General features: G+C 42.2%; 5 protein-coding genes and 1 long non-coding RNA gene across 10 annotated transcripts; 1 reads left to right on the forward strand and 5 right to left on the reverse strand.

Annotated features, from left to right (window-relative positions):
- The first annotated feature begins 7491 nt into the window (after positions 1-7491).
- Positions 7492-8505, forward strand: LOC121531425. Its single transcript, XR_005994153.1, has 3 exons — positions 7492-7580; positions 7925-7969; positions 8126-8505. It is a non-coding gene; the product is annotated as an uncharacterized LOC121531425 (long non-coding RNA).
- Positions 8506-28506: 20001 nt separating this feature from the next.
- On the reverse strand, positions 28507-43106 carry si:ch211-59o9.10 (uncharacterized protein LOC561841 homolog). Its single transcript, XM_041838051.1, has 11 exons — positions 42912-43106; positions 41979-42211; positions 41740-41794; positions 41108-41612; positions 31922-32046; positions 31451-31543; positions 30426-30519; positions 30161-30270; positions 29801-29922; positions 29407-29506; positions 28507-28853 (listed from the first exon to the last, which is right to left on the reverse strand). Exons 2-11 carry the CDS (start codon positions 42155-42157, stop codon positions 28797-28799), a joined length of 1440 nt encoding a protein of 479 aa, XP_041693985.1. The 5' UTR covers positions 42158-42211; positions 42912-43106; the 3' UTR covers positions 28507-28796.
- Positions 43107-51092: 7986 nt separating this feature from the next.
- Positions 51093-52382, reverse strand: LOC121531222 (ADP-ribosylation factor-like protein 1). The gene is made up of 3 exons (XM_041836475.1): positions 51633-52382; positions 51362-51443; positions 51093-51210 (listed from the first exon to the last, which is right to left on the reverse strand). The coding sequence occupies exons 1-3, from the start codon at positions 51814-51816 to the stop codon at positions 51093-51095; spliced, it is 384 nt and encodes a 127-aa protein (XP_041692409.1). The 5' UTR covers positions 51817-52382.
- Positions 52383-52467: 85 nt separating this feature from the next.
- sycp3 (synaptonemal complex protein 3) lies at positions 52468-59742 on the reverse strand. 3 transcript variants are annotated; one of them, XM_041836670.2, is made up of 9 exons: positions 59644-59742; positions 59236-59396; positions 59051-59123; positions 58899-58933; positions 58626-58743; positions 53970-54069; positions 53780-53878; positions 53236-53340; positions 52468-52944 (listed from the first exon to the last, which is right to left on the reverse strand). In XM_041836670.2, exons 2-9 carry the CDS (start codon positions 59366-59368, stop codon positions 52891-52893), a joined length of 717 nt encoding a protein of 238 aa, XP_041692604.1. In that variant the 5' UTR covers positions 59369-59396; positions 59644-59742; the 3' UTR covers positions 52468-52890. The 3 variants fall into 3 exon arrangements, with proteins under 3 accessions (XP_041692604.1, XP_041692603.1, XP_041692602.1); XM_041836669.2 differs by lacking the exon at positions 59644-59742 and adding an exon at positions 59541-59619; XM_041836668.1 differs by lacking the exon at positions 59644-59742 and having other exon boundaries at positions 59236-59632.
- Positions 59743-85313: 25571 nt separating this feature from the next.
- actr6 (actin related protein 6) lies at positions 85314-89990 on the reverse strand. Its single transcript, XM_041838052.1, has 11 exons — positions 89805-89990; positions 88323-88440; positions 88119-88187; positions 87886-88009; positions 87520-87655; positions 87145-87201; positions 86917-87015; positions 86651-86729; positions 86340-86511; positions 86091-86229; positions 85314-85865 (listed from the first exon to the last, which is right to left on the reverse strand). Exons 1-11 carry the CDS (start codon positions 89870-89872, stop codon positions 85736-85738), a joined length of 1191 nt encoding a protein of 396 aa, XP_041693986.1. The 5' UTR covers positions 89873-89990; the 3' UTR covers positions 85314-85735.
- A 674-nt stretch (positions 89991-90664) lies between these two features.
- On the reverse strand, positions 90665-93860 carry LOC121531427 (E3 ubiquitin-protein ligase Hakai-like). Of its 3 annotated transcripts, none has more exons than XM_045205164.1 (6): positions 93603-93860; positions 92893-93060; positions 92687-92808; positions 92450-92533; positions 92071-92144; positions 90665-91881 (listed from the first exon to the last, which is right to left on the reverse strand). In XM_045205164.1, the coding sequence occupies exons 1-6, from the start codon at positions 93757-93759 to the stop codon at positions 90861-90863; spliced, it is 1626 nt and encodes a 541-aa protein (XP_045061099.1). In that variant the 5' UTR covers positions 93760-93860; the 3' UTR covers positions 90665-90860. The 3 variants fall into 3 exon arrangements, with proteins under 3 accessions (XP_045061099.1, XP_045061100.1, XP_045061101.1); XM_045205165.1 differs by having other exon boundaries at positions 92687-92787; positions 93603-93858; XM_045205166.1 differs by lacking the exon at positions 93603-93860 and having other exon boundaries at positions 92687-92770; positions 92893-92980.
- Between the last annotated feature and the right edge of the window lie 20202 nt (positions 93861-114062).

The raw sequence follows: 114062 nt of genomic DNA on the forward strand, positions 1-114062 counted from the left end.
AGCCTAAACTTTGTTACAAATTACATTTAGCACACCATCTCACAGCCCTCAGAGACAAACTCTGTAAATGTCTAACTCCTTCAGTAGGCTCCCCTCCCCTACTGGACATAGCAGGCCAGGGGGACTGTAAACTGGCCCTTCACAACTGGCCAGGTGAGAGAGAGCAGCACGCTCACCTCTGTCCACAAAGCATCTCAGAGTAGGAGGCTGATCTACAGTCATGGTCAAAAGTTGAGAATGACACAAGTATTGGTCTTCACAAAGTTCGCTGCTTCAGAGTTATGAGATATTTTTGTCAGAGGTTACTATGGTATACTGAAGTATAATTACAAGCATTCCGTAAGTGTCAAAGGCATTTATTGACAATTACATTAAGTTTATGCAAAGAGTCAATATTTGCAGTGTTGACCCTTCTTTTTCAAGACCTCTGCAATCTGCCCTGGCATGCTGTCAATTAACTTCCTGGCCACCTCCTGACTGATGGCAGCCCATTCTTGCATAATCAATGCTTGGAGTTTGTCAGAATTTGTGGGGTTTTGTTTGTCCACCCGCCTCTTGAGGATCGACCACAAGTTCTCAATGGGATTAAGGTCTAAGGTCTCAATTTTTGACCACGACTGTAGTTTTGCTTTTTAGATCATAATGAATAAGATTATTTGAACACTGTCTGGAGAGTGCCTCACACAGAGGTGTGAAACACACACACACAATGCAAACAGTGGGACGCATAAGAGAAAAAGGAGCAATGGCCACAAGAGTTTGATGGCCTCCCAGCAGAAATTTGTTGGGGGTTATGTGTTATTTTTGTGTCCACTCAGGCCCCCCCTACCTACGCCCCTGCCTCCCAGTGGAAAACTAATTTGAAATATTGCACAAACAGGACACAGTTACATAGGCCTATACTGGGTGTAAGCTACAGTCCAGAACACAACAAAGCAGAACACAACTATAACAAAACGACATTACTGTAATGTAAAAGCAATATATTAGCCTATACAATGCAAACAGTGGGACACAGGTAGCCTGCCTTTAGAGACAAAGTAACAATGGCCATGAGAATTTGGTGGCCTCTCCAAAGTTACACAGAATATATCCAACTTTTACCAGCAAACTAATGTGAAATACACTGCTCAAAAAAATAAAGGGAACAATTAAACAACACAATGTAACTCCAAGTCAATCACACTTCTGTGAAATCAAACTGTCCACTTAGGAAGCAACACTGATTGACAATACATTTCACATGCTGTTGTGCAAATGGTATAGACAACAGGTGGAAATTATAGGCAATTAGCAAGACACCCCCAATAAAGAAGTGGTTCTGCAGGTGGTGACCACAGACCACTTCTCAGTTCCTATGCTTCCTGGCTGATGTTTTGGTCACTTTTGAATGCTGGCGGTGCTTTCACTCTAGTGGTAGCATGAGACGGAGTCTACAACCCACACAAGTGGCTCAGGTAGTGCAGCTCATCCAGGATGGCACATCAATGCGAGCTGTTGCAAGAAGGTTTGCTGTGTCTGTCAGTGTAGTGTCCAGAGCATGGAGGCGCTACCAGGAGACAGGCCAGTACATCAGGAGACGTGGAGGAGGCCGTAGGAGGGCAACAACCCAGCAGCAGGACCACTACCTCCGCCTTTGTGCAAGGAGGAGCAGGAGGAGCACTGCCAGAGCCATGCAAAATGACCTCCAGCAGGCCACAAATGTGCATGTGTCTGCTCAAACGGTCAGAAACAGACTCCATGAGGGTGGTATGAGGGCCCGACGTCCACAGGTGGGGGTTGTGCTTACAGCCCAACACCGTGCAGGACGTTTGGCATTTGCCAGAGAACACCGAGATTGGCAAATTCGCCACTGGCGCCCTGTGCTCTTCACAGATGAAAGCATGTTCACACTGAGCACATGTGACAGACGTGACAGAGTCTGGAGACGCCGTGGAGAACGTTCTGCTGCCTGCAACATCCTCCAGCATGACCGGTTTGGCGTGGGTCAGTCATGGTGTGGGGTGGCATTTCTTTGGGGGGCCGCACAGCCCTCCATGTGCTCGCCAGAGGTAGCCTGACTGCCAATAGGTACCGAGATGAGATCCTCAGACCCCTTGTGAGACCATATGCTGGTGCGGTTGGTTCCTCCTAATGCAAGACAATGCTAGACCTCATGTGGCTAGAGTGTGTCAGCAGTTCCTGCAAGAGGAAGGCATTGATGCTATGGACTGGCCCGCCCGTTCCCCAGACCTGAATCCAATTGAGCACATCTGGGACATCATGTCTCGCTCCATCCACCAACGCCACGTTGCACCACAGACTGTCCAGGAGTTGGCGGATGCTTTAGTCCAGGTCTGGGAGGAGATCCCTCAGGAGACCATCCGCCACCTCATCAGGAGCATGCCCAGGCATTGTAGGGAGGTCATACAGGCACGTGGAGGCCACACACACTACTGAGCCTCATTTTGACTTGTTTTAAGGACATTACATCAAAGTTGGATCAGCCTGTAGTGTGGTTTTCCACTTTAATTTTGAGGGTGACTCCAAATCCAGACCTCCATGGGTTGATACATTTGATTTCCATTGATACTTTTTGTGTGATTTTGTTGTCAGCACATTCAACTATGTAAAGAAAAAAGTATTTCATAAGATTATTTCATTCATTCAGATCTAGGATGTGTTGTTTAAGTGTTCCCTTTATTTTTTTGAGCAGTGTATATACAATATGTAACTACTTTGGTATGATACAGAGGATATAGGCTACACAGGACAGAAAACCGCTATACTGTAAATACAAAACAAAAAGAAGCAGACCACAACTATATAAAAAATACTAAATACATATAGTAAACTATAGAAAGTTATACAAAATAATTTACTTACAGATCTAAAACGGAATCCAATCCTTCTAGAGAACATTGTTCTCTGCCCGAGTCATCTTGGTCCAGGTTGCTCCCAGCATCTGTGTATAAAAATGTATGCACTCACTAACTGTATGTCGCTCTGGATAAGAGCGTCTGCTAAATGACTAAAATGTAAAAAATTTGTCTGACTCTAAGAATTTCCTCCAAAGCCTCTTTCTCGGTATACCTGGCTTTTGTCATCTTTTTACCCCACTGTTGGGTAGTTGGCTTGGTTTTTCACTTTTTTTTACATCCCTGATAAGCCATTTTTATGCCAAAGAGAAGAAAGAATCCATTCAAAATACTATGATGCGCTATGTGCTGTCTGAGTGCTTCCTTTCACAATGCAGGTAGCAATGGGCCGCATTACGCAAAAGAGCTACTCAAGTCCTATAAGTCCCACCCAGGTCATCCGATATGACTGTAAAGCTTATCTTATTGCCTACACAACTGTCCATCTGTCATTTTACCCGCTCCCCCAGGTCGAAACCCTGATTGGTTTACATTCATAATACATTTCTCAGAAAAAAAAGAGCAAAGTTGTACATTCACTAATGATTCAAGAACTTTAGCTAGACAAGGAAGCCTGGAAATGGGGTGATATTTATTAAGATCACTACTATCCCCGCCCTTATGGAGTGGCAGCACAAGAGCTGATTTCCATACTTTTTGAATATTTTCTGATAACAATGTTAAATAAAAAAATATATGTTTATTAAGCAAACAATGATGGGTGCTGCACACTTAAGCAGACCGGGATCCAAATGGTCGGCCCCTGTGGATGTCTTGTTGTCTATGCCTAGCAAAGCATCTAGGACTTCTTTTTCTGTAAATAGCCTAAAAGAAAAGCTTTGACTATAAGTTCTCTAATCATTCAGCAGGTTTCCCCTATCAGCATCCAGTCCAATATCATTGTGAATTGGCTTAGAAGTTCTTTCAAAGAGATAGCCCGCTGAAATACAATGGTGATTAAATGCATCAATGATGGCATTTTTTTTTCGGTAATGAGGCCAGTGTCTGAATTAATTTGTTGTGGCAGAGAGGAGGAAGTAGAACCATTTAGGGATTTGACAGTTTTCCAGAATTTAGCTGGGTTCCCATTACAATCTGAAACAGCGGTTACATAATAATACGATTTAGCTTTCTATAAACATCAACAAATAAATGCATAATATTTACAGCATTGTTCAACAATTTAGCATGGATTTCATATAATATATTTAAAAATAAATAAATAAACAAAAAAAGATATATTCCTTTGTTACTGACTCCCTCACAGTAGAGCAAAACATAAAGTATTCAAAAGAAAGTGTCTCTTGCACTTGAAAAGCAAAAATCAAGTGGGATGACTTTGTAAAAACAGAATTACAACAGTCTGTGCTTAGTGGGACATAGGTAGGCCAGTGACACTGTCAGTTGAAGGGTCCTAAAGGATAGCTGGGATGGTAGGAAGTTCCTCTCACCACAGCCCCGTTGTCCCCTCGGCCTAGGTTGTCATATGCTATCGTGGTCAGTGTCCCGTCTGCTGGAGACCACCATCCACTCGGCCACGAAGAAGGATAGCGTGCCCAGGAAGCCCACTAGCACCATGATGAGCAGCTGCCAGTGCAGTAGGAGGTAGTTACTGTAGAAGAAGACTAGGGCTGCCATGATGGACTGGACAAGGTAGAAGACAGCGAAGGAGGGAACATGTATCCCACAATGCTCAGCAGCTGGGTGTTAATGCAGCTGTCTCCCAGGCCAAGCAGGAAGCTGCACAGCAGAGCCACCTCAACACTGGGTATGACTGCAGGTGTGTACCCTCTTCTGGGGCCAGAGGGGCGTCGCTGGCGATGTTCAGGAAGATCAGGTAGAAGGCCACAAAGTCGGTGATCAGCCCCAACAGCACCACAGGGCTCCTCCCAAACTGGTTGCACTTGTTCAACATCCCAAACACGCCGCCTCCCAGAATCTCCCCAAATCGAGTCATGGCCCCTATACACGTCCCGTATAGCCCACTGTAAAAGGTCAGCTCCAGGCCTGTGTATGCTATAAAGATGCTTAGCAGCAGCATCTCTTTAGTGACAGACAGCTGCAATGCCTTCTTGAAAGTTCTTAGCTGGTATGCTCATAAAATGTTTGTGACCTATGTAGGTGTCAGTGAATATCACTGTTGACTACATTTCTTTTTCAATTCATAGAGTTGGTTACCTCCCGGCTACAAGTACCATGTCTGTTCCTACGAGGAGAGGCCCACACAAATGGACCACTGTTCTTTTGAGGCTTCCAAAAGTTATGAAAATGTATGCACTCACTAACTGTAAGTCGCTCTGGATAAGAGCGTCTGCTAAATGACTAAAATGTAAATGTAAATGAGTAAGTCAGTTTAAAGAGTGGCTACAGAAGACACAAGAGTCACTTGGAGGGTCACTGTCACAAAGCCAAGTAAAGGAGGTAAGGCCAAATCATCAACATTGTCATGTGACACATGGTCTCTCTCACAGATTTATTGTTTGTTTATTCTCTTTAGCTGTTTTGTAGAAATGAGAAGAATAAACTCCATATATTTTGTTCCGGCTCATTATAGGTGTCAACACAATGTAGCGGTCAGATCCCAAACAGCCAATGACAGAAGACTGTCCAAGAACACCTGCTGTGAGGCAAAGATTACCTGTACTCTGCTGACATGTGCCGACAAGACCGGAAGATTGAGCAGGTGGGTCAGCGTTTCACATTTCTAATAAGCCTATTTGTTAATCCAGTTATCCCTTTGTTCTCTGACTCAATTTGACACAATTATGTGTGTGGTTGGACCCAGGAGCAAAGACCCTCATCTTCCAGAATATTTGGCCATTGTGTGCGTGTACAATGTACAGAACCACAACATGTTTGTGTCAGATGCCCTCAGGCACAGGAATGTGGGGGCCAAAACCATAGAGACACTGACCCAGCTCTTTGAAATCGGGCACTCCCCCTCATCTGCCCTGACGGTCCTGAAGAACGATCTGCAGATGGATTACGGAGAAGACTACATCTTCACCTCAGCAAACAGATGCCTCTGTCGAGACCTCCAGTTCTGTTACCAGTAAGTTAATATTTAGGTGCCTAGGAAACTGGGTGATCTTTTTTTAAATTCAGGACAGTCTTGTGTTATGATGATTATGATCATTTCCTTTTGTATTGTGGTAAGTGTTACAGCATTAGCAGTGAACAGGTGTAGGAAATTGTGGACACATCATTGTACTACTTTTACACAGATTGTACCAGTGTTCAGGCAGGAGTATGGGGAACAGAATGGGCCTGAGGTGCTCTCAGCCCTAGAGAGGCATGTTGAGGACTATATTCTTAGGTGTGGCAAGATCTGTGCCAAGATTTAGAAATCTTCTGGAGGCACCCCTCTGGTGGCTATCTTCTCCCCACTGATGAAGCTTGTCCATCAGACCAGACACAGTGGGGAGCTCTGCTTCATTGATTCCTCTGGGAACATGGACAGAGAACTGCAGAGTTTTTCTTCTTCTTACCCACACCTGTGCTGGCGGTCTCCCCCTTGGGGTTATCCTGACTCAGCCTGAGGATGAGGCCACAATCCTTGAGGGCCTTCAACTGTTGAAGGACATGCTGCGGGTGGACGCCTTTGCAGGGATAGGTCAGGCTGGTCCTCGCCTCATCATTACAGATGACTGCAAGGCAGAGAGGGGAGCATTAGGGAGGGCATTTCCAGGGGCCAAATTGCTCCTCTGCACCTTCCACCTACTCCAGTCAGTGTGGAGGTGCCTGTGGGGCAAGGAGAGTGGAGTAGACCTGAGAGACAGACAGACCCTCTTCACTGTCGGCAAATACATAAGCCAGACCCTCTTCACTGTCGGCAAATACATAAGCCAGGGAAGAGATGGTTGAGCCTCTCTATCAGCAGGCAAAACAAAACCCAGTTGTAGCCAGGTTAGTGTAGTATAACAGTATATTGAGGTCCAGTCTATTAACTTATGCTTTATTCTTAGTAACTTTTTTTATGATAAAACCAAGACATGGGGAGGAGCTACCAACCCGAGGGAACTAATTTGTGGAGGCAGAAATGCGGGTCCTTATGGATAAAATCCTCCAGAGGACGAAAGCGTTCGATCTCCCTGCCTTATTTGACCGACCTGGAGGCCTACTATGAGGCACGGGTGACTGATGTTGCCCTTGACTGCTGGGAAACGTTATAGCGCTCTCGTTTTCTGGCCCAGGAAAGCAACATCAACCCGGTAAAATAGTGATGAATACTGGTTTGTAATATTACAAAAATCCATCATGTGGTCTTTCATTATTTGTTGTATCTTATAGAAGTTGTCTATCTTCTAATGTCTGTCAGGTGGGGGAGAAGCAGTACAGGGTGAAGGGCACCACACATATACTGTGGACATGGAGATGGACCTCTGCACTTGTCCAGTAGGGCACACAGGAGCTCCATGCAAGCACCAGGCTCCTGTGGTCCAGATATACAAATGCCTGTCCAGCAACTTCCTCCCGACAACACCGGAGATGAGGGCTGAGTAGCTTTAGATAACAGGCGTTAAAATAGTGGCTATTTTATTATTGTTTATGGTTAGACAATCATTTTCATGTGAATATTTTATGTACCAAAACAGAGCGCTGAAGTTGATTAAATATCTCTTACAGCAACAATACCTCTGGATTTTCTGCAGCCACTGAGACAGCCAAGTCAGCCATTATATGGTGAGTGAGCACACCAAACAAATTATGAATATGAGGCAACAATACAGAATGTCATCCTTTATTTTTGTGTATTTTTATAGCTATCCATTTTAGCATTTCAATGAAAACATGCAACTGGTTTGAAGAGTTTCAAATCCCCATTTAAAGAATTCATAAGTATCTGGAAAAATTGGTGACGTCACACCCCAGCTCGTGACATAAGGAGTAACAAGTTTGATGCAGTCCTTTTTTTTAAACTTTAGAATTACCACAGCTGTTACTTATTTGCTTTATGAAACGGTATTATAAAGTATAATATTTGTTTTATTATTGAATATATACAGTATATATTATGTCTTTAACAGCTACAGTTCAGGCGCAACAACTTCCACAAGAGGACCTTGCAAACGGTTGGTTAACAGATACATCATCTAATCATTTCTACATATCTAGATTCTAGACTAACAATCTTCTGTTCATGCCGAGACTAACAATGAATGATACCGTTTGCCTCGAAGAGTTTGTTTTAACTCCCCTCTCATCTATATTATGTGTTTATCTAACAGACATTCTGTCTGATTCGCCTGACCTGGTGGAAGACATGCTAAAGGGGTTCAGTTCCTTGACTAAGGATGACTACTACAGTGAGGCCCTGGTAGCAATGGCCAAGCAATACAGAGCAATGAAAGCAAATCCATCAAGGCTGGTGTCTGCAATGCATTGCTTCGGCAAAGCCCATGTCAGCACAGCAGCCAAGAGAGCAACTGCACTACGACGAGCAGCTAGACGTCCTGACCCCATGATCCCGTCAGCCTACTGCAGTTGGTCGTAGAGGCGTCTGACTGCAGCAAGGTTGGATCGAAGAGGCGTCTGACTGCTGGATGTCCAAAAACCGGAACAGCAGTCCTGAGCACCCTTAATGCTTAGACAAAAAGAGGAAAAGGCCTGCCAGGTTTGGGCATCACAAGTTGTCTGAGTCTGTGGCAATTAGTTTTTATGTGGTTGCTTTAAGTTGTCTATTTATGGTGTGATATTCTGTTGTCATAAAATCCAGAAAGAGAAAATCGATGGATGTTCTTACTAGCCGTTGAAGATAGGCATACTAGTTTATTTAATAGCATGCAGTAACCTACCCCATTTCCTAGATCAGTGGAACTCTGGTCTAGCTGTATAACATTTAGCCACCTTGCAAGTTATTTGCCTACCTGTGCCTGTTAGGCGACGCTTTTCCCACCTCGGACAGTATATCAATGGTTGGTGGGCGGTTCTGATAAGGAATGCGTTGCTTGCGTTACCAAGCAGTGGCCAAGAAAGAATGAAATCACTACATGTTCGTCGTCAAACCCACTGGCTCCAGGCCATCTATAAATCACTGCTAGGCAAATCCCCGCCTTATCTTAGCTCATTGGTCACCATAGCAGCACCCACCCGTAGTCTGCGCTCCAGCAGGTATATCTCACTGGTCATTCCCAAAGCCAACACCTCCTTTGGCCGCCATTCCTTCCAGTTCTCTGCTGCCAATGACTGGAACGAATTGCAAAAATCTCTGAAGCTGGAGACTCTTATCTCCCTCAATAACTTTAAGCATCAGTTGTCAGAGCACCTTACCGATCACTGCACCTGTACACAGCCCATCTGAAATTAGCCCACCCAACTACCTCATCCCTATATTGTTATTTATTTTGCTCTTTTGCACCCCAGTATCTCTATTTGCACATAATCTCTTGCACATCTAGCATTCCAGTGTTAATACTATTGTAATTATTTTGCACTATAGCCTATTTATTGCCTTACCTCCATAACTTGCTACATTTGCACACACTGTATATATATTTTCTGCTGTATTTTTGACTTTATGTTTTTTACCCCATATGTAACTCTGTGTTGTTTTTATTGCACTGCTTTGCTTTATCTTGGCCAGGTCGCAGTTGTAAATGAGAACCTGTTCTCAACTGGCTTACCTGGTTAAATAAAAAAAATAAAAAATAAAAAATCCAACTGTTAGATGCTACCACCACCCTCCAAATCAAAACCAAACATGGATGTCAATGTTTGTGCACGCACATGCTTCATTCTTCTTCCGGACGTGGTAAAAGCGGCGCCAAACAGGCACAGGTCAGCAAATATCTTGCACGCCTCTCCAATGATATGCCCCAAGACGACAGAATGTTTACTGCTAAAATAACTGTATGCACTGTTCTGTTAACTGTATACATGCTGGAGAGCTATGTAGGACTAGCAGTAACCCTACAATAGGCCTAGTGTTAAGTTGCGTCAATTCAAATCTGGTATTAGGAACAAAAGAGGTCAATACACGTCTTCTAAAATAGACTAGTATTTTAGTTAATGCAAACCACTTCAATGGTAAATATGATGTTCGTATATACGGGTCCACTGAAATACCACGCAGGGCACTCAGAGAACTAAGCCATTGTTATGAGTTCTTCTTAAAATACTCTGACAGAGATAGTTCCCGCTCCCTGCTGGCCAATCAGAGTAGAGACTGAGTGTGGTTTAGACTTACTCAGCCTATCCGTTGGCGCACAGGCTGGTCCCAGACCCTTGGCGCTCCACTGTTGCCAGGTGTCTAGTTGTTTTGCAACTTATCCAGAAAGTCAGCACTTTTGCAGTACACGTCCTTGGACGGTTCACAGATCACAAAGAGGCAGTGTAGTCTAATATTTTGAGACACAAGTTCTTATCTCCCCCTACTCCCTAAAACAGCTCCTCACATTAATCACAGCTTGTTATGTGAAACAATTTATATCAGTACAGTACAAACCTTCTACGTTTAATCACCAATGCATTCCTTCTAAGCTATTCATCACACCCAGATCCAATTATGAGAAAATAGATCCCCACAATCCCCCTTTTCACACAAACTAGGGTGTGATTCAAAAAATGTTAAATGGAAAATTTTGGATTCCCTCTTTTGACACCATTTATGGTGTCACTCCAAATAACATAGTTGAACAACACATAAGTAAGCATGAGGATAACAGCATAACAAAAATTGATTCACACTAAAATTGTATTATAAAAGTAAATAAATGTTAAAAACCTTCCATCCTCCCCTACACCTAACATGTACTGAGTTGGCTACCAGCCACCCAGGAATCCTTTACCTTCACATCAGGAGGAATAAACAATCACAATGGTTAACTTGATTAATAAAGCATAAAACACAGGATTAATAGAACACAAAACACAAGATTATTAAAACATAAAACACAAACAGGGAAGTACATTTTGGCCCCCTTTAGACACCCTCTAGGGTGTGATTCCACCAAGCCTGGTAGGTCATATCCTTCATTCCTTAGGTCGGAGTCCGGGATTGGGCCGTATCTCACCATCTGTTTGAAAACCGTCTTCTCCATCTCCTTTCTCACCAACCCTCAGACAGAGGGAATAAGACAACATCCACAAAGAACAAGTATACCCATAGAAGCTATAACTTCACCCAGAATAGTTATAACAATAGTTTTCCATTTACCAAATATGTTATCAAACCAACCGTTTAGGGAACTATCAATACCAGAGTTCTCAGCCAGTTCGTTCGCCAGCGTGGTGAGTCCCTGAAGCGCTTTCGTCACGGACCCGTCCGGTGCTATATTGTTTGGGGATGAAAGTACAGCACATAGATCCAAACAGAACACAAACTCCGCCCCGCTCAGCCAAAAGCATATCTAAAGCTATTCTATTCTGCCATGTCATTAAGCTAGTTGCCGCTGTCTGCTCAGCCAATCCCTTTATTGCATCACGAGTGTGGTTTATAAATCTTTGCTGGTTATAGTAAATATAATTTATCCAATCTACGTTTTTATTAATTGTTGATCACCAGAAAAGACTTGATTCAAACCCAGCTGCGATCTGATTCCTAGCTTTGAATTCTTCTGGAACCCCTCGAGGTACTCCTATCCCATCAATATATATCCTTTCATCAAAGGATCCCGGGAGGAGGTCCTACTTTCTACGTGACAACTCACCAGTCTCTGACACGTTTGATTGTTTGTGTATGTAGGTGAGTTCACAATCTGTTATCACCACACAACCATCAGATGTCAGCACGGGCCTGGTTTTGGTTCCTAAAATCCTCTGGCTGCAACAAAGAAGAGAGATTAGTCATGGTCTCTTTAGTTGTGATATTCTCTGTGTGGGAGCAGGAGCTAAGATGCCCTACCCTGTATCCTGTCTTATTAGTCCTAGAAAAACAATAATAAGAATCCCCTGAGACAAACGGAGGCAACTTAGGTCGGGGTGACTTTGTTATCGGGGGATGCAGATAGTGCAAGTTACTACAAGACTCCTTCACCACATTCCCAGGTGGCTTGAACAATTTAATCATGGAGGATAAACCTGACAGAGAGTTAAAGCCTGTCAAGGGGAACGGAGTAGTTGTTAACCTTGGTTTGGCTGTCCCACAGGCATAACAGTCCTCTTTAGACATAGTTTTGCCGTATACTGAATCCATTCCAACCACAGGTTAAAATCTCTTTACCCCGTCTCCACCTGTACTACTTCCTTCAGGTCTATAGTTTGCACTATCTTCACCACAGCCCCGGTCTCACTACCTCCCTCAGAGAGGTTTACTCTATAGGGTGCCCCAGTTGAAGAGGATATCTCACTTGTTCAGGTCTGTAACCTGTTTTAGCGTAATTCAGACAGTACCTACCCTTATATGGGTCGCACTGCCATTTCTGGTAATTCCCTACTTTCACAATACTACACCTGTCCCTAAACTGTGTATGGAGATTGACATATCCCCCCCGCTTGGTATGAGCAACTACATAGTCCCAGGATGTACATGGTGACATACATATGGTGATGTCCTTCCCTAAAGTCCCTAGTACTTCCCCTTTCCCTACGTCTAGCTGTCTCCTATGCCTTCGCAGACTGTGCTCAGGTATTATTTTATCAACTTGTGTTAGGTTAACTACTACTTCTGGCTGATCAGGAGGGTCTGAGTGTGTTAGGAATATGGCCCCCACAATCAGACAGCTACCTACCGTCAGGAGACCTGTGAATCCCCACCCTCGCCCTGAGAACATGTCAGACGCCAGAGGCCAACCCATTGCTTTACCTTCTATCGAACTCACACAGGGATGATCAGACAGGGTAAGGGAATCTTCGTTAAGGAGCCAACCCCCGAGCCCTAGTGGTGATCGGTTCTTTCTCCTAACTCTGTGTTTGTTCGTCAGGTGTAACTGGGTTTACCTTTTTGCAGTGTGTGACATGCACCCAGGTGGATCTAATAGGACTTGGTAGGGCCCTTCCCAACAGGCCTGCTTCCAGTTTTTCTTCTTTAGGGACTGGATGCTCACCAGTCTCCTGGTTAGATAGAGTGGGTCACCTTCTCCTTTAGTTCACCTGTGGGGCACAAAACCTCTGACATACGGGTGTGGTTAATAAACTATCTTCACACATACATGTTCAGCTCTCAATTTCTATTGTTGTTGGTTTTTAAAAAAAGTATTTTGTCCTCTCCTTCGTATATATTTATTATTTAATCCTACCATCCCCCTTTTGACACATGATTTGCCCATGTGTCAATATTACCACCTACCTAAACAATCACTTAGGTAATATTGGTAATTCATTATCCAATTGCCATCCCTCCACTCTCTCTTCTGTTATTTTATGGTTCAAATCATATATATTATTACCAAATTATAATCTTCTTCACACTTTTCACAGTATTATAAATTACCCTCAACTTAGTAAAATAAACTATCTTAAAGTCCTCCTCTCAAGCCTTTAGAATTTACTAGTGTGGATGATTAATTAACACCAGAAAGTTCAAACAGAGTTCAGAGGCCATTGAAATCATTCAACGAACTGTTCCATCCCATAGTATACTAAACATTACCATTATTCTAAATATTTCATAAATGTTAGTTATCCCAAGTGTTCATTAAGTCCTCATGACATTCATTCTCATAAGAAATCATATATACCTCAAACTCAGCCAAAACCTAAAAAACTCCATAAATTTCACTGTGCGTGCTCCTCTAAGACCTATCACCCTTGACCTGCTGAAAACCCCAAAATTGAAACAACAAGGCTTTATAAACATCATACAGTGGGGAAAAAAAGTATTTAGTCAGCCACCAATTGTGCAAGTTCTCCCACTTACAAAGATGAGAGAGGCCTGTAATTTTCATCATAGGTACACGTCAACTATGACAGACAAAATGAGAAAAAAAAATCCAGAAAATCACATTGTAGGATTTTTAATGAATTTATTTGCAAATTATGGTGGAAAATAAGTATTTGGTCACCTACAAACAAGCAAGATTTCTGGCTCTCACAGAACTGTAACTTCTTCTTCAAGAGGCTCCTCTGTCCTCCACTCGTTACCTGTATTAATGGCACCTGTTTGAACTTGTTATCAGTATAAAAGACACCTGTCCACAACCTCAAACAGTCACACTCCAAACTCCACTATGGCCAAGACCAAAGAGCTGTCAAAGGACACCAGAAACAAAATGGTAGACCTGCACCAGGCTGGGAAGACTGAATCTGCAATAGGTAAGCAGCTTGGTTTGAAGAAATCAACTGTGGGAGCAATTATTAGGAAATGGAAGACATACAAGACCACTGATAATCTCCCTCGATCTGGGGCTCCACGCAAGATCTCACCCCGTGGGGTCAAAATGATCACAAGAACGGTGAGCAAAAATCCCAGAACCACACAGGGGGACCTAGTGAATGACCTGCAGAGAGCTGGGACCAAAGTAACAAAGCCTACCATCAGTAACACACTACGCCACCAGGGACTCAAATCCTGCAGTACAAGACGTGTCCCCCTGCTTAAGCCAGTAAATGTCCAGGCCCGTCTGATGTTTGCTAGAGTGCATTTGGATGATCCAGAAGAGGATTGGGAGAATGTCATATGGTCAGATGAAATCAAAATAGAACTTTATGGTAAAAACTCAACTTGTCGTGTTTGGAGGACAAAGAATGCTGAGTTGCATCCAAAGAACACCATTCCTACTGTGAATCATGGGGGTAGAAACATCATGCTTTGGGGCTGTTTTTCTGCAAAGGGACCAGGACGACTGATCCGGGTAAAGGAAAGAATGAATGGGGCCATGTATCGTGAGATTTTGAGTGAAACCTCCTTCCATCAGCAAGGGCATTGAAGATGAAACGTGGCTGGGTCTTTCAGCATGACAATGATCCCAAACACACCGCCCGGGCAACGAAGGAGTGGCTTCGTAAGAAGCATTTCAAGGTCCTGGAGTGGCCTAGCCAGTCTCCAGATCTCAACCCCATAGAAAATCTTTGGAGGGAGTTGAATGTCCGTGTTGCCCAGCGACAGCCCCAAAACATCACTGCTCTAGAGGAGATCTGCATGGAGGAATGGGCCAAAATACCAGCAACAGTGTGTGAAAACCTTGTGAAGACTTACAGAAAACGTTTGACCTGTGTCATTGCCAACAAAGGGTATATAACAAAGTATTGAGTAACTTTTGTTATTGAGATCAGGGGCGGGGCACGCGTAAACAAGATGGCGTATTGAATAGAAATCGGTACAAAACACCTCAAGATAAAAACATAATATTCAAAATCAGTAAGTTAGACTAAATATTAGCATTTCATATATTCGCAGTTAATATAATTCAATCTGGATAATAACAGAAATAAGATCATAAGGCTAGAGAAATATATCGACAAATATTACTACAACAAGCAACACCCAAACATGACTGAAGACAAGCGTGGAGAGCCGATCCCCAAAAGGAAACGCGACTCATCGACAGATACAGATGATATATGCTTTTCACCACTGGGTATGGTAAGTGTGGAAAGCGACCTGTTGAAGTCGATAAATGACAAATTGGGCATATTAGAATTGATCAGTAAAGACGTAAAAGAGTTGAAAGCGAGTCTTCAAATGAGTGACGAAAAAGCTTTGGTAATGGAGAAAGAAACCAAAGAAATAAAAGTGACAGTCTCTAAAATGGAAACGGACGTTAGGGAATTAAAAAAGGAGAACAATCTTCTGAGAGAAGCCTTACTAGACATCCAAACTAGATCGATGAGGGAAAATCTAGTACTTACGGGTATTCAGGAAAAGGAGGGAGAAATAACAGAGAATATTATGAAGGACTTCCTGCATACAGCGCTACAAATCCCACTCGAGGCTGTCGATAAAATCCAACTCGAACGTGTACATCGTTTCGGAAAAAGAGGACAGAAATATGAGCGCCCAATCGTTGCCAAATTTGCTTTTTTTAAGGACAAAGCTATGGTGAAAAGCCTGGGAAAAAGACTTGCTGGCACGAAAATAGGCATGAATGATCAGTTCCCGAAGGAGATTGTAGAAAGGCGCAAAGTTCTGTATCCAATCTTCAAGGAAAACAGATTAAAAGGGAAACGTGTTGCACTAGTGGTGGATAAATTATATATTGACAACCAAATGTTCAGAGACACAAAGACTACTCCATGGCTATTCTAAAAGTTGTAATAGAGGAGTCAAATATTGGAGCACCTGATACTAGCAATGATAGGGATTGTAATATTAAATAACATTTATAGTAAGTATAGTATTTTATAAATGGATAAAACGATATAACAAGCAGAATAATACATCTTTATATACAAATAATTAGAACATGGATTTTTTTGGCGGGAGGTTGTTGTTTTGGCGGATGGTTGTTGTGGTTGGTCCTGTGTTCTCTCTGGCGTCCTTTCCCCCTTGCAGCAGATGTGGATGCGGGTGCGTTTGCACGCTCGGCCCATTTCTTCCGCAGTCAACCATGTGGTGTGCATTTTTGTGTTTGAAAAGGTGCGGCGTTAAGTGAGTGAGAGGGGAAATGGTTGCATATCCCAGAGCCGACCGGGGGTCTATGAACAGGGGTAGTGAGAGAGAGAGCTTTCAATTTTGTGTAGATGAGGGATATACATTTTTAAATATAGTATACATCTAATCTAATTATTCATTGTCCTATCATGATGGAAAGATCCCTAACCCTATAACCTGGACACCCACCTGAGCGACCCATACACCAAAGAGAAGTTCCCATCTATTTTATGGACCTGCTGTGAATATGCAGCCTAAACAGAGAAATAAATGCGGTCAGAGACCTACTTGAGCAGCACCGCCCCCTCAAGATTCTGAGCCTGCCTGGCAGGGTTGGTCCTACAAAGCCAGAGCCCCCTGATGGGAGAGCATAATATACAAGGAAATTCTCAAAGCTGCTAATGAGAACCTTGACGACCTTTTACCTAGCCGGTGGGGATTCCGGTGGGGTACGCCCACCCAGGTAGTGGCAGTGCTGGCAACACTGGCTGCAGTAACCCATGGGGAGGGGGTCACACTCGGACAATCAGAGAGGGGGTTTATCATTGTGGCCCAGGTGGCACAAAATAATCAAAGGTCTGACCGCATGGAGATGCTTGGGAAAATGGTTACAACAGGGGATCAGAGTGTTTGTGTCTCAGGTGAAGAGGGTGGATCTGATCTCCATCACCTAGGACTTGACATAGATTAAGTAGATTAATCAAATCTCACATTGTTATCAATTTCTGCTCAATCTGCATGCTTTCTCAATCAGCTTTAACTGTATGTGCACTCGTAGATCAAGTTATTTCTCGAGTTGGGCTCTGGGATATAACAGCCGTTGAGTATCGGATTTTATGGTGGATTGTGGAGGAGGGGGGTTGAGTGTGTTGGAGTATGTGAGTATGTGCTTGTCTGGCATCTGTTGTGGGGGGATGTTGGGGGGTATGGGATGGACCGCGGGAATTATTTGCTAGGATAATAATTGCTTGTCAATGAATTAAATGTAATACAATGGCAATCCTGGTTATATGTTAGAATCCTATGCGTGAACTGCCGACATTATTACGCATATTAATTGATAATGATGAAAAATAGGATATGCATAATTTAAAAAATAATAATAGTTATATAGATATATATATATAGAGGTGAAAGCATTGGAAATGCTTTTGGCGGTTAACCTGCTTCTGTTTTGTGGGTGGCACTGTGTGCTGTTTTCGATGGATGGGTCCTGGCCTCTCGGGGCCTTAGGGATACGGAGGGACGTGGGTGGGATGCTGATCACTGGGATGACTGCTCAACTTGGGATGGGGAGGGGCTTTAGCGGGGGAATTAGTGGAGAACAATTGAAGGGTTACTCCGTAGCAATGCAAATATCACGGTACAGCTATATGGACACTCAATCATTACGCTATTTTTTATTGGTAAATTTACAAACATATATAATGATAAATAGACTTGAAACTTGTATCTCATTATGGTGTATGGTGAAATAAGTATAGCCAGTTATAATTGTAATGGCTTAGCTGATAATAACAAAAGAAGAACAATATTTACATGGCTCAAAGAGAAGGAATATAATATCTATTGTATACAGGAAACTCATTCAACAATTCGAGATGAAGTAGCGTGGAAAAAAGAATGGGGGGAAATATACTTCTCCCATGGGCAAAGAAATTCAAAAGGGGTGATGATATTAATTAATAGTAATTTTGATCCGAATGTGCAAATTGTCCAAATAGATACGCAAGGTAGATGGATTATTTTAAATATGGTATTGGACCATAAACAGATATGGCTCATTAACCTTTACGGACCAAATAATGATGATCCACAATTCTTTGACAATATATATAATAAATTATCAAGCCTGCAAGCAACTCAAGACAATATTATTATGGTGGGGGATTATAATACTGTTTTAAATAGCTCAATGGACCGAAAAGGAAATCACACCACAAACAATCACCCACATGCTCTTAAGGAAATTGTGAATGTCATGGATACATTAGAACTAGTAGATATATGGAGGCTTAAATATGCTGATCTAGTGAGATATACATGGCGGAGACTGAATCAAGCTAGTCGTCTTGACTTCTTTCTTATCTCATTCTCGTTGGCACCAAAAGTAAAAAAAGTGTTGATAGGGGACAGAATGCGGTCGGACCATCATATAATAGGCATATACATTACTCTGACTGAATTTCCACGTGGGCGAGGATATTGGAAATTTAATCAAAGCCTATTAGATGATAATTTATTTATAATTAGAACAAAGGAATTTATAACTGACTTTTTCCAACATAACATAGGTACAGCGAATCCCCCTTATTGTATGGGACACCTTTAAATGTGCCTTTAGAGGCCATGCAATTCAGTACTCATCTCGAAAACAAAAGCAATTTAGGTCAAAAGAGTTTATACTAAGAAAGGAAATAGAAAGTCTAACAGAACAGATAGATGGCAATAAAAACTGTAACATAGAGGCTCAGAATAAATTAGAGGAAAAAGAAATGGAAAAACTTATTCAAGAAAGATCAAGTGTAATATATTATAAAAATAAAGCAAACTGGATGGAATATGGGGAAAAATGCACAAAATTCTTTTTTAATCTTCAACATAGGAATGCTACCAAAAAGAACTTAATGAAACTGGTTACAATTGACGGAGTCACCCATAATTCACCTAATGATATTTTGAAGGAAGAAACAAAGTATTTTAAGCATATGTTTTCTTTTCAGTCGCCTCCATCTCCTCTAACTGAAGCTAATTGTAGAGATTTTTTTTCTATTGATAATGTCAAATTAACAGCCACACAGAAAGACTCATGTGAAGGTGAAATTACAGAGGAGGAACTTCTGGATGCAATTAAATACTTTAAGTCCGGGAAAACTCCAGGGTTGGATGGCATACCAATCGAGGTATACCAAACCTTTTTTGATATACTGGAGGCCACTTACACTTCAGTGTTGTGATGCAAAAATCCTAGCAAAATGTATAGCGCATAGAATTAAAAAGGTATTGTCGGATATTATTCATTCTAATCAGACAGGTTTTTTACATGGAAGATACATTGGAGATAATATAAGGCAAGTATTGGAAACAATAGAACACTATGGAAAATATGGGAAACCAGGCCTGCTATTCATAGCAGACTTCGAAAAGGCATTTGATAAAGTTCGACTGGAATTTATATATAAATGCCTGGAGCATTTCAATTTTGGAGAATCTCTTATAAAATGGGTCAAAATCATGTATAGTAACCCTAGGTGTAAAATAGTAAATAATGGCTATTTCTCAGAAAGTTTTAAACTGTCAAGAGGAGTGAAACAAGGTTGTCCACTATCGGCATATCTATTTATTGTGGCCATCGAGATGTTAGCTATTAAAATCTGATCCAATAATAATATCAGAGGATTAGAAATACAGGGCTTAAAAACAAAGGTGTCATTGTACGCAGATGATTCATGTTTTCTTTTAGATCCACAACTAGAATCCCTCCACAGCCTCATAGAGGATCTAGATACATTTTCTAACCTCTCTGGATTAAAGCCAAATTATGACAAATGTACTATATTACGTATTGGATCACTAAAAAATACAATTTTTACATTACCATGTAGTTTACCAATAAAATGGTCTGATGGTGATGTAGATATACTCGGAATACATATCCCAAAGGAAATAAATGATCTCACTTTAATAAATTTTAATAGAAAGTTAGCAAAAATAGATAAGATCTTACTACCATGGAAAGGAAAATACCTGTCAATTTGTGGAAAAATCACCCTGATTAACTCTTTAGTATTATCCCAGTTTACCTATTTGCTTATGGTCTTGCCTACGCCTAGCAAACAGTTTTTTAAATTATATGAGAAAAAAATATTCAATTTTATTTGGAACGGCAAGCCAGACAAAATTAAAAGAGCATATTTATATAATGAATATGAATTCGGAGGACAGAAATTATTAAATATTAAAGCATTAGACCTATCACTAAAATCTTCAGTCATCCAAAAGTTATACTTAAATCCGAACTGGTTCTCAAGCAAATTAGTAAGATTGTCTCACCCACTGTTCAAGAAAGGCCTTTTTCCCTTTATTCAGATTACAACCTCTCACTTTCAGTTATTTGAAAAGGAAATAATCTCCCAAATGTCACTATTTCTAAAACAAGCCATAGAAAGTTGGTTGCAATTTCAATTTAATCCTCCAGAAACGACAGAACAAATAATGCAACAAATATTGTGGTTAAATTCAAATATACTAATTGACAAAAAACCTTTATTTTTTGACAGAATGTTTAAAAAAGGTATAATCTTCGTAAAAGATATCATCGGTAGGACTGGTGGAGTTATGTCGCACATGCAGCTAACAAAAACATATGGAAATGTCTGCTCTACCCAAAATTACAACCAAATAATTGCAGCCTTACCGCAAAAGTGGAAGAGGAAAGTTGAAGGGGGAGAAAGTAAGGAACTTGTCTGTCGGCCTTGCATTAAAGAACATAATTGGTTAAGGAAAACTGTGATAAATAAAAAAGTATATCAGTTTCACTTAAGGACCAAAGGATTGACAGCCGTCCCATATAGATTGCAAAATAGTTGGGAAGAGATCTTTGACGTACCGATCCCATGGCATAGTGTTTATGAACTGACACGCAAAAGCGACACCGGATTCAAAAATTAGAATCTTTCAATTTAAATTATTATATAAAATTCTTGCTACCAATAGAATGTTATTTATATGGGGGATACAATCTTCCCAGCTCTGCAGATTTTGCTGTGAAGAGATAGAATCATTAGATCATTTGTTTTGGTTCTGTCCATTTGTAGCTTGTTTTTGGACACAGGTCCAGGAATGGCTAAAGGATTGCAATATTTACCTGGAACTAACCTTGCAGATAGCATTACTGGGTGATCTGAAAAGTCATAGTCAATCAATCAATAATATAATAATACTTTTAGCAAAAAGGATTATTTTTAATTCACAATCTGTAGAAGCAATGAGAATAGAAAGGTTCAGAACTTTTGTAAAACATCACAGTACGGTTGAAATATATATGGCAAATAGAAATCCTATATGGATGGTGTTAAGAGATAGATGGGAGGTATTGAATAGAGTTGAAGGATGGGACTAATAACAACAAATAATAACAAAGATAGCTAATAATGTAAGCATACTGTGTCCATAATAAGTATATAGGTTGTATGTTGGGAGCTTTTGGGAAAGAGCACAGTTAGAAAGATATGGCATATAGAAGCAAACTGGATGGACATCATGAAAATGATCGGAGAGGTTGAGAGTAGAAGAAGTTCAGGAGCAAAAATAAATAAATAAAATAAATATATATATAGAATTATTGTAAAATTAACTCTGTCCATAAGGTGTAGATAGTAAGTATAGACCGGAAGTAGAGGCCTGGGCATTGTTGTTCACTAATTTACTCCAAGTAGGGAAAGGATGGTGGGGTTGAAAAGTAATAAAGGGGAGTATATATATAAAAAAAAAAAAAACATGGGGGATTGGAAGTGATGCAGACAATTACATTGATAGAAGATACAATCTATCTGCAATATTAAGCTGATCCATTCCCCCCGAAAAAAAAAAAAAAAGAAGAAAAAAAAAGAATGCGGTGGTTGACAGAGTCGAAAGCCTTGGCCAGGTCGATGAAGACGGCTGCACAGTACTGTCTATTATCGATCGCGGTTATAATATTGTTTAGGACCTTGAGCGTTGCTGAGGTGCACCCATGACCAGCTCGGAAACCGAATTGCATAGCGGAGAAGGTACGGTGTGATTCGAAATTGTTAACTTGGCTTTCAAAAACTTTCGAAAGGCAGGGCAGGATGGATATAGGTCTGTAACAGTTTGGATCTAGAGTGTCACCCCCTTTGAAGAGGGGGATGACCGCGGCAGCTTTCCAATCTCTGGGGATCTCAGACGTTTACAAAAGAGAGGTTGAACAGGCTAGTAATAGGCTAATTTTAGAAAGGGTCCAGATTGTCTAACCCAGATGATTTGTAGGGGTCCAGATTTTGCAGCTCTTTCAGAACATCAGCTGTCTGAATTTGTGTGAAGGAGAAGTGGTGGGGGCATGGGCAAGTTGCAGCGGAGGGTGCAGAGCTGGTGACCGGGGTAGTGGTAGCCAGGTGGAAAGCATGGCCAGCCGTAGCAAAATGCTTGTTGAAATTCTCGATTATTGTAGATTTATCGGTGGTGATAGTGTTTCCTAGCAGTGCAGTGGGCAGCTGGGAAGAGGTGCTCTTATTCTCCATGGACTTTACAGTGTCCCAAAACCTTTTGGAGTTAGTGCTACAGGATGCACATTTCTGTTTGAAAAAGCTAGCCTTTGCTTTCCTAACTGCTTGTGTATATTGGTTCCTAACTTCCCTGAAAAGTTGCATATCGCGGGGGCTATTCGATGCTAATGCAGTACGCCACAGGATGTTTTTGTGCTGGTCAAGGGCAGTCAAGTCTGAGGAGAACCAGGGGCTATATCTGTTCTTAGTTCTGAATTTTTTGAATGGGGCACGCTTATTTACGATTGAGAGGGAAGCACTTTTAAAGAACAACCAGGCATCCTCTACTGACGGAATGAGATCGAAATCCATCCAGGATACCTGGGCCAGGTCAATTAGGAAGGCCTGCTTTCTAAAGTGTTTTAGGGAGCGTTTGACAGTGATGAGGGGTGGTCGTTTGACCGCGGACCCGTTACGGATGCAGGCAATGAGGCAGTGATCGCTGAGATCCTGGTTGAAGACAGCGGAGGTGTATTTAGAGGGTAAGTTAGTCAGGATGATATCTATAAGGGTGCCCATGTTTACAGATTTAGGGTTGTACCTGGTAGGTTCCTTGATAATTTGTGTGATATTGAGGGCATCTAGTTTGGATTGTAGGATGGCCGGGGTGTTAAGCATATCCCAGTTTAGGTCACCAAGCAGTACGAACTCTGAGGATAGATGGGGGGGCAATCAATTCACATATGGTATCCAGGGCACAGCTGGGGGCTGAGGGGGGGTCTGTAGCAAGCAGCAACAGTGAGAGACTTATTTCTGGAAAGGTGGATTTTTAGAAGTAGGAGCTCAAACTGTTTGGGCACAGACCTGGATAGTATGATAGAGCTCTGCAGGCAACTTCACCCCCTTTGGCAGTTCTATCTAGACGGAAAATGTTGTAGTTGGGGATGGACATTTCTGAATTTTTGGTGGCCTTACTAAGCCAGGATTCAGACACTGCTAGAACATCAGGGTTGGCAGATTGTGCTAACGCAGCGAATAACTCAAACTTAGGGAGGTGGCTTCTGATGTTAATATGCAAAAAAACAATGTTTTTACGGTTACAGAAGTCAACAAATGATAGCTCCTGGGGAGTAGGAGTGATACTGGGGGCTGCAGGGCCTGGGTTAACCTCTACATCACCAGAGGAACAGAGGAGGACTAGAATAAGGATACGGCTAAAGGCTTTAAGAACTGGTCTTCTAGTGCTTTGGGTACAGAGAGTAAAGGGGGCAGATTTCCGGGCGTTGTAGAATAGATTCAGGGCATTATGTACAGACAAGGATATGGAAGGATATGAGTACAGTGGAGGTAAACCTAAGCGTGGGTAACAATGAAAGAGATAGCATCACTGGAGGCACCGATTGAGCCGGTCTCCGCGTGTATGGGGGGTGGAACAAAGGAGCTATTTGAGGCAGTTTGAGAGGGACTTGGGGCTTTACAGTGAAATTGTATAATAAGAACTAACTGGAACAGCAATAGGCAAGGCATATTGACATGGGAGAGAGGCATAAAGCAATCACAGGTGTTATTAGAGAGAGCTAAGACAACAACTGGTAATGGCGATGAAAGCTTGGGCTGAGGCTAAACAGATAAACAGGACAGGGTACCGTGTAAAGGAACAGTCCAGCAGGCATCAGCTGTGCAGCTGAGTGATCATAAGGTCCAGTGAACAGCAATATGTGAGTCCGAGAGCAGTTCGAATTGGTGCTACAGCACAGGCTAGCAGGAAGCACGGCTGTTGTTTGCGTGTGCTAGCGGGCCGGGGCTAGCAGATGGATCTTCGTGGTCGTCGCAACGGGAAGCCTGTTGAAACGGGGCGGCAGGTAGCTTAGTGGTTAAGAGCGTTGTGCCAGTAACCGAAAGGTCGCTGGTTCTAATCCCCGAGCCGACTAGATGAAAAATCTGTCGATGTGCCCTTGAGCAAGGCACTTAACCCTAATTGCTCATGTAAGTCGCTCTGGATAAGAGCGTCTGCTAAATGACTAAAATGTAAAAATTAAACCAGACGATTACGTCGGCAGACCAGTCGTGATGGATCGGCGGGGCTTCGTGTCGACTAGGAGGTCCCATCCGGTTGACAAAGAGGTAGATAGCCGGGAAATGGGCCTGACTCGAGGCTAGCTCAAGGCTGATTAGCCAACAACATCCATTTGGTTGCGATGATCCGGAGTTAAAGGTCCAGTGATTCTGGCAGAAAAACCGATATGTTCTGGGTCGATAACGCGCCGTGCAGACAGTGCAGACTGGCCGATAATAGTCCAGGCTAGAGCTGGCTGGTAGGTAGTGCAGGCCACGGACAATGGTGAAAAACCGCTAACGATGGCTAATAGCAAGTAGCTAGTTAGCTGGCTACTCCCGTCTGGTAGACAGAGAGGTAGATAGCCGGGATATGGGCCTGGCTCGAAGCTAGCTCAAGGCTAACTGGTGCTTGCTTCGGGGGCAGTGGTGATTAGCCAACAGCAACATCCATTCGATTGCGGCTAGCTAGTTTGTGATCCGGTGTTAATGTCCAGTGATTCAGTTATTCTGGCAGAAAATCTGATGTTCTGGGTGAAAACCGCTAACGGTGGCTAATAGCAAGTAGCTCGTTAGCTGGCTAGCTAGTTTCAACTGGAGATTCTAGATAAAAGGTAAGTCAATAATAGAATCCGTTCCACATTGAGTGAGGTGGGTTGCAGGAAACTATATTTAGTAGAAGGATGAAAAGTGTGATAGGGAAATATGTACGAAAAATACAAAAAACTGGCTATTTACACAGACACACAAGAGTACACGACCGCACTGCTACGCCATCTTGGATGGACTCGTTCTAATATAGAACCATCCGATGAGTGAAGATGTAATCGATCTGAGACAATCTTACGCGAACTTGAAAACAACATGTATTTCGTTTTGCCCGTATTAAGCTCAAGTTTTAAAATCAGTAATTGCTTCCTGCACAGCAGCAAAATTGGACTGTAACCTTGTCACAGCCAGGTCAGCTGTCGGGGCAATTGCGTACATAATAGTATCATCCGCATATAGATGAAATTAAACATTTTAACCAATAACATTTATATGAATAGTGAAAAGAGCAGGTCCTAGTAACGACCCCTGCGGAACACCTTTATGTACTTCAAGAAATTCGGGCTTAACCCCATCAATCACAATGGCCTGAGTTCTGTCACTAAGATAATCATGAAACCATGAGCAGGCGTCAGAGCCCAGGCCAATCGAGGAAAATGTGTTAAATAAAATAGCATGGTCCACAGTATTACATGCTTTTGACAGGTCCACAAACAAGTCACAATTCGTTTTAGTGTCTAAAGCAATGACAATATCATTAACTAATGAGGTTGCTGTGATAGTACTCTGCCCTGGCCTAAATCCAGATTGATTTATATTCAAAATACCATGAGCTTAGCTAGCCAACATTGCCATCACATCGCCTACAAGTGTGATCGGGGATTTCTATTGGAGGAGCAGTTTTAGCCTATCTTAATACTGTACCACCTTTGGTATCTCTGTGTAAACGTTGTTTTATTTGTTGTTTTGTGACATTATGAGCATGTACATTTGTTTACAAAAAAATCTTGTGATGCAACAATGATCAAAAGACAGTTTGTAAGGTAGCTAGCTACTCTGCAAATGTATGTTAAAAGCCAATTATTTAATGTATTTCAGTCTGTTTTAACTTTACTGTAGGTAATAGTTTAGCTTGTCTTGATGTCTGCTGTGATCTACATAATATATAAATGTAGAGCAGGGTTTCCCAAACTCGTCCTGGGCCCCTCTCCCCCTGGGTGCACGTTTTTGTTTTTGCCCTAGCACTATAATAATATAATATGCCATTTAGCAGACGCTTTTATCCAAAGCGACTTACAGTCATGCGTGCATACTACACAGTTGATTCAAATTACCAACTCATCAAGCTTTGATGATTGAATCAGCTGTGTAGTGCTAGGGCAAAAACTAAAATGTGCACCCAGGGGGGGGGGGGCCCAAGGACCAAGTTTGAGAAACCCTGGTGTAGAGAGTAGAGTATTGGCTAGCCAAATAGTTAATTGTTTAATAGCTAGTAAGGACAACATAGGATGGCCACCATTTGACTTGGCAAATGAATGCAGTGGTAAAGCACTTTTTCTGTTTACAATAAGTTTTGAGTTAACCTTCTGGGAAACGGTTATCTTACTGTATGTGCTTCAGCACAACTGTGTGCTGTCCAATTTTCACTAGCTTTTGTGACCATGGCTAATGCATTAAGGAGTAGTCAGGCTGTATAAAAATATAAGCATAACTGTCCCTTTCTCAATTTCTTCTTCTTCAGGGGAACCAAGACCTTTTGACTAAAGTGTAACAAGTCATCCAGAAATTACCTTCACTCAACTTAAATTGTATATAATATAGGCTGGCTATCAACCCAATGTTTCACCGTTAGTTGAAATAAAATGAATCCCCAAAATGTTTTAATAATATTTTCTACACGCTTCTCTGTCGAGTCATAATTGCATGTAACTTCTGTTCGATGGGTAAATTGTCACTGTTCCACTGGCCTCTCCAACAACTCCTCTACCTTGCACAGAAGTATCCCAAAGGCGCAGACTACTTCAGGGATCGACTGAGGTCGGCGTTTCTGAAGAGCGAAGAGGTGAAAGACCCAAAGACGATCAAACAGATGATAGCCCACGGGGAGTTTGTAGTCAAGGAGTTGGAAGCGCTCTACTACCAGAGGAAACAGAGCCATGAAAAAGCGGTACTACGAGCCAGTCGTCACTTGCTAGGCCGTCATTGTAAATAAGAATTTGTTCTTAAAAAGGTAGACTCAGCTAAATTATGTTGCCACGAGCAGTACTGCAGATATTGAAATGAGCGAGATGCAATACTTCGCTCTCACAGTCACACACAGTATCTGCGCATGTGCAATTGTTCGCTTCACGCTGTTAGAGCGTGGTAGCCACTGGATCAAAACAGCAGAGAAGTTGAGCCTCGCGCTTCAACGATCTTAGGTAGGGTTTTCACCAACAACGAATTCAGCAGAAGTTCCGCCCATTTTAATTTTCAACGAGGGCACGCAGAGAAATGTGCCTAGGATTGTGGGAAGGTTAGCTGCGAGAACCCTGTAAGTGGAGCAGTAGAAAAAGTTGAGCTCTGCTCTACTTTATGCAAATTTCAAGCGAAGCATTGGAGCGAAGCGTTGTCAAGAGTAGGAGCCGGCTCTTGTCAAAACTCACTGTTAGTTGTTTTGATGAAATTGACCCTCTATGCTGTTTACTTTCTGCATCTACGTCATATCGCCGAGTCTACCTTTATTAACTAGCCTGGATAAATACAGGTAAAAAATGGCCACACTTGACTCAGTCAATCAGACAAAGTTATGGTGCCGTCTATAAAGAGGTTTTATTAAGAAGGGTCTAGACTCTAGAGGTTAGAAGCCATCAGACTATCCCATAAAATGCCAGAAAGATTGAAGGCCATAGAAATGTTCAAGAGACGCCATGACAGTGCATTCACTGTACATAAAACCATTCACAATAGTATATGCTGTTTGGTATGCTTTCCTTCTGAAATAAGACTTATCAAAACAAACAGGTTCCAAACATGCTTGAAACAGTATACTGTATAGGGGCTCCTGTAGCTCAGTTGGTAGAGCATGGCGCTTGCAACGCAAGGGTTGTGGGTTCGTTTCCCACGGGGGGCCAGTATGAAAAATGTATGCACTCACTAATTGTAAGTCGCTCTGGATAAGAGTGTCTGCTAAATGACTAAAATGTCACAAAAAAAATGTAGTATTGCTTTTTCTTTTTTATACAATAACTATTTTTACACAGATCAACTTTGCCAAAACCACTATGCATGAACCTTCCTTTGAGAACCTTTCTCAGAAATTATTCCAGACAAAAACCTTTCAGAATTGTTTTATTTATTTATCTGAATAAAACATTAAATGTGGAATGAGAATACCAAAAAATAGCAGCGATCCGATCCTGAGTTCTCGTATTCAAGTAGAACAGCTTGATGTGGGGGGATTATTTTTAAGTTGATAAAAAAAATAAAAAATACACTTAAACTCACATCTGGTGATTAATGTTATTGTAGAAGGTTGATCTTCAAACAGTAAGACACAGTATGACCTTAACACACGAGAGGTTGTCCTGTCCAGTGAGGTATGTGTTCTGTGGTCCCTCAGGCTCAGTCACCACAGCACTCCGATATGTCAATTCGGCAGATAGGGCACGTGGTGTTTTCCTGCCAACAGAAAACAACAAGGTGTATTTTTTCAAATGGATTTCATGTTATCTTGTAGTTTTCCATTTACATTACATTTACATTTGAGTCATTTAGCAGACGCTCTTACCCAGAGCGACTTACAGTTAGTGAATACATATCTTTTTTTTTTTTTTTTATACTGGCCCCCCGTGGGAAGCGAACCCACAACCCTGCTCTATCAACTGAGCTACATCCCTGCCGGCCATTCCCTCCCCTACCCTGGATGATTGTGCGCCGCCCATGATTCTCCCGGCTGCGACAGAGCCTGGATTCGAACCAGGATCTCTAGTGGCACAGTTAGCACTGCGATGCAGTGCCTTAGACCACTGCGCCACTCAGGAGTACACAGTATTTACCTAGTCTAACTTCAAGGTTCAATTGTTAACAATGTTGTTTGACATTTTAAAATGGGCGAGAAAGCACAAACTGTTGTGCTGTAACTGCATTGTAACACAGTGCTGTCTAAATATGTTGTGTTTGTGTGTAGGGGCCTGCTTACATTGCACCATAGACAAAGCGCAATGTGCTGTACCTTTATCCAGCGGTCGATGCACTGCACATGATAGTCATGGAGACAAGGGAGCATCCTCAGCAGTTCCCCCTCTGTGTAGTCCGAGAAACAGATCTGACACCTGTACAGAGGAAAACATTACCACTGGTGAAGAACACTAAAACAGAATACAGTCACTCTGGCATGGTTCTGTCCTGAATGCATGAACTAAAACATCCAAAGCATGCTGATATTCTGAGCAAGTAAATTAATGTATTTGAATTGGGACTGGTGAACTGCAATGCTTCTTTATTGAAGACTATGATAAGTTGAATCAGATGTGTTACTGCTTTGGCTGGACTCACACAACCCTTTGCAGATCATATTTATCTGACAATATGGAGAGGCGTAAACAGTACGTCGTTGTGGGACCTACTGTGTCTTTCCCGCACTATGTGCTGGGTCGTAGGTTTTCGTAGGCAGCCTCTCGATCTCCCTCTCACTCAGGGTTTTCTTGGCCACAACAGCACCCTGGCCCTCCTCAAAGGCCAGTAGAGCCTGAGTGGTCAAAACAGAGCATACAAACATTAACCAATACACAGTGACATTAGTAAACGATCGACTGCACGTTCAATGGTTAATACCGACGCAGGGCAGCAATCAATGTGAGAACATAACTGCTAAATGTAAGATCTATATCATCCTACATATGAATGATTGAAGGAAAATCAATGTAATCTACATGGGGAGGATTTAAGTTTAGTTTATTTTGCTTATTGACCCAGGCAGGTTGTACCTCATAGTTGTCTCCTTGGCTGTCATCAAATAGGGCAGGGACTGCATGACGGGGGTTTCTGCGATGTGGAGCACGACAGCGGCCTCTTCCTCTGCACCGGCCCATCAACTCTGAATGATTCAACACACACTTATCAAACATGGTTTGATCACTACACACACTTATGACACATACTACACAGCAACAAAACTGATTTCTAACTAAGTAGTGCATCAAGCTTACCAGTACATTTCACAATACTGTGGTTGTTGTTCAAGAAACATACCTTCCTCTAATCCTGTGACTTGATGGGGAAAAGCTGCGTAGTTCACTGCTGAGGGCCAGGGAGACATCCAGTTCATCCCCAAGTGAGGATCATACTGAGGAGAGACAGCAAAGCAATTAGACCAAGTCCCACAGCAGCGCAATTCAAAATACAAATAAAATCCCCATTCAGTGTCACATTGAGGGCGGCAGGTAGCCTGACGTTTAAGAGCTTTGGGCCAGTAACTGAAAGGTCGCTGGTTCTAATCCCCGAGCCGACTAGGTGAAAAATCTGTCGACGATAACATGTATTTTTCAAGAGAGACCTGGTCCAACCAAGACAGCAGAGACATAATACTCACCGCCAATGTTCCCTCAAAAAATCTTCGCACAAATGTCAGGTCTGCTGAGCGCGAACTTGAACGTTGTGAAAATTCTGTGCAACTTCCAGCGAGCGTTTACTGTGAACACCGAGGCTGTACCCTCTTTAGTTAGTTTTAACAGTGGTCTAGGCTACTGTGGCTATTTGTTCATAATGTAGGCCTACCAGAGTGGCCTACCATCAAAAACAATGGAGAAAATGCATCCCATAACATTTTAACATGGAAATAGCTGTTCTATTATTCAGCCTACAGTAGGAGCCAATGTGTTGTGTTCAATGTAGGCATACATTCCGTGAGACTTTTGAAAAAAACATGCAGGGCTTGACATTAACCTTTATCCACTCAGACAAGAAGGTGACTGAAGATGTTGTTGTGTTGTTTGATGCAAGAAACCACTTTACAAAATAAAATGCATTATTATTCCCATACCATTATTACAGAGAATCAGACAAATTATGCTACCCTCTGCCTATTGGCTACTTAGCTTATTCATGCCTGCCTCAAAATATAACAATGCCCCTTTAAGACAAAAAAAATTGTTAAGAAATGTACACGTTTTGTGCTCTTGTAGAAAGCAATCACTCCCCAATTGCTGACTACAAATTATCTATAACTGGGCTAATACCTCACTAACTAGCAAAGGATATGAGGGAAAATTGCTCACTGGGTAGTTGTGGTGGTGGGGTCTGCTGGGCGGCATGGCCTCCTGCTGTCTCCTTTGTTCCTGCTGCAGTTGCTCCTCTCTGTCAAACTGTTCCTACAGAGAGAGAACACAAATCTATCATCACAAATCCGTGTAGCTCAGTTGGTAGAGCATGGCGCTTGCAACGCCAGGGTTGTGGGTTCGATTCCCACGGGAGGCCAGTATGAAAATGTATGCACTCACTAACTGTAAGTCGCTCTGGATAAGAGCGTCTGCTAAAATGACTAAAATGTAAATCACACAGACCTATCAGGAGAGTAAGGCTTTTATGGGTTTCTGTGAAACTTTTCAAATCATTAACTCAGTTCCAATGTACTGATTCAAATGAAATGTACTTTTAGTAGAGAATCCACCAGTGTGTTGTAGACCACTGTGTTGACTTAAAGCAAGTTTGTTTAACAGAGATAGTGGTTCCGTTAGAGTTTTCCCTACCTGAAGACTGTGGGCAAACGCCTCATCTTCCTCCAACTGCGCTGAGAGAACCATTGCCTCGACAAAGACGTCATCATCATTGTCACTGATGACTATCTCGTCATATTTGGTCAGCATTGCATCAGCTGTAGAGAGAAAAGAGCAGTCAGAAGGTCCAGAGAGACACACCAAGGATACACTTATTGTTCTACTGTTGTCTGTGGATCCTGTTTGAATCAGGTTGGTCAATGGGTAGTCACCTTAAAAGGGATACTTTGGGATTTTGTCTACTTCCCCAGTCAGATGAACTCCTGGATACCATTTTTATGTCTCTGTGTCCAGTATGAATAAAGTTTGAGGTAGTTTCGTGAGCCAATGCTAACTAGTGTTGGTACAATGATTGGAAGTGTATGGGTATCTACTAGCATGCCAGCAGATCCCCATAGATTTCCAGTCATTGCGTTAACGCTAGTTAACATTGGCTTGCGAAACTACCTCTAACTTCCACTCTGAGGAAGACAGCTTGATGTTGAAATCTCAGGCACATCTTCGCATTCTGTACAACGGATTAAAGTGAGCTAAAATAAAATCGCTGCTTTTTTTGTTGAGCGCTCCAACTCCTTTCTACCTTGAATTTGTCATTTTGGAAGATTTTCTTGGTAAGCCCTTCTCATTCTTTTATAATAATAATAATAATAATAATAATAATATTATAATATGCCATTTAGCAGACGCTTTTATCCAAAGCGACTTACAGTCATGCGTGCATACATTTTTTTGTGTATGGGTGGTCCCGGGGATCGAACCCACTACCTTGGCGTTACAAGCGCCGTGCTCTACCAGCTGAGCTACAGAGGACCACAAGTGTCTTTTCACCTTAGTATGTCTATTATCTTATTTTTTATTTGATTTTTTTTCTTACCCTACCACACCTCCCCAAATTGGAGTAAACTAATGGACAACAACACTTAGGCTTCTACTTCCAGCTTATACATACTATATACAGACACAGTATATTTTACATGAGTTATCTTTTGTTTGTTTTTAGTCCCATCCTTCAGCTATCCTCAACCCCTCCTCCCATCCATCTCTGAACACCATCCAGTTTTAATTTCTATTTGCCATATATTTTTCAACCGCGCTGTTTCACAAATGTTCAGAACCTTTCAATTATCATAGTTTCTACAGATTGTAAATGAAATAGAAAACATTTTTGCTAAGAGTATTATTATATAATTGATCGACTGACTATGACTTTTCAGATCACCCAGCAATGCTATTTGCAGAGTTAACGTCAGGTAAATGTCCAAACACACAGTCGTGAAGAAGGCGTGACAGTGCCTCTTCCCCCTCAGGAGGTTGAAAAAGTTTGGCATGGGCCCTCAAATCCTGAAAAGGTTATACAGCTGTACCATTGAGAGCATATTGACTGGCTGCATCACTGCATGGTATGGCAATAGCACCGCCCTCGATCACATGGCGTTACAGAGGGTTGTGCAGTACGTCACTGGGGCCGAGCTCCCTGCCATTCAGGACCTCTATATCAGGCGGTGTGAAAAGAAGAGCTGGAAAATCGTCAAAGACCCCAACCACCCAAGCCACAGACTATTTTCTCTGCTGCCGCACGGCAAGAGATACAGGTGCATCAAGTCTGACACTAACAGGCTCTTGAACAGCTTCTATCCCAGAGATATATGACTGATAAATAGCTACACAGACCGAGCTTACCTTGTATCTTTATTTACCTTTTATTTCAATATTTGCACACTCACAGAGCCCTACACTCACACACACTGTCACTAACACACACACACTCACTCCTTCATTTATTTTTTCTCACTCACACATAATATGCACATACAGTGCATTCGGAAAGTATTCAGACCCCTTGACTTCTTCCACATTTTGTAACGTTACAGCCTTATTCTAAAATCGATTAAATTGATGAGGGGGGAAAAACAATCTACACACAATACCACATAATGACAAAGCAAAAACAGGTTTTTAGAAATTTTTGCAAATGTATTAAAAATTAAAAACGGACATATCACATTTACAGTGGGGAAAAAAAGTATTTAGTCAGCCACCAATTGTGCAAGTTCTCCCACTTAAAAAGATGAGAGAGGCCTGTAATTTTCATCATAGGTACACGTCAACTATGACAGACAAAATGAGAAAATAAATTCCAGAAAATCACATTGAATTTATTTGCAAATTATGGTGGAAAATAAGTATTTGGTCAATAAAAAAAGTTTCTCAATCCTTTGTTATATACCCTTTGTTGGCAATGACACAGGTCAAACGTTTTCTGTAAGTCTTCACAAGGTTTTCACACACTGTTGCTGGTATTTTGGCCCATTCCTCCATGCAGATCTCCTCTAGAGCAGTGATGTTTTGGGGCTGTCGCTGGGCAACACGGACTTTCAACTCCCTCCAAAGATTTTCTACGGGGTTGAGATCTGGAGACTGGCTAGGCCACTCCAGGACCTTGAAATGCTTCTTACGAAGCCACTCCTTCGTTGCCCGGGCGGTGTGTTTGGGATCATTGTCATGCTGAAAGACCCAGCCACGTTTCATCTTCAATGCCCTTGCTGATGGAAGGAGGTTTTCACTCAAAATCTCACGATACATGGCCCCATTCATTCTTTCCTTTACACGGATCAGTCGTCCTGGTCCCTTTGCAGAAAAACAGCCCCAAAGCATGATATTTCCACCCCCATGCTTCACAGTAGGTATGGTGTTCTTTGGATGCAACTCAGCATTCTTTGTCCTCCAAACACGACGAGTTGAGTTTTTACCAAAAAGTTCTATTTTGGTTTCATCTGACCATATGACATTCTCCCAATCCTCTTCTGGATCATCCAAATGCACTCTAGCAAACTTCAGACGGGCCTGGACATGTACTGGCTTAAGCAGGGGGACACGTCTGGCACTGCAGGATTTGAGTCCCTGGCGGCGTAGTGTGTTACTGATGGTAGGCTTTGTTACTTTGGTCCCAGCTCTCTGCAGGTCATTCACTAGGTCCCACCGTGTGGTTCTGGGATTTTTGCTCACCGTTCTTGTGATCATTTTGACCCCACGGGGTGAGATCTTGCGTGGAGCCCCAGATCGAGGGAGATTATCAGTGGTCTAGTATGTCTTCCATTTCCTAATAATTGCTCCCACAGTTGATTTCTTCAAACCAAGCTGCTTACCTATTGCAGATTCAGTCTTCCCAGGCTGGTGCAGGTCTACAATTTTGTTTCTGGTGTCCTTTGACAGCTCTTTGGTCTTGGCCATAGTGGAGTTTGGAGTGTGACTGTTTGAGGTTGTGGACAGGTGTCTTTTATACTAATAATAAGTTCAAACAGGTGCCATTAATACAGGTAACGAGTGGAGGACAGAGGAGCCTCTTAAAGAAGAAGTTACAGTTCTGTGAGAGCCAGAAATCTTGCTTGTTTGTAGGTGACCAAATACTTATTTTCCACCATAATTTGCAAATAAATTCATTAAAAAATCCTACAATGTGATTTTCTGGATTTTTTTTCCTCAATTTGTCTGTCATAGTTGACGTGTACCTATGATGACATGTACAGGCCTCTCTCATCTTTTTAAGTGGGAGAACTTGCACAATTGGTGGCTGACTAAATACTTTTTTCCCCCACTGTACATAAGTATTCAGACCCTTTACTCAGTACTTTGTTGAAGCACCTTTGGCAGCGATTACAGCCTCGAGTAGTCTTGGGTATGACGCTACAAGCTTGGCACACCTGTATTTGGGGAGTTTCTCCCATTCTTCTCTGCAGATCCTCAAGCTCTGTCAGGTTGGATAGGAAGTGTTGCTGCATAGTTATTTTCAGGTCTCTCCAGAGATGTTCGATCGGGTTCAAGTCCGGGGTCTGGCTGGGCCACTCAAGGATATTCAGAGACTTGTCCTGAAGCCACTCCTGCGTTGTCTTGTCTGTGTGCTTAGGTCATTGTCCTGTTAGAAGGTGAACCTTCACCCCAGTCTGATGTCCTGAGCACGCTGGAGCAGGTTTTCATCAAGGAACTCTCTGTATTTTGCTCCGTTAATCTTTCCCTTGATCCTGACTAGTCTCCCAGTCCCTGCCACCACCATGCTTCACCGTAAGGATGGTATTGGCCAGGTGATGAGCGGTGCCTGGTTTCCTCCAGACGTGACGCTTGGCATTCAGGCCAAAGAGTTCAATCTTGGTTTCATCAGACCAGAACATCTTGTTTCTCATGGTCTGAGAGTCCTTTAGGTGCCTTTTGGCAAACTCTAAACAGGCTGTCGTGTGCCTTTTACTGAGGAGTGGCTTCCGTCTGGCCACTCTACCATAAAGGCCTGATTGATGGAGTGCTGCAGAGATGGTTGTCCTTCTGGAAAGTTCCCCCATCTCCACAGAGGAACTCTGGAGCTCTGTCAGTGACCATTGGGTTCATGGTTACCTCCCTGACCAAGGCCCTTCTCCCCCGATTGCTCAGTTTGGCCAGGCGGCCAGCTCTAGGAAGAGTTGGTTTTTCTTCTGAGATGCACTGTCAACTGTTGGACCTAATATAGACAGGTGTGTGCCTTTCCAAATCATGTCCAATCAATTGAATTTACAGCAGGTGGACTCCAATCAAGTTGTAGAAACATCTCAAGGATGATCAATGGAAACAGGATGCACCTGAGCACAATTGAGTCTCATAGCAAAGGAACTGAATACTTACGTAAATAAGGTATCGGTTTTAAATGTTTTATACATTTGCTAAAAACCTGGTTTCGCTTTGTCATTATGAGGTATTGTGTGTAGATTGCTGAGAAATGTTTTATTTAAACCATTTTAGAATAAGGCTATAACGTAACAAAATGTGGAAAAGGGGAAGGGGTCTGAATAATTTCAGAATGCACTGTATATGTTTGTAAACTTCCCAATAAAAGGTAACATAATGATTCAGTGTCCATATAGCTGTACAATGATATTTGCACTGCTACTGAGTAAACCTCCAATTGTTCTCCACTATTCCACCCACTAAAACCTCCCCCCATCCCAAGTTGGGTTGTCGTCCCAGTGACAGACTGACCACCCCTGTCCACCTGGATCCTAGGGCCTTTGAGAGATTGGGACTCATCCTTTAAATATAGCACACAGTGCCACCTACAGAACAGAAGCAGATTAACAGCCAAAAGCATTTCCAACGCCCTCACCTCGATTGTATTGTATACTGTTATTACAAAAATATATACACTACCAGTCAAAAGTTTGAACACACCTACTCATCCAAGTTTTTTTTTTTTTTTTTATACAATTTTTTACATTGTAGAATAATAGTGAAGACATCAAAACTATGAAATAACACATATGGAATATTCTAATATATCTTAGTCCATGCTGCGCTGTCATTGCTTGTCCATTTTTGTATATATTCTTAAATTCCACTCCTTACTATATATATATGTTGTGAAATTGTTAGATATTACTTGTTAGATATTACTGCACTGTCGGAGCTAGAAGCACAAGCATTTCGCACCCGCAATAACATCTGCTAAACACGTGTACAGTGGGGGAAAAAAGTATTTAGTCAGCCACCAATTGTGCAAGTTCTCCCACTTAAAAAGATGAGAGAGGCCTGTAATTTTCATCATAGGTACACGTCAACTATGACAGACAAAATGAGAATTTTTTTTCCAGAAAATCACATTGTAGGATTTTTTATGAATTTATTTGCAAATTATGGTGGAAAATAAGTATTTGGTCAATAACAAAAGTTTCTCAATACTTTGTTGGCAATGACACAGGTCAAACGTTTTCTGTAAGTCTTCACAAGGTTTTCACACACTGTTGCTGGTATTTTGGCCCATTCCTCCATGCAGATCTCCTCTAGAGCAGTGATGTTTTGGGGCTGTCGCTGGGCAACACAGACTTTCAACTCCCTCCAAAGACTTTCTATGGGGTTGAGATCTGGAGACTGGCTAGGCCACTCCAGGACCTTGAAATGCTTCTTACGAAGCCACTCCTTCGTTGCCCGGGCGGTGTGTTTGGGATCATTGTCATGCTGAAAGACCTAGCCACGTTTAATCTTCAATGCCCTTGCTGATGGAAGGAGGTTTTCACTCAAAATCTCACGATACATGGCCCCATTCATTCTTTCCTTTACACGGATCAGTCGTCCTGGTCCCTTTGCAGAAAAACAGCCCCAAAGCATGATGTTTCCACCCCCATGCTTCACAGTAGGTATGGTGTTCTTTGGATGCAACTCAGCATTCTTTGTCCTCCAAACACGACGAGTTGAGTTTTTACCAAAAAGTTATATTTTGGTTTCATCTGACCATATGACATTCTCCCAATCCTCTTCTGGATCATCCAAATGCACTCTAGCAAACTTCAGACGGGCCTGGACATGTACTGGCTTAAGCAGGGGGACACGTCTTGCACTGCAGGATTTGAGTCCCTGGCGGCGTAGTGTGTTACTGATGGTAGGCTTTGTTACTTTGGTCCCAGCTCTCTGCAGGTCATTCATTAGGTCCCCCCGTGTGGTTCTGGGATTTTTCCTCACCGTTCTTGTGATCATTTTGACCCCACGGGGTGAGATCTTGCGTGGAGCCCCAAATCAAGGGAGATTATCAGTGGTCTTGTATGTCTTCCATTTCCTAATAATTGCTCCCACAGTTGATTTCTTCAAACCAAGCTGCTTACCTATTGCAGATTCAGTCTTCCCAGCCTGGTGCAGGTCTACAATTTTGTTTCTGGTGTCCTTTGACAGCTCTTTGGTCTTGGCCATAGTGGAGTTTGGAGTGTGACTGTTTGAGGTTGTGGACAGGTGTCTTTTATACTGATAACAAGTTCAAACAGGTGCCATTAATACAGGTAACGAGTGGAGGTCAGAGAAGCCTCTTAAAGAAGAAGTTACAGGTCTGTGAGAGCCAGAAATCTTGCTTGTTTGTAGGTGACCAAATACTTATTTTCCACCATAATTTGCAAATAAATTCATTAAAAATCCTACAATGTGATTTTCTGGATTTTTTCCCCTCAATTTGTCTGTCATAGTTGACGTGTACCTATGATGAAAATTACAGGCCTCTCTCATCTTTTTAAGTGGGAGAACTTGCACAATTGGTGGATGACTAAATACTTTTTTCCCCACTGTATGTGACAAATACAATTTGATTTGAATCACGTAGTAACCAACAAAGTGTTAAACAAATCAAAATATATGTTATATTTGAGATTCTTCAAATAGCCACCCTTTGCCTTGATGACAGCTTGCACACTATTGGCATTCTCTCAACCAGCTTCATGAGGTAGTCACCTGGAATGCATTTCAATTAACAGGTGTGCCTTCTTAAAAGTTTGAGCCAATCAGTTGTGTTGTGACACAGTAGGGGGGTATACAGAACACAACCCTATTTGGTTAAAAAAACAAGTCCATATTATCGCAAGAACAGCTCAAATTAGCAAAGAGAAACGACAGTCCATCATTACTTTAAGACATGAAGGTTAGTCAATACGGAACATTTCAATAACTTTTTAAAAGTTTCTTCAAGTGCAGTCGCAAAAACCATCAAGCGCTATGATGAAACTGGCTCTCATGAGGACCGGCACAGGAATGGAAGACCCAGAGTTACCTCTGCTGCAGAGGATAAGTTCATTAGAGTTACCAGCCTCAGAAATTGCAGCCCAATTATATCCTTCACAGAGTTCAAGTCACAGACATCTCAACATCAACTGTTCAGAGGAGACTGCGTGAATCAGGCCTTCATGGTCAAATTGCTGCAAAGAAACCACTACTAAAGGACACCAATAAGAAGAAGAGACCTGCTTGGGTCAAGAAACACGAGAAATTGACATTAGACCGGTGTAAATCTGTCCTTTGGTCTGGAGTCCAAATTTGAGATTTTTGGTTCCAACCGCCGTGTCTTTGTGAGACGCGGTGTGGCTGAACGGATGATCTCCACGTGTATTTCCCACCGTAAAGCATGGAGGAGGTGTGATGGTGTGAGGGTGCTTTGCTGGTGACACGGTCTGTGATTTATTTAGAATTCAAGGCACACTTAACCAGCATGGCTACCACAGCATTCAGCAGCGATACGCCATCCCATCTGGTTTGGTCTTAGTGGGACTATCATTTGTTTTTCAACAGGACAATGCCCCAACACACCGCCATGCTGTGTAAGAGCTATTTTACCAAGAAGGAGAGTGATGTAGTGCTGCATCAGATGACCGTGTAGCTCAGTTGGTGGAGCATGGCACTTGCAACGGCAGGGTTGTGGGTTCGTTTCCCACGGGGGGCCAGTATGAAACAATTTATGCACTCACAAACTGTAAGTCGCTCTGGATAAGAGCATCTGCTAAATGACTAAAATGTAAACTGTAACGACTTGGCCTCCACAATCCCCCGACATCAACCCAATTGAGATGGTTTGGGATGAGTCGGACCACAGAGAGAAGGAAAAGCAGCCAACAAGTGCTCAGAATGTGGGAACTACTTCAAGACTGTTGGAAAAGCATTCCAGGTGAAGCTGTTTGAGAGAATGCCGAGAGTGTGCAAAGCTGTCATCAAGGCAAAGGGTGGCTATTTGAAGAATCTCAAATATAAAATATATTTTCATTTGTTTGGTTACTACATGATTCCAAATGTGTTATTTCATAGTTTTGATGTCTTCAATATTATTCTACAATGTAGAAAATAGCAAAAATAAAGAAACCCTTGAATGAGTAGGTGTGTCCAAACTTTTGACTGGTACTGTATATATATAAAAAAATCTTGCATATCTTAATTTATTTCCACAATTAATGAATAATATGCGTAATAGTGTAGGCACATTAATACGAGGGATTGTTACCTATAGCCCTGGACTAGCATTACAAAAAGTGTATTTTTTGCCAAGCAATTATTATTTTGGGAAACAATTATTGTGATTCATCCTGTACTGTCCCTAACATCATTACCCCTTAGCAACAGATGTGGCACTCTCCCCACCCTTCCCCCACAAACTCAGATGTTCAACAGTTGTTCCATCCCCGAGCCCAACTCAAGAGAAGAATTGATGTGTGAATGCATATACAGTTGTAGCAGTTTCAGAAGGCATGCAAAATTGAGCAAGGATGGGGAGATTTGCTTAACCAATGTCAAGACCTAGCTAAAGGAGCTCACATACACCCCTTTCCCCTGAAACACACACACACGCTGGTCCCCCGTTGTGACCATTTTCCAAAGCATCTCTGTCTATTATCTTCTTACCTGTAGAGAGAGGAAGCTCCAGGCCAGCAGTATGCCTCTCTTTCTCTGTGCTTAGCAGGTATGACACCGAGTCTGTGGTGGGGTTTGTTAGGGCTTGGGCACATGCTGAGGCCTTGGAGCTGGACTTGGTAGAGACCGCTCTTTTAGAGGTCTTCTTCCTGCCTCTGCTGTGACTAGTGGGACCAGGTTCCACTGTGGATTCTGCCACTGGGGCCTGTGAGGCAGGGGGCGCACCAAGGGAGGATGAGGGTGGTGATGATGAATAAGAACAAGGCATAGAGGAGGGGAGAGGAGGTTCCAGACAGGTAACCATAGACGAGTCTGTTGTCATGAGTGACAAAGTGGGTACAAAACCACTGGTCGCCCACAAGGTGCCCGGTTTGGCTTCACCTCTCATGCTGGTGGCTGGCACAGACAGCTTCCTGCGTTTTGACGTCTGATGAGAGGTGGGGGTCCTGCTGAGAGATTTGTCCTCTCCACTGGGAGGCGGGCTGAGGAGAGCAGCCTGTAAGAAAAGGGCAAGGTCAGGCTGTGCCTACATTCAGTGAGTCAACTTTCATTTATGTTGCAAGACTTGGTATCACACTTGAATTTTAAGGTAAATTGTTGCTTGCAGGATGTATTCTACTTACAGATCCAAAGTTTTCAAACCCATTGTACCGCCGTCTCCTTCTAAAGTACTGGGGGCTGCACAAGCATAAGGATAACATTTTCAGGAGTATAGCTATAGACATTAACTTAGGACCTACACAGACAGACACAGGACCTGGACCTTTATGGCACCAATGGTAGTAGTAAGTGTTCCTAGTAAATACAGAATCATAATAACCCTATCCAAAGCGATGCTCTACATCGGTCAGCAGCAGTGTACCTAGGCGTCTCGAGGACGTAGACAGGGGGCTCGTTGAGGGTGACAACGTCGCTGAGATCACCAAAGAGCAAGTCACTCTCATTCAGTAGGCATGCCTGATTCAGGGGTCCTGTGGTGTCTAGTTCCTCCAAGTCCCGAAGCGGACTGCTGGGCTCCATGTTCTCCAGTGTACTGTCCATGTCTACGAAGATGGAGCTACTAGCTTGTGTATGGTGGTCCACACATTGTCAAAGCTGCAAAGTGCAAACCAACACACATTCAGACAAGCACACCCTTTTATGTTTGTAGCTAAATTACAAAGTTAGCAGTCTACTTTCTCATAGTCAAGCAGTCTGAACGAGGTTTGCTATATCATTAATCCTACCTACCTAAGTTACATCAGAACGTTTCTCTGGAGAGGCTAACTTAAAAATATAAGTAAGCTAGCTACCTGTATTGGACTCTGAAATGACATCATTAGCTATGTTGACCACATAAATCATGAAGCGAATGAGTTAGACGCTTGAATATTGTGGTAACGTGACGTCTAAACGTTACATTGGCTAACGCATCAATGAGCTAACCTAGTTCGCTAGTCATTCTGAGATATAAAATGTTACGTGTGAAGCTGCTAGCTAGCAAGTTAGCTACTATGTGCTGCACATAGACTGTAAAAATAACAAAACAAAAGCACCAAAGTTGCACTCTGTTGTTGTTGGCAATGAGCTAACCTAGTTAGTTAGTCATTATGAGATAGCAAATGTTAAGTGTGACGCTGCTAGCTAGCAAGTTAGCTAGTATGTGCTAAACAGACTGTAAAAAAAACAACAAAAAAACAAAGTTGTACTCTGTTGTTGTTGACGTGTGTTAACTAGCTAGCTGTGTTAGACTGATCTATATCAAAGTTCAAAAAAAGCTAAACGAATAATTGTACATAGCTAGAGCACCCCTTACCTCGATTACGATTCAATTGGTCCTTGTTCTACCAAACCCTACAGCGTGTTTACACTAGATAGCACAGAAACAAAGTCAAAATTGGCTATATCGTAAAAATTCATGAAAATAAAAATGTGCCTTCTGTTCTTAATTTAGGGTTAGGCATAAGGTTGGCAGTGGGGTAAGGGGTAGGTTAAAAATCACATTGTAAGAAGATACATTTTTGAAATAGGCGGGGTTTATGACAGTAGCTGTGGTAACTAGTGGCGTGTCACAACGTTCGGATTTACATTTACATTTTAGTCATTTAGCAGACGCTCTTATCCAGAGCGATTTACAGTTAGTGAGTGCATACATTTTTCATACTTCCGTTTGTGACGTGTAATGTTCCATGGTTATGTTGTCCCTTCTGAAATCATTTGCACTATATATTTACAATACCAGTCAAAAGTTTGGACACACCTACTCATTCAAGGGTTTTTCTTTATTTTTCCTATTTTCTACATTGTTGGATAATAGTGAAGACATCAAAACTATGAAATAACATATTTGGAATCTGGTAGTAACCAAAAAAAGTGTTAAACAAATCAAAATATATTTTACATTTGAGATTCTTCAAATAGCCACCCTTTGCCTTGATGACAGCTTTGCACACTCTTGGCATTCTCTCAACCAGCTTCACCTGGAATGATTTTCCAACAGTCTTGAAGGAGTTCCCACATATGCTGAGCACTTGTTGGCTGCTTTTCCTTCACTCTGCCGTCCGACTCATCCCAAACCATCTCAATTGGGTTGAGGTCGGGGGATTGTAGAAGCCAGCAGGTCTCTTCTTCTTATTTGTGTCTTTTAGTAGTGGTTTCTTTGCAGCAATTTGACCATGAATGCCTGATTCACACAATCCCCTCTGAACAGTTGATGTTGAGATGTGTCTGTGACTTGAACTCTTTGAAGCATTTATTTGGGCTGCAATTTCTGAGGCTAGTAACTCGAATGAACTTATCCTCTGCAGCAGAGGTAACTCTGGGTCTTCCATTCCTATGCCGGTCCTCATGAGAGCCAGTTTCATCATAGCGCTTGATGGTTTTTGCGACTGCACTTGAAGAAACTTTAAAAGTTCTTGAAATTTTCCGTATTGACTGACCTTCATGACTTAAAGTAATGATGGACTGTCATTTCTCTTTGCTTATTTGAGCTGTTCTTGCCATAATATGGACTTGGTCTTATACCAAATAGGGCTATCTTCTGTATACCCCCTTGCCTTGTCACAACACAACTGATTGGATCAAACACATTAAGATGGAAAGAAATTCCACAAATTATTTTAAGAAGGTACACCTGTTAATTGAACTGCATTCCAGGTGACTACCTCATGAAGCTGGTTGAGAGAATGCCAAGTGTGTGCAAAGCTGTCATCAAGGCAAAGGGTGGCTATTTGAAGAATCTCAAATATCTAATATATTTTGATTTGTTAAACACTTTTTTGGTTACTACATGATTCCATGTGTGTTATTTCATAGTTTTGATGTCTTCACTATTTTTACTATTTTTTACATTGTAGAATAATAAAGAAAAACCCTTGAAATGAGTAGGTGTGTCCAAACTTCTGACTGGTAGTGTATATATACAGTGCCTTCGGGAAGTATTCAGACCCCTTGACTTTTTCCACATTTTGTTACGTTACAGCTTTATTCTAAAATGGATTGAAAAAAATAAATAATCAGCAACCTACACAGAATACCCCACAATGACAAAGCAAAAACAAGTTTTTAGGAGTTTTAAATGTTTTATTACGAATAAAAACAAATACTTTATTTATACAAGTATTCAGACCCTTTGCTATGAGACTCGAAATTGAGCTCAGGTGCATCCTGTTTCCATTGACCATCCTTGAGATGTTTCTACAACTTGATTGGAGTCCACCTGTAGTAAATTCAATTGATTGGACATGATTTGGAAAGGCACACACCTCTATATATAAGGTCCCACAGTTGACAGTGCACTTCAGAGCAAAAACCAAGCCATGAGGTCGAAGGAATTGTCCGTAGAGCGCAGAGACAGGATTGTGTCGAGGCACAGATCTGGGGAAGGGTACCAAAACATTTCTGCAGCATTGAAGGTCCCCAAGAACACAGTGGCCTCCATCATCCTTAAATGGAAGAATTTTGGAACCACCAAGACTATTCCTAGAGTTGGCTGCACGGCCAAACTGAGCAATCGGGGGAGAAGAGTCTTGGTCAGGGAGGTTACCAAGAACCCGATGGTCACTCTGACAGAGCTCTAGAGTTCCTCCTTTCCAGAAGGACAACCATCTCTGCAGCACTCCACCAATAGGGCCTGTATGGTAGAGTGGCCAGACGGAAGGCACTCCTCAGTAAAAGGCACGACAGCCCGCTTGGAGTTTGCCAAAAGGCACTTAAAGACTCTCAGACCATGAGAAACAAGATTCTCTGGTTTGATGAAACCAAGATTGAATTATTTGGCCTGAATGCCAAGCGTCACGTCTGGAGGAAACCTGGCACCATGTTTTTCAGCGGTAGGGACTGGGAGACTTGTCAGGATCTAGGCAAAAATGAACGGAGCAAAGTACAGAGAGAAACTTGATTAAAACCTGCTCCAGAGCGCTCAGGACCTCAGACTGGGGTGAAGGTTCACCTTCCAACAGGACAACGACCCTAAGCACACAGCCAAGACAACGCTGGAGTGGCTTCGGGACAAGTCTCTGAATGTCCTTGAGTGGCCCAGCCAGAGCCCGGACTTGAACCAGATCGAACATCTCTGGAGAGACCTGAAAATAGGCGTGCAGCAACGCTCCCCATCCAACCTGACAGAGCTTGAGAGGATCTGCAGAGAAGAATGGGAGAAACTCCCCAAATACAGGTGTTCCAAGCTTGTAGCGTCATCCCAAGAAGAATTGAGGCTGTAATCTCATAGCAAAGGGTCTAAATAAGGTATTTCCGTTTTTTATTTTCAACAAATTTGCACAAAAAAAAACTGTTTTTGCTTTGTAATTATGGGGTATTGTGAGTAGATTGCTGTGGATTTTTATTTATTTAATCCATTTTAGAATAAGGCTGTAACGTAACAAAATGTGGAAAAAGTCAAGGGATCTGAATACTTTCCGAAGGCACTGTATATATACAGTGAGGGGAAAAAGTATTTGATCCCCTGCTGATTTTGTACGTTTGCCCACTGACAAATAAATTATCAGTCTATAATTTTAATGGTAGGTTTATTTGAACAGTGAGAGACAGAATAACAACAAAATCCAGACAAACGCCTGTCAAAAATGTTATAAATTTATTTGCATTTTAATGAGGGAAATAAGTATTTGACCCCCTCTCAATCAGAAAGATTTCTGGATCCCAGGTGTCTTTTATACAGGTAATGAGCTGAGAGTAAACAGAAGCAATCAATCAATCAATCAGATTCCAAACTCTCCACCATGGCCAAGACCAAATAGCTCTCCAAGGATGTCAGGGACAAGATTGTAGACCTACACAAGGCTGGAATGGGCTACAAGACCATCGCCAAGCAGCTTGGTGAGAAGGTGACAACAGTTGGTGCGATTATTCGCAAATGGAAGGAACACAAAAGACTGTCAATCTCCCTCGGCCTGGGGCTCCATGCAAGATCTCACCTCGTGGAGTAGCAATGATCATGAGAACGGTGAGGAATCAGCCCAGAACTACACGGGAGGATCTTGTCAATGATCTCAAGGCAGCTGGGACCATAGTCACCAAGAAAACACTTGGTAACACACTACGCCGTGAAGGACTGAAATCCTGCAGCGCCCGCAAGGTCCCCCTGCTCAAGAAAGCACATACAGTGGGGAGAACAAGTATTTGATACACTGCCGATTTTGCAGGTTTTCCTACTTACAAAGCATGTAGAGGTCTGTAATTTTTATCATATGTACACTTCAACTGTGAGAGACGGAATCTAAAACAAAAATCCAGAAAATCACATTGTATGATTTTTAAGTAATTAATTTGCATTTTATTGCATGACATAAGTATTTGATCACCTACCAACCAGTAAGAATTCCGGCTCTCACAGACCTGTTAGTTTTTCTTTAAGAAGCCCTCCTGTTCTCCACTCATTACCTGTATTAACTGCACCTGTTTGAACTCGTTACCTGTATAAAATACACCTGTCCACACACTCAATCAAACAGACTCCAACCTCTCCACAATGGCCAAGACCAGAGAGCTGTGTAAGGACATCAGGGATAAAATTGTAGACCTGCACAAGGCTGGGATGGGCTACAGGACAATAGGCAAGCAGCTTGGTGAGAAGGCAACAACTGTTGGCGTAATTAGTAGAAAATGGAAGAAGTTCAAGATGACGGTCAATCACCCTCGGTCTGGGGCTCCATGCAAGATCTCACCTCGTGGGGCATCAATGATCATGAGGAAGGTGAGGGATCAGCCCAGAACTACACGGCAGGACCTGGTCAATGACCTGAAGAGAGCTGGGACCACAGTCTCAAAGAAAACCATTAGTAACACACTACACCGTCATGGATTAAAATCCTGCAGCGCACGCAAGGTCCCCCTGCTCAAGCCAGCGCATGTCCAGGCCCGTCTGAAGTTTGCCAATGACCATCTGGATGATCCAGAGGAGGAATGGGAGAAGGTCATGTGGTCTGATGAGACAAAAACAGAGCTTTTTGGTCTAAACTCCACTCGCCGTGTTTGGAGGAAGAAGAAGGATGAGTACAATCCCAAGAACACCATCCCAACCGTGAAGCATGGAGGTGGAAACATCATTATTTGGGGATGCTTTTCTGCAAAGGGGACAGGACGATTGCACCATATTGAGGGGAGGATGGATGGGGCCATGTATCGTGAGATCTTGGCCAACAACCTCCTTCCCTCAGTAAGAGCATTGAAGATGGGTCGTGGCTGGGTCTTCCAGCATGACAACGTCCCGAAACACACAGCCAGGGCAACTAAGGAGTGGCTCTGTAAGAAGCATCTCAAGGTCCTGGAGTGGCCTAGCTAGTCTCCAGACCTGAACCCAATAGAAAATCTTTGGAGGGAGCTGAAAGTCTGTATTGCCCAGCGACAGCCCCGAAACCTGAAGGATCTGGAGAAGGTCTGTATGGAGGAGTGGGCCAAAATCCCTGCTGCAGTGTGTGCAAACCTGGTCAAGACCTACAGGAAACGTATGATCTCTGTAATTGCAAACAAAGGTTTCTGTATCAAATATTAAGTTCTGCTTTTCTGATGTATCAAATACTTATGTCATGCAATAAAATGCAAATTAATTACTTAAAAATCATACAATGTAATTTTCTGGATTTTTGTTTTAGATTCCGTCTCTCACAGTTGAAGTGTACCTATGATAAAAATTACAGACCTCTCTCTACATGCTTTGTAAGTAGGAAAACCTGCAAAATCGGCAGTGTATCAAATACTTGTTCTCCCCACTGTATACATGCCCGTCTGAAGTTTGCCAATGAACATCTGAATGATTCAGAGGAGAACTGGGTGAAAGTGTTGTGGTCAGATGAGACCAAAATCGAGCTCTTTGGCATCAATTCAACTCGCTGTGTTTGGAGGAGCAGGAATGCTGCCTATGACCCCAAGAACACCATCCCCACCGTCAAACATGGAGGTGGAAACATTATGCTTTGGGGGTGTTTTTCTGCTAAGGGGACAGGACAACTTCACCGCATCAAAGGGACGATGGATGGGGTCATGTACCGTCAAATCTTGGGTGAGAACCTCCCCTCAGCCAGGGCATTGAAAATGTGTCGTAGATGGGTATTCCAGCATGACAATGACCCAAAACACACGGCCAAGGCAACAAAGGAGTGGCTCAAGAAGAAGCACATTAAGGTCCTGGAGTGGCCTAGCCAGTCTCCAGACCTTAATCCCATAGAAAATCTGTGGAGGGAGCTGAAGGTTAGAGTTGCCAAACGTCAGCCTCGAAACCTTAATGACTTGGAGAAGATCTGCAAAGAGGAGTGGAACAAAATCCCTCCTGAGATGTGTGCAAACCTGGTGACCAACTACAAGAAACGTCTGACCTCTGTGATTGCCAACAAGGGTTTTGCCACCAAGTACTAAGTCATGTTTTGCAGAGGGGTCAAATACTTATTTCCCTCATTAAAATGCAAATCAATTTATAACATTTTTGACATGCGTTTTTCTGGATTTTTTTGTTGTTATTCTGTCTCTCACTGTTCAAATAAACCTACCATTAAAATTATAGACTGATCATGTCTTTGTCAGTGGGCAAACGTACAAAATCAGCAGGGGATCAAATACTTTTTTCCCTCACTGTACATGGTTTGGCGAAGAATGTGCCAGTTGATAAAAATGTAAATTACAGTACCGGCACTCTAAAAAGTTTGGTAAACAATACCTTCCTGTGGATATTTTGTCTCAAATTTCAAGCGGCTTAAGGTCAAATCGCACAGACAACCGGCAGAGTAAGTTCAAATGTACAGTGGCTTGCGAAAGTATTCACCCCCCCTTGGCATTTCTCCTATTTTGTTGCCTTACAACCTGGAATTAAAATGGATTTTTGGGGGGGTTTGTATCATTTGATTTACACAACATGCCTACCACTTTGAAGATGCAAAATATATTTTTTTGTGAAACAAACAAGAAATAAGACAAAAAACTGAACTTGAGCGTGCATAACTATTCAACCCCCCAAAGTCAATACTTTGTAGAGCCACCTTTTGCAGCAATTACAGCTGCAAGTCTCTTGGGGTATGTCTCGATAAGCTTGGCACATCTAGCCACTGGGATTTTTGCCCATTCTTCAAGGCAAAACTGCTCCAGCTCCATCAAGTTGGATGGGTTCCGCTGGTGTACAGCAATCTTTAAGTCATACCACAGATTCTCAATTGGATTGAGGTCTGGGCTTTGACCAGGCCATTCTAAGAAATTTAAATGTTTCCCCTTAAACCACTTTAGTGTTGCTTTAGCAGTATGCTTAGGGTCATTGTCCTGCTGGAAGGTGAACCTCTGTCCCAGTCTCAAATCTCTGGAAGACTGAAACAGGTTTCCCTCAAGAATTTCCCTGTATTTAGCGCCATCCATCATTCCTTCTATTCTGACCAGTTTCCCAGTCCCTGCCGATGAAAAACATCCCCACAGCATGATGCTGCCACCATGGTGTTCTCAGGGTGATGAGAGGTGATGGGTTTGCGCCAGACATTGCGTTTTCCTTGATGGCCAAAAAAGCTCAATTTTAGTCTCATCTGACCAGAGTACCTTCTTCCATATGTTTGGGGAGTTTTTTTTTTCTTTAAGCAATGGCTTTTTTCTGGCCACTCTTCCGTAGAGCCCAGCTCTGTGGAGTGTACGGCTTAAAGTGGTCCTATGGACAGATACACCAATCTCCGCTGTGGAGCTTTGCAGCTCCTTCAGGGTTATCTTTGGTCTCTTTGTTGCCTCTCTGATTAATGCCCTCCTTGCCTGGTCCGTGAGTTTTGGTGGGCGGCCCTCTCTTGGCAGGTTTGTTGTGGTGCCATATTCTTTCAATTTTTTAATAATGGATTTAATGGTGCTCCGTGGGATGTTCAAAGTTTTATATTTTTTTATAACCCAACCCTGATCTGTACTTCTCCACAACTTTGTCCCTGACCTGTTTGGAAAGCTCCTTGGTGTTGCCCCTTGCTTAGTGGTGTTGCAGACTCAGGGGCCTTTCAGAACAGGTGTATATATACTGAGATCATGTGACAGATCATGTGACACTTAGATTGCACACATGTGGACTTTATTTAACTAATTATGGAACTTCTGAAGGTAATTGGTTGCACCAGATCTTATTTAGGGGCTTCATAGCAAAGGAGGTGAATACATATGCACGCACCACTTTTCCGTTATTTATTTATTTATTTGAATTTTTTGAAACAAGTTATTTTTTTAATTTCACTTCACCAATTTGGACTATTTTGTGTATGTCCATTACATGAAATCCAAAAAAAAATCAATCTAAATTACAGGTTGTAATGCACCAAAATAGGAAAAATGCCAAGGGGGCTGAATACTTTTGCAAGGCACTGTAATTTTACTCAACATTCTGGCTTGTAAGAAACATTTACAAGATTTTGCAGTCATTCATTTCAGGCTGTATATACCAGTTAATTGTCTATTACAGCCTGATTAATCAGACTAATGGATAAGAAGAGAACTGTGAGCCATGAGACTTATATACAAGCTACTAAAGCCAAATTCCTCATACCTCAAGCATAGCCACCAGTTCAGACTTGGAAATTCCCATCCTGTCCTGGTCACTGCTGTCCACTACATAGATAACAGCATCAGTGTTGGAGTAGTAGCAGTGCCAGTAAGGCCTGAAACAGAGAGAGATGCAAGAAGAAACATTAGTGTAACCAATACATTGGTTGGTTGACTCTTGACAAACTGACTGCTGACAGCTGCAATCTTCAGATGTGTGAGACATATGCTACAATAAATAAGTTGAAGTCAGGAATGTCTTAATACCTAATACTGGTCTGCCCTACAAGATCCCACACCTGGAATGTCAGATTCTTGTATGTTCCCGTTTCCACATTGACGCCAATGGCTGGGGGAAAAAAAGAGTGGAGAGTCAACAAATGTCAAGTACTGTAAGTGAATCATAACTCTTTGTACTGTATGTTATTCTTAGCTTGAACCATTTCAGTGACAAATATATCTGTTGCAAGACATACCATTGTATTGGCATGCAAAGTTAGAGCATCAGTTTGAGTATGTTACTCAGCACTGAGAATACTAGGAATAGTGGTGACGACCTCCCCAACTTGAAGTCTGTTAAGGATTGTAGTTTTCCCAGCTCCATCCAACCCCAGGATCTGTATCCTTATTTCCCTGGTGCCAAACAGGCCAGAAAAGAGACTGGAGAAGAACCCACCTAGATTTAACAAGGCAGGAGGGATAGAGAAAATTATAGTGGTCATACTTTACTCATAACATTGATCAAACTATACAGACATAACTTTTAAGGACAAAATACCAATGTCAGGTGACAGGTCTGCTCAATGCATATTACTAAAGGCCTTGCTATAATAGCACTGTCTGGTATGCATTCACTTTCACAGGTCAGCAAGTTATTTTCCTGAATAACAATGCAATACGAGGAGACAGAAGAGGTCATTGAAGTAGCTAGCATACAGTGACATCTGTCTTTTACACATTCCCTGGATAGCAATTGTTAATCTGGTTTACCTCAGAACACCCAAATAATTTAAAATGCATTCATAGGAAATTATAAATTGACAACATCCCACCTAGCTCTTTAAATGCTAACACAGAGCCAACATTGGCTGATGGAAACTAATCAGTGGCTAAACATTGATTTCATGAGAAATTTAACAAAAGCATGACACACAAAAAAAGGTAGCAACAAATCTTACCCATTTTTGCCTAATAACAGTCCCTGCAATCCTATACACTAAGTGAAGTGTCTTCTTTTTGGGGTTGTTTACATGCCCAACTCAGTTATTGGCACATTATTGCCAGCTATTTGCAGGGATATACTACTGTGTTACAACCAACAATGTTTGGAGAAAAAAACAAGAGGCAAGAAATGTCGAAGCACATAGGCAGAGGAGTGGATCAAAGTTTTGGTATTGTTGTCTGCCTTGACAAAATCAGAAAATACTTCTCAGTCCATTATAAAAAATAACTGCTACTTATAATGGCTTTAATAAAAACAAAATTGTATTGTTTAGTGCAAATTGTTTTATGATATCACATTTTTGGTACATTGACTAAAATTGCACTTCAAACAGAAGATAAACATACAGGTAAGTATACAATAGCAGATCAATTGGCAAATAAATATACAAATAAGAAACATGTTAATGAATAAATACAGCAAGCAAATATACAAACAAAATTCAGACTTTGAAAACGTTATCTCTGTCTTTCATTTCCAGTGTCTAATTGTCATGAACTCTCAAATTGTAAAAAACATCAGCGGTTTGACTGTAGAGAGGGTGTTGACATGGTAACATCAGATTAAACTTCCTCTAGAACAGCATAGACTGAAGAGACTTGCGGACAGTGGCCATCTCCTGCTGTTGCTGTGGAGACAGAGAGAGATGTTATAACACACAAGTGACCAATGGGAAACCATTCCAGATTTGCCATAACTCAGTGGTAGCCAGAAATGAGTGGGAGTTGGACGCAACATAATTTCCGTCATAAATTAATGTGGTTTCAATTTACTTTAATTAACCCTCATACGTGAAGGCTACATGACGTGAATTTGCTAGCTTTGAGCCAAGCCAATTAACTGATCTTAACTTAATTGTGTCTTGACAGTGTACAGTTTGTCAAAAACTGTAAATGCGATTTGACATTGCGTAACTCACAGTGTCCATCATAATTTTATTCTGCAACACTGCCATCTCCTTCTTCAGCTCCACCTGTGCCCCCTGCAGGAAGGTCTCATGGCTCTTCTCCATCTCCTCCATGTTCTTAAAAAGAAAATATAACAAACCCAAGAGTTTCAATTATTTTGATTAACTTCATAGAAAGATCTGGGTTGAAATTGAATCATTCCAAATAGCGTTTTTTTGCACTTCAACTTAATAGGTGTTTTGATTTGTACAGCAGTGTGTTGGAGAACAGCAGCGAGTTAACACGTAATTTAGAAATTGGTACTCCCATAGCATGTGCCGGATGACCCGTAAATACTGAAAACAAACCTGACGGAGAAGTCATCTTGCGAATGCCACAGGACAGCCGATTTGTAAATTAAGTACCATACTGATGTGCAAATCAAAAACACTTGTGAAAATGTAATGTATAAAATTCACCATCTGTAATGATGGAATTCCAGCTATGGATCAGTGTCTTTGGGAGCATTTGCATCAGACCTAACATTGTAAGAGGAAACTGTCATCTGGCACTCACCTTAATGAACTGCTCGTATAGCTCTTTGATGGTTTTCAGTTTCTGGCTTTGCACCACTCTAGCCTGCTGGAACAGCTTTTGTTGCTGGCGAAACAGGTTCTACAGAGGAAAAGACAATGTTACATTTCAGCTGTATACTGTGTGTGAGTCCCGAAAGAGTTGTATTATCATTATACAGAATAGCACTGACATTCAATTTTTCCTCCTGATCCTCTGATTTCTGTGCATCAATCTCCCATTGCTGCAGCACAGATGACACCTGCTGTGAGTACTCCTGAGTCAGCTTCTGCCTGCAAAAACACCCAGTAGACAAAGTTTTCACCGTTACCCAAGACAAATGACAAAGTGCAAAGCAAACATCAGATGTAGGCTAATAAATGTGTAAACTAATGGCAATAAAATGGTGTCTGGAATAGGACTTTGGCCATATTCAGTGATATCAAATGTTACCTTCCATGTGTAGTCATTGACGTACCCTACAATGCGCCCAAACATAATTATATTCTTAGTTTTGTTGTTGTTGCTCGAGTCTGGGCGCTTGATTTGAGAGCATGCATACTGTTTCAATGTTGATCCAAAAACATTGACACAAAGAGCAAGCTACGATTCAAAAATTCAACTGGCAGTGTTCATAGTGATTTTAACGCTACATTTCAAAAACAGAACAAAGCAAAACTTTCTGGTAGAAAGTATACTTCTGATTGATAACTTGGTATTCTTCAGCTCCCTCTGAATAAAGAAAACACCCTGCTAAACAAAGAATGCAGGCAATATCTTGTGGTTGTTTTTTGCATGTAATGTACACTACCGTTCAAAAGTTTGGGGTCACTTAGATAATTTCCTTGTTTTCGAAAGAAAAGCAATTTCTTTGTCCATTAAAATAACAACAAAATGATCAGAAATAGAGTGTAGACATTGTTAATGTTGTAAATGGCTATTGTAGCTGGAAACTGCAGATTTTTTATGGAATATCTAAATAGGCGTACAGAGGCCCATTATCAGCAACCATCAGTCCTGTGTTCCAATGGCACGTTGTGTTTGCTAATCCAAGTTTATCATTTTAAAAGGCTAATTGATCATTAGAAAACCCTTTTGCAATTATGTTAGCATAGCTGAAAACTGTTGTGCTGATCAATGATAATCCAAGATGGCATAGCAGTGCGATCGTGTATTATGTTGTGTCCTCGTGTAAATAGTTTTTTTTTTCGTATATATTTCTCAATCTCACTTTCCATCCTTAACTAAATATTATTTCCTGCAACCCGCCTCACCCAATGTGGAACGGATTCTATTATTTCTTCATACCTTTTATCAAGAACCCACGGCTGAAACTAGCCAGCTAACTAGCTACTTGCTATTAGCTATTGCTATTAGCCACCGTTAGCGGTCTTCACCACTGTCTGTGGCCAGCACTACCTACCAGCCAGCTCTAGCCTGGACAATTATCGGCCAGTCTGCACAGCGTGCTATCGACCCAGAGCATTTAGGATTTTCTGCCGGAATCACTGAAACTTAACACCGGATCATCAAAACTAGCTAGCTGCAACGAATGGATGTTGTTGTTGGCTAACCACCACTTGTCCCAAAGCTAGCACCAGTTAGCCTTGAGCTAGCCTCGAGCCAGGCCCATCTCCCGGCTATCCACCTCACTGTCAACCGGACGGGACCTCCTAGTGTCGACACGGAGCCCTGCCGATCCATCACGACTGGTCTGCCGACGTAATCGTCTGATGTGGTTTCAACAGGCTTCCCGTTGCGATGATCACGAAGATCCATCTGCTAGCACCGGCCCGCTAGCACGCGCAATCAACAGCCGTGCCTCCTGCTCGCCTGTCCTGTAGCAGCCTACGAACTGCTCCCGGACTTACCTATTGCTGTTCACTGGACCTTATGATCACTCAACTACACATCTGATGTCCGCTGGACTGTTCCTTTATACGGTACCCCATCCTGTTTATCTTGTTTAGCCTCAGCCCAAACTTTCGTCACCATTACCAGTTGTTGTCTTAGCCCTCTCAAATAACACCTGTGATTGCGTTATGCCTCTGTCCAATGTCAATATGCCTAGCCTATTGCTGTTTGGGTTAGTTGTTATTGTACTATTTCACTGTAAAGCCCCCAGTCCCGATCAACCTGCCTCAGATAGCTCCTTTGTCCCAACCCCCATACACGTGGAGACCGGCTCAATCGGTACCTCCAGTGATGCTATCTCTTTCATCGTTACCCAATGCTTAGGTGTACCTCCACTGTACTCATATCCCTCCATATCCTTGTCTGTACATAATGCCCTGAATCTATTCTACAACGCCCGGAAATCTGCCCCGTTTATTCTCTGTACCCAACGCACTAGAAGACCAGTTCTTAAAGCCTTTAGCCGTATACTTATTATATTCCTCCTCTGTTCCTCTGGTGATGTAGAGGTTAACCCAGGCCCTGCAGCCCCCAGTATCACTCCTACTCCCCAGGAGCTATCATTTGTTGACTTCTGTAACCGTAAAAGCATTGGTTTCTTGCATGTTAACATCAGAAGCCTCCTCTCCAAGTTTGAGTTATTCACTGCGTTAGCACACTCTGCCAACCCTGATGTTCTAGCAGTGTCTGAAATCTGGCTTAGGAAGGCCACCAAAAATTCAGGAATTTCCATCCCGAACTACAACATTTTCCATCTTGATAGAACTGCCAAAGGGGGCGGAGTTGCAATCTACTGTAGAGATAGCCTGCAGAGCTCTATCATACTATCCAGGTCTGTGCCCAAACAGTTTGAGCTTCTACTTCTAAAAATCCACCTTTCCAGAAAAAAGTATCTGACTGTTGCCACTTGCTACAGACCCCCCTCAGCCCCAATTGTGCCCTGGACACCATATGTGAATTGCTTGCCCCCCATCTATCCTCAGAGTTCGTACTGCTTGGTGACCTAAACTGGGATATGCTTAACACCCCGGCCGTCCTACAATCTAAACTAGATGCCCTCAATCTCACACAAATTATCAAGGAACCTACCAGGTACAACCCTAAATCCGTAAACATGGGCACCCTCATAGATATCATCCTGACTAATTTACCCTCTAAATACACCTCAGCTGTCTTCAACCAGGATCTCAGCGATCACTGCCTCATTGCCTGCGTCCGTAATGGGTCCGTGGTCAAATGACCACCCTTCATCACTGTCAAACGCTCCCTAAAACACTTCAGCGAGCAGGCCTTTCTAATTGACCTGGCCCGGGTATCCTGGATGGATATTGACCTCATTCCGTCAGTAGAGGATGCCTGGATGTTCTTCAAAAGTGCTTTCCTAACCATCTTAATATAAGCATGCCCCATTCAAAAAATTCAGAACTAAGAACAGATATAGCCCTTGGTTCACCCCAGACTTGACTGCCCTTGAACAGCACAAAAAACATCCTGTGGCGTACTGCATTAGCATCGAACAGCCCCCGCGATATGCAACTTTTCAGGGAAGCCAGGAACCAATATACACAATCAGTTAGGAAAGCAAAGGTTAGCTTTTTCAATTAGAAATGTGCATCCTATAGCACTAACTCCAAAAGGTTTTGGGACACTGTAAAGTCCATGGAGAATAAAAGCACCTCCTCCCAGCTACCCACTGCACTGAGGCTAGGAAACACTGTCACCACCGATAAATCTACGATAATCGAGAATTTCAATAAGCATTATGCTACGGCTGGCCATCTCCCTCATTAACTTTAAGCATCAGTTGTTAGAGCAGCTTACCGATCACTGTACCTGTACACAGCCCATCTGTAATTAGCCCACCCAACTACCTCATCCCCATATTGTTATTTATTTTGCTCATTTGCACCCCAGTATCTCTATTGCACATCATCTTCTGCACATCTTTCACTCCAGTGTTAATACTAAATTGTAATTATTTTGCACTATGGCCTATTTATTGCTTTACCTCCATAACTTGCTACATTTGCACACACCGTATATATATTTTCTGTTGTATTTTTGACTTTATGTTTTGTTTTACCCCATATGTAACTCTGTTGTTTTTATCGCACTGCTTTGCTTTATCTTGGCCAGGTCGCAGTTGTAAATGAGAACTTGTTCTCAACTGGCTTACCTGGTTAAATAAAAGGTGAAATAAAATAAATAAAATAAAAAAGAAGCAATAAAACTGGCCTTCTTGAGACTAGTTGAGTATCTGGAGCATCAGCAATTGTGGGTTCGATTACAGGATCAAAATGGCCAGAAACAAATAACTTTCTTCTGAAACTCGTCAGTCTATTCTTGTTCTGAGAAATGAAGGCTATTCCATGCGAGAAATTGCCAAGAAACTGAAGATGTTGTTCAACGCTGTGTACTACTCCCTTCACAGAACAGCGCAGATACTCAACTAGTCTCAAGAAGGCCAGTTTTATTGCTTCTTTAATCAGCACAACAGTTTTCAGCTGTGCTAACATAATTGCAAAAGGGTTTTCTAATGATCAATTAGCCTTTTAAAATGATAAACTTGGATTAGCAAACAAAACGTGCCATTGGAACACAGGACTGATGGTTGCTGATAATTGGCCTCTGTACGCCTATGTAGATATTCCATTAAAAATCAGCCGTTTCCAGCTACAATAGCCATTTACAACATTACCAATGTCTACACTGTATTTCTGATCAATTTGTTGCTATTTTAATGGACAAAATGTTTTTCTTTTCTTTCGAAAACAAGGAAATTCCTAAGTGACCCCAAACGTTTGAACAGTAGTGTACATGACAAACTGGGTACCATCTGTGTGTACATTCACTATTCAATGCCAGTAGGTGTAGCTGAGGTGAAGGAGGGCTGACACTGCCTCAAACAATCTCTGGTCTCAGCACGTGTTGTTACCTTTGTGCATACTGGGTATTCCACAGCTGCTCCAGTTTCTGATTGCTGCCCTTCAGTGAGCTCTTGGTGAAGGTCTCCAAACGTTTCCTCTTGGCCAGCATGGCTTTGCTTATATCAGCTATGAAACGAATACCATTTTGAGACAAACATTTATTAAAGAACATAGCACAAGCCTACCTTTGGTTAAGACAACTTTAATCAACAGGTTGTTTTTTTTATATTGAAGATATTGCTATTAACTAGCAAAAATAAATGACATTGTGATAAACTTGCCTCCAAATCTCTCCAACATGGTTTGTACCTCGTTCCTAGGGAATGCCATGATTCAAGAAACAATTAAAAGGGTGAAGGCTCAATTTGAAGATAACAGGCTGTTGCTGGTAGGAAGCTTAGTTTATGTTAGCTAACTTTATAACTTTACGTACCCCACTCCAACTTTTAGATCATCCTCCTCAAATGACCTTTTCTTGGCCAACTTGTCAACGACAGGAGTTTCATCTATGGACATTGGCAGAGATGAAGGTGATCAGAGATACCACAGATGGTAAGTTAGCTAGCCCAAATGCCCGGGGTCAGAAAACCAATTGCCTTTGCATAGCTAGCTAGATACCTTCTCGGATGTCATCCTCTGAACAACTCAGTCCTTTCTTTTCGTCCTCAAGTGCGAAATCAAACGATTTTATGTCAGTTGAGTCTTCTGCATGCTTCGTTTTCTTTGACTGTTTTCTCCCAGTGGAGGCCATTACCGGTCGTGTTATTCTAGACAAAAATCTAAAGAACAGTAGACTAGTTAGCTAATTTACCTCAACGTATAAAAAGATGACTGTGGTTCAACCCTTAAATTAAGTCAGGACGAGTACTAGTCACTGCTACCGCTATAACCTACTGTAATTTCGACTAAAGTCAAATGTTTACCAGTTAGCTAACTAGCTAGTACTGTATATTTTCAGTAGTCGTCGGTCAATCTAAGTTATGGTTACGTTTCTGCTGCTGTAACGTTACCACAGAATCACTCAACTGTATGACGTTTCTGCTGGTCTGTTCCCGCCAAGGAAAATATAATTGGTTCTCCAGGATTTCGCGCCATGATAGCACGAGCTTGCTATAAAATCTCAAGAGGCAGGACAACCTAAACCAGACTTCAAAGACACTGAAATCCCGATCTTGTAGTCGTAGCTAGGCTAGCTATAAGAGTACAGGGATCAAATATACAGTAGCTGCAAGCAGCAATGCCGGGGTTCAGATATGGGCCCATTGTGCCACAATCAGGAAAAATGTGACACATTGCCCTAGGACAAGTTACTTCAGTACTGTTTACCACGCTTGCCAAATAACTCAAAATCAAACTGATCATGCAATATAATATGCTTTTGATGTATTGTGGACCATTTAATGATGTTGATTACTTTAAAACGTATTCATCTACAGAACTGCTGGACCCATCAGTACCAAATTTGGTATATAGCATCTATGATGCACATCTTCAACCACAATATTTTCCAAGACTCTTGCTCAAACGATATGGCTGGTATGAGCCAATGAGTTTGCATTAATGCTTTTTCCTGTCCAACAGCGCCACCATGTGGCCAAACGGAACCATACTTTACAGGTTAGCTAGACTCCTATCCCTGATGTGGGGGTCTATTCTCTTACAACTAGAAGTGATGCCTAGCTTAAAAAGAATACATTAATGATTAAACATAATATGTTTGTGCTGTACTGATATAGATTGTTTAACATAACAAGCTGTGACTAATGTGAGGAACCGTTAGGGCGTAGGCTGAGATAGATTTGTGACACACACACACACTGCCTCTTTGTTAAACCGCTCAAGGACATGTGTACTGCAACAATGAAGAAGAAGTGGTTGCTGACTCTCTAGACAGGTTGCAAAAACAACTAATGCCCGGCAACAGTGACGCGCCAAGAGGCTGGGACCAGCCTGTGCGCCAACGATAGGCTGAGTAAGTTTAAACCACGCTCAGCCTCTACTCTGACAGGCCCGCTTTGAGCGGGAACTATTTCTGTCAGAGTATTAAAGAAGAACTTTGTGTTTGAGCAGTTAGTTCTCTGTTAGCCCTGTGAGGTGTTACAGTGAGCCCGTATATACGAAGATTGCATTTACCATTTATTCGCTTGACTAATTATATTAATAAAAAAGCTGAGAATATATTCAGTGACTTAGTGTTAAATTCTGTTCTGATACCAGATTCGAATTACGCAACTTAACACTGAGCATTTGTGCAAAATGTTATCACTCGGAGTCAAACAGATCGAGATATAAACATGTGCCCGTTATAGCGCCACCATGTGGTTGATCTGAATGTGCTTAGATATGATGAGTCTTGACAGTGTTTGGAACATGTGTAGACCACGCCCACATTAATATTTATTTATTTGAGATGCTGTCCTGCAAAATCATCATTTGTGAGAGATTGGTCCATAGATGCCACCTATCAAGTTTTGTGCAGATCGGTCATTCGGTGCCAGAGGAGTAGCGTCTTAAGTGTTTTACACAAAATTCAAAATGGCGGACCTTATAGGTCCTTGAGGCAAATTTGTTCCTTGTGAGGAGAGGGACCGATGAACCAAATTTCATGACTCTAGGTCACACAGGGTGAGGGGCGTGACCTTTCAAAGTTTGCATCTTAAATCGCTTGCGAAAGTATTCACCCCCCTTGGCTTTTTTCCTATTTTGTTGCCTTGCAACCTGGAATTAAAATGGATTTTTCTGGGGGTTTGTATAATTTTATTTACACAACATGCCTACCACTTTGAAGATGCAAAATAAAAAAAATTGTGAAACAAACAAGAAATTAGACCAACAAAAAAAAAGAACTTGAGTGTGCATAACTATTCACCCACCCAAAGTCAATACTTTGTAGAACCACCTTTTGCAGCAATTACAGCTGCAAGTCTCTTGGGGTATGTCTCTATAAGCTTGGCATATCTAGCCACTGGGATTTTTGCCCATTCTTCAAGGCAAAACTGCTCCAGCTCCTTCAAGTTGGATGGGTTCCGCTGGTGTACAGCAATCTTCAAGTCATACCACAGATTCTCAATTGGATTGAGGTCTGGGCTTTGACTAGGCCATTCCAAGACATTTAAATGTTTCCCCTTAAACGACTCAAGTGTTGCTTTAGCAGTATGCTTAGGGTCATTGTCCTGCTGCAAGGTGAACCTCCGTCCCAGTCTCAAATCTCTGGAAGACTGAAACTGATTTCCCTCAAGAATTTCCCAGTATTTAGGGCCATCCATCATTCCTTCAATTCTGACCAGTTTCCCAGTCCCTGCCGATGAAAAACATCCCCACAGCATGAGGATGGTGTTCTCGGGGTGATGAGAGGTGTTGGGTTTGCGCCAGACATAGCGTTTTCCTTGATGGCCAAAAAGCTCAATTTTAGTCTCATCTGACCAGAGTACCTTCTTCCATATGTTTGGGGAGTCTCCCACATGCCTTTTGGCGAACACCAAACGTGTTTGCTTATTTTTTTCTTTAAGCAATGGCTTTTTTCTGGCCACTCTTCCGTAAAGCCCAGCTCTGTGGAGTGTACGGCTTAAAGTGGTCCTATGAACAGATACTCCAATCTCCGCTGTGGAGCTTTGCAGTTCCTTCAGGGTTATCTTTGGTCTCTTTGTTGCCTCTCTCATTAATGCCCTCCTTGCCTGGTCCGTGAGTTTTGATGGGCAGCCCTCTCTTGGCAGGTTTGTTGTGGTGCCATATTCTTTCCATTTTTAATCATGTTCAAAGTTTCTGATATTTTTTTATAACCCAACCCTGATCTGTACTTCTCCACAACTTTGTCCCTGACCTGTTTGGAGAGCTCCTTGATCTTCATGGTGCCGCTTGCTTGGTGGTGCCCCTTGCTTAGAGGTGTTGCAGACTCTGGGGCCTTTCAGAACAGGTGTATATATACTGAGATCATGTGACAGATCATGTGACACTTAGATTGCACACAGGGGGACTTTATTTTACTAATTATGGGACTTCTGAAGGTAATTGGATGCACCAGATCTTATTTAGGGGCTTCATAGCAAAGGGGGTGAATACATACTGTGGAATGCAGAATTTGGTTTTCGCCAGGCATTACTGGAACCATGTCGTCCAAAAAGTTATACTTTTGAATCATCTGTCCATAGAACATTGTTCCAAGAGTCTTGATGATCATCCAGGTGCTTTTTGGCAAACTTGAGTCAACTTTTTGGACGAGATGGGTTCCCATTATGCCTGGCGAAAACCAAACACTGCATTCCACAGTAAGAACATCATCCCAAAGGTCAAGCATGGTGGTGGTGGTGTGATGGTTTGGGGATGCTTTGCTGCCTCAGGACCTGGACGACTTGCCTTAATAGAAGGAACCATGAATTCTGCTCTGTATCAGAGAATTCTACAGGAGGATGTCAGACCATCCGTCTGTGAGCTGAAGCTGAAGCGCAGCTGGGTCATGCAGCAAGACAATGATCCAAAACACACAATCAAGTCTACATGAAAATTGCTAAAAAGCAACAAATTTGAAGTTTTGGAATGGCCTAGTCAAAGTCCAGACCTAATCCCAATTGAGATGTTGTGGCAGGATTTGAAACGAGCAGTTCATGCTTGAAAACCCACACGTCACTGAGTTAAAGCAGTTCTGCATGGAAGAGTGGGCCAAAATTCCTCCACAGCGACGTGAGAGACTGATCAACAACTACAGGAAGCATTTGGTTGGAGTCATTGCAGCTAAAGGTGGCACAACTAGTTATTGAGTGTAAGGGGGCAATTACTTTTTCACACAGGGGAATTGGGTGTTACATAACTTTGTTTATGAAATAAATGAAATAAATATGTAATTGTTGTGTTATTTGTTCACTTATGTTCCCTTTATCTAATATTAGGTTTTGGTTGAAGATCTGATAACATTCAGTATCACAAATATGCAAAAGTAGAGAAAATTAGAAAGGGGGCAAATACTTTTTCATAGCACTGTATATAAATATTAGGATGAGCAATGTCAGAGTGGCATTGACAAAAATACAGTAGAATACAGGATATACATATGAAATGAGTAAAGCAGTATGTAAAAATTATTAAAGTGACTAGTCTTCCATTATTAAAGTGACCAGTGATGCCATGTCTATGTACATAGGGCAGCAGCCTCTAAGGTGCAGGGCTGAGTAACCGGGTGGTAGCCGGCTTGTGATGGCCTTGAGATAGAAGCTGTTTTTCAGTCTCTCGGTCCCAGCTTTGATGCACCTGTACTGACCTCGCCTTCTGGATGATAGCGGCCGTGGCTCGGGTGGTTGATGTCCTTGATGATCTTTCTGGCCTTCCTGTGACATTGGGTGCTGTAGGTGTCCTGGAGGGCAGGCAGTGTGCCCCCGGTGATGCGTTGGTCAGACCGCACCACACTTTGGAGCCCTGCGGTTGCGGAAAGTGCAGTTGCCATACCAGACAGTGATACAGCCCGACAGGATGCTCTCAATTGTGCATCTGTAAAAGTTTGTGAGGGCCTTAGGTGCCAAGCCAAATTGCTTCAGCCTCCTGATGTTGAAGAGGCACTGTTGCGCCTTCTTCACCACACTGTCTGTGTGGGTGGACCATTTCAGATTGTCAGTGATGTGTACGCAGAGGAACTTAAAGTTTTTCACCTTCTCCATTGCAGTCCCGTCGATGTGGATTGGGGCGTGCTCCCTCTGCTGTCTCCTGAAGTCCACGACTTAAGGGAGAGGTTATATTCCTGGCACCATTCTGCCAGGGCCCTCACCTCCTCCCTGTAGACTGTCTCGTCATTGTTGGTAATCAGGCCTACTACTGTTGTGTCGTCTGCAAACTTGATGATTGTTTTGGAGGCGTGCATGGCCACGTAGTCATGGGTGAACAGGGAGTACAGGAGGTGGCTGAACACGCACCCTTGTGGGGCCGTGTCGAGGATCAGCTTAGTGGAGGTGTTGTCTCCACTAGAGGAATAGGAAGCGGAATAATAATAATGAACGCCAACAAATACAATCAGGTTTCACCAGCTTCGCTGCTGAACCCCTAATAATGTGTCAATGAGTTGACTGTGTAAACTCAGTTACTTCTCTTTTTTGTATTTTTCCTAGGTGTTCTAATTCCAAATACAATGCTGCAGTGCAGAGTGGACAGTGCACCTGGAGGGGTAGGCCTGAAATATATTATAAGCCTATACAATAACAGGAATGTAGGCCTATGTATGACCATTGTTTGTTTCACCATAGATCTATGCATTGACAAAAGAGGTGTGGTTTTGGTGTGAACTTTAATTAAGAAATGTATAGTTATGCTAAAATGGTTACAGCTAGCTCAAGAGTAGGCTACAAGAATTTAAAACTTTTAACTCAATGAATCTCAAAACATCAATAATCAATGACATGGGAGGCCGAGCACAGCACCTCTCTGGTGCTCCTGGCTTCCTCGCAACTGCCAACTCTGCATTTCAGTGTTCTAGCACAGTTATTAGCTTTGGGTGTGCCAGGCCTTAGCAGGCTGATTCCCGGTGTATGTAGGCTACTGCATAGGGTGCTGTACTAGTTCCATATTGCAGTCTTTATGGCCCATTCACTTGATTTGCGCAAGCTGCCAAGCGCGTCATGGGGTCGGGCGCAGCGCAAGGTTAAAGTTGAGCTAGGCGCCTCCTCCATTGAAAAACAATGTCTCACCCAGCGCAAAGCCGTTCTTGCATGAGACATGTGAAACCAGCTTTAGGCAACCATCTGCCCCCAGCCATAGTATCCACACCCTGTGATTCACTAAGTCCTTTCAGTTAAATTCAATTCACAACTGCATTTATCCCCTCAGGCCAGGGCAAATATGAAAGGCAAGTCAGTTACAAGTATCATAATCAACACAAAACGCTCCACATAAAATACAGTAGACAACAGATATCATTCCCTAATACAATACATCCGGCCCATGCAACATATCCTGTAAATACACAATACAATTAATACAATGGATTTAAATGTCGACAGCCACAAGCACTATCCCACTTCTGACTCCAGTTCTCTGCTGCCAATGACTGGAACAAATTGCAAAAATCTCTGAAGCTGGAGACACTTATCTCCCACACTAACTTTAAGCATCAGTTGTCAGAGCACCTTACCGATCACTGCACCTGTACACAGCCCATCTGAAATTAGCCCGCCCAACTACCTCATCCCTATATTGTTATTTATTTTGCTCATTTGTACCCCAGTATCTCTATTTGCACATCATCTCTTGCACATCTATCATTCCAGTGTTAATACTAATTGTAATTATTTTGCACTATAGCCTATTTATTGCCTTACCTCCATGACTTGCTACATTTGCACACACTGTATATATATTTATTTCTGTTGTATTTTTGACTTTGTTTTACCCCATATGTAACTCTGTGTTGTTGTTTTTATCGCACTGCTTTGCTTTATCTTGGCCAGGTCGCAGTTGTAAATGAGAACTTGTTCTCAACTGGCTTACCTGGTTAAATAAAGGTTAAATAAAATAAAAATAAAAAAATGGTTAGAGAGAGAGAGAGTATCGACCCGAGTGTGGCGCTGGAAATGTTCGTCTCGTGATGCAGTTACTCTTACGGCTTGTTGTGTGTAGTCCTCTGTTTTTTCTAACATCCTTGCATTGTCACTGACATGATTCAAACTATCCTCTTGGCTTTCCCCTTTCTGACTTGTCACATTAGAGGTATTTATGAAACTAGCAACTGCACTCAAAGTCATCATATCCTGATGATGCATCAGAAATCAGTCCCAGCATTCCTCTATTGGCCATTAATGTACTCGTAAATCAGAAACTGAGCTTCCATCTTCAGAGGGGGTGTCATCACTCACTGAAACATAAAAGCAGGCTTGAGTAAAGCCCTTCATATTGTGCACCTTTCTCATTACAGTAAAAGTAGTGCAGATGCATTTAATGTAAAACAAAAAACAACAGCCTTGCAATATCTTTCTGGTACTCGGGGATAGGCAAAAATTACAAAATACAAATACAAAATACAATTACAAAATACCATTAAGATCAATGTATCAAAATAAACTACAAAATACTTGTATTTTGAAATGTATTTAATTAAAATACATGTATTTTGTATTTTAAAATACAGCAATACATTTGCAAGTAGTCGGCCGGAACAGCAACAAAATGCTCAGTAATGGTTACAGACACTTTTTACTTGCAACGACTGTGATTCAGTATGTTGTTATTTATTTACCTTAGTTGAATGCACTGACAGTATTTCACGCTAGATAAGAGTGTCTGCTAAATGACCAAAATGTAAATGTATAGGTGGAAATGAACATACCAAAATGAACTGCAAAGCACACTGGGTATTATTATTGGCCTTGTTTTCAGGCGGAGCTCATTAGAACAATACTCAGCATACTTTACAAGAGTCCATTTTTACATATACAGTGGGGGAAAAAAGTATTTAGTCAGCCACCAATTGTGCAAGTTCTCCCACTTAAAAAGATGAGAGAGGCCTGTAATTTTCATAATAGCTTCACGTCAACTATGACAGACAAATTGAGATTTTTTTTCTCCAGAACATCACATTGTAGGATTTTTAATGAATTTATTTGCAAATTATGGTGGAAAATAAGTATTTGGTCACCTACAAACAAGCAAGATTTCTGGCTCTCACAGACCTGTAACTTCTTCTTTAAGAGGCTCCTCTGTCCTCCACTCGTTACCTGTATTAATGGCACCTGTTTGAACTTGTTATCAGTATAAAAGACACATGTCCACAACCTCAAACAGTCACACTCCAAACTCCACTATGGCCAAGACCAAAGAGCTGTCAAAGGACACCAGAAACAAAATTGTAGACCTGCACCAGCCTGGGAAGACTGAATCTGCAATAGGTAAGCAGCTTGGTTTGAAGAAATCAACTGTGGGAGCAATTATTAGGAAATGGAAGACATTCAAGACCACTGATAATCTCCCTCGATTTGGGGCTCCACGCAAGATCTCACCCCGTGGGGTCAAAATGATCACAAGAACGGTGAGCAAAAATCCCAGAACCACACGGGGGGACCTAGTGAATGACCTGCAGAGAGCTGGGACCAAAGTAACAAAGCCTACCATCAGTAACACACTACGCCGCCAGGGACTCAAATCCTGCAGTGCCAGACGTGTCCCCCTGCTTAAGCCAGTACATGTCCAGGCCCGTCTGAAATTTGCTAGAGTGCATTTGGATGATCCAGAAGATGATTGGGAGAATGTCATATGGTCAGATGAAACCAAAATAGAACTTTTTGGTAAAAACTCAACTCGTCGTGTTTGGAGGACAAAGAATGCTGAGTTGCATCCAAAGAACACCATACCTACTGTGAAGCATGGGGGTGGAAACATCATGCTTTGGGGCTGTTTTTCTGCAAAGGGACCAGGACGACTGATCCGTGTAAAGGAAAGAATGAATGGGGCCATGTATCGTGAGATTTTCCATCAGCAAGGGCATTGAAGATGAAACGTGGCTGGGTCTTTCAGCATGACAATGATCCCAAACACACCGCCCGGGCAACGAAGGAGTGGCTTCGTAAGAAGCATTTCAAGGTCCTGGAATGGCCTAGCCAGTCTCCAGATCTCAACCCCATAGAAAATCTTTGGAGGGAGTTGAAGGTTCGAGTTGCCAAACGTCAGCCTCAAAACCTTAATGACTTGGAGAAGATCTGCAAAGAGGAGTGGAACAAAATCCCTCCTGAGATGTGTGCAAACCTGGTGACCAACTACAAGAAACTACAAGAAAGTCCGTGTTGCCCAGCGACAGCCCCAAAACATCACTGCTCTAGAGGAGATCTGCATGGAGGAATGGGCCAAAATACCAGCAACAGTGTGTGAAAACCTTGTGAAGACTTACAGAAAACGTTTGACCTGTGTCATTGCCAACAAAGGGTATATAACAAAGTATTGAGAAACTTTTGTTATTGACCAAATACTTATTTTCCACCATAATTTGCAAATAAATTCATTAAAAATCCTACAATGTGATTTTCTGGAGAAAAAAAATTCTCATTTTGTCTGTCATAGTTGACGTGTACCTATGATGAAAATTACAGGCCTCTCTCATCTTTTTAAGTGGGAGAACTTGCACAATTGGTGGCTGACTAAATACTTTTTTTCCCCACTGTACATTTATATTTAGTTCATTTATCAGACGCTCTTATCACACCATAGTGCCATCAGACTTCTGATCCCAATGCAGGGTGAAAGGGGGCCACAAAATTGTGAACTATAAAAAATGCAATAGAAAATATTTTGTATTTTGAAAATACAATTTACAGCTCTCGAAAGTATCATGTTACAAAATACATTGGAGTGTAGTTCAGCCCAGTGTAATACAAATTACTCAGAAGTAATTGAAATACATATTTCAAATACATGTAACAGAAATATTGCCCATCTCTGCTGGTACTGTACATATAGCCATGCTTCATAAACAGAAAGTCTATACTTGTTTACGATTTCAAATCCAATTCAAAAAGACAATTGGATATAGAAAGGAGAATTTACCAGTAGTGATCGATGAGGACTCAATAAACGTGTAATTTTTATAGACTTAATAGACTTTAATAGACTTAATGGCTGCACTCTGATATCCTGATGATGCATTGGAAGAACTCCCAGTATGCGCTTTCCATTCAGACACCTTGCCATGAGCAACAGTACTAAAAACTGAGCTTCCATCTTCAGAGGGGGACTCACCACCACTCACTGAAACCTAAAAGCAGGATTTAGTAAAGCATTTTGTTTTGTCCCTCTTGTTATCAGTAAAAGCAGTGCAGCTGTACATTATGTAAAACAAAAATAGCCTTGCAATATCTTTCTGGTACATTTAGCTGTTGTTGTGTTGTGGTTGTACTGTGCTGTATAGTTATCCGTCTACCTGAATACTTTAAGTCTAATGTTACGTGACTCTTGCACTATGTATATCATGTTTGCGAATTATGTGCTGCAAGTCTGTCTAAGTAAATAATTGTATACTGACATGCTGTATGAGACAAAGACATTCCTAATAAAAGTAATCATCAGTCATCAAGTTAGTACAGAAAGGAAAGGAGAATGTAGCAGGAGTGGTGGTTATTGTTCAGGACTCATCAATAAGCTTGTCATTTTAATAGACTTACTGCTGGGAGGAGGGAAGTATATGCTTCCTCTGGTTGTCCTTGTCTTCCTTGTTGGCTCAATGACACTGACATCTGCACTCAGTTGACCTAGCCATTCATTCACTTTGTTAGTCATATGAATATTTGCCTTGGCGTGTGCTCCAGCACTATAAACTGAGCTTCCATCTTCAGAGGGGGTGCCACCACTCACTGAAACATAAAAGCAGGATTGAGTAAAGCCCTTCATATTGTGTGCCTTTGTTATCACACAGTAAAAGTAGTGCAGTTGCATGGTATGCACTTAATGAATAGGCATACAGTGAGGGAAAAACGTATTTGATCCCCTACTGATTTTGTACGTTTGCCCACTGACAAAGAAATTATCAGTCTATAATTTTAATGGTAGGTTTATTTGAACAGTGAGAGACAGAATAATAACAAAAAAATCCAGAAAAACGAATGTCAAAAATGTTATAACTTGATTTGCATTTTAATGAGGGAAATAATTATTTGACCCCTCTGCAAAACATGACTTAGTACTTGGTGGCAAAACCCTTGTTGGCAATCACAGAGGTCAGACGTTTCTTGTAGTTGGCCACCAGGTTTGCACATATCTCAGGAGGGATTTTGTCCCACTCCTCTTTGCAGATCTTCTCCAAGTCATTAAGGTTTCGAGGCTGACGTTTGGCATCTCAAACCTTCAGCTCCCTCCACAGATTTTCTATGGGATTAAAGGTCTGGAGACTGGCTAGGCCACTCCAGGACCTTAATGTGCTTCTTCTTGAGCCACTCCTTTGTTGCCTTGGCTGTGTGTTTTGGGTCATTGTCATGCTGGAATACCCATCCACGACCCATTTTCAATGCCCTGGCTGAGGGAAAGAGGTTCTCACCCAAGATTTGACGGTACATGGCCCCGTCCATCGTCCCTTTGATGCGGTGAAGTTGTCCTGTCCCCTTAGCAGAAAAACACCCCCAAAGCATAATGTTTCCACCTCCATGTTTGACGGTGGGGATGGTGTTCTTGGGGTCATAGGCAGCATTCCTCCTACTCCAAACACGGCGAGTTGAGTTGATGCCAAAGAGCTCCAGTTTGGTCTCATCTGACCACAACACTTTCACCCAGTTCTCCTCTGAATCATTCAGATGTTCATTGGCAAACTTCAGACGGGCATGTATATGTGCTTTCTTGAGCAGGGGGACCTTGCGGGCGCTGCAGGATTTCAGTCCTTCACGGCGTAGTGTGTTACCAATTGTTTTCTTGGTGACTATGGTCCCAGCTGCTTTGAGATCATTGACAAGATCCTTCCGTGTAGTTCTGGGCTGATTCCTCACCGTTCTCATGATCATTGCAACTCCACGAGGTGAGATCTTGCATGGAGCCCCAGGCCGAGGGAGATTGACAGTTATTTTGTGTTTCTTCCATTTGCGAATAATCGCACCAACTGTTGTCACCTTCTCACCAAGCTGCTTGGCGATGGTCTTGTAGCCCATTCCAGCCTTGTGTAGGTCTACAATCTTGTCCCTGACATCCTTTGGTCTTGGCCATGGTGGAGAGTTTGGAATCTGATTGATTGATTGCTTCTGTGGACAGGTGTCTTTTATATAGGTAACAAGCTGAGATTAGGAGCACTCCCTTTAAGAGTGTGCTCCTAATCTCAGCTCGTTACCTGTATAAAAGACACCTGGGAGCCAGAAATCTTTCTGATTGAGAGGGGGTAAAATACTTATTTCCCTCATTAAAATGCAAATCAATTTATACAATTTCTGACATTCGTTTTTCTGGATTTTGTTGTTGTTATTGTCTCTCACTGTTCAAATAAACCTACCATTAAAATTATAGACTGATCATTTCTTTATCAGTGGGCAAACGTACAAAATCAGCAGGGGATCAAATTATTTTTTCCCTCAGTGTATATAAAAAACATGTGCAAGGTCCTGGGTTCTCTTTTTTAAATCAAACTTACTGCTGGGAGGGAAAAAAAACAATGCTTCCTCTGCAATTCCTCTGTTGTCATCTTGACCATCTTCTCGACTAGATCTTCCCATTCAGTTACAGATATCGTTTTTTCTTCATCATCTAGATCCTCATTTCTGGTGTGGCAACTTATGTTCTTTGCCACCATTTCATCCTTCTTCTCCAATAGCTCTGTGACCTGGTTGTCATCAGTTTTGTTCATGTTATTGAAAACACGATACCTGTTTCCACATTTCTCAATGAGCCACTGTAGGGCCTCTCCTTCACTTTCAATGTGCTGCTTAGTGGTGTGTCTCCAGACTGTCTCACTGAGCAAACCCATGTGTTCCTCAACAGCAGACGCCAGCAGACGCCAGCAGGAACGACCATAAGGAATGCATGCGGTTGTGAGGCACACAGAGACACACTGTGAGCTTTCTCCAGTTTCTCCATCTTTGGAGAAATACTGCTGTCTTGGCTCATACTGTAATCCCATTTCCTATCACCATCCTCTCCACCTTCCTCAGAAGCTCTGTGCTCTGAGGGTGATCATTCAATTTCTTTAAGTTCAGCACGATGCCTTTGCTCACATTGTTTCAAGAGCGACTTGAGAGCCTTCCCTTCTCTTTCCATGCTTAATGCCCACTGCTTTATGTCCTCTAGTGGGTTCTCTGTAGTGAACAGCACTAACGTGTGCACTAACGAGGTTGTCCATCTTCCTGGAATGTCCAACACAGTGAGTTGTCGCCCTGCCACTGCACCTCTAAACACTCAGATGTTACTTGCTCAGTCTGAAATTCCTCTCTTACCAGGATGGTGTTGCCTGCTGAACTTTTTCCATTCAATCTCCATCCTAGAAGAACAATCCTGAGTTCTGAGATGTGGATTGCAGCTTCTGTGAAAAGAGAAGTGTAGGGTGGTAAGTGATATACAAAAGTTCCCTGTTTATTTATTGAAAGAGAATGAAAAAAATATTGTGTTCAGCAAAGTATTTACTATATCTATGTTTAGGCTTATATCAAGTAGGTCTAAGTGACACCCGAAGAGAGAAGTTGGTCTCTATAATATGTGAGAGAAATTTGGCATCTACAACTGAAGAGTTTCATTCCAAAACGCTATATATCCATTTTCAGAAATGTTGGTAAATTTGCTTTTACTGATTATTTTTTAATTTTATTTAACCTTTATTTAACCAGGTAAGCCAGTTGAGAACAAGTTCTCATTTACAACTGTGACCTGGCCAAGATAAAGCAAAGCAGTGCGATAAAAAAACAAAACAACACAGAGTTACATATGGGGTAAAACAAAACATACAGTCAATAACACAATAGAAAATCTATATACAGTGTGTGCAAATGTAGTAAGTTATGGAGGTAAGGCAATAAATAGGCCATAGTGCAAAATAATTATTAACACTGGAGTGATAGATGTGAAGAAGATGATGTGCAAATAGAGATACTGGGGTGCAAATGAGCAAAATAAATAACAATATGGGGATGAGGTAGTTGGGTGGGCTAATTACAGATGGGCTGTGTACAGGTGCAGTGATCGGTAAGCTGCTCTGACAACTGATGCTTAAAGTTAGTGAGGGAGATAAGAGTCTCCAGCTTCAGAGATTTTTGCAGTTCGTTCCAGTCATTGGCAGCAGAGAACTGGAAGGAATGGCGGCCAAAGGAGGTGTTGGCTTTGGGGATGACCAGTGAGATATACCTGCTGGATCGCATACTACGGGTGGGTGTTGCTATGGTGAACAATGAGCTAAGATAAGGCGGGGAATTGCCTAGCAGTGATTTATAGATTACCTGGAGCCAGTGGGTTTGGCGACGAATATGTAGTGAGGGCCAGCCAACGAGAGCGTACAGGTCACAATGGTGGGTAGGATATGGGGCTTTGGTGACAAAACGGATGGCACTGTGATAGACTACATCCAATTTGCTGAGTAGAGTGTTGGAGGCTATTTTGTAAATGACATCGCCGAAGTCAAGGATCGGTAGGATAGTCTGTTTTACGAGGGCATGTTTGGCAGCATGAGTGAAGGAGGCTTTGTTGTGAAATAGGAAGCCAATTCTAGATTTAACTTTGGATTGGAGATGCTTAATGTGTGTCTGGAAGGAGAGTTTATGGTCTAACCAGACACCTAGGTATTTGTAGTTGTCCACATATTCTAAGTCAGACCCGCCGAGAGTAGTGATTCTAGTCGGGCGGGCGGGTGCAAGCAGCGTTCGATTGAAGAGCATGCATTTAGTTTTACAAGCGTTTAAGAGCAGTTGGAGGCTACGGAAGGAGTGTTGTATGGCATTGAAGCTCGTTTGGAGGTTTGTTAACACAGTGTCCAATGAAGGGCCAGATGTATACAAAATGGTGTCGTCTGCGTAGAGGTGGATCTGAGCATCACCAGCAGCAAGAGCGACATCATTGATATACACAGAGAATAGAGTCGCCCCGAGAATTGAACCCTGTGGCACCCACATAGAGACTGCCAGAGGTCCAGACAACAGGCCCTCCGATTTGACACATTGAACTCTATCTGAGAAGTAGTTGGTGAACCAGGCGAGGCAGTCATTTGAGAAACCAAGGTTATTTAGTCTGCCAATAAGAATGCGGTGATTGACAGAGTCGAAAGCCTTGGCCAGGTCGATGAAGACGGCTGCACAGTACTGTCTTTTATCGATCGCGGTTATAGTATCGTTTAGGACCTTGAGCGTGACTGAGGTCCACCCATGACCAGCTCGGAAACCAAATTGCATAGCGGAGAAGGTACGGTGGGATTCGAAATGGTCGGTGTTCTGTTTGTTAACTTGGCTTTCAAATACTTTCGAAAGGCAGGGCAGGATGGCTATAAGTCTGTAATAGTTTGAATCTAGAGTGTCACCCCCTTTGAAGAGGGGGATGACCGCGGCAGCTTTCCAATCTCTGGGGATCTCAGACGATACGAAAGAGAGGTTGAACAGGCTAGTAATAGGGGTTGCGACAATTTCGGCAGCTAATTTTAGAAAGAAAGGGTCCAGATTGTCTAGCCCAGCTGATTTGCAGGGGTCCATATTTTGCAGCTCTTTCAAAACATCAGCTGTCTGAATTTGGGTGAAGGAGAAGCGGGGGGGGCATGGGCAAGTTGCAGCAGAGGGTGCAGAGCTGGTGGCCAGGGTAGGGGTAGCCAGGTGGAAAGCATGGCCAGCCGTAGCAAAATGCTTGATTATCGTAGATTTATCGGTGGTGACAGTGTTTCCTAGCCTCAGTGCAGTGGGCAGCTGGGAGGAGGTGCTCTTATTCTCCATGGACTTTACAGTGTCCCAAAACTTTTTGGAGTTAGTGCTACATGATGCACATTTCTGTTTGAAAAAGCTAGCCTTTGCTTTCCTAACTGATTGTGTATATTGGTTCCTGACTTCCCTGAAAAGTTGCATATCGCGGGGGCTGTTCGATGCTACTGCAGTACGCCACAGGATGTTTTTGTGCTGGTCAAGGGCAGTCAAGTCTGGGGTGAACCAGGGGCTATATCTGGCATGCTTATTTAAGTTGGAGAGGAAAGCACTTTTAAAGAACAACAAGGCATCCTCTACTGACGGAATGAGGTCAATATCCATCCAGGATACCCGGGCCAGGTCAATTAGAAAGGCCTGCTCGCTAAAGTGTTTTAGGGAGCGTTTGACAGTAATGAGGGGTGGTCGTTTGACCGTGGAACCATTACGAACACAGGCAATGAGGCAGTGATCGCTGAGATCCTGGTTGAAGACAGCTGAGGTGTATTTAGAGGGTAAATTAGTCAGGATGATATCTATGAGGGTGCCCATGTTTACGGATTTAGGGTTGTACCTGGTATGTTCCTTGATAATTTGTGTGAGATTGAGGGCATCTAGTTTAGATTGTTGGACAGCCAGGGTGTTAAGCATATCCCAGTTTAGGTCACCAAGCAGTACGAACTCTGAGGATAGATGGGGGGAAATCAATTCACATATGGTGTCCAGGGCACAGCTGGGGGCTGAGGGGGGTCTGTAGCAAGCGGCAACAGTGAGAGACTTATTTCTGGAAAGGTGGATTTTTAGAAGTAGAAGCTCAAACTGTTTGGGCACAGACCTGGATAGTATGATAGAGCTCTGCAGGCTATCTCTACAGTAGATTGCAACTCCGCCCCCTTTGGCAGTTCTATCTAGACAGAAAATGTTGTAGTTGGGGATGGACATTTCTGAATTTTTGGTGGCCCTAAGCCAGGATTCAGACACTGCTAGAACATCAGGGTTGGCGGAGTGTGCTAACGCAGTGAATAACTCAAACGTAGGGAGGAGGCTTCTGATGTTAACATGCAAGAACCAAGGCTTTAACGATTACAGAAGTCAACAAATGATAGCGCCTGGGGAGCAGGAGTGATACTGGGGGCTAAAGGGCCTGGGTTAACCTCTACATCACCAGAGGAACAGAGGAGGAATAGAATAAGTATATGGCTAAAGGCTTTAAGAACTGGTCTTCTAGTGCGTTGGGTACAGAAAATAAAAGGGGCAGATTTCCGGGCATTGTAGAATAGATTCAGGGCATTATGTACAGACAAGGATATGGAAGGATATGAGTAAAGTGGAGGTAAACCTAAGCGTTGGGTAACGATGAAAGAGATAGCATCACTGGAGGCACCGATTGAGCCAGTCTCTGCATGTATAGGGGGTGTGACAAAGGAGCTATCTGAGGCAGGTTGAGCGGGACTGGGGCCTCTACATTGAAATAATACAATAAGAACTAACCGAAACAGCAATAGGCAAGGCATATTGACATGGGAGAGAGGCATAAAGCAATCACAGGTGTTATTCGAAAGAGCTAAGACAACAGCTGGTAATGGCGACAAAAGTTTGGGCTGAGGCTAAACAGATAAACAGGATGGGGTACCGTATAAAGGAACAGTCCAGCAGGCATCAGCTGTGTAGCTGAGTGATCATAAGGTCCAGTGAACAGCAATAGGTGAGTCCGGGAGCAGTTCGGTGGCTGCTACGGCACAGGCGAGCAGGAGGCATGGCTGTTGATTGCGTGTGCTAGCGGGCCGGGGCTAGCAGATGGATCTTCGTGGTCGTCGCAACGGGAAGCCTGTTGAAACCACATCTGACGATTAAAGAAATTATGACAGAGATGCATGTGTTTTTTTCACTATCTAATTATGGCAAGGGGCTGTTCAATGACAGACGTGTATTTGTTTAAAATGTATCACTTGGTTTCATTTCAGAGAGACAAATAATAATGTTTATTGCAAACTGCTATATATCCACCTCACTCTCAGATAAATAAGTAGTACTTCTAGGTTTTACACAGTCAAATGTAATAAATAACTACATTTTTTTTAAAGAAATGTGCAAATTATATATTTGTGACACATATATATACACATATACAGCTGTGGAAAAAAGACCACTGCAAATGTATCAGTTTCTCTGGTTTTACTATTTATAGGTATGTGTTTGGGTAAAAATAACATTTTTGTTTTATTCTATAAACTACTGACAACATTTCTCCCAAATTCCCCCCAAAAATATTGTCATTTAGAGCATTTATTTGCAGAAAATGACAACTGGTCAAAATAACAAAAAAGATGCAGTGTTGTCAGACCTCGAATAATGCAAAGAAAATAAGTTCATGTTCATTTTTAAACAACACAATAGTAATGTTTTAACTTAGGAAGAGTTCAGAAATCAATATTTGGTGGAATAACCCTGATATTTCAATCACAGCTTTCATGCATCTTGGCATGCTCTCCACCAGTCTTTCAAAATGATGTTGGGTGACTTTATGCCACTCCTGGTGCAAAAATTCAAGCAGCTCAGCTTTGTTTGATGGCTTGTGACCATCCATCTTCCCCTTGATCACATTCCAGAAGTTTTCAATGGGGTTCAGGTCTGGAGATTGGGCCGGCCATGACAGGGTCTTGATCTGGTGGTCCTCCATCCACACCTTGATTGTCCTGGCTATGTGGCATGGCGCATTGTCCTGCTAGAAAAATGAATCCTCAGAGTTGGGGAACAATGTCAGAGCAAAAGGAAGCAAGTTTCCTTCCAGGACAACCTTGTACATGGCTTGATTCATGCGTCCTTCACAAAGACAAATCTGTCCGATTCCAGCCTTGCTGAAGCACCCCCAGATCATCACCGATCCTCCACCAAATTTCACAGTGGGTGCGAGACACTGTGGCTTGTAGGCCTCTCCAGGTCTCCGTCTAACCATTAGACGACCAGGTGTTGGGCAAAGCTGAAAATTGGACTCATCAGAGAAGATGACCTTACTCCAGTCCTCTACGGTCCAATCCTTATGGTCTTTCGCAAACCTCAGCCTGGCTCTTCTTTGCTTCTCATTGATGAAGGGCTTTTTTCTAGCTTTGCACGACTTCAGCCCTGCCCCTAGGAGCCTGTTTCGAACAGTCCTCGCCGTGCACTTCACCCCAGCTGCCATTTGCCATTCTTTTTTTAGGTCACTTGATGTCACCCTACGGTTGTTGAGTGACATTCGAATGGTCATCCCTGTCAGTAGAGTCGTTTTCACCCTCTGCCGGTCTGTAGCTTTGTTGTCTCCAATGTCTGCTGCTTGACCTAGTTCTTATGAACTGCCGTCTTCGAAATTGTAAGGATAGAAGCAACCTGACGCTCACTGTATCCCTCTGCCAGTAAAGCCAGCATTGAACCCTTCTTTTCCTCACTCAAAACTTTCCTTTTCAACTCTTTTGGCATGATCAATAGTTATTTTTTGATTATTATTACTTTTGAGGTACTATTAGCACTGTTTTTGCCATCCAGCTGGTCCTATTGCAAGAGGATAGTGATGACCACAGCAGTGGTTTTTATACTTTTCCTCGTTAAATAAGATTTGGTTCAGGTGATCACCTAATCAGTACCTAATTCAGTAGAATGAGGTGTGCCTGTGTTGGAATTCAACAGACACTGGAATGGAATGGCTGTCATACATGTAGAGATGCTGATTTAAGAAAAATTTGCAGTGGTCTCTTAATTTTTTCCACAGCTGTATACAGTGGGGAAAAAAAGTATTTAGTCAGCCACCAATTGTGCAAGTTCTCCCACTTAAAAAGATGAGAGAGGCCTGTAATTTTCATCATAGGTACACGTCAAATATGACAGACAAAATCAGGAAAAAAAATCCAGAAAATCACATTGTAGGATTTTTAATGAATTTATTTGCATATTATGGTGGAAAATAAGTATTTGGACAATAACAAAAGTTTCTCAATACTTTGTTATATACCCTTTGTTGGCAATGACACAGGTCAAACGTTTTCTGTAAGTCTTCACAAGGTTTTCACACACTGTTGCTGGTATTTTGGCCCATTCCTCCATGCAGATCTCCTCTAGAGCAGTGATGTTTTGGGGCTGTCGCTGGGCAACACGGACTTTCAACTCCCTCCAAAGATTTTCTATGGGGTTGAGATCTGGAGACTGGCTAGGCCACTCCAGGACCTTGAAATGCTTCTTACGAAGCCACTCCTTCGTTGCCCGGGCGGTGTGTTTGGGATCATTGTCATGCTGAAAGACCCAGCCACGTTTCATCTTCAATGCCCTTGCTGATGGAAGGAGGTTTTCACTCAAAATCTCACGATACATGGCCCCATTCATTCTTTCCTTTACACGGATCAGTCGCCCTGGTCCCTTTGCAGAAAAACAGCCCCAAAGCATGATGTTTCCACCCCCATGCTTCACAGTAGGTATGGTGTTCTTTGGATGCAACTCAGCATTCTATGTCCTCCAAACACGACGAGTTGAGTTTTTACCAAAAAGTTATATTTTGGTTTCATCTGACCATATGACATTCTCCCAATCCTCTTCTGGATGTACTCTAGCAAACTTCAGACGGGCCTGGACATGTACTGGCTTAAGCAGGGGGACACGTCTTGCATTGCAGGATTTGAGTCCCTGGCGGCGTAGTGCGTTACTGATGGTAGGCTTTTTTACTTTGGTCCCAACTCTCTGCAGGTCATTCACTAGGTCCCCCCGTGTGGTTCTGGGATTTTTGCTCACCGTTCTTGTGATCATTTTGACCCCACGGGGTGAGATTTTGCGTGGAGCCCCAGATTGAGGGAGATTATCAGTGGTCTTGTATGTCTTCCATTTCCTAATATTTGCTCCCACAGTTGATTTTTTAAAACCAAGCTGCTTACCTATTGCAGATTCTGTCTTCCCAGCCTGGTGCAGGTCTACAATTTTGTTTCTGGTGTCCTTTAACAGCTCTTTGGTCTTGGCCATAGTGGAGTTTGGAGTGTGACTGTTTGAGGTTGTGGACAGGTGTCTTTTATACTGATAACAAGTTCAAACAGGTGCCATTAATACAGGTAACGAGTGGAGGACAGAGGAGCCTCTTAAAGAAAAAGTTACAGGTCTGTGAGAGCCAGAAATCTTGCTTGTTTGTAGGTGACCAAATACTTATTTTCCACCATAATTTGCAAATCAATTCATTAAAAATCCTACAATGTGATCTTCTGGATTTTTTTTTCTCATTTTGTCTGTCATAGTTGACGTGTACCTATGATGAAAATTACAGGCCTCTCTCATCTTTTTTAAGTGGGAGAACTTGCACAATTGGTGGCTGACTAAATACTTTTTTCCCCACTGTATATATATATATATATATATATATATATATATATATATATATATATATATATATATATATATATATAATTCAATACAGTAAAATGAGATCTGTATGTAAAACATTTACATTTAACATATGCTCTTATCCAGCGTGACTTACAGTAAGTGCATTCATCTTAAGATAGCTAGGTGAGACAACCACATATATATTTTTAATTTTACCTTTATTTAACTAGGCAAGTCAGTTAAGAACAAATTCTTATTTACAATGACGGCCTAAACCAGCCAAACCCGGGACGACGCTGGGCCAATCGTGCACCGTCCTATGGGACTCCCAATCACGGCCGGTTGTGATACAGCCTGGAATCGAACCAGGGGGTCTGTAGTGACGCCTCAAGCACTGAGATACAATGCCTTAGACCACTGTGCCAGTCAAATATACAGGATACAAACATTCCATTCCAGCTAAACAATGGATATATAGCATTTTGTAAAGAAATTGATTTTCGTACACATATAAAATCTATAAAATTACAAATCTGAGAACAGTAATCATTTCTGATGAAAAACCACAAATGCGAAAAATTGGTGGATATAGCGTTTTGGAAATAAACTCTACAAATGGTTGAATTATTAAAGTGTGATTCCTCTGTCAGAAAGGTAAATTAAGCTAATAGAGGAAAGGGGTCAAAGACCACAGTAGTCATGTGGGTCGACTGCAATGTTCTTACCATTTTCTTTGATCATATTTCGTTGCTCTTGCACTTTCAACATCCTCCGTTTCCCTCTGTCAATCGCTGCTCTCTTCAAGGTCTTGTAAAACCTGCTGTCTTGGCTCATACTGTAATACTGTTTCCTATCACCATCCTCTCCACCTTCCTCAGAAGCTCTGTGATCTGAGGGAGATCATTCCATTTCTTAAAGTTCAGCACGATGCCTTTGCTCACACTGTTTCAAGAGTGACTTGAGAGCCTTCCCTTCTCTTTCCATGCTTAATGCCCACTGCTTTATGTCCTCTAGTGGGTTCTCTGTAGTGAACAGCACTAACGTGTGTCTCCAAATGTTTTCACCGAGTAGTTCCATGTGTTCCACTACTGCTCTCCGTTGTTTCTAAAAATGAGTCATTAAGTGGAATGACCAAATGAAAAGCTTGGGGCCCTGGAGAACACATTGACACACTATGCACTATTTCCCACTTATCCAAGTTTGGGGTTTATTGGATTGATCTGTTCCTCCAGCCTGGTGTGTCGACTAGTTAGCTGCGACCTGCCACCTCACCCAACTTCTTCTCACAATGTGCAGTTCGTCCTCCAGTAGCTCCAAACGCCTCTCTGGCCAGGATGATGTTTCCTGCTACGTTCTTCAAAGCTTTAGTCTTTCCCAGCAGTACCGTCCTGCGCTCAGATCCCAAGAGATTAAGTGCTGGAAGCCATATGACTCAGTTTAGGGTTGGGTAAGTAGGCACAAAACAGAATTTGTTTTTGAAACACTTGCTGCTGTTGAGACAAGTTAATTGACAATGAACATGTTGCAATATGGTTATTTATTGACACTAACCATTTAGATAAATGTGGCTATTAATGACATGTTTCTTTCCATCATCTCCTTTATCTTCTCCAGAAGTTTTACAACTTGAGTGTTTTCAGCTTTGAGCATATTGCTAAGAACACAATATTTGTTTTCACATTTTGCAACAAGTCACTGGAGGGCTTCCCCATCCCTTTTGAATCTGCTGCTCAATGGTTATTTATTGTAGGCTATCACCATGGATGAACAGGATGATGGCATGTCTCCAAACCATCTCACTGAAAAGCCCCATGTATTCCTCTACTGCTCTCTTATCAGCTTCTCTGAATGGCTCATCGATTGGGATTGCCAGGAGGAACACATATGGCGCTGGACAGCACAGACAAATGCTATGTTGAATCTCTTCTTTAACCCATTTTGGAGTGGTCACTGTTGGAACACTACTCCAGCCTGTTGATCAAGTCCTGTTGCTTTGTGCAACTGACTGCTTTTGCCTCCATTTCAAACTTCTTTATACCCAGGATGGTATTTCTAGAGGAACTCTTGCCAGAGATTCTGCTGCCAAGAAGCACAATCTTGACTTCTGGTAGTGCTTGGCCAAACTTCTTCCATTTAAGAATGATGGAGGCCACTGTGTTCTTGGGGACCTACAATGCTGCAGAAATTGTTTGGTACCCTTCCCCAGATCTGTGTCTCGACACAATCCTGTCTCGGAGCTCTCCGGACAATTCCTTCAACCTCATGGCTTGGTTTTTGCTCTGACATGCACTGTCAACTGTGGGACCTTATATAGACAGGTGTGTGCCTTTCCAAATCATATCCAATCAATTGAATTGACCAAAGGGGTGGACTCCAATCAAGTTGTAGAAACATCTCAAGGATGATCAAAGGAAACAGGATGCACCTGAGCTCAATTTCGAATATCATAGCAAAGGGTGTGAATACTTCTGTAAATAAGGTTTGTTTTTTGTTTTTTTCATAAATGTGCAAAATTTTCTAAAAACCTGTTTTCTCTTTGTCATTATGGGATATTGTGTTTTTATTTATTTAATCAATTTTAGAATAAGGCTGTAATGTAACAAAATGTGGAAAAAGTCAAGGGGTCTGAATACTTTCCGAAGGCACTGTATGTCAGTGCCTTCTATGCACAGGTAACGCAGCCAGTTGTTTCTTAGCTTTCCTCAAATACAGTTGAAGACGGAAGTTTACATACACCTTAGCCAAATACATTTAAACTATTTTTTTCACAATTCCTGACATTTAATCCTAGTAAAAATCCCCTGTCTTAGGTCAGTTAGGATCACCACTTTATTTTAAGAATGTGAAATGTCAGAATAATAGTAGAGAGAATGATTTATTTCAGCTTTTATTTCTTTCATCACATTCCCAGTGGGTCAGACGTTTACATACACTCAATTAGTATTTGGTAGCATTGCCTTTAAATTGTTTAACTTGGGTCAAACGTATCAGGTAGTCTTCCACAAGCTTCCCACAATAAGTTGGGTGGATTTTGGCCCATTCTTCCTGACAGAGCTGGTGTAACTGAGTCAAGTTTGTAGGCCTCCTTGCTTGCACATGCTTTTTCAGTTCTGCCCACACATTTTCTATAGGATTGAGGTCAGGGCTTTGTGATGGCCACTCCAATACCTTGACTTTGTTGTCCTTAAGCCATTTTGCCACAACTTTGGAAGTATGCTTGGGGTCATTGTCCATTTGGAAGACCCATTTGCGACCAAGCTTTAACTTCCTGACTGTCTTGAGATGTTTCTTCAATATATCCACATAATTTTCCTTCCTCATGATGCCATCTATTTTGTGAAGTGCACCAGTCCCTCCTGCAGCAAAGCACCCCCATAGCATGATGCTGTCACCCCCGTGCTTCACAGCTGGGATGGTGTTCTTCGGCTTGCAAGCATCCCCCTTTTTCCTCCAAACATAACGATGGTCATTATGGCCAAACAGTTATATTTTTGTTTCATCAGACCAGAGGACATTTCTCCAAAAAGTACGATCTTTGTCCCCATGTGCAGTTGCAAACCGTAGTCTGGCTTTTTTATGGCAGTTTTGGAGCAGTGGCTTCTTCCTTGCTGAGTAGCCTTTCAGGTTATGTCAATATAGGACTTGTTGTACTGTGGATATAGATACTTTTGTACCCGTTTCCTCCAGCATCTTCACAAGGTCCTTTGCTGTTGTTCTGGGATTGATTTGCACTTTTCGCACCAAAGTACGTTCATCTCTAGGAGACAGAACGCGTCTCCTTCCTGAGCAGTATGGCGGCTGCGTGGTCCCATGGTGTTTATACTTGCATACTATTGTTTGTACAGATGAACGTGGTACCTTCAGGCGTTTGGTAATTGCTCCCAAGGATGAACCAGACTTGTGGAGGTCTACAATTTTTATTCTGCAGTCTTGGCTGATTTCTTTTGATTTACCCATGATGTCATGCAAAGAGGCACTGAGTTTGAAGGTAGGCCTTGTAATACATCCACAGGTACACCTCCAATTGACTCAAATGATGTCAATTAGCCTATCAGAAGCTTCTAAAGCCATGACATCATTTTCTGGAATTTTCCAAGCTGTTTAAAGGCACAGTCAACTTAGTGTATGTAAACTTCTGACCCACTGGAATTGTGATACAGTGAATTATAAGTGAAATAATCTGTCTGTAAACAGTTGTTGGAAAAATTACTTGTGTCATGCACAAAGTAGATGTTCTAACCGACTTGCCAAAACTATAGTTTTAATGACTCCAACCTAAGTGTATGTAAACTTCCGACTTCAACTGTAAGTAATTGTTTGCCATCTTTACATTTACATTTTAGTAATTTAGCAGACGCTCTTACCCACAAGGTCTATTGTTGTTAAACAACAGTAGACATCACATGACTAATCACCTCCCGAGTGGCGCAGTGGTCTAAGGCACTGCATCGCAGTGCTTGCTGTGCCACTAGAGATCCTGGTTTGAATCCAGGCTCTGTTGTAGCCGGCCGCGACTGGGAGACCCATGGGGTGGCGCACAATTGGCCCAGGGTAGGGGAGGGAATGGCCAGCAGGGATGTAGCTCAGTTGGTAGAGCATGGCATTTGCAACGCCAGGGTTGTGGGTTCGATTCCAGTATAAAAAATAAAAATGTATGCACTAACTGTAAGTCGCTCTGGATAAGAGCGTCTGCTAAATGACTAAAATGTAAAGACACCAGTGCCTGATCTCAATTGGGATTTCTCACCTATTCTTGCCATGGTTATTTATCCTGTTACACCTACAGGTACAATGCATTAAGATGTGGTTGTAATGCATCTTGTCATAAGCATATCTCATAATGATCCTCACTAAATAACAGCCACTTTAGTCAGGTGCCAGATGTAACAGAACAAGCCTTTCCTGCAGAGAAAGTTTTATAGAACCATCATTCTCATAGAAAGAAATGTCTGTTATTCTATGACACAGATGGATCCATGATCCCTCTCCCTAGACAGTAGTTGATTCTACGAAAGTTGATAGTAAAGTTGAATCTGTAAGTAGGGGAAAAATAATGATCAACATCTAATGGACTCTTGAGGAATATGTTTATTTAGCAAATAAACTCACTGCAGCAATTTACTGTTGAGTGAGGGGCTTTACGGGTGGTTTGTTACTGTATTGTCCAGTGGAGTCTTGAGTTAGAATTTGGTTTTATGGTTTGCCAGCAAATCCAGTGGTAAATATGAATTGGTACGTTGTGATGATCCTCTGGAGGGGTTTCTACACTCCTTTGAGGGACACTACCTACGATTCAATGTTTACACATTTATAATGATAGCCAAAGACGTGTAAGAATGAAAAGATTGCATCCCAATAATGGTACTAGAAATTTGAATTCCAATGACATTTTCAGTTTTTAAAAAAAATGCAAGAGTTGGATCTGCTGTAGTTGCTTCAGCCATCCTCTGCCCAATGACCTTAGTGAGACAAATTATTACAACTAAAGTCCTTTAGATATCAAACTTTTCTTCACAAATGAAATGTCCATTCTCCTCATAGTCCTCGCGAGTGACCACCATCTCATCAAAGTCTGGGTTTCCTGCCAGGAGCTTGCCTCCTTCCCATGGGTAGGAGATTGGACTACGGAGAGAGAAAGGTAACGCGTTCATTTAAAGTCTGTGATAAGATTTTACTGCCTAAATAAAAATGTTAAGCCATAAAAAGTAGTTGCAATGTCTAGTGTTTGTTGTTTCTTCACTCTTCTAAATAGAGCATAACTCCCTAATGTAACATGGGTTTATTTTCACTTAATATGGTGACGAAGCAAAATGATGTGGGAGCTGAAGACCCTGCTTGTGCACTCACTTGGGTGGCTGCAACACAGAAACCTGGAAGTCGGTGGGGGTGAGGGAGCGGACCTCTTTGTACACCCGATCTCTGAACCCTGGGAACAATGCGTTACCCCCAGTGAGGACAATGTTCTTGTAGAAGTGGGGCTGCATCTCTATACAAGGAAACAGGAGAAAATGACATTGTATTTAATTGACACCTCTTCACCTGTTCAATCTCTCGTATGACTGTGAGTGAAAGTGTGATTATTGTTCTCTCTCCTACCCTCTGGCATGTTGTTGATGGAGTTGACTAGTGCTTCAGGAATGCCCATCTCATGGATGCCGATGTCTGAGGGGTGAAAGAGCATCTCTGGGACGGCGAACCTCTCGTTGGCCAAGCGCAGGATCTGCTCTCCGGTCTTGTATTTCCCTGTGAAGTTCATCTCCTCTCTTGGCTGGGGGAGACACAGAGGATAGTCAGAACAGGGGACTACTCCATCCACTACTTCCACAACCTCCTTAAATGGTAATTTAGGTGTAACAATGTATAGAACGGAAAATGGGTTCATATAAATGTGTGTGAAGAATCCATACCTTGCAAAAGCCCTTCTTGATGGAGCTGAAATCTGGTAGCACATAATCTCTCATCACTGTGTTGTCCTCTCCTTTTAACCTGCAAACAGAGAGGATCACCACCTTTCAATCAACTCTCACGCAATTGTCTTGTCTCACTCGTCTACTGACATAACTGCTTCAATTAAATACTAGCCTACAAGTTTGTCCTTAGAAATGCTCATACAGACTTGTGTCTAGTTTAGCAGGTGAGACGATGCTCTAGTAAAAATGAAAAATGTCCTTACTGTGCTATATCCATGTCCTTGTAGAAATCCTGGGATACATAGCACACATCCTCTTTCACCTGATTGATTACATGGGTCTCGTCCATGACATGCAACTGCCTGTTGAGGAATGACATTTAGCGCAATAAAATTATATAAATTACAATTCTGCACAAACATGTGACATTGGAGAAGTTGTACAAAACTATAAACACAATAATCAATGTCAGTTTGACATGACAATCTTACCTATATGAAATAATCTCCTTCAAATGATTGGTCAGTAGCTTGCCTCCTACGTTGATCCTACCAAGGGAAACCAAATGAAACCATGGTCAACTCAAAATAGTGCTACATGCTAATAGCTATGTCCCAAAACCATGTGGCATTAGCTTTAGGGCACAGCACAAATAAATAATACCAAAGGCTACCGTATTTAATAAAATATGTATTTTTAAGACATCCATGTGGAGGTTACAGGTTTGGTAAAAGGTGTATACAATACAATTGTGATTTGCAATATTCCTAAGTCATTTTGAATCATGTCGTAGCAAGTGTTTGAAAATTATAGTAATTTTTGGTAACATTTCTGCACTGTTAATGTTTAATAGCAGTAGTGTTAACCTGCATATCCCATCCTTCATTTTCTTCCCCCTGCAGTAGGGGACTATGTGGGTGAAGGAGAAGCCACTGTCCACCACGATGCAGCACAGCTCCTGGTTGTTCACCTGGAAGTAGCGGTGGGCGCTCAGGGATCCAGCTGAAACAGAGAGGACATCCGCATTACACACCCAGGTAGGATGACTTTCTACCATTATCACTGACCCAGGTCTGTATCATCATCATAATTTAACTTGCATGTGGTTGAATTGATCATTCAGTCATAGTGTAAGATCAAAATATATATCTTAGATCTAGTATAGATACTAATTGAAAACACACAAGCCTTCGGCCACTGGGGAAGTCCTATACTGAGTACATTGAACTCACCATTAATTCTGAGAGCTGCTTGGAACTGGTATTCCTCAAACAGGATCTCATTCATGGACTCCTGAATGGAGGTGAAGTTGAAGTAGGGCTCTGTGATCACTACACTGGTGTCTGCAAAGTCCACCTGCAACCATAACATACACATTGCAACTTCTTCCCCGTTACTTACACAACATTTGTGATTCAGCTAATTGTGGAAAATCATTAATCATAAAACATTGGATCAACAGCACCTTAAACATTTCCTTTCCAAAGAGGTGATCCCACACTTTTCTTTGGACATCCCAGTTAACAAGGTAACCCTGCAACAGAACAGACAATAAAAAGCATTTTAGTATTTTGGATGCAGTGCCCCTTTTGTCCTCCAAGCCTAGGAATAATTTACTGGCAAGATGCAGTGGAACCCCCTGGATGACATAGCCAGATCACGTGCGCACCTTTTGGAAAGGGAGAATGTAGAAAAGTCCTGAGGGATCCTTGATCTCATCCAGTTGGTTGGCGGTAAAAGTCTTCAACCTTGACGTCTTGGAGCGAAACTGACAATTTGGGATAACGCTATGGGAAAAGAGAAACAAGAGCACTCTGCTTGAAATGGAAGAGGTCTGCCGGTTAGAGGTAGTTTAGGATTTTACAACTTGATGTTAGATGGTTCCCCATCCTGAAAGTAGTCTACGGGCCAGGAGAAACTGTAATCCATAGTTCGGTTTTCTTTACACAGCCACTACAAACTTAGCTAACTTTAGATTTGTTCTTTTTTTATTTTAACTTTAGATTTGATCTTTTTTTACATGCTCACGTGCCCCTATCACTTCCATTGATCGTTAACTTGCGGTGGCTAAAGTTAATTGGAGGTTGCAGTGGCTGTTTACATTAAACCGAACCATTTATTACAATTTCTCCTGGCACATAAACAACTTTCAGGGTGAGGAACCATCTAAAATCATGTTGTAAAATCCTGAACAACTCCTTTAAAAAGGTACAATTTCTATTATTGATATTTCCCATTGATTATTGAAGAATAGTATAAGTTATAAATGCCCCATGAGCTAGTACAACTGTTTTACTCTATTACCCAAATGAAAGGTTTTATTACTCCATTGTTTACTAACAACAAGAACGTATAGCTTCAAAATATAATGTTCATGCCATGGAGTGTCAGTCCTTGCATCTAGCTAGAGAATTTGAGAGGGAGCTCATTTCCCTAGCCCCATCTGTATAGATGGGTTAGCTGACAACTTCACGAAAACGATGTGCACGCATCAATGGGGCAGAAATCCATGAGTTGTTGATTCTGGATGGCCAGATAGCTAACAACAATGACAAGAAACTGCCATGTGGGGAATCGTAAGACTCGCTGCAGCTAGTTTAATATTGTTCTTGATACCAGTATGAAAAATGTATGCACTCACTAACTAAGTCGCTCTGGATAAGAGCGTCTGCTAAATGACTCAAATGTAAATGTAATACCATCCAGTCTTGTTTTGAGGTGTTTTTACTGATTTCATGTCAACACTAATATGGATTCGCTAGCTAGTTAAGAACTAACGATGCATTTGAGAGACAACAAGTGCTCATTGTGGAAATGTATATGCTTTCTATAAACATTGCAGACGAAAAATAGTTTACACATTGTCAACAATCTAAGTCAATGTCTGTTTTGCCCCATAGTTGCGCACGCGTCGGTTTTGTTGCTGAACAACCAACCCGTCTAACGTTATACCAAAACAAGTGGTGTGGCTGCCGTTTTGCTGAAAAACGAATCCCAGATTGGAGCTTAACCATTCGATCTCATTCTTCCTTTGAAATTGGTCACAATAATAGATGCATTTTTTTCCTTCTATAAAACATCCAACAATAAAAAGCACAATGGTATGTTTAGCCAGTTATATTTGTTAGCTAGGTAGCTACGTTAATGTTACCTGACTTTTTCGTGGCTGTATCCAATTTTGGCCGAGTAAGCTCCGTTATCAAGAACTAAAGTGGTCATTTTCTGTAGCTGTAGCTCAATAAACAATCAAGCTGCATAGCTGAGCAAATATCGAAATTATCGTGCGCCCTTCTAGTATGCCTCTTTCTGGCCAATCATAGCTCAATAAATGTGTCCTTCCAATAGTTAGGCCAGGAGGAAACGTGTTTTATAACTTTAGTTCCGGACCTGTACCAACAAACATTGGCAGTCATTCGCGTCTTGAAAAGCCCAATCCAGAAAGTTCCGACAGTGTAAAATATACGCCTACAAGGTCCTCCACAAGAACATAATCAAATTGGGGTATGCAACCTTCATTTTATTACAATAAAGTAAAAACTCAGTTGCATACATTTCAGAAATGGCAGGTATTTTTTTTCATAGCATCAGTACATGAGGTAATTTTGTTTGTCTCACCCAAAATATGAATGGCCAATGCCTCCACAAAATTGACCAAACACATGAAATCATTATTGTAACACCTTTGTAACCATACATTTAATCAAATTCTATCCCATTGAAAAATTCACCAGGCATTACGACATCTTTGGAAAATTACAAAATAACATTTCCATGTGCCTGAATAAGTTCATTCTTTCACAATTAATTTGATGAGGATTCAAAAACATAGAAATTATTTCTAAAATCTATTGAGATGTTCAGAAAACCTGATGTTGTTCAACGTTTTAAACTATGAATTACATGTTTACATTTTAGTCATTTAGCAGACGCTCTTATCCAGAGCGACTTACAGGAGCAATTAGGGTTAAGTGCCTTGCTTAAGGGCACATCGACAGATTTTTCACCTAGTTGGCTCGGGGGTAGAACCAGCGACCTTTCAGTTACTGGCACAACGCTCTTACCCACTAAGCTACCTGCCGCCCTTAATTACCCTAAGAGAAGTGAGTCTACAGGTTATCATTAGTTCCACTCACTCAGACAGTCTCCATATTTAAACTAATCATCACAATGCAATGTCTGAACTCTAAACTAGGTTTTGTGGGTGAGGTTACTGATAGTAAGGGCGGTAGCGGGACTGGTCTGGGTGGTGGGGAGGACCAGGCATCTGGCCCTGTGGTGGGGGCCTCTGCATGCGGGGCGGGTGAGAGCCCCTGGGGGCTGGCCACATCCCTGGGCTCAGTCCCCCGGGCTGGTTAAAAGGCGGGCTGAGGGTGCCCTGGTCCTGCTGCATGGAGCTGGGATTGTAGTGGTGGGGAGGAGGCGCATTAACAGGAGGACCACTGTGTTGGGGCAGGGGGCCTGGGGGAGGTGGGTGGTTCATGTAGGGAGGCATCTGGCCCATGATGTGTCCGGGTGGTGGGGTGATAGGAGGCAGGCCTGAGGACATGGGAGGGACCTGGTTGTAGACCAGATGAGGTGTCCCAGAGCCCTGAGGCGGGTGCTGCATGGGGTGGCTGAGGGGGGGTGGTGGAGGAGGGGGTGGGCCGTAGTGCTGCTGCTGGGGTGGGGGGGCCATCAGGTGGTTGGGCTGGCCAGGGTAGTCCCCCTGATGGTGATGGGGAGGGGGCATGCCCTGGGCAGGCTGGAGAAGGGGCGAGCCCCCAGAGTCATCCTGAATGGGCACAGTGATGAGGTTGCTGTGCTTGCGAGTAGTAACAGTGGCAATGCGGAACGTCTCCTGACCCAGTGGGGGACGATGGAGGCCAGAGGGGCCCAGTTCAGAAGAGGGGGTTGACGGAGAGGCGGGAGGGGGCTGGCCATAGGGGTCGTGTCCCTGCAGCTGTGGGGGTATGAGGGGGTGTCCTTTGGCCAAGTGGGGCAGTGGTAGCAGATGGAAGTGGTCAGGTGGCTCTGAGGCCGGTTGTGGATGCAAGGGCTCTAGGCGTGGTAGAATGCCCCCTCTTGCAGCCTTGGCTGCCCTCATGTGTCGGTGGTTGACATGGGCCTGCAGGTCGCGCTGGGACAAGTAGGTGCGCTTGCAGCCCGGAACGATGCTGCACATGTAGAGGAGGCCCCGCAGGCACTGCTCGATCCGCTGGACCGGATCTGTGCAGCTGTATAGGGTGAGACTAATCTCAGGGGTTTAGTAAGGGAAGTGGAGCCAGCAACAACACACGCATTACGTCAACACATGCTTTGAGACCTAGCAGACAAACTAGACTGTGCGCTCACAATGTGAGGGAGATGGCTCACAACAGTTCATGACTAATTTAACTTGTACAGTATAATCGAAGGCAAAGGTTTGAGAGGCAATTTACCCTGGACACATCTTTTCCATCTTCTTCTCATGAAGCAGGGCACAGTCATAGCAAAATACATGCTTGCAGGGAATCTGTGGAAGAGGAACACTGTTAGTGCACATGAGTGCCAAGTCTCAAGCACAGGAGGTTGCGGAGGGGAGGACGGCTCATATTAATGGCTGGAACAGACTAAATGGAATGGCATCAGACACATGGACAGCATGTGTTTGATGTATTTGATACCATTCCACTCCAGTCATTACAACGAGCCCGTCCTCACCAATTAGGGTGCCACCAACCTCCTGTGGTGTCAAGGCATAAAAATGAATGAATAAAGAGTGTGGATTATAGTTACTTGCAGAAAAATTCCTATTAAGGGAAGGAGGCATAAACTTACCATGCGTCCATAAATCTTTATAGGAAGGCCACACATGTCACAGAAATGAACTGGCGTGTCGTCCTTCTCGCCAACCAAATTCAGCTGAAGAGACAAAAGTAATATTTTCACATTTAGCTGTATGTGAAAGAATACACACGATATGCAGCCTGCAACATCATGATAGTTTTATTTTGTGTTGCATCAAATTAGAGGAGTAACCATGATTTAGAAGAAAAATTAAGAATGGACACTTACTTTGTAGTCCCAGAACATGGGCTGAGGGAACCTCCTCTGGTTGCCTAACGCATCTCCAGACTTGCGCTCAAATCTATCTTCCTGCTTAAACCCAAAGCCCTCTAGAACATTAAGGAATACAACTGGCATGAATGGCAATTGTGGATGTGCCGCTCTCTCCTTCAAACCATTTTGCATATTGTTCTTCTAGCCACCATTATGCTTACCTTCATCATTAGGCTGGGTTTTAGAGGGCAGCCTGCTTGAGGGTCTCTGTGAGCGGGTAACAGCCTTGCTCCTGACCGGCAGCTTGGATATCAGCTTAATGGGGATCCGTCTGCGTACATCAGGGCCCCCAAGAATGCCTGAACCGTCAGTGCCTTGTAGATCAGTGTCTAAAAATAATAATCATGTCACAATGTCAATAGCTAATTGCCATATCTAGTTCAATGTGCACATTTATCTTTTTCAACTTGTTGGCTGTAACTGTTACAACTAATGCTTGGATCATAGATTATTATCCTCTATGGTCTCTGCTTGGGTCAGTGTCAGTGGTCATAAAACATGCCCCTCCTGTCTGTCTAGTTTGCTAGTTGTTTGTATGCTAACTTCAACAGGTTACTGTTGCATAGTGTTGTTACATGGGCTATTGAGATGCATTTTTGGGGGATATGTATAGACCTTTACCTAACTACTAATATCAACTACAACATTTTAATATGTATAAAGTTAGCTGAAAATAATGCTAGCTAGCGAGCTAGTCAGAGCTAACCCGCAAAGGCCTTGAGCCCAATACAGTTTCCTGACTGTGTTTTTAGCTCTACCTACCTAAAGAAAAGCAACACTGCATACTAATAAAAGCCACTGCAACACAACATTTATCATATGTACACCGTACAAAATAGAACAAATGGATGCAAACATAGAAACTCCTCACCATTTTGGTACATTATGAAATTATTGACGCAATTTAGTATGGGAAGTGATTGTTCTTCTTCTTTCCATTTGTATTGGCGGATCGCAACCAACTGAAAGATGCATACACCGCCACCTACGGTACTGGATGTGAGGCCGGTCACAGCCTTCCTAATCATCTACTGTAGTTCTCTTATCTAGCCCTGTGTTTCTGCCTACTGTTCTGCAGTGTGAATTCATTACACTTTGTGACACAAAAAGGGAAAGGAAAAAGGACTGGGAAAAGGGAAGAAAAATTGCCCTACTAACCATTAAAACCTCACCACTATTCCGCCCTATCTGATCCTACACCAGGCCAACTCTTCTGCAGTAAAATCTCATACACCCAAGTACTTTTCTGCAGCTGCCACCACAACATCTATTTTCTGTGATATACGATCCATTTCGCGGTACAGTTGATAATCATGGCTATGAACGCTAACTCTATTGGCCTTGGCTTATTCACAAGGAGCCTCTTAGGATCCCTCGCCCTGGACCCATCTTCCTCTACTACTCTCTTCACTGCCTCAGCATACGACACCTTCTGTACTACTCTGATCCTGGCAACCTCAACCTACCTTTTAAAAAACTGGACACTTCTGATCTCCAGCACCATGTGTACCCCTACAGTTAACACACACAACTTTTTTTCCAACCCATACTACACATTCCTTTGTCTCATGCCCTCCTGCACACTTCTCACATCTAAGAATCAAATCAAATCAAATTTTATTGGCCACATGCGCCGAATACAACAGGTGCAGACATTACAGTGAAATGCTTACTTACAGCCCTTAACCAACAGTGCATTTATTTTTTATAAAAAAGTAAAATAAAACAACAACAAAAAAAGTGTTGAGAAAAAAAGAGCAGAAGTAAAATAAAATAACAGTAGGGAGGCTATATATACAGGGGGGTCAATGTGCGGGGGCACCGGCTAGTTGAGGTAGTTGAAGTAATATGTACATGTGGGTAGAGTTAAAGTGACTATGCATAAATATGTAACAGAGTAGCAGCAGCGTAAAAATATGGGGTGGGTGGGCAGTGCAAATAGTCCGGGTAGCCATGATTAGCTGTTCAGGAGTCTTATGGCTTGGGGGTAGAAGCTGTTGAGAAGTCTTTTGGACCTAGACTTGGCACTCCGGTACCGCTTGCCGTGCGGTAGCAGAGAGAACAGTCTATGACTAGGGTGGCTGGAGTCTTTGACAATTTTGAGGGCCTTCCTCTGACACCACCTGGTATAGAGGTCCTGGATGGCAGGAAGCTTAGCCCCAGTGATGTACTGGGCCGTACGCACTACCCTCTGTAGTGCCTTGCGGTCGGAGGCCAAGCAGTTGCCATACCAGGCGGTGATGCAACCAGTCAGGATGCTCTCGATGGTGCAGCTGTATAATTTTTTGAGGATCTGAGGACCCATGCCGAATCTTTTCAGTCTCCTGAGGGGGAATAGGCTTTGTCGTGCCCTCTTCACGACTGTCTTGGTGTGTTTGGACCATGATAGTTCGTTGGTGATGTGGACACCAAGGAACTTGAAGCTCTCAACCTGTTCCACTACAGCCCCGTCGATGAGAATGGGGGCGTGCTCAGTCCTCTTTTTTTCCTGTAGTCCACAATCATCTCCTTTGTCTTGGTCACGTTGAGGGAGAGGTTGTTATCCTGGCACCACACGGCCAGGTCTCTGACCTCCTCCCTATAGGCTGTCTCATCGTTGTCGGTGATCAGGCCTACCACTGTTGTGTCGTCGGCAAACTTAATGATGGTGTTGGAGTCGTGCCTGGCCATGCAGTCATGGGTGAACAGGGAGTACAGGAGGGGACTGAGCACGCACCCCTGAGGGGCCCCCGTGTTGAGGATCAGTGTGGCAGATGTGTTGTTACCTACCCTTACCACCTGGGGCGGCCCGTCAGGAAGTCCAGGATCCAGTTGCAGAGGGAGGTGTTTAGTCCCAGGATCCTTAGCTTAGTGATGAGCTTTGAGGGCACTATGGTGTTGAATGCTGAGCTGTAGTCAATGAATAGCATTCTCACGTAGGTGTTCCTCTTGTCCAGGTGGGAAAGGGCAGTGTGGAGTGCAATAGAGATTGCATCATCTGTGGATCTGTTGGGGCGGTATGCAAATTGGAGTGGGTCTAGGGTTTCTGGGATAATGGTGTTGATATGAGTCATGACCAGCCTTTCAAAACACTTCATGGCTACAGACGTCAGTGCTACGAATCTCCCTACTACACATTGCTGCAAAATGACCATAAGCTTGGCACCTAAAACACCTTAATGGGTTCGGGACAAAAACCCTCACGGGATAACTGACACATCCTAACTTGACTTAGTAAAGACTGCATCACCAAAATTATTTTCCAATTGTTTCGTTCTGAACAGAACCATTCTTTTTTTCATTCCACTGTTCCGACCATCAAAATTAAAGTTCTTAACCGGTTTGAAACCAAAAAAAGTAATGGTTTATATCGTTCCTTTCTGTTCCTTTTTAACCTCAGAAATCGTTTTATTTTTTTTACATTTAGCTCCACATTAAATTACTTCACCAATGGATAGAGCAGCAGACTGGGTAAGCTACAGTGGGGGGAAGTATTTAGTCAGCCACCAATTGTGCAAGTTCTCCCACTTAAAAAGATGAGAGAGGCCTGTAATTTTCATCATAGGTACACGTCAACTATGACAGACAAATTGAGAAAAAAAATCCAGAAAATCACATTGGATTTTTAATGAATTTATTTGCAAATTACGGTGGAAAATAAGTATTTGGTCAATAACAAAAGTTTCTCGATACTTTGTTATATACCCTTTGTTGGCAATGACACAGGTCAAACGTTTTCTGTAAGTCTTCACAAGTCCTACAATGTGATTTTCTGGATTTTTTTTTCTCATTTTGTCTGTCATAGTTGACGTGTACCTATGATGAAAATTACAGGCCTCTCTCATCTTTTTAAGTGGGAGAACTTGCACAATTGGTGGCTGACTAAATACTTTTTTTCCCCACTGTACATTATGAATTTCCATACATTTATCCATGCATTTTATTATTTTGTACAAAGCATACAAAACAAGACATGGTGTCAGAGTAAAATAACTAAAATATGGATTTTGCTGGAGTTGGAGGGTCTACAAATCTACCCGATGCATGGCGTAAGTTCAAACAGCATGTGGAGCTAATATTCACGGGTCCTCTGAAAGAAAGAGGAGAAGAGGAAAAGTGCAGCTACCTGCTCCTCTGGATCGGTGAAAAAGGGAGAGACATTTACAACACATGGACACTTACCGAGGCTGAATCAAAAGGTACTGAAAACATACTACGATCGTTTTGAAGCATATGTTGTGCCAAAGACCAATACAATTTTCGCTAGGTACAAATTCCATGTTGAATCGTTTGAACAGTTTGTCACTGAGCTGCGTCTGCTTGTGAAAGACTGTGATTATGCAAACAAGGATGAGATGGTCAGGGACCGTAATGTATTTGGAATACACTCACAGCGAGTGAGAGAGAAACTTTTTAATGTTGGATCTGAGCTAACGCTGGACAGAGCTATCGACATAGCCAGATCTCACGAGCTAGCACAGGTTCAGATGAAAACCATTTCAGGCGGCAGCACGAGCGCATCACGTGAACAAGCAGTGCACGCAGTCAGGCAGACATCAAAGCACACCTCCGGTGCCCAGAGAGCATGTTTCAGAACGGAGACAGACAGAACTCCAAAACAGAGCGACACAGACTCCAAACGCCCCAAAACATGTGGATACAAAGTGCATGGCGAACAGGGGAATTGCCCAGCTAAAGGCAGACTGACTGGTTATGGTGGTGAACAGCTCCCAGTAAAAGGCACATGCACTTTCAAATGCAAATACAAGGAAAGGGACATGATGTTGGACTTTTATGTTGTTGACACTCGAGCACCTGCAGTGCTAGGTCTTAAAGCATGTTTAGACATGGACCTTATCAAGCTAGTTTTATCAGTGACAGCACCAATAGAGATTGAGAATGTCATGGAGGAGTTTGCTGATGTTTTTACAGGAATAGGACTATTCCCAGGAGAATGTACTGTGGAGATATATTTTCTTATAACTAGATGTGATGCCTAGCTTAGAAAGAATACATTAATGATTAAACATAATAGGTTTGTACTGTACTGATATAGATTGTTTAATATAACAAGCTGTGATTAATGTGGGGAACTGTTAGGGGGTAGGGTGAGATAAGACTTGTGTCTCACATACACACACACTGCCTCTTTGTTAAACTGCTCAAGGACATGTGTTCTGCTACAAAGATGTCTGAGGTTGCTGACTCGAGACAAGTTGTGGAGATAACAACTAATGCCTGGCAACAGTGAAGCGCCAAGGGGCTGGGACCAGCCTGTGCGCCAACAATAGGCTGAGTAAGTCTAAACCACGCTCAGTCTCTACTCTGATAGGCCAGCAGGGAGCAGGAACCATCTCTGTCAGAGTATTTAAAGAAGAACTTATAACAATGGTTCAGTTTTCTGACTGCCCTGCGTGGTGTTTCAGTGGACCCGTATATACGAACATCATATTTACCATTGAAGTGTTTTGCATTAATTAAAATACTAGTCTATTTTAGAAGATGTGTATTGACCTCTTTTTGTTCCTATACCAGATTTGAATTGACGCAACTTAACAATTGGTGACCACCGACGTGATCTGGTAGAGGGACTTCGCTGGGTATTGTCCGGCCCATTGGACATCTCTGTCATTGGACGGTGTGTTTCACAAAGAGTCCGGACTACTAAAAACAGGTAAGCAGACACCTATTGTTATATAACTAAAGTTCTGCACATTGGCTTTATCCAAATTAATTTTGTGAAACACCTGTCTGATGTAAGTGAACTAAATTATGAATTATTATACGAATTATTATGAGTAGATAAGCACCATATTGTGACATGCAAACCTGTGGTGAATGTGATGTTAAACCTTGGTACCATAGAGTATTGTTCCACCGACACGTACCAGAGGGCTAGGTACGGCTAGGATTGGGGAAAATACTGAAATCCCCAGGCTAGGACCACCAGGGGTGGGAACTGTGGGATATAGGGAATCATAGGCTTAATAGTGTTACGCTATTGACACGTATCAGAAGGCTAGATACGGCTAGGACCATAGGGACACTTACATTTTAGTCGACTCCAGGCTAGGATCACCAGTGGTGAGAACTGGAGGCGTAGGGAATTATTGGTTAAAGGTGTTACGCTACTGACACGTATCAGAGGGCTAGATACGGCTAGGATCAGAGGGACACTTTAGAGTATAGGGTGTTGTATTAATGAGAGTGCGAATAATCCCAGTGTAGTAAAAGAGTGAATGCGGGTTATTAAATTAATAAACCTGTATACCTTGATAGAAAACTAATTAGGAGTTAAATAATTCTGTGGTTGCTTAAACCGTATAACCCATTAATAACAATTGGGAATATAAAGGTAGAATAATGAATAACTAGTATGACTAAACTGAAACGTTTGAACTGATATAACTGAACTGTAACGTTTGACATAGCATAATACTGGTTTTAAATAATTATGTTGAAGCAATTTGGTTTATTATTTAATTTAACGTTTGATGTTTGACATAGCATGATACTGGTTTTAAATAATTAAGTTGAAGCAAAATGGTTTATTATTTAATTTAACGTTTGATGTTTGACCCTGCAAAATACTGGTTAAATAATTAGACTGAAATAATTTGGTTTATCGTTGAAATATAAATATGCACCGACTAACTAATTAGGTGGGAAATAATTTGATTTAAATAAATAGATAGACATACTGTGGGGATCTATTTTCTTGTAACTACATGTGATGACTACCTTAGAAAGAATGCATTAATGATTAGGTTTGTACTGTACTGATATGAATTGTTTCACATAGCAAGCTGTGATTAATGTGAGGAGCTGTTTTAGGGAGTAGGGGGAGATAAGAACTTGTGTCTCACAATACCCGAACACTGCCTCTATTGTGATCTGTGAACCGTCCAAGGACATGGGTACTGCAAAAAAGTGCTGACTTTCTGGATAAGTTGCAAAACAACTAGATGCCTGGCAACAGTGTGCAACAGTGGAGCGCCAAGGGCCTGGGACCAGCCTGTGCGCCAACGGATTGGCTGAGTAAGTCTAAACCACGCTCAGTCTCTACTCTGATTGGCCAGCAGGGAGCGGGAACTATCTCTGTCAGAGTATTTTAAGAAGAACTCATAACAATGGCTTAGTTCTCTGAGTGCCCTGCGTGGTATTTCAGTGGACCCGTATATACGAACATCATATTTACCATTGAAGTGGTTTGCATTAATTAAAATACTAGTCTATTTTAGAAGACGTGTATTGACCTCTTTTGTTCCTAATACCAGATTTGAATTGACGCAACTTAACAATTGGTGACCCCGACGTGATCTGGTAGAAGGGACTTCGCTGGGTATTGTCCGGCCCATTGGACATCTCTGTCATTGAACGGTGTGTTTCACAAAGAGTCCGGACTACAAAAAAAAAGGTAAGCAGACACCTATTGTTATATAACTAAAGTTCTGCACATTGGCTTTATCCAAATTAATTTTGTGAAACACCTGTCTGATGTAAGTGAACTAAATTATGAGTAGATAAGCACAATATTGTGACATGCAAACCTTTGGTGAATGTGATGTTAAACCATGGTACCAGAGAGTATTTGTGCTACCGGCAAGGTCCGTAACTGCGAGAGTACGGCTAGGTTCGAAGATACAGGGAATAATTGACTTAAGTAATTGCTATCGGCAAGGTTCGTAACTACGTGGATACGGCTAGGTTCGAAGAATTACACCGGCAAGGTCCGTAACTTCTTGGGTACGGCTAGGTTCGGGAAATTTTAGATAAATACTAGCGACTGGCAAGGTCCGTAACTTCGAGGGTACGGCTAGGTTCAGCTGAGTATTTTAAAGATAGTAGAGGAGGCTGTGTGCCCCATAGTAGAGGAGGCTGTGTGCCCCATAGTAGAAGAGGCTGTGTGCCCAAATAGATTGTGTGTCGAGTGTAAGTGTGTCATTTATGATTGTGTGACATATTTGACTGTGTGATAGGATTATGACTGTGTATTGTGAGTGAGTGCGATAACTGTGTACTATTTTTGCTGTGTGATAACTGTATACTACGTTTAACTGTGTAATAACTGTGTACCATTTTTGGCTGTGAATACAAATAATATTTTAAAACAGTAAATAATGAGAATTACAATTAGGAAATAAAGTTTAAATTGTGCAAACGTTAACAAAAGACACCCATAGGAGGTACTTTAAATAGTTAGACAGTGCGAGTCTTGTCGTATGCATGAGTGTGAATGATAAACCTGTATACCTTGATAGAAAACTAATTGGGAATTAAAGACGTCTGTGGCTGTCCAAACTGTTTAATTTGGGGATAACTGTTGGGTTTGTGGCTGCTTAAGGAATTAAAGACGTCTGTGGCTGTCCAAACTGTATAATTTGGGGATAACTGTTGGGTTTGTGGTTGCTTAAGGAATTAAAGACGTCTGTGGCTGTCCAAACTGTATAATTTGGGGATAACTGTTGGGTTTGTGGTTGCTTAAGGAATTAAAGACGTCTGTGGCTGTCCAAACTGTATAATTTGGGGATAACTGTTGGGTTTGTGGTTGCTTAAACCGTATAACCCGTTAATAACAATTGGGAACATAAAGCTAAAGTGATGAATGGCTAGTGTGACTGAACTGAAACGTTTGAGCTGATATGATTGAACTGTGGCGTTTGATGTTTGACCCTGCAAAATACTGGTTAAACAATTAGACTCAAATAATTCGGTTTATCGTTAAAATATAAATATGCACCGACTTTAACTAATTAGGTGGGAATAATTTGATTTAAATAAATAGACTAAAGTACTTTAAATAACGGCAGAATATTGGAAACGCTAAAACGAAAAACAGCTCCTCAAAAAGCCTGTTCCCACTGGACGGAAGAGAGAGTTGCGAGGGGAGGGGCTGGAGACAGCGAAAGTGTGGCTTTTGGAGCCAGGAAAGACTGAGTGTTGGCTGGGAACACCACGGGGCGATTGTTTGAGGGGTGCCTGTGGGTTTCTGACGGTATGTGCGTGTGGGCTTGCTCACCCGAACGTAGACGTACATCATGGGTGAGAAAGTAGAGAATATTTACATTTGCATTTTTGGTAATTTGGCAGACTCTCTTGTCCAGAGCGACTTGCAGGAGCAATTGGGGTTGAGTGACTTGCTCGAGGGCACATCGGCAGATTTTTCGCCTGGTCGGCTCGGGGATTGGAACCGGCGACATCTTGGTTGTTGGCGCAGCACTATTGGTCACTAAGCTGCCTGCCGCCCAATATGAGTTTAAGGTTGTGCCGTTGTTTGATCATGTGATAAGGTTTAATGGGTAATCAGACCATAACTAATGTGGTTATGGAAGTAATGTATAGATAGTGGAGAGCTAATAGGGGGCTCAATTGAACTATTATGGTTTATTTGGCATTTCGGTGGCATGAGATGAAGTCTGTGTGTATGAGTGAATTCAACGGCTGGTGTGGGTGGTGACCGGATGCTACTGAGCATTTGGTTTGGTAATGTTGAATGGACGATTTGTAGCGTGTTTTGGGGTTAAATAGAAAAACTCACTTATTCAATAGGGAATGGGTGAAGGGAGAGAGAGTTTTTTGCTGAGGTGAAAGCTAGTGCGATTTTCATTTGGTGACGTCACTTGCTCTATGAACTGGAAGTAGTTGCTTTAAGAGAATCGCAGATGGTGTGGAGTGACTGGCGATGTATGTAGAGGGTTCCTGGTTCGAAAACAGGTAGGGACAGTAGGTAAAGCTTTCGCATTGGGGCTATAGACCTAGATTACTATGTGGATTGGGAAATGTGAAAGGTTGAATTAGATAGCTTAAGTAGAAGTATTCTAGAAAGGTCTATGAAAATATGTTACTAGGTCCCCGCCCCTTCCCCATTGGATAGAAAGGAGCAAGGGGAGGGGTGAGAGAGAGTTCAAATGTTAGGAACATCATTAAATGTATGCTTATCAACGATAGCAAGTATTTGTTTTATTAATTAGGGCCTAATCAGAGAGAACAGTTAAAGAAATTGAATAGCGAACTGAAATGGGTTAGCGGGAAAATACAAATAGTTGGTACATTTTAGAACTATAATTTATTTTCGTTACGGGGAAGCAAGTGGCATTGGCTGTTGTGCTGGGGGAATAGCGCCAGCCTGTGGTGGGTTCTGGATTTGTTACATAAACAAACTTATATTTTAAACTAAAGTGATGGAATAGGCTACAATTATAACATTATCAGAAAAAGGGCACAACATAATGTGTAATAGTTATTACAATTATTATTGATAGTCATTACAGTTATTATCATTGATCCAGTAATGATAGAAGGATAGTAGAGAGGAAAGGCAGGGGATTAAATCTCATTTAGGGAAAGAGGAAGAATATGAAGATATATTAGGGAGAAAATACCGTTTAGCTGAAAAGAAAACAGGAATAATTTACCTTACACCCTAATATAGACATTGCATTACTTTTGATGTAACCGTGATTGTATTGGCTAAAAACTGAAATATGACATTTATAGGGGGGAAAGGAACAATAGAAGGGGAGACAGATTTTCCTAGGGGGTTGAACAAATCATTGATAATGGATCATTTGAGATGAGATCACATGTAGCAGAGTTAGGGTAATCAATTAAATAATCATTGTATACTCGAGGAATTTTGAGTGGTTTTATGGATTAGTTATGAGGAATTAGATTGATACAAACAATTATTGATGGGTTAAGACTGGGGATATCTGTATCATGTTTTGTGTGTACTACCATCTTTAGATTATAACCAGGAGAAAGAGATTAGCTCATCTCATTGGAATGTTGCCCAGGGCTAGGGGGAGCAGTAGTGAAGTTAGGCAGTATTTAGGTCATAAAAGTGAGCTACCAAATTAAGTGAGGCCTGGCTATTTGGGGTTGTTGTTTTTCAAATTGGGTTTTTCAAACAAAAAACAACACACCTAGTATGATGTTTATAAAGCCTTGTTGTTTCAATTTTGGGGGGTTTTCAGCAGGTCAAGGGTGATAGGTCTTAGAGGAGCACGCACAGTGAATTTTATGGAGTTTTTTAGGTTTTGGCTGAGTTTGGGGTATATATGATTTCTTATGAGAAAGAATGTCATGAGGACTTAATGAACACTTGGGATAACTAACATTTATGAAATATTTAGAAAAATTGTAGTGTTTAGTATACTATGGGATGGAACAGTTCGTTGAGTGATTTCAATGGCCTCTGAACTCTGTTTTAACTTTCTGGTGTTAATTAATCATCCACACTAGCACATTCTAAAGGCATGAGAGGAGGACTTTAAGAGAGTTTATTTTACTAAGTTGAGGGTAATTTATAATACTGTGAAAAATATTATAATTTGGTAATAATATATATGATTTGAACCATAAAATAACAGAAGAGAGAGTGGAGGGATGGCAATTGGATAATGAATTACCAATATTACCTAAGTGATTGTTTAGGTAGGTGGTAATATTGACACATGGGCAAATCATGTGTCAAAAGGGGGATGATAGGATTAAATAATAAATATATACGAAGGAGAGGACAAAATACTTTTAAAAAACAAAACAAAAAAACAGCAACAATAGAAATTGAGAGCTGAACATGTATGTGTGAAGATAGTTTATTAACCACACCCGTATGTCAGAGGTTTTGTGCCCCACAGGTGAACTAAAGGAGAAGGTGACCCACTCTATCTAACCAGGAGACTGGGTGTGGATCCAGTCCCTAAAGAAGAAAAACTGGAAGCAGGCCTGTTGGGAAGGGCCCTACCAAGTCCTATTAGATCTACCTGGGTGCATGTCACACACTGCAAAAAGGTAAACCCAGTTACACCTGACGAACAAACACAGAGTTAGGAGAAAGAACCGATCACCACTAGGGCTCGGGGGTTGGCTCCTTAACGAAGATTCCCTTACCCTGTCTGATCATCCCTGTGTGAGTTCGATAGAAGGTAAAGCAATGGGTTGGCCTCTGGCGTCTGACATGTTCTCAGGGCGAGGGTGGGGATTCACAGGTCTCCTGACGGTAGGGAGCTGTCTGATTGTGGGGGCCATATTCCTAACACACTCAAACCCTCCTGATCCGCCAGAAGTAGTAGTTAACCTAACACAAGTTGATAAAATAATACCTGAGCACAGTCTACGAAGGCATAGGAGACAGCTAGATGTAGGGAAAGGGGAAGTACTAGGGACTGTAGGGAAGGACATCACCATATGTATGTCACCATGTACATCCTGGGACTATGTAGTTGCTCATACCAAGCGGGGGGGATATGTCAATCTCCATACACAGTTTAAGGACAGGTGTAGTATTGTGAAAGTAGGGAATTACCAGAAATGGCAGTGCGACCCATATAAGGGTAGGTACTGTCTGAAAGTTTGAATTACGCTAAAACAGGTTACAGACCTGAACAAGTGAGATATCCTCTTCAACTGGGGCACCCTATATTGTAAACCTCTCTGAGGGAGGTAGTGAGACCGGGGCTGTGGTGAAGATAGTGCAAACTATAGACCTGAAGGAAGTAGTACAGGTGGAGACGGGGTGTGGAAATCTTAACCTGTGGTTTGAATGGATTCAGTATATGGCAAGAACTATGTCTAAAGAGGACTGTTATGCCTGTGGGACTGCCAAACCAAAGTTAACAACTACTCCGTTCCCCTTGACAGGCTTTAACTCTCTGTCAGGTTTATCCTCCATGATTAAATTGTTCAAGCCACCTGGGAATGTGGTGAAAGAGTCTTGTAGTAACTTGCACTATCTGTATCCCCCGATAACAAAGTCACCCCGACCTAAGTTGCCTCCGTTTGAAGTCTCAGGGGATTCTTATTATTGTTTTTTTAGGACTAATAAGATAGGATACAGGGTAGGGCATCTTAGCTCCCGCTCCCACACAGAGAATGTCACAACTAAAGAGACCATGACTAATCTCTCCTCTTTGTTGCAGCCAGAGGATTTTAGGAACCAAAACCAGGCCCGTGCTGACATCTGATGGTTGTGTGGTGATAACAGATTGTGAACTCACCTACATACGCAAACAATCAAACGTGTCAGAGACTGGTGAGTTGTCACGTAGAAAGTGGGACCTCCTCCCGGGATCCTTTGATGAAAGGATATATATTGATGGGATAGGAGTACCTCGAGGGGTTCCAGAAGAATTCAAAGCTAGGAATCAGATCGCAGCTGGGTTTGAATCAAGTCTTTTCTGGTGGTCAACAATTAATAAAAACGTAGATTGGATAAATTATATTTACTATAACCAGCAAAGATTTATAAACCACACTCGTGATGCAATAAAGGGATTAGCTGATCAGACAGCGTCAACTAGCTTAATGACATGGCAGAATAGAATAGCTTTAGATATGCTTTTGGCTGAGCGGGGCGGAGTTTGTGTTCTGTTTGGATCTATGTGCTGTACTTTCATCCCCAAACAATACAGCACCGGACGGGTCCATGACCAAAGCGCTTCAGGGACTCACCACGCTGGCGAACGAACTGGCTGAGAACTCTGGTATTGATAGCTCCCTAAACGGTTGGTTTGATAACATATTTGGTAAATGGAAAACTATTGTTATAACTATTCTGGGTGAAGTTATAGCTTCTATTGGTATACTTGTTCTTTGTGGATGTTGTCTTATTCCCTGTGTCTGAGGGTTGGTGAGAAAGGAGATGGAGAAGGTGGTTTCCCAACAGATGGTGAGATACGGCCCAATCCCGGACTCCGACCTAAGGAATGAAGGATATGACCTACCAGGCTTGGTGGAGTGACACCCTAGAGGGTGTCTAAAGGGGGCCAAAATTTACTTCCCTGTTTGTGTTTTATGTTTTAATAATCTTGTGTTTTGTGTTCTATTAATCCTGTGTTTTATGCTTTATCAATCAAGTTAACCATTGTGAATGTTTGTCTTTCCTTATGTGAAGGTTTGAAGTTCCTGGGTGGCTGGTAGCCAACCTAGTACCAGTTGGGTGTAGATGGAAGGACTGAGGGTTTTTATTTTTTATTATCATTATTGCCTATTAATAAAAGTGTGATTATTTTTGTTTGTATTGTATTTTAATGAGTGACACCCTGTGTTTTCTTATTTTGGGTTCACACCCAGTGGGTGTGAAAAGGGGGATTGTGGGGTTCTATTTTCTTGTAACTACATGTGATGACTAGCTTAGAAAGAATGCATTAGTGATTAGGTTTGTACTGTACTGATATGAATTGTTTCACATAGCAAGCTGTGATTAATGTGAGGAGCTGTTTTAGGGAGTAGGGGGAGATAAGAACTTGTGTCTCACAATACCCGAACACTGCCTCTATTGTGATCTGTGAACCGTCCAAGGACATGGGTACTGCAAAAAAGTGCTGACTTTCTGGATAAGTTGCAAAACAACTAGATGCCTGGCAACAGTGTGCAACAGTGGAGCGCCAAGGGGCTGGGACCAGCCTGTGAGCCAACGGATAGGCTGAGTAAGTCTAAACCACGCCCAGTCTCTACTCTGATTGGCCAGCAGGGAGCGGGAACTCTCTCTGTCAGAGTATTTTAAGAAGAACTCATAACAATGGCTTAGTTCTCTGAGTGCCCTGCGTGGTATTTCAGTGGACCCGTATATACGAACATCACATTTACCATTGAAGTGGTTTGCATTAATTAAAATACTAGTCTATTTTAGAAGACGTGTATTGACCTCTTTTGTTCCTAATACCAGATTTGAATTGACGCAACTTAACACTATTGCAATGACTTACTAATAATCAAAGATGGTTAAATGTAATCAAGGCTTTTAGGAAGCAAATACCAAGACATTTGCTTGTTATACTTTTTTCTCGTTCATGAGAATAGTGCACAAATAAATATTGACAGGGTGGCAACATTCTGTAAATAATGTGAATTGTGTCCCATTAAGTTGCAGGCGTCGATACATTCATTGTTGATCAATAGAATTAGACGAAGTAAAATTAGACTGTTCGCCAATGTGTTGATCATGTGACCGTTAGGGGAAACCGCATCTGATCATTTGTTTTCACCAGACAACGCCCTCGTTCGGACTATTGACCAAAATAATCGGGTAAAGTAGATCAGACACACATGATACATACTTTGTTATTACCCACATGAACATGTGAATCCATCATGTAATTTCGTTTTAACGGAAACGCATATGGTTTATTTTCCATAAAGAAAACGGGAATAGCGTCCGATAGGGGGCATCGATACGCTAGCTAGTAAGTAAAGCCCACGTCTTCACTACGAAATTCCTTCGAGATTTTTGTTTCTGGGTTCTTAACCACACGCGATCAAAGGAGGTAAATTGCACAATTATCTTCTGCCTTTGTAATATTATAGATTTCTGGAGTAAGATAAATATTTATCTTATATAATTTTGCAGTTGAAATTGTGTTTCGAGGTCAAGTGAAATGGTTAGGTAGTTTACTCGTTTGCTATGGCTAACCCAGAATCTCAATTTAACAGAATGTTTAATCTCCTGTTTTTAGCTACCCATATGATCTCTGCTTGTTGGCTAAATTAACTAGCCACCTTGTCATTGGCATAAAGGGTGAACAGATTAAATCAGGTGTGTGGCAATAGCTAACTATCACATTCGGTTGCCACTAGATCAACTGGCTAAACCTGCTGCAGTGTCAACCATGTAGCTAGCTGATCAACCGGTCAGCCCGGCACAGAATCCTCCCACTCCATTGCTCTCTCTGTGTAGTGTGTGTCTAAATGTAATTCTGTTTTTATGAGAAGGCCTATACGCACATCTGTCATATAGTGAAACATCTCAGTAAGCTGTTTGTGTTATATAACTACTAGAAATAAAAAGTTGTACTTTTATTTACAGCTTCTAGTAGCACAACCGATGGGGAGGAGAATGGGCCAGCCAAGAAAATTAAATACCCTTCAAAGTGGAAAGGAGAGGTTCGGAAGAGGAGGATGGAGGGTAAATACTACCTTGGCAGGAAAAAGATGATTGAGTTGACGATGGAAATGGTTATCTGCACTGTTTTTTATTTTTACTTACATGATTGTTACCTGAATACCTACCTTGATGTTTAATTCCATGTTGAAATGTCAGATTTTTTATTTTATAGCGGAGTCATACTGAGACCAAGGTCTCTTTTACAGATTACTGAATTACAGAAAATGCACGCATACAAATACAAAATGCTTTTAGAAAGAAAAACATGGTCATAAAAAACAAACACATTCATCAGTAATAAGGTCCTCAATCAGCTTTCTGAATTGCCCTTGAGGCACCAAAACATCAAATTTAAGAACATTTTGAAGCTTGTTCCACAAATAATTATTTTATTTTACTTCTGCTCTTTTTTTCTCAACACTTTTTTGTTTTATTCTACTTTTTTATGAAAAATAAATGCACTGTTGGTTAAGGGCTGTAAGTAAGCATTTCACTGTAATGTCTGCACCTGTTGTATTCGGCACATGTGGCCAATAAAATTTGATTTGATTTGATTTGAAATAAGGTGCAAGAAAACTAAAAGCTGATTTACCTAACTCAGTAGAGACCAAATGAATCTCCAGAGTTAGCCATCCCTGAGACCAGGTGTGGTAACTCTTAAGTCTAAAGTTTAGTAATGATGTTAGGTACAGTGGGAGTTTTTGTAAAAGGGGTTTATACATGAAAACATAGCTATGTATCAACCTACATGACATCAGAGATTGGTATACTAGTAACATGATCGATAGTGAAATTTCGATATTGATTGTTGTAATACTTACCTGATCCTCTTGATATTTCATTTAGTAAAAAATTTAACGTCACACTTGGTGTAAATCTTTTTAGTACACATTCACCATAACATGTACTTGAATTGATAGTGAAATTATTCCAATGTCTCAAGTACCATTGACCTTTTTAGGAAATTGAGCACATAGATAAAGTAAACTTACCATTATTGAAACTACAGCTTACTACTTACCATTATTGAAACTACAGCTTACTACTTACCATTATTGAATCTACAGCTTACCTGTGCTGGAGGACATCTGCAAGATGGTGCTGGCAGGCTTAAATAATAAATGAATGTCAAATCAATTGAACAAAATGTTTGTTTACTGTCACAATTTACCTCAAGTTGTAAAACATTACCAAACTAAATTTGTAACTAGTACTTAAGTAGTTTTCTGACCGGAGATATATATATACAGTGGGGAAAGAAAGTATTTAGTCAGCCACCAATTGTGAAAGTTCTCCCACTTAAAAAGATGAGAGAGGCCTGTAATTTTCATCATAGGTACACGTCAACTATGACAGACAAAATGAGGAAAAAAAATCTAGAAAATCACATTGTAGGATTTTTTATGAATTTATTTGCAAATTATGGTGGAAAATAAGTATTTGGTCAATAACAAAAGTTTCTCAATACTTTGTTATATACCCTTTGTTGGCAATGACACAGGTCAAACGTTTTCTGTAAGTCTTCACAAGGTTTTCACACACGGTATTTTGGCCCTTTCTCCATGCAGATCTCCTCTAGAGCGTGATGTTTTGGGGCTGTCGCTGGGCAACACGGACTTTCAACTCCCTCCAAAGATGTTCTATGGGGTTGAGATCTGGAGACTGGCTAGGCCATTCCAGGACCTTGAAATGCTTCTTACGAAGCCACTCCTTCGTTGCCCGGGCGGTGTGTTTGGGATCATTGTCATACTGAAAGACCCAGCCACGTTTCATCTTCAATGCCCTTGCTGATTGAAGGAGGTTTTCACTCAAAATCTCACGATACATGGCCCCATTCATTCTTTCCTTTACACGGATCAGTCGTCCTTGTCCCTTTGCAGAAAAACAGCACCAAAGCATGATGTTTCCACCCCCATGCTTCACAGTAGGTATGGTGTTCTTTGGATGCAACTCAGCATTCTTTGTCCTCCAAACACTACAAGTTGAGTTTTGACCAAAAAGTTCTATTTTGGTTTCATCTGACCATATGACATTCTCCCAATCCTCTTCTGGATCATCCAAATGCACTCTAGCACGGGCCTGGACATGTACTGGCTTAAGCAGGGGGACACGTCTGGCACTGCAGGATTTAAGTCCCTGGCGGCGTAGTGTGTTACTGATGGTAGGCTTTGTTACTTTGGTCCCAGCTCTCTGCAGGTCATTCACTAGGTCCCCCCGTGTGGTTCTGGGATTTTTGCTCACCGGTCTTGTGATCATTTTGACCCCACGGGGTGAGATCTTGCGTGGAGCCCCAGATCGAGGGAGATTATCAGTGGTCTTGTATGCCTTCCATTTCCTAATAATTGCTCCCACAGTTGATTTCTTCAAACCAAGCTGCTTACCTATTGCAGATTCAGTCTTCCCAGCCTGGTGCAGGTCTACAATTTTGTTTCTGGTGGCCTTTGACAGCTCTTTGGTCTTGGCCATAGTGGAGTTTGGAGTGTGACTGTTTGAGGTTGTGGACAGGTGTCTTTTATACTGATAACAATTTCAAACAGGTGCCATTAATACAGGTAACGAGTGGAGGACAGAGGAGCCTCTTAAAGAAGAAGTTACAGGTCTGTGAGAGCCAGAAATCTTGCTTGTTTGTAGGTGACCAAATACTTATTTTCCACCATAATTTGCAAATAAATTCCTTAAAAATCCTACAATGTGATTTTCTGGAATTTTTTTCCTCAATTTGTCTCTCATATTTGACGTGTACCTATGATGAAAATTACAGGCCTCTCTCATCTTTTTAAGTGGGAGAACTTGCACAATTGGTGGCTGACTAAATACTTTTTTTCCCCACTGTATATATATATATATTTTTTTTTACCCTTGTAGTTTCTTAATAGGGATAATTTTACTTGAGAAAATTACAATCTAAGTATATCAGTACTTTTACTTTAAGTACAGATTTTCAGTACTCTACCCACCTCTGTGTGTGGGACTTCATAGGACATGACCCTTAACCGCCCCTCCCCCCACTCTTCTACGGTCATGACCGGCCTTTGAAATATAATTTTTGGCAGATCTTAGAAATATTTTGAAGGCCTCAGAAATATTTCGCAGGTATTTTAAATATTTATTAGGCCTTAAATATTTTGCAGGACTTCTAAATATTTCGCAGCCTTTTACCAAATTTCATCGGCCTTTCAAATATTTCACAGCTTTTTAAACAGACTTCGCAGGCCAAAATATTTCAGTGGCCAAAATATTTTGCAGCCTTTTACCAAACTACGCAGCCTATTACCAAACTTTGTAGGCCTTAAATATTTTGAAGCCTTTTACCAAACTTCGCTGCCTATTATTTTGAAAGCGGGTTAGCCCCTTATGGCCACTGTAGTTTTGGGATAAACGTCGAAAATAAGGTCTGTGGTAAACACAGGCTTAGGAGATCTTATACGTTTTGTTCTATGAGAATCTTAAATCAGCTAACGTCACTTTGTGAATTTGAAGTATTTACGTAATAAAAAGGCACAAAGCCTTGATAATTCATAAAGGTCATGTTAACTGACTGATACCACTGAAAACACTGCTACTCCTGCTGCTCTCTCCTCGTCTGACCATGTGTTCTCGCATACCCCGAGAGCATCTGGTCAGCGGGGTGGTGGCACAGGAATCCTCATCTCTCCCAAGTGGACATTCTCAATTTTTCCCCTGACCCATCTGTCTGTCTCCTCATTTGAATTCCATGCTGTCACAGTCACTAGCCCATTTAAGCTTAATATCCTTGTCATCTATCGCCCTCCAGGTTCCCTTGGAGAGTTCATCAATGAGCTTGACGCCTTGATAAGTTCCTTTCCTGAGGATGGCTCACCCCTCAGTTCTGGGGGATTTCAACCTCCCTACGTCTACATTTGACTCATTTCTCTCTGCCTCCTTCTTTCCACTCCTCTCCTCTTTTGACCTCACCCTCTCACCGTCCCCCCCTACTCACAAGGCAGGCAATACGCTTGACCTCATCTTTACTAGATGCTGTTCTTCTACTAATCTCACTGCAACTCCCCTCCAAGTCTCCGACCACTACTTTGTATCCTTTTCTCTCTCCCTCTCCTTCAACACTACTCACTCTGCCCCTACACAGATGGTAATGCACCGTCGCAACCTTCGCTCTCTCTCTCCCCTGCTCTCTCCTCTTCCATCCTATCATCTCTTCCCTCTGCTCAATCCTTCTCCCTCCAATCTCCTGATTCTGCCTCCTCAACCCTCCTCTCCTCCCTTTCTGCATTCTTTGACTCTCTATGTCCCCTATCCTCCCGGCCGGCTCGGTCCTCCCCTCCAGCTCCGTGGCTTGATGACTCATTGCGAGCTCACAGAACAGAGCTCCGGGCAGCTGAGCGGAAATGGAAGAAAACTAGACTCCCTGCAGACCTGGCATCTTTTCACTCCCTCCTCTCTACATTTTCTTCATCTGTTTATGCTGCTAAGGCCACTTTCTACCATTCTAAATTCCAAGCATCCGCCTCTAACCCTAGGAAGCTCCTTGCCACATTCTCCTCCCTGCTGAATCAGTTGAAGCTCGCATCTGCTACAAGACCATGGTGCTTGCCTACGGAGCTGTGAGGGGAACGGCACCTCCGTACCTTCAGGCTCTGATCAGTCCCTACACCAAAACGAGGGCACTGCGTTCATCCACCTCTGGCCTGCTGGCTCCCCTATCTCTGCGGAAGCATAGTTCCCGCTCAGCCCAGTCAAAACTGTTCACTGCTCTGGCACCCCAATGGTGGAACAAGCTCCCTCACAACGCCAGGACAGCGGAGTCACTCACCACCTTCCGGAGACATTTGAAACCCCACCTCTTTAAGGAATACCTGGGATAGGATAAAGTCATCCTTCTACCCACCCCCAAAAAAAAAAAAAAACATTGTAAAGTGGTTATCCCACTGGGTGAATGCACCTATTTGTAAGTCGCTCTGGATAAGAGCGTCTGCTAAATGACGTAAATGTAAATGATATCTCAGACCAAAACGTATAAGATCTCCGAAACCTGTGTTAACCTCAGACCTTATTTTCAACATTTATCCCCAAACCCTATTCTTCCCCCATAGTAATGGCTGAACGAACCAGAGGTAACTCATTTCAGTTTTTTAGGACTACAAGTTGGCGAGTCTATAGTTGTAACACATACTGTACTGTCGGTCTTTGGTTGTAGTTTATAATAACTAACCCCTATTGCAGGGTTTCCCAAACTCGGTCCTCTGGACCCCAAGGGGTGCACGTTTTGGTTTTTGCCCTAGCACTACACTGCCAATTCAAATAATCAACTAATCATCAAGCTTTGATAACTTGAATCAGCTGTGTAGTGTTAGGGCAAAAACCAAAACGTGCACCCCTTGGGGACCTGAGGATCAAATTTGGGAAAAGCTGCCCTATAGAGAGCAATAATAATGGTGACTTTTTGTAGGCACCAACTCCACCATGGCTCGTTGGCCAAAGCCTATG

The sequence above is a fragment of the Coregonus clupeaformis genome, chromosome 19, assembly GCF_020615455.1.
Source record: "Coregonus clupeaformis isolate EN_2021a chromosome 19, ASM2061545v1, whole genome shotgun sequence".
Lineage (NCBI taxonomy): Eukaryota > Metazoa > Chordata > Actinopteri > Salmoniformes > Salmonidae > Coregonus > Coregonus clupeaformis.

Bases quoted from the DNA above. Each gene is read 5' to 3' on its own strand.
- si:ch211-59o9.10 (XM_041838051.1), bottom strand. From the start codon at position 42,157: ATGGACAGTACACTGGAGAACATGGAGCCCAGCAGTCCGCTTCGGGAC. The intron at 32,047-41,107 runs GTAAGAAGATAA...TTCTCTCTACAG, and splicing joins GGAGCTTCCTCTCTCTACAG to CTGATGCAATGCTGACCAAA. The intron at 28,854-29,406 runs GTACAGCACATT...TTCTGTTGGCAG, and splicing joins GCATCGACCGCTGGATAAAG to GAAAACACCACGTGCCCTAT.
- LOC121531222 (XM_041836475.1), bottom strand. From the start codon at position 51,816: ATGACCACTATAATTTTCTCTATCCCTCCTGCCTTGTTAAATCTAGGT. The intron at 51,444-51,632 runs GTATTCTCAGTG...TTTTTCCCCCAG, and splicing joins GGTCGTCACCACTATTCCTA to CCATTGGCGTCAATGTGGAA. The intron at 51,211-51,361 runs GTATTAAGACAT...TCTCTGTTTCAG, and splicing joins GTAGGGCAGACCAGTATTAG to GCCTTACTGGCACTGCTACT.
- sycp3 (XM_041836670.2), bottom strand. From the start codon at position 59,368: ATGGCCTCCACTGGGAGAAAACAGTCAAAGAAAACGAAGCATGCAGAA. The intron at 59,124-59,235 runs GTATCTAGCTAG...CAATGTCCATAG, and splicing joins AGAGGATGACATCCGAGAAG to ATGAAACTCCTGTCGTTGAC. The intron at 54,070-58,625 runs GTAACAACACGT...GTGTTTTTGCAG, and splicing joins AATACCCAGTATGCACAAAG to GCAGAAGCTGACTCAGGAGT.
- actr6 (XM_041838052.1), bottom strand. From the start codon at position 89,872: ATGACCACTTTAGTTCTTGATAACGGAGCTTACTCGGCCAAAATTGGA. The intron at 87,202-87,519 runs GTTAACACTACT...TTCCCTTGGTAG, and splicing joins ATGAAGGATGGGATATGCAG to GATCAACGTAGGAGGCAAGC. The intron at 86,230-86,339 runs GTAGGAGAGAGA...TTCCTTGTATAG, and splicing joins CATCAACAACATGCCAGAGG to AGATGCAGCCCCACTTCTAC.
- LOC121531427 (XM_045205164.1), bottom strand. From the start codon at position 93,759: ATGATTAGGAAGGCTGTGACCGGCCTCACATCCAGTACCGTAGGTGGC. The intron at 92,145-92,449 runs GTAAGTTTATGC...CCTCTTCCACAG, and splicing joins TAAAGATTTATGGACGCATG to ATTCCCTGCAAGCATGTATT. The intron at 91,882-92,070 runs GTAAATTGCCTC...CCCTGAGATTAG, and splicing joins ATGGAAAAGATGTGTCCAGG to TCTCACCCTATACAGCTGCA.